The 129769-nt window shown below is 46.2% G+C and overlaps 2 protein-coding genes across 3 annotated transcripts; one reads left to right on the plus strand and one right to left on the minus strand.

The window, feature by feature from the left end:
• Positions 1-5414: 5414 nt before the first annotated feature.
• HHLA2 (HHLA2 member of B7 family) lies at positions 5415-15337 on the plus strand (the record flags this gene model as incomplete). The annotated part of the gene is made up of 5 exons (XM_082487741.1): positions 5415-5453; positions 8384-8480; positions 9009-9329; positions 9806-10066; positions 15039-15337. 5 exons carry the CDS (start codon positions 5415-5417, stop codon positions 15335-15337), a joined length of 1017 nt encoding a protein of 338 aa, XP_082343867.1.
• A 44961-nt stretch (positions 15338-60298) lies between these two features.
• MYH15 (myosin heavy chain 15) lies at positions 60299-105509 on the minus strand (the record flags this gene model as incomplete). Of its 2 annotated transcripts, none has more annotated exons than XM_082498458.1 (42): positions 60299-60379; positions 61833-61970; positions 62481-62576; positions 63710-63814; positions 64330-64500; positions 65898-66023; positions 67062-67265; positions 67992-68184; positions 70120-70235; positions 72513-72637; positions 73208-73557; positions 74557-74753; positions 75236-75354; positions 76446-76572; positions 77553-77942; positions 78875-78965; positions 79544-79689; positions 80213-80389; positions 81008-81250; positions 81687-81942; positions 82317-82453; positions 83152-83275; positions 83568-83685; positions 83917-84004; positions 85447-85514; positions 87336-87468; positions 88727-88906; positions 89982-90152; positions 91131-91280; positions 92371-92489; positions 93079-93217; positions 93650-93753; positions 95653-95751; positions 95846-95909; positions 97222-97314; positions 97916-97933; positions 99236-99329; positions 100214-100241; positions 101688-101844; positions 103538-103681; positions 104206-104309; positions 105419-105509. In XM_082498458.1, the coding sequence occupies 42 exons, from the start codon at positions 105507-105509 to the stop codon at positions 60362-60364; spliced, it is 5811 nt and encodes a 1936-aa protein (XP_082354584.1). In that variant the 3' UTR covers positions 60299-60361. The 2 variants fall into 2 exon arrangements, with proteins under 2 accessions (XP_082354584.1, XP_082354583.1); XM_082498457.1 differs by having other exon boundaries at positions 97916-97936.
• Positions 105510-129769: the final 24260 nt, after the last annotated feature.

Raw genomic sequence — 129769 nt, forward strand, 5'->3', positions numbered from 1 at the left:
CTACTCGGTTCACTGCAAGGTTGTCAGGAATGGCACTAATAAGATCATGCTCTAATTCCCAGGACTACATTCATAAAACAGAACATTTGTGATGCTAATAACTTTCTTCAGGAAAAAGCACTGTTTACCAGTTGAAGGTGGGCTGGCTGGTTGTTTTTTCATTTGAAAAGCAAGATCAAAATATGACAGTTATAAAAGACCCTGTTTTACTGTGAGTTCCTATTTAAGAACCATCTCAGGACACAACTGCATCCTGAAAACACAGCAATCCTAGATTTACCTTTCTAGATCAAGCTATTCAAAGGAATATTCTTCAAAGACTGAACAAGAATTACTGTTCAGCTTTTCCGGACCATGCATCCAGCACACAGGAATAAGAACACTTTTGGAGGTACTTGTTTACTTAGAAGGCAAAAAGGTTATTTATTTATCAAGGATTCCTCGATTCATGAAGTATCTTGCAATGCATCAAGCTGGATGAATGCAGTGATTCCTTTTTCTTAAGACATGAATTGGAAAAATACTTGAAAATGTTTTTCTTCTTCATGTTGACAATCTTCAGGAATGCCAAACATGATTCACACATTTGTAGAGTCTTGACACAAGAAAACAAACCTCTCTCCCTCCCTGCCCCCAAAAAACACCAAAGAAAGGGAGACAGGGTAAAAAGAATAGCCAAACTAGAATAACTATTACTTCTCATAGTAGACAGCATGAGTGATGCTATATACAAATCCCTTGATATTCTTTAAGGCTATTAAACCCAATTTTGTCCAAAAATGGGAAAATAAGAAAATCTTAGTTGTTGCAAAACTGCAAAAATTGATATCACATTTGACAATTCAGTAGCAAAGTCATCTGTCAATCCATAGCCTATGGCTATTCATTTAGCTTCTGAGTGACACTTTACAGCTAAATCAAAAGTAAGTTTGTATTTCTTTATTCTTTTTATTTTATAATCTTGAAAACAGCTCAGCTATCAGGCTTAAAGGAAAATACCTTATGAGGAGAGAAGCCACAGACAGAATAAAGTAGATGTTTAGGATTTGTAAAGCAGATCGCAAAACCATGCAGTCCCCGACAAAAATCCATTTCCAGAGGTTTTTATACTAGCACCCATCAGGCTTATGTTCAAATGCCATGACTGCATATACACATCACATGGAAACAAACACTGACCAGCCAGAAAACCAACTGGAAAGTTACGTGGTCAGGGCGACAAGCAGATCACAGTATCACAGTATCACAGTATGCTAGGGATTGGAAGGGACCTCAAAAGATCATCTAGTCCAATCCCCCTGTCGGAGCAGGAACACCTAGACGAGGTTGCACAGGAAGGCGTCCAGGCGAGTTTTGAATGTCTCCAGAGAAGGAGACTCCACAACCTCCCTGGGCAGCCTGTTCCAGTGCTGTCACCCTCACTGAGAAGAAGTTTCTTCTCAAATTTAAGTGGAACCTCTTGTGTTCCAGCTTGAATCCATTACCCCTTGTCCTATCATTGGTCGCTACTGAGAAGAGCCTGGCTCCATCCTCATGACATCCCCCCTTTATATATATATTCCCCCTTTATATATATATTTTTGTCCTATGCCTCTGAAGTATTTACCTCGCTCCCTGCATAAGGTTCCTATGCTCTTGCCTTAGTAAGAGAATTGCCAATCTCTATAGTGGGTGTGGTGCTCCTGTTCTTGTAGTGCCCAAGCACAATCCCAAAGCAGGAGTTATCATTGAAAAGGTTGTTCAACAAAGCCAGGCAAAATAAATGGTTAAGAGAAAAAGCTTTTTAAGCCCAAAGAGAGAGAAGCGAATGCCAAAGCGACATGCGGAAATGAGACTCCAGAGTCTCCACAACCAAGAAGGCTGTAAAGTAGGTATGTTTATTCAGCGCTGGGCAGCACGGGGGGGTTGCCCCACCACAATCATGCGTGCCCAATGCTGTGGCCTTCTCAAATATATATAATACTTAATTACATAATCATAAGATTTCCCAATACACCTATACATATGCATAACCTGTCCCCGCTTCGTATTAAAATTAGCTCTAAGAAGTCATTTTCATAAACTCCTCCCAACTGCGCTTGCACAATGCCTCCTGGTGGTGGTCGCTGAGGGTCGTGACGATGAAGGCTGATGATTCCTCTTCATCACTGCAAGTAACTTTTTGTCCCTGCACAGACTCAGTTCTTCTTTGGCCTTTGTCCAGACCGCAGGGTTGGTTTCAGCCACTTTTCAAGGCATACTCTTATTCGTTATCAGGAGCTGTCCTTGGCAATGTCTCAAGACTTCTTGCTTCATCCATTTTTTATCAGGCCTGTCCTTTAGCTTATGAATCACTACTAGTCAATCAGTACACAATGTGTTATTGCCTTTATCATATACCCTTGACTCAAAAGGTGTGGAAGTTTCACGTGTATAGAAACAACGGCTTTCATTTGTGGGACAGGAATGAACTTGCAGGTTAAATACTTGAGTTCTGATATGTGTAGGTGTGGCGGTAAAAGGGGCAGAGAAGAGGCAGAATTCCACGGCTTCGGGAGTGCTGTATATTCTTTTATTTTTATATATATATATATAAAACCTGACTGCAAGAAACACCCGACACAAGAAAACTCTGAATTTTTTGGCTACTTGTGAAATCAGAAGAGGTAAAAAACCCCCAATATTCTAATAGCTCTATGGTGTTATAAGTGTACAGGGCAGGTGTTGGGGGGGGTGTATGATATGTATATATTGAGGTAAAACACAGTGGTTTTGGTCTACTTCCTGAGACAATTCTGGATGTTTAGGATGTGGTATCCTTCTTCTGGGGATATTTCTCAACAGCTGAAGTATAGAGTTAGCATTTAAGTCATAGGGGTTTCACTGGTGGGAGGCAAAGAATTAATTCTATTTTCTGCTACAGAAAATGCCTGCTGAACATTCAGTGAGGAAATTCTGGAAAGCTAGTATGAGATTTTAGCACTATGTGATTAACATGGGTTTTTTAGAACTTTACACATTCGGTTTTCTTGTTTGCTTGTTGGTAAAACTTGAAATCCTCATGCATTTCCAGTCCTCATAAGTGTGTGTGCACACTTGAAATATGTTGTTGTTAAGTTTCCTTGAAAAGGAATTAATCAGAATAATTTTTACTAAGGAATAAATAAACAAATTTTGTTTGACAGGGTTAGAAGAATATTACAATATGCATGGTTGCTCTCAGAGTGGGTCACAGAGGAAAGTTCACTGGGCAGAGATCAATGCCAATGCGTGTATGCTAGAGGCATGCTCTGATCAGGGTTCAGATCAAATGTAAAGTTCAAAGATGATGCAGGATGTAGTAATACACATCGTTTGGTCACTGAATAATAGAAAAAAGAGAAAGCATGTGCCTTTTGGTGTTTGTTTCATATTGTGGCCAAAGCAAGTGCAGTGTTGCCCCTACCACTGTCTGAGCTATTCAGTGCTTGACTTCGCTGTATGTCTTGGAAGAGGCATTTTAGTGCCTTGCCTTGCTCTCAGAAACCCTGGCTGAGCTTCTGCTGCTCAACTGAGGCTGTGGTGGTTCTGTATGAAATAAGTCTTCTGCAAACTAGAGTGTTGGTAACTGACACGACTACAGTGATCTTAATTATAGTTGTACACTGTCTGTGTAAATAATTTCATATTGATATTTCACTACAAAGCCTTAGGCTGTGATTTTTTGGTCGTGCCACTTAGGAAAAGCATGTTTCTTCAATACTTTGCAGTGTCACTCTAACTATCAGCATACATATACTTTACGCCTTTAAGACCCCAGACCTGCTGAAAAGACGACTGGCCAGAGCCTGCACTCATCAGGTTTTTCTAGAGAACAACAGACATTTTTCTCAACACACTGCAATGGGATGTGATCCAAAGCTAAGATTTGTGCTGAAAAGGATTTCAGCTAACTAGTCATAGTTCTGTATTTCGGTGTGGCGTCGTGGATGGAAGTATTTGACATGGTTATGATTTAGTAGTGATTCAAACTTTATTAGTGATATGACGTAAATCAAGAGGTTGAATTTTAGCTGCACTTAATCATTAACCGATGTAAAGGCTTACAAAGTAATGTAAGAAAATAACTAAACAGCGACTTAATTACAGATTCAAAGATGGCAAGATTCACACTAACCTACTGTAAGGTATCCCCAGTCAACACATATACATATAAGTAAAGGCACAAATCCCAAATTAATACATATATATAAAAGCAAAGCATACAAGCGTCACACACATACAGGTCTCCGATTGCTAGGATCAGGAATTTCTTAATAGTGGGAGACTCTAAAGAGACAGGTACCATTTTAAAGTCCTACATGTGCACAGATGGACAGAAGAACACCCACATCCATAAAGCTAGTATGTATATCACAAACATAAAGGTGCAGAGGTGGATGGAAGAGAGGCTAGCCTATAGTCAAGATTTCCCTCTCTCAAATTTAGGGTAAATACTCACAATGCATCAGTGTTCCTCAACGGGTGGTAGTTGAGGCTTGAGAAATATTCTCTTTGCCCTGGCCTCGAGGTGTCAGCCTGAGCGGCGTCTCAACTCAGGGGAGATACCGGCCACAGCCCACTGTGATCCAGAAGAGCTCAAAGGGTCTTTGCTAGAAGCGCTACTTACAGGATGTGAGATAATTGACTTTTGTCAGGTACTTTTGTACTCCAGCCCAGCTCAGAAAATGGACTATTCTGGTGCTTTCCACTGGTTGCGCAAGCCCAGAACTTGCCAGGACTTGGGGTTCTGGTACCTCCCCCTCTGTGGCTGTGATGCATATGTTGTCAGGAGTGATTGATTATAGTTATTATTTTTCAAATGGTAGGAGCTGTGAAAACCAGGTACACTAAGGGGTTGCCATAGTGTTCTAGTCCGTTGCTCTCCACCTTTTCTTTCTTTCATGTTAGACCATTATGTATTGTTCTGGTCCATTGTATTATTATACTCCTCAAGTGGGGAGTATATGTATTATTCCTCCCCAGATGGGGAGGAAATCGTGCCGAGTACTGAGTGGCCTAAAAGGTGGTGGTGGTGGTGGGGTGTTGCACCATGTTATGGATTACAGCTAGAAGAGGTGAGGCAGTCTGCACTATCTAGGCTTCACTCCTTGATACAGCCCCAAAAGGCATCACAGAGGTACTGTTGGAACCATGTTACTCTCGGAGCATCGATTGCTGGATGGACTGAGGCCAATAGTATGAGCTTCAACAAGGCCAAGTGCCGGGTCCTGCACCTGGGCCACAACAACCCCATGCAGCGCTACAGGCTTGGGGAGGAGTAGCTGAAAAGCTGCCCTGCAGCAAAGGACCTGGGGGTGTTGGTTGACAGCTGGCTGAACATGAGCCAGCAGTGTGCCCAAGTGGCGAAGAAGGCCAACGGCATCCTGGCCTGTGTCAGGAATAGTGTAGCCAATATGGCTAGAGAAGTGACTGTCCCACTGTACTCTGCACTGGTGAGGCCGCACCTTGAGTACTGTGTTCAGTTTTGGGCACCGCAGTATAAGAAGGACATTGAGATGCTGGAGGGGGTCCGGAGAAGGGCAACAAAGCTGGTGAAGGGTCTTAAGAACAAGTCTTATGAGGAGTGGCTGAGGGACTTGGGGTTGTTTAGCCTGGAGAAAAGGAGGCTGAGGGGAGACCTTATAGCTCTCTACAACTACCTGAAAGGAGGCTGTACAGAGGTGGGTGTTGGTCTCTTCTCACAAGTTACAACCGATAGGACAAGAGGGAGTGCCATCAAGTTGCACCAGGGGAGGTTTAGGTTAGACATTAGGAAAAACTTCTACACGGAAAGGGTTATCAAAGACTGGAACAGGCTGCCCAGGGAAGTGGTTGAATTGCCATCCTTGGATGTATTTAAAAGCCGTCTAGATATGATGCTCAGGGTCATGGTTTAGAAGTGGGCCCGGTAGTTAGATGACGGTTGGACTTGATGATCTCAAAGGTCTTTTCCAGCCGTAACTCTTCTGTGATTCTATGATCACTACCAGACTGCACAGGCTGTCTGTTAAACATGGCAAATCACTCACTAAGGGAGATTCAGCATTGATTGCAGTTTCTGAAACCCAAACATCAAGCACAATATGTTGTATTAATCAAGTTTGAAGTGATGGGCAAATGAGCAAAAAATCCAGTAAAACATGATGTACACCACTTGTCCAGGCAAGGAGGAAAAGAAGGCAGATACTGGCAATTGCTGCTAACATGGAACAAAAATATGTGTTTGTTTTACTCTTGCATCATCTCTGTCTCAGATTTAATAGCTTGATGCCCCTCTTCTGTTTTGGTTTGGTTTGTTTTTTTCCCGAATAGAAAAGTGAGAATATGTAAAATAATCACACCAGCTTTACAAAATAAGTAACATGCAAAAATCCTTGGGAAGTAAGATTTGCATCCACCGCAAATAAGTCACACACGCTCTCCTGGATCCGCTCTAGAAGGACCCTCTCCTTTACCTGTTTTTAAGATGTCTCTTTCCTTTGTCTGATTTAGAAGGACTCACTCCTGGATCTACTCCAGAAGGGTCTTCTCCCGGACCTCCATCAGGACTCCCTCCCACGCTGTCTGCCCTGGGCAGGTCCCTGTAAGGGACCGGGGAAGGAGCTGGCTGCTTTTTGTGTTTGCCGTTGACTGAGGCAACTCGTACTGGTTCTGACGAGTTTGGGCGGCAGCGGTACTTGTTGCCGGAGCAGCTGGCACAGCAGCGGTGCTCGCTGTCGGGGTTGGAGTAACTTTTGCTGGGAGGGGCGACGGCGGCAGGGCCCGTGCCGGTACCGTGTGACTCAGCCGCGGCGTGACTCACTGTGGCTGCGGGTGGGATGGTGCAGGCGAGGACACGGGTTTGGGCGGGCCGGGTGGCGGCACGGCCTTCACGGCGAGCTGCAGAGTGACTTTTGCCGGTACGGGCAGCGGAGGGGCTTGTGCTGCTACGGGCGGCGGGCAGCCGGTGCTGGTACGGATGGTGGCGGCGTGGCTTTCGCGGCGGGGGTGATGCAGGCGGAGGCCGGGGCCTGTGCGGGACGGTGTGCGGAGGCAGCCGGTGCCGGTGCCGGCGGCGGGGCCGTTACCGCGGGCTGTGGAGTGGCTTTTGCTGGGGGGCGGGGGGGGGCAGCTGGTGCGGGTCTCTTTTTCCCTCCTCTGCCTCTCTCTTTGAAGAGGGGTAGGGCGAGCATCTGTCGGTCCCATCTGGAGTGTCCCACGTCCCCAGCAGCCGATTTGGCCTAAACCACGGCAGAGAGACTGATGAGTTTAGAAGGAACTAAACTACTTTAATGAAATATTAATAATAAAATAAAAAGAAAATAATGAAATACATACAAAACCATATCAAGCTCCCAGGATGACAGATGGGAACTGGATTCCAGATCTGAATTCAGGATCAGGATCAAAGGCAGACGAACAGAGTCCTCCTCGGATATCAGCCATTGAGGAAAGAGAGCTGACCCTTTGACCCCTCAGCTTTTATACTGAGCATGAGGCAGATGGGATGGAATACCCTGTTGGTCAGTTTTGGGTCACCTGTCCTGTCTGCTGCTCCCTGCAGGTGGGACGCCTCTACACTTTTCCGCTTCTGACCCTCCAACAGGGCGTAACAAAGTGATCTGCCCTTGCGTGTTATAGCAATAAGCATAAGCAGGAGCCTCTCTGCGTACCGTGCCTGGGCATCAGCTATAAATGTAGGTCTTACCACTCTGAGAGCAAACAGTGTCTGCATAATGTGCTGTTAATTTCAGTAGTTAGAAGATGCCCAGCTAAGAAGTAAAGTTACTGAACAAAATTGGTTCTGTTTTACCTCAAACCAGGATGCGCACCTGTCAAAATTATTCACTAGTGTTAAAAGAACTGGCTAGCAAGCCTGGCTAAACCTGTGCCCTGTGTAAGTTAGGGATGGTACCTATAGCTGTCCTTTGGGGAGGGGAAAAGGACTAGGGAAAGCTCTTTAGACTCTTTTCAAGTTATTTGATTCATGTGGTAATTTCTCCACCATGGTACACTCTATTTTAGAATAGCCTGGGTGGAGGAAGAGTGGGGTCTATCAGTTACAATAAGATTGTTCTTTTTTCATTGTGTACAAGAGCGTCCAGTTCACTGTCCTTTAACTGACAAAGCACAAGATATGATGGGAGAACCTCCTGCTCCTTTTCATTCCTACTCCAGACTTCCGTATGCACATTTTTGGAAGTTAAGCTGATGAGCAGGCCTCGACTATTATGAGACGTGTAATATTACATAATGACCTTAAGGCAAAAAACCTGGGCCAAGACTGTTGCAAAAATAAAACATGATACAAAGGCCTACAGTCCTTAATAAGCTCTACCAAGGACTATAGTAAGTCTTTTACCTGCATTTAAACAGGTTTTCTCTCCTCCTTTTATGTTGTCAGTTTGACATGAATCTACTAAGCACCAAAGAAGATGTGAAGGGACAGAAAATCCCATCTCGTCTCATCTGTTTATTTCACATAGTTGCTGTACTTTGGGGTAGGTTTTAGCTCTATTGTTTGTTAAAAATAATAAAGGTGACAATTTTTACTCATTTTTTATTGGGGGGATTAATTAATTAAAACACTGCTTATTAATGGTAAAGAATTACATTTGGGGCAATGTAAGACACTCCTGAAGCAAAAGAAGACTGGCAGAGGGCTGCATGGATGTCCTTGGCCATAGAGCACGTTGAGCTCCCAAGCTGCCACCTGCCAGCGTTTCTGCCCCATGGCTTGGCTGGTGGAGTGCGTCGTGTGACTGCTCAGCAGGCAGTAGTTGGGTTTGAAGTACATTGCTTGAATTTGCACTGGGATGGCTGAGGAAAAGTCACCTTCATTGCCCTGCCGGCTGAGCTGGAGAGGGCATCAAAATTCCCGAGAAGACGGCTGCAGCTGGACACTGGCCACCAGCCTGACCGGTTGTGCTGCCTACCAGAGCATTTTTTTGTCGGGGTAAGGAGGGGCAGGAATATACTTGTAGACTCGTTTTAATTTAACTTAAATAATTTGTACTTATGGGCTTTAGGTTTTACAAAACAGGAAACAGTAACAGGGCTGTTTTCCAAGGACTGCATTCTCCCTTGTCCTTTCCCACCTGGGGACAAGGAAGTAATTTACTGGAAGAAAGGGGACAAAAACGTGCACAGCTACTACAAGCGGAGTGATCAGCTTGAAAGACAAGACCCAGATTACAGGCACAGAACACACCTTTTCCACCAGAACATTCCTGGTGGAAACGCCTCCTTGAAACTTTGTAACTTGACCTTGACTGATGAGGGCACTTACAGTTGCTACGTGGGAACACACCAGAATAAAACAGAAGTGGAAGTCACGCTGAGCGTAAAAGGTCAGTAAGACACCAAAAGTGCTTGGATCACGCCTGTGGAAATGGCATTACCCCAACAGATTTTCTCTTGTTATTTCTCACATGAAATCAAAATCCTCCAGCCCAATAGAACAGCACCTTTTGGGCCTGATTGTGTTATCAAGCAATTAATTTTCTCTGGTGAAAAGTTGTAATGTGAGTTGAAAAATTGCAGTGCAGCACGTGTTCTCATAATCTACTGCACTGTGATTTCTAAGGGGTAATTAGGTAGTATACTTGAGGTTTAAAATATTATGTGGCTTCTCAGAACAGTACAGACCCTGGCATTGACAGTAAGTAAAGCTATGCTTTCTTCTGAAATCAATCACAGATTAAATTTTGTTCTCAGTTATGTTTATTCTCCTCAATGTTATTTCAAAAGACCAACCACTGAGTTAAAAAGGATTTTGAAAGTCTTAGCATTGATGGGTTTTTTTTGTTTGTTTTTAAATCTACAGTTTCCTCTTATTATGCACTGGAGTACCAAAAGAGAGAGACAAGAAGGGTGCTGAAGTGCTATGCCTTTCTCACTCATCCAGCACCAAATATATCTTGGGTACAAGGCAATACATCCATCCGAGAAACAGATCGGGAGGAAGCCTGGGATGGAGTTCTCTGTTCTCTTAGAAGTGACCAGAACATTCTAAGCACAGCTGATCCTTACTACTGTCATATTCGTCTCCCTCATGAAGAGTGGGCTGCTGAATGGAAGATGCAAGGTAGGAATGAATGGAAGTCTCTTCCTGCATTGTTACTGAATGTCACAGCTGGTATAGGAGCCAAATTAAATACAGTACTTTTGCAGTGGGGCAACACAGATAAGGGATGGTGCAAAAGGATGTGCCTTCCTCTTTGAAACTCAGTTGTTACAATTACAAGGCAGCATATGTCCAAGAAGTAGGGATAGGAGAGGGTAGCTCACACTTCTGTAAGTTAGCTTTACTCTGAATGTTTTTCACGGAATCACGGAATCACGGAATTTTCAGAGTTGGAAGGGACCTCTAGAGATCATCTAGTCCAAGTTCCCTGCTAAAGCAGGATTGCCTAGAGCACATTACTCAGGACTGCATCCAGGCGGGTCTTGAAAATCTCCAGAGAAGGGGACTCCACAACCTCCCTGGGCAGCCTGTTCCAGTGCTCCATCACCCTCACCGTAAAGAAGTGTTTCCGTGTATGTTTTTCTGTATCAGCTTCAAGTTTCAAGAGCTGCATAATAATCAAACTTTATCAAGCAAAGAATGAACTCAGACAAAATACGTGGAAACCTGTGGTGAACCTGTGTGTTATATGAGGGAGGGGAAAGTTTGCGTGCTGCTTCAGATGCATATGCTCCTTACTCAGTCCTTTCTCCATCTTTTGTGAGAGTTTTTTCAGTGCTGTTTGATGCTTTCATTGTACTTCTCTTCAAGTGCATTCTTAAGTGCCAGGGTTGAGTGCTGGGGGTGGATGGAAGTGGAGAGCAGCAAGCTTGCATTAGAGCAAACAGCAGCTCATTTTGTTAGTTAAGGAAAAACGGGGCTATGAAATTTCAACTCTCCATTTCGTCCTCCTCCAAAATTTCACTGGAAATTCAGTTCAAGTAAATAACTGGTACTTTTCAACTCTCCTGTTCCTTAGGAAATATTTTTTAATTGGATCAAGAGCAATTCCCTTGTGAGATGTGCATGGCTGCTTCTATTGCCCTGATTTCCCCCTAAAGCATACCCAGACACTCTCAGTTCCTAATCCCCTGCATATGCTTCAGAACAAGAGTGCAGTTTCCAATTTACATACAATACAGAAGGTTTCAAGTGTGGCATCATAGTAGGTAACAAGTGCACTGTGTATTTTGTTAACCTTCCGATCCACAAGAGAAAAAGGTACATTTCATAGAATCATAGAATCATAGGGTTGGAAGGGACCTCTGGAGATCATCTAGTCCAATCCCCCTGCCAGAGCAGGGACACCTTACAGCAGGTTGCACAGGAATGCGTCCAGGCGGGTTTTGAATGTCTCCAGAGATGGAGACTCCACCACCTCCCTGGGCAGCCTGTTCCAGTGCTCTACCACCCTCAAGGTAAAGAAGTTCCTCCTCATGTTTAGGTGGAACTTCCTATACTCAAGTTTGTGCCCGTTACCTCTTGTCCTGTCACTGGGCACCATCAAAAAGAGCCTGGCCCCATCTTCCTGGCACCCACCCTTTAAGTATCTATAAGCATTGATCAGGTCCCCCCTCAACCATCTTTATTCCAGACTAAAGAGACCCAATTCCCTCAGTCTTTCTTCATAAGAGAGGTGTTCCAGTCCCCTAATCATCTTGGTAGCCCTATGCTGCACCCTCTCCAGCAGTTCCCTGTCCTTCTTGAGCTGGGGAGCCCAGAACTGGACACAGTACTCCAGGTGCGGCCTCACCAAGGCAGAGTAGAGGGGGAAGATGACCTCCCTCGACCTGCTGGCCACACTCTTCCTGATGCACCCCAGGATGCCATTGGCCTTCTTGGCCACAAGGGCCCATTGCTGGCTCATGGTCATCCTGTTGTCCACCAGGACTCCCAGGTCTCTTTCTACAGAGCTGCTGTCCAGCAGGTCAGCCCCCAACCTGTACTGCTGCATGGGGTTATTCCTCCCCAGGTGCAGCACCCTACACTTGCCCTTATTGAATTTCATAAGATTCCTCTCCACCCAACTCTCCAGCCTGTCCAGGTCTCTCTTTATGGTGGCACAGCCTTCTGGTGTGTCACCCACCCCTCCCAGCTTTGTATCATCGGCAACCTTGCTGAGGGTGCACTCTATCCCCTCATCCAAGTTGTTGATAAATATATTGAACAGGACTGGACCCAGTACTGACCCCTGAGGAACACCACTCGTCACTGACATCCAACTAGACTCTGCGCCCCTAACCACAACCCTCTGAGCTCTGTCTTGCAACCAGTTTTCTATCCACCTTACTGTCCATTCATCTAACCCACTCTTCCTAACCTTCCCTATGAGGATGCTGTGGGAGACCGTGTCGAACGCCTTGCTGAAGTCAAGGTAGACCACATCTACCGCTCTTGCCTCATCTATCCATCCAGTCACACCATCATAGAAGGCTATCAGATTAGTCAGGCATGATTTCCCTTTGGTGAATCCATGCTGAGTACTTCTGATAGCCTTTTCTTCCTCCACGTGCCTTGAGATGACGCCCAGAACAAGCTGTTCCATCATCTTTCCAGGGATGGAGGTGAGGCTGACCGGCCTGTAGTTCCCCAGGTCCTCTTTCTTGCCCTTTTTGAAGACTGGAGTGACATTTGCTTTCCTCCAGTCCTCAGGCACCTCTCCTGTTCTCCAGGACCTTTCAAAGATGGTGGAGAGTGGCCCAGCAATGACCTCTGCCAGCTCCCTCAGCACTCTTGGGTGCATCCCATCAGGGCCCATGGACTTGTGAATATCTAATTGACCTAATTGGTCTCTCACTTGATCCTCCTCAACCCAGGGGAAGTCTTCCTCTTTCCCCGTTACTTTCTCCAAGGCCTGGGACTCCTGAGGGCTCAGCCGGGTAGTAAAGACCAACAAAAAGAAGGCATTCAATAACTCCTCCTTCTGCGCATCCTCCATCACCATGGCTCCCGTCTCATCTAACAGTGGGCCCACAGCTTCTCTGGTCTTCCTTTTGCCTCCAATATAGCTGAAGAAGCCCTTCCTGTTGAGCTTGACATCTCTTGCCAGGTTTAGTTCCAAGGTGGCCTTGGCTTTCCTTGTTTCATCCCTGCACACTCTGGCAGCATTCTTGTAATCTTCCCAAGGGGTTAGGCCATTCTTCCACTGAGTGTAAACTTCCTTCTTCCACTTGAGCTTGTTCAGAAGCTCAACCAGGCAGGCCTCCTGCGTCCCTTGGCCGATTTCTTGCTCTTCGGGATGCACCGATCCTGAGCTTGGAGGAAGTGGTCTTTGAATACCAACCAGCTTTCTTGAGCCCCTTTGCCTTCCAGAGCCCTAGTCCACGGGATCTCCCCAATCAGTTTCTTGAAGAGATCAAAGTTAGCCCTCCTGAAGTCTAAGGTTGTGATTTTGCTTCTTGTTGTTTTGTGTGTAGTACCCATGATCCTGAACTCTATCTTTTCATGATCGCTACAGCCTAGGGTGCCCCCAACCTTAATGTCCTCCACCAGTCCCTCTGTGTTGGTTAATACTAGGTCCAGGAGTGCTCCTCTCCTTGTTGGCTCCTGCACCACCCGTGTTAAAAAGTTATCCTCAATACACTGGAGGAGCCTCCTGGACTGTGAGTGACAGGCTGTGTGGTCTACCCAGCAGATATCTGGGTGATTGAAGTCCCCCATAAGAACAAAGGCCTGCGATTGGGAGGCTATCTTTAGCTGTCTGTAGAAAGCCTCGTCAGCTACCTCATCCTGATCAGGTGGTCTGTAATAAACTCCCACAACAGTGTCCCTCTTATTTGCCTGGCCCTTAATCCTTACCCATGAGCTTTCAACCCTCTCTACATCCACCCTCAGTGAGAGCTTGATGCATTCCAGTTGCTCTCTCACATAGAGTGCAACTCCACCACCACGTCTCATTGGCCTGTCTTTCCTGAAAAGGACATAGCCATCCATGACGGCATTCCAATCATGCGAGCTGTCCCACCACGTCTCAGTAATTGCAATGAGATCGTGGTCTTGCGATCGTGCACAGATCTCCAGCTCCTCCTGCTTATTCCCCATGCTGCATGCATTGGTGTATAAGCATTTCAGAGTGGAAGTTGTATTTGTGGTTTGGACAACCATTTCATTACACTTTTGTTGGCATCCGTCTATCCTCTCACTGGAACATTTTGAAAATGTACTCCTTTCCCTTTCCTTATATAATAGCAGTGTGGGGTACAGTGTTGTTTTCTTTTGTCCTCAGGGTTTTCAACACCACACCTCTGTTCATTCAGCTCCCCTCGCCCCGCCCTGCCCCAAAACCAAGCATAGTTATACCATGTCAAAATAACATATTAGTTTCCTTTCCAGCAGACTGACAGCCACCACAGCCTCCTCTGGTTTTCATTCCTTCGCAGCAGATGCCTGCTGTCAAATTAATAGTTGTGCTATGATATTAATCTGTTTTATATTAGTATTTTATACATTAGCTATTAGTTCCACTTACCTGCTCTTTCCTTCCCCTTCTTTTTTTTAAAGCCATTCATTGATTGTAAGTGTTCCACACAGACAGATGAAGTACTTAGGTCCACCATAGCTGAAAGTTATTTCTAACTAAATACAATCTTTTTTATTCTTTTAATGAAATTATGTTGTAAGTTTTACCCTTTTGCTTTAAATGTGCAGGTATCTGATTAGTTGCATTTTCTCTGTGCTCCCAACACGTGGAATTTCATGCTATTTTACCCAGTAACTTGGACTAGGCTGAACACTTTTATTAATGAGCCCCCTAATTAGAGGAGAAATAGGCAAATGAAAACAAAATAATTTTCATAGGTATAGCTAATACCAATTAGATTTTTTTAAAATGTAAGATAGGTTTGCTTTTAAAATCCTCAAATGCTTCTAGAAGCATACTGTGGTATTTGGATATAGTGTCAAAATAGTGAATATGATATCAAAATAGCAAAACATGTTTTTATGTTTGTGCACAGTAGTATCAGGCTTCCGAAAAAAATCAGAAAATGTCTAAATAACCTTCACAGTATTTTCCACCCAAAATTGCAGAGGGTTCTTCAATTATCTGTTTCAGAGCAACTGTCTAACGTGGAAGGAAGCAGCACTACAATTCCCTGTGAATACAGCAATAATACTGCAAACATGGAAGGTTTCAGTGTTGTCTGGACATTAAACAGAAACGGGTTGGTTTCAGTCCTGGCCTCCTTCAATGGTACATCTCACTCTTACCAGCCTCGAGTCCAGATAAACGAATATGACTTTTCGCTGGTAGTGCATGATCTTACTGCAAATGACAGTGGAGAATATCTGTGCAATGTTTCAGTGCCTCACTACACAAAACTTACTGTGAGAACTTTGCAAGTTGGTAAGTAGCTTCTCTTTCCATTTCGGAGGATGGGGACCAGTGAGGGGAATGCAGAGCCAAAGGGTCAATGTTTAGCAAAATCATCTTGTGTAATAAGTACAGGTGGGTAGAAGAGATACTTTATTATTGTTGTTCCAGGAGGAAAACGTTACCTAAGATGTGTTTATTTAAAGACTTGAAGTATCATTTTTTCAATCAGCAGCTCATGGCGAAGGTCTCAAAGTCAGTGGCTGCCTTCAGTTGCCACCGACTGCTCTCAGAGCTGAGGGCACAGGGAAACTCTCAGAATCATATCCTAAATGCTCTGCTAAGAGCAAACACGGTCTTTAAAGGTAGCAGGGAGATGAAGGGAAGCCCAAAGATGTGGTATAAAGTTGCCTGCAGAAGCAATCTTGTAGAGGAGAGTACACAGGTGTTATTTTCCAAGCTTTAATTCTACAACAGGCCCTTTTTAGACCTGGGGATATATGCGTGCCTGCATTTTTATGAACTGTAGTAAATTTCCAGCTGTGAAGTCTTAGTTACAGTTATTTCATTGTCTCCAGTTTCAAGCAGACTTACTGATTAACTTTTCTATCTATTGAAAACTCTTACCAAAGGTTAAAAATAATTCACTCCTGCTTTCTAAAATTATAGTGCAAGCAAATTACAGATTTGTTCAAAAATAGTATGCTGTTTGGGATGCAGCCTCCTTAAACCCAGTCCAAAGGGAGGAGGAAAAAGCCCTATTCAAACAGTAGCACATAGGCATTTTATGCAATTAGATACAATACAAAAGACTGAAAACTAATATAGAGCACCTCATGTGGGTTTGGTTTGTTGTTTTTTTTTTTTTTTTAAGAAAGAAGAGAACTTGAAACAAGCTAGTGGGATGTGAAAGATAGAGGCAACACAGCAGAAAGGGGGCTAGAATAAGTGATAACTGCATATTCTTGTCTTCCTTTGTCCCCTCTCCCCTGTGATAGCTTAGTTTCAGTCTGAAAACTTGATGTAGGGTGTATTTTAAGTGGCAGTGGCTATATGTGATCTGAAGGAGGGGAGTTAGAGGAAAAAACGGTTTAGTCAGACAAACACACTTCCTTGCAGCTCAAATTCCAGCATGATCTTCCTTATGCTGTAAACCTAATATTGTGCCTCTGAAGTGGGCAGCATGGAAAACTTCCAGAGTTACACACTTAACTGATGCTCGTAACTTTCACACACAAGTCCGTCGGTCTCCCTGTACATTTAGTGGAGACAGACACGTGCACCTGTCCAGTCCGAATATGGTCTGGATCATCCTCTACAAATGCCTTTCTCTGGTTGCTCTCTGCAGATGGATTTCACAATAGCCACAGGTAATGCGAATCCCCTTAGTGGCTAAATTACTGTGCTTCTCACAGAATTTTCCTACTTGGGAACCAGAAATACATTATACAGAACAGAGAAGACACCAGAGAGATTAGCATCTTTGTGGCAGCACAGGCTGAAAGCAGGTATGCAGATAGAGACAATAGGGCATAAAGGAACGCACTAGGTAAGCACGTTGGACAGCACAGCACCTGCTCAACCATCAGAAAGATTTCCAAGTGCCACTGAAAAGGAGACTTCTAAGGGCAAAAGTCAGATGAATTTACAATCATTTTGGAGGCCTTCTCCTGTGTAAAGTAAGGTTGCAGCTTAAAGCTGCTCTACCAAAGGAACTGACAAGATATGAACATAGGTCTGCATGTGGGGACAGAGCCAAGCTAAAGGCAATGACCAGATTAAATGCTCTGTTTTGGCAGTTCTCATTTTTGGACTGTTTGCTAGACATCCTTAGGGAGTTTCCAGAGGACCGCAGAATTTTTCAAATTCTTTGAAGGGGACGCAGCAGTGGAAAGGAAGCCTGAAGTAGAAGAACTGTACTTAAACGAATGAGTCCTCTGGGTCTGAGTGTTCTCACGTTGTTGAAATTGGCTGCAGTAATTAGATGCTTGGTGCCGTGCAGACGTTTCTGCTAGAAGGGCTCTTATCTCCTGTGGAATCTGTTGTTATCACCCACCTGAGGATCTGCTGCTTCTTGTGCCCACCTGGATTGCATGGTTGCATCATGAAGTTGGGAAATGTTTTAGATGAAAGTTGCAAAGATTTCGCAACAGAAATCAGGAAATCTGTGGTCCAGGCTGGGTAACGTTTACTGAGTTGTTCTACTGGAAATCAGCAGTACTGTTAATGGCACCAAGCACTGTACCTGGAGGCAGTGTTTACCATACAGGGCAGTTGATTGTTTTTAAATGGGACTTGTATTAAGAAATCATCAAATCATATTACACAAACACACAGTGAATTTTGTATCAGCACAATTAAGTAAAATAATCAGTTTTCAGCTATGCACACTTAAGTCATTGAAGTCTTTAAAGTCTTATAGTATGGGTCAAGTAACTTGAACATTGTAGTATTAGTAACATCAAAAAGAAACTGAGGCATTCTCCCTAAATCGTAGCTTTTAGATTATAAATAAGAGAAAAATCCTAGCTTTGATATACTTATTGAACAATAGTGAACATTAATTTGTGATATGAAGCACTTCAGTTAAACTTTTTGGAATTTTTATTTTTAAAGAAAATTCAGGTAGAACCAGGGAATTTGTGTCAGGAGTGATCGCTGCAGGGGTGGTGCTGGTAGCAGGACTGTTAATCTGCATTAAGGTATGTACAATCATTAGGGGATTTATTTTTAAAGATACTATTAAGCTTAAATCTAGACCTTGAATGTTGACCAAAACATAGGTTTTTTTATGGGTTAAAGCAAACAAAAAAGACCGAAAATGTCAGATGGTAAGTCTCAGCAGAAATAAATTGTCCTCATTCTTGCTCTTTTCTATGTCCAGAAGGCCCTCTTTGGTACATCTATGCAATAGTGTTTTGGTCGTAACAATGTTAACATGACATTCCCTTGACCAGATGCTATCCTGTGCTCTATAAAAAGATGAGAAAGTTGGTTGTCCTTCACAAATACTTTCTGATAACTTGCTTTAAAAGCAATCAAACTGGTTAATTTTCTCTCACTTGTGTTTAAGACCCCAAAAAACCCAAACCAAAACATGAAGCCCCTGAAACAATGCACATGCCTAGTCTTCATTAGGGCTCAAATTACTATTTCAATTATATCCAATGTCAAAGCTCACCAGAACTTCAGTGTGAAAAGTTATACTACTCACTTTGTTTAAGAGACTGTTATAACTATATGGTCCCTGATCTCATCTCTCTACATGTCACTCCTGTTTACTAGAGTACAGCATCTTCGTTTTATTCTTGTGCATTTGTAATAAGCTGGCTCTGTCTTATAGAATTCTGTCTCTTTCCTCTGCATTTGTGGTGAGTATCCTTAAAAATGAACTTTAGCTCTTAGTCCTTAGGGTACATCTTTCTGTGACTGACAATACAGCCCTATCCATGGACCATACCTTCAAACTCCACGGGCATTCAGATTTTGTCACAGCCTGAATTTGATAGGTTCAGGAGATGTTGTATGATGGTTACCATGAGGTTTGACAAGAACACATGAGAAAGACAACTCTAAAATTAAGTCTCAGTCTTTTTTCAGTTTTCTCTCACTTATCACTTGCATGCTTCTTATTAGTAAATTTTAGTTCTAACATGCTTGAGAGATGATAACATACTTTTGAGATGTAGCGGTTTAAATTAAAGAATTTAAACTAGATTAATTTATCTTGGGACCTGTTGAGACCTTTAATATATCATAATCAGAAGAAGGGGAAGTTTACAGGTTAACTCGATTCTGATTACACTGATAGAGAACTAGATGGAAGAAACAGGAATGTTTCTGCACTGTTATGTGGATGTTTATTTTACTCAGCTAATGTTAAAATGGAAAATACTGACTTACCTTATAGGCAGTGTGTTCTATTCTGTTCTCACTAGAGGATTAATTTTACACCTCAGTAGTCTTCACCATTTTTTTTTTTTTTACTAGAAATGCAAAGGAAATCATATGAGCACCTTGACATGCTGGAAGAAATCCCTCTGTGCACACATAGATGCTGCTGAGATTGCTGATGAAAAGAACAAGGAGTTACTTCACCCTATTAAGTTGCACTAAATCTGTCCAGATTCAGCAGGGATGGGGTTAGTTTCCCCTAGGATGCCATGGCAGACACAGTTATTGCATCCCATTGGAGCCATGCCCAGGCTCTAGGCCTGGCCAGGGCAGGAGGCTGCAAGTGGCGGCTCTGAGCCGGCTGGGGCTGCCCGGGTCCTGTGGGTGAGCGGTGGGACCATAATCATGTTTGTACGTTCCTCTGTGGGTGTTACTGTTGTTGCTTTTCTCTTTCCTTTTCTGTTGTGTTAAACTGCCTTTATCTGAACCCACAAGTTTTGCCTTTTTCTTCCAATTCTTCCCCCCGACTGTGGGGGTTGAGTGAGCGTCCGCATGGTTCTTTGTCGGAGGCTGAGGCCAAAACCATGACAAAGGCCAAATAAAGGACTCACGTTAGAAACAAAATCAATCTTGCTTACATTAGCCTAAGTGAAAATAAACCAGAAATAGTCGAAGTTGCAGCATTACAAACATTATTCTCAATATATTTTTTGAAGAAAAGATCCTACATATTTTAGACTAAACCTCGAGGAATAGAAAAATTCAGAGAAGAAAAATAAAGGGTTAAGGTGAAGAAGTTCCTGGCGCTGGGGTGCAGGCAGCGGAAGAGCTGACAGCATGGTGTGTACCATGGAGGTCTTCCTCCTCTTCCTTGTCCTCCTTCTCATGGCTTGAGTCGTCCTGCTCCTAGCAGCAGTCAGAGGTAATCTTCATCTGCCTGGCCAGCCAGCACCCAGCAAGTGAACATACCAGGGCTGTTGCAACAGTCCAAAACGGCCACTGCTGCCACACCAAGAGGTGCATGGCTTGGTCTGCGTTCTGTCTCCCGTCGATCTCCTTCAGGAGCTGAGTCATCTCTTGCTGAAGATATTCCTCCCGCTGCTGCATTCGCTCAGCTGTGGCCATATCTGTCTGGTGGTCACTATTTGGTGCGCACTGGAGTGCCAGCAGAGCCAGGAGGAGGACAAGTGCTGCAGCCATGGTCTGGAGGGAGTGGGAGAGAAGGGGTGTGAGCAGGGCTGGGTGGGAGGGAGCACGGGGCTGGGGGAGCAGGGCAGGAGGCGGCTGGAGCTGGGGGCCGGTAGGAGAGGGGCTGAGGGAGGTGGGAGGGAGCAGGGGCAGGGTTGGTGAGCACTGCACAGCTGGCAGCCACGGGCTGCCCCAGGAAAGCCTTTGGGCGCTGCTGTCGCCGGGCTTGAAGGGGGGGCAGGCCCTGGCTGGAGGCAGCGTGGGGCCTGTGCTGCCCAAGGCGCCCTGATGGGCAGCCCCCGGCTGGGCTGTGCCCTGTCCAAGGGCAAGGGACACCTGAGCAGATTCTCCCCATGCCCCATCCCTGCCACCCGACAGCGTGCCGTGGAGCCACGGGCTCCACATGCCCCAAGCCTCTCTGGGCACCTGCCACCCCTGGCAGCCCCCAGCACCTCTGCCCCCAGTCCCGAGGGCAGCACTCTGCCCTGCCCTGAGGGGCTCAGCTCTCACTCGGGCCTACAAACCCCGTGGCCATCTGCCCCGTGCCCCATCCAGCCCAGCCTTCCCCCTGCACGCTGCACTCACCGATCGCTCCAGGCAAAGTGCAGCCGGGCTGCCTGGGGCCTTCCCTGGGGACGGCTCCCATTGTGACCTGTCCTCTGCGCTGTCACAGCCACCAGAGGGGCACCAGACAGCCGGCAAGCGCCAGCCTTCGTCCTCACCGCCCGCCTCAGCGGCTCCTGGGCATCCCACCAGCTCCAATCCTGCCCAGCAGCAGCCAGCTCCCAGGGGCTCTCTTGACAAAGCAGGCAGGCACCCCCCAAAACCCTGACCGACATGAAAATGGGGACTGGAAGTGGATGTCCGTGACTGACAAGGTTCAGAATTTACTCTTCCCCGCTGACATCAGTGTTCAGTGTAGAGCCAGTTACGTCTAAAATATTTGTAGACTCTGTCTGCATCCCATTTTACTGAGACATCGAGTTATCCAGATAGGTGTGATGTTTTTGAACTGGTGCTCATTCATTTCATGGAATCATAGAATGGTTTAGGTTGGAAGGGACCTGAAAGATCATCAAGTTCCAACCCCACTAGACACCTCCCACTAGAGCAGGTTGCTGAAAGCTCCATCCAGCCTGGCCTTAAACACCTCCAGGGATGGAGCTTCCACAACTTCTCTGGGCAACCTCTTCCAGTGCCTTACCACCCTCAAAGTAAAAAATTTCTTACTAATATCTAAACTAAATCTACCTCCTTCCAGCCTGAAGCCATTCCCCCCTTGTCCTATCACTACATGCCCTAGTAAAAAGTCCTTCCCCAGCTCTCCTGTAGGCCAGAGTTGGCAGAGTTGGCAGAGTACTACAACAGGCTGCCCAGAGCGGTTGTGGAATCTCCTGCTCTGGCGACATTCAAAACCCGCCTGGATGCCGTCCTATGTAACCTGCTGCGGGTGAACCTGCTCGGCAGGGGGGCTGAACTAGATGATCTCCAGAGGTCCCTTCCAACCCTATCCATTCTGCGATTCTGTGATAGCAATTATAGTCATGATGACATAGGGTGGCAGGGCTATTTAGAACTTAACATCATCCAATTCATCATCTTCTGGGAAGACTGAGTGATACAATGGACTGTTAAAAACACCCTAAAAGCAATAGGGGGTGGAACCTTTAAAAACTGGGACAAGCATTTAGAGCAAGCCACCTGGTCAGAGAACACCAGGGGATCTATCAGTCGAGCTGGTCCTGCTCAATCAGACCTTTTACATACTGTAGAAGGGGATAAAATCCCTGTGGTGCATGAAAGGAATATGTTAGGGAAAATGTTTGGGGTTTTCCTGCTTCAAACAAAAGCAGACCCATTCGTGGGACTGTTTTTGCCCAAGGACCTGATGTACTCGGTGGGTGATGCTGAAGGATGGAGAAGTTCAATGTGTACCCCCAGGGAATTTAAGCCTTGGTGAGTATACTCAATCCTGAGCTGGATGATGCTGATCACTACATAACACTAAGAGTGTTCAATAACGCACCAGTCCAGCACCACACACCAATCTCACCTGCCCTGAGAGGCTGTTCTCACAGATGGAGCCCAGAGTCATGGACTAAATGAACTCAATGGACATTTTAGAGGGGTGGCCCATAGACTGCGGGAGGTAAATCTGTATGTGTAGATATGTACAGACAGATATACACGAGACAGGGAAAAGTGGTGATAATTAATTAGATAGTGTAAGACCTGGTCATGGTGTAGATGGTATAGAATAAGGGGTGGATAATGTCCTGGGATAAGTTTCCCCATGGATGTGGCAGGGGACACAGGTATTGCATCCCATGGGAGCCATGCCCAGGCTCTAGGGGGAGCTGGCCGGGGCAGGGGGCTGGAGGTGGCGGCTCTGAGCTGGCTGGGGCTGCCCGGGTCCTGTGGGTGAGCGGTGGGACCGTTAGCGGTGGGCCAAAACCACAACAAAGGCCAAAGGAAAGACTCGTGTCAAGAAACAAACCCAATCTTTCTTACGTTAGCCTTAGTGAAAAAAAATGGAAAGAGTTGGCGTTGGATTACAGACAAATTATGAACATTTTTGTCAGTATGTTTTTTGAACAAAAGCTCTTACATTTTTTTGTACTGAAATTCTGCGACTACAAAAACTCGGATAAGAACAGTAAAGGCCTACAAATTCTATGACTACAAAAACTCAAGTCAGAGCAGTAAAGGCCTAAAAATTCTACGACTACAAAAAATGAGATCAAAACAGTAAAGTCCTAAAGCGAAAAGATTCCTGGTGTTGGTGATGGGGTGCATGCAGGCAGAGACCAGAAACCGTGGTGTGCACCACTCAGGTCATCTTTCTCCTCCTCCTCCTCATCCTCCTTCTCACAGCTGGAGTTATTCTGCTCCCTGCAGCAGATGGAGGCGCGCTTCAACTGCTTGGCCAGCCAGCAGCCTGCAGCGAGCAGGAGCAGGACTGCTGTGAGGGTCCAAAAGGGCCACTGCTGCCACAGCGAGAGGTGCATGGCTTTGTCTGCGTTCTGTCTCCCGTCGATCTCCTTCAGGAGCTGAGTCATCTCTTGCTGAAGATATTCCTCCCGCTGCTGCATTCGCTCAGCTGTGGCCATATCTGTCTGGTGGTCACTATTTGGTGCGCACTGGAGTGCCAGCAGAGCCAGGAGGAGGACAAGTGCTGCAGCCATGGTCTGGAGGGAGTGGGAGAGAAGGGGTGTGAGCAGGGCTGGGTGGGAGGGAGCACGGGGCTGGGGGAGCAGGGCAGGAGGCGGCTGGAGCTGGGGGCCGGTAGGAGAGGGGCTGAGGGAGGTGGGAGGGAGCAGGGGCAGGGTTGGTGAGCACTGCACAGCTGGCAGCCACGGGCTGCCCCAGGAAAGCCTTTGGGCGCTGCTGTCGCCAGGCTTCAAGGGGGGGCAGGCCCTGGCTGGAGGCAGCGTGGGGCCTGTGCTGCCCAAGGCGCCCTGATGGGCAGCCCCCGGCTGGGCTGTGCCCTGTCCAAGGGCAAGGGACACCTGAGCAGATTCTCCCCATGCCCCATCCCTGCCACCCGACAGCGTGCCGTGGAGCCACGGGCTCCACATGCCCCAAGCCTCTCTGGGCACCTGCCACCCCTGGCAGCCCCCAGCACCTCTGCCCCCAGTCCCGAGGGCAGCACTCTGCCCTGCCCTGAGGGGCTCAGCTCTCACTCGGGCCTACAAACCCCGTGGCCATCTGCCCCGTGCCCCATCCAGCCCAGCCTTCCCCCTGCACGCTGCACTCACCGATCGCTCCAGGCAAAGTGCAGCCGGGCTGCCTGGGGCCTTCCCTGGGGACGGCTCCCATTGTGACCTGTCCTCTGCGCTGTCACAGCCACCAGAGGGGCACCAGACAGCCGGCAAGCGCCAGCCTTCGTCCTCACCGCCCGCCTCAGCGGCTCCTGGGCATCCCACCAGCTCCAATCCTGCCCAGCAGCAGCCAGCTCCCAGGGGCTCTCTTGACAAAGCAGGCAGGCACCCCCCAAAACCCTGACCGACATGAAAATGGGGACTGGAAGTGGATGTCCGTGACTGACAAGGTTCAGAATTTACTCTTCCCCGCTGACATCAGTGTTCAGTGTAGAGCCAGTTACGTCTAAAATATTTGTAGACTCTGTCTGCATCCCATTTTACTGAGACATCGAGTTATCCAGATAGGTGTGATGTTTTTGAACTGGTGCTCATTCATTTCATGGAATCATAGAATGGTTTAGGTTGGAAGGGACCTGAAAGATCATCAAGTTCCAACCCCACTAGACACCTCCCACTAGAGCAGGTTGCTGAAAGCTCCATCCAGCCTGGCCTTAAACACCTCCAGGGATGGAGCTTCCACAACTTCTCTGGGCAACCTCTTCCAGTGCCTTACCACCCTCAAAGTAAAAAATTTCTTACTAATATCTAAACTAAATCTACCTCCTTCCAGCCTGAAGCCATTCCCCCCTTGTCCTATCACTACATGCCCTAGTAAAAAGTCCTTCCCCAGCTCTCCTGTAGGCCAGAGTTGGCAGAGTTGGCAGAGTACTACAACATGCTGCCCAGAGCGGTTGTGGAATCTCCTGCTCTGGCGACATTCAAAACCCGCCTGGATGCCGTCCTATGTAACCTGCTGCGGGTGAACCTGCTCGGCAGGGGGGCTGAACTAGATGATCTCCAGAGGTCCCTTCCAACCCTATCCATTCTGCGATTCTGTGATAGCAATTATAGTCATGATGACATAGGGTGGCAGGGCTATTTAGAACTTAACATCATCCAATTCATCATCTTCTGGGAAGACTGAGTGATACAATGGACTGTTAAAAACACCCTAAAAGCAATAGGGGGTGGAACCTTTAAAAACTGGGACAAGCATTTAGAGCAAGCCACCTGGTCAGAGAACACCAGGGGATCTATCAGTCGAGCTGGTCCTGCTCAATCAGACCTTTTACATACTGTAGAAGGGGATAAAATCCCTGTGGTGCATGAAAGGAATATGTTAGGGAAAATGTTTGGGGTTTTCCTGCTTCAAACAAAAGCAGACCCATTCGTGGGACTGTTTTTGCCCAAGGACCTGATGTACTCGGTGGGTGATGCTGTAGGATGGAGAAGTTCAATGTGTACCCCCAGGGAATTTAAGCCTTGGTGAGTATACTCAATCCTGAGCTGGATGATGCTGATCACTACATAACACTAAGAGTGTTCAATAACGCACCAGTCCAGCACCACACACCAATCTCACCTGCCCTGAGAGGCTGTTCTCACAGATGGAGCCCAGAGTCATGGACTAAATGAACTCAATGGACATTTTAGAGGGGTGGCCCATAGACTGCGGGAGGTAAATCTGTATGTGTAGATATGTACAGACAGATATACACGAGACAGGGAAAAGTGGTGATAATTAATTAGATAGTGTAAGACCTGGTCATGGTGTAGATGGTATAGAATAAGGGGTGGATAATGTCCTGGGATAAGTTTCCCCATGGATGTGGCAGGGGACACAGGTATTGCATCCCATGGGAGCCATGCCCAGGCTCTAGGGGGAGCTGGCCGGGGCAGGGGGCTGGAGGTGGCGGCTCTGAGCTGGCTGGGGCTGCCCGGGTCCTGTGGGTGAGCGGTGGGACCGTTAGCGGTGGGCCAAAACCACAACAAAGGCCAAAGGAAAGACTCGTGTCAAGAAACAAACCCAATCTTTCTTACGTTAGCCTTAGTGAAAAAAAATGGAAAGAGTTGGCGTTGGATTACAGACAAATTATGAACATTTTTGTCAGTATGTTTTTTGAACAAAAGCTCTTACATTTTTTTGTACTGAAATTCTGCGACTACAAAAACTCGGATAAGAACAGTAAAGGCCTACAAATTCTATGACTACAAAAACTCAAGTCAGAGCAGTAAAGGCCTAAAAATTCTACGACTACAAAAAATGAGATCAAAACAGTAAAGTCCTAAAGCGAAAAGATTCCTGGTGTTGGTGATGGGGTGCATGCAGGCAGAGACCAGAAACCGTGGTGTGCACCACTCAGGTCATCTTTCTCCTCCTCCTCCTCATCCTCCTTCTCACAGCTGGAGTTATTCTGCTCCCTGCAGCAGATGGAGGCGCGCTTCAACAGCTTGGCCAGCCAGCAGCCTGCAGCGAGCAGGAGCAGGACTGCTGTGAGGGTCCAAAAGGGCCACTGCTGCCACAGCGAGAGGTGCATGGCTTTGTCTGCGTTCTGTCTCCCGTCGATCTCCTTCAGGAGCTGAGTCATCTCTTGCTGAAGATATTCCTCCCGCTGCTGCATTCGCTCAGCTGTGGCCATATCTGTCTGGTGGTCACTATTTGGTGCGCACTGGAGTGCCAGCAGAGCCAGGAGGAGGACAAGTGCTGCAGCCATGGTCTGGAGGGAGTGGGAGAGAAGGGGTGTGAGCAGGGCTGGGTGGGAGGGAGCACGGGGCTGGGGGAGCAGGGCAGGAGGCGGCTGGAGCTGGGGGCCGGTAGGAGAGGGGCTGAGGGAGGTGGGAGGGAGCAGGGGCAGGGTTGGTGAGCACTGCACAGCTGGCAGCCACGGGCTGCCCCAGGAAAGCCTTTGGGCGCTGCTGTCGCCGGGCTTGAAGGGGGGGCAGGCCCTGGCTGGAGGCAGCGTGGGGCCTGTGCTGCCCAAGGCGCCCTGATGGGCAGCCCCCGGCTGGGCTGTGCCCTGTCCAAGGGCAAGGGACACCTGAGCAGATTCTCCCCATGCCCCATCCCTGCCACCCGACAGCGTGCCGTGGAGCCACGGGCTCCACATGCCCCAAGCCTCTCTGGGCACCTGCCACCCCTGGCAGCCCCCAGCACCTCTGCCCCCAGTCCCGAGGGCAGCACTCTGCCCTGCCCTGAGGGGCTCAGCTCTCACTCGGGCCTACAAACCCCGTGGCCATCTGCCCCGTGCCCCATCCAGCCCAGCCTTCCCCCTGCACGCTGCACTCACCGATCGCTCCAGGCAAAGTGCAGCCGGGCTGCCTGGGGCCTTCCCTGGGGACGGCTCCCATTGTGACCTGTCCTCTGCGCTGTCACAGCCACCAGAGGGGCACCAGACAGCCGGCAAGCGCCAGCCTTCGTCCTCACCGCCCGCCTCAGCGGCTCCTGGGCATCCCACCAGCTCCAATCCTGCCCAGCAGCAGCCAGCTCCCAGGGGCTCTCTTGACAAAGCAGGCAGGCACCCCCCAAAACCCTGACCGACATGAAAATGGGGACTGGAAGTGGATGTCCGTGACTGACAAGGTTCAGAATTTACTCTTCCCCGCTGACATCAGTGTTCAGTGTAGAGCCAGTTACGTCTAAAATATTTGTAGACTCTGTCTGCATCCCATTTTACTGAGACATCGAGTTATCCAGATAGGTGTGATGTTTTTGAACTGGTGCTCATTCATTTCATGGAATCATAGAATGGTTTAGGTTGGAAGGGACCTGAAAGATCATCAAGTTCCAACCCCACTAGACACCTCCCACTAGAGCAGGTTGCTGAAAGCTCCATCCAGCCTGGCCTTAAACACCTCCAGGGATGGAGCTTCCACAACTTCTCTGGGCAACCTCTTCCAGTGCCTTACCACCCTCAAAGTAAAAAATTTCTTACTAATATCTAAACTAAATCTACCTCCTTCCAGCCTGAAGCCATTCCCCCCTTGTCCTATCACTACATGCCCTAGTAAAAAGTCCTTCCCCAGCTCTCCTGTAGGCCAGAGTTGGCAGAGTTGGCAGAGTACTACAACAGGCTGCCCAGAGCGGTTGTGGAATCTCCTGCTCTGGCGACATTCAAAACCCGCCTGGATGCCGTCCTATGTAACCTGCTGCGGGTGAACCTGCTCGGCAGGGGGGCTGAACTAGATGATCTCCAGAGGTCCCTTCCAACCCTATCCATTCTGCGATTCTGTGATAGCAATTATAGTCATGATGACATAGGGTGGCAGGGCTATTTAGAACTTAACATCATCCAATTCATCATCTTCTGGGAAGACTGAGTGATACAATGGACTGTTAAAAACACCCTAAAAGCAATAGGGGGTGGAACCTTTAAAAACTGGGACAAGCATTTAGAGCAAGCCACCTGGTCAGAGAACACCAGGGGATCTATCAGTCGAGCTGGTCCTGCTCAATCAGACCTTTTACATACTGTAGAAGGGGATAAAATCCCTGTGGTGCATGAAAGGAATATGTTAGGGAAAATGTTTGGGGTTTTCCTGCTTCAAACAAAAGCAGACCCATTCGTGGGACTGTTTTTGCCCAAGGACCTGATGTACTCGGTGGGTGATGCTGAAGGATGGAGAAGTTCAATGTGTACCCCCAGGGAATTTAAGCCTTGGTGAGTATACTCAATCCTGAGCTGGATGATGCTGATCACTACATAACACTAAGAGTGTTCAATAACGCACCAGTCCAGCACCACACACCAATCTCACCTGCCCTGAGAGGCTGTTCTCACAGATGGAGCCCAGAGTCATGGACTAAATGAACTCAATGGACATTTTAGAGGGGTGGCCCATAGACTGCGGGGGGTAAATCTGTATGTGTAGATATGTACAGACAGATATACACGAGACAGGGAAAAGTGGTGATAATTAATTAGATAGTGTAAGACCTGGTCATGGTGTAGATGGTATAGAATAAGGGGTGGATAATGTCCTGGGATAAGTTTCCCCATGGATGTGGCAGGGGACACAGGTATTGCATCCCATGGGAGCCATGCCCAGGCTCTAGGGGGAGCTGGCCGGGGCAGGGGGCTGGAGGTGGCGGCTCTGAGCTGGCTGGGGCTGCCCGGGTCCTGTGGGTGAGCGGTGGGACCGTTAGCGGTGGGCCAAAACCACAACAAAGGCCAAAGGAAAGACTCGTGTCAAGAAACAAACCCAATCTTTCTTACGTTAGCCTTAGTGAAAAAAAATGGAAAGAGTTGGCGTTGGATTACAGACAAATTATGAACATTTTTGTCAGTATGTTTTTTGAACAAAAGCTCTTACATTTTTTTGTACTGAAATTCTGCGACTACAAAAACTCGGATAAGAACAGTAAAGGCCTACAAATTCTATGACTACAAAAACTCAAGTCAGAGCAGTAAAGGCCTAAAAATTCTACGACTACAAAAAATGAGATCAAAACAGTAAAGTCCTAAAGCGAAAAGATTCCTGGTGTTGGTGATGGGGTGCATGCAGGCAGAGACCAGAAACCGTGGTGTGCACCACTCAGGTCATCTTTCTCCTCCTCCTCCTCATCCTCCTTCTCACAGCTGGAGTTATTCTGCTCCCTGCAGCAGATGGAGGCGCGCTTCAACTGCTTGGCCAGCCAGCAGCCTGCAGCGAGCAGGAGCAGGACTGCTGTGAGGGTCCAAAAGGGCCACTGCTGCCACAGCGAGAGGTGCATGGCTTTGTCTGCGTTCTGTCTCCCGTCGATCTCCTTCAGGAGCTGAGTCATCTCTTGCTGAAGATATTCCTCCCGCTGCTGCATTCGCTCAGCTGTGGCCATATCTGTCTGGTGGTCACTATTTGGTGCGCACTGGAGTGCCAGCAGAGCCAGGAGGAGGACAAGTGCTGCAGCCATGGTCTGGAGGGAGTGGGAGAGAAGGGGTGTGAGCAGGGCTGGGTGGGAGGGAGCACGGGGCTGGGGGAGCAGGGCAGGAGGCGGCTGGAGCTGGGGGCCGGTAGGAGAGGGGCTGAGGGAGGTGGGAGGGAGCAGGGGCAGGGTTGGTGAGCACTGCACAGCTGGCAGCCACGGGCTGCCCCAGGAAAGCCTTTGGGCGCTGCTGTCGCCGGGCTTGAAGGGGGGGCAGGCCCTGGCTGGAGGCAGCGTGGGGCCTGTGCTGCCCAAGGCGCCCTGATGGGCAGCCCCCGGCTGGGCTGTGCCCTGTCCAAGGGCAAGGGACACCTGAGCAGATTCTCCCCATGCCCCATCCCTGCCACCCGACAGCGTGCCGTGGAGCCACGGGCTCCACATGCCCCAAGCCTCTCTGGGCACCTGCCACCCCTGGCAGCCCCCAGCACCTCTGCCCCCAGTCCCGAGGGCAGCACTCTGCCCTGCCCTGAGGGGCTCAGCTCTCACTCGGGCCTACAAACCCCGTGGCCATCTGCCCCGTGCCCCATCCAGCCCAGCCTTCCCCCTGCACGCTGCACTCACCGATCGCTCCAGGCAAAGTGCAGCCGGGCTGCCTGGGGCCTTCCCTGGGGACGGCTCCCATTGTGACCTGTCCTCTGCGCTGTCACAGCCACCAGAGGGGCACCAGACAGCCGGCAAGCGCCAGCCTTCGTCCTCACCGCCCGCCTCAGCGGCTCCTGGGCATCCCACCAGCTCCAATCCTGCCCAGCAGCAGCCAGCTCCCAGGGGCTCTCTTGACAAAGCAGGCAGGCACCCCCCAAAACCCTGACCGACATGAAAATGGGGACTGGAAGTGGATGTCCGTGACTGACAAGGTTCAGAATTTACTCTTCCCCGCTGACATCAGTGTTCAGTGTAGAGCCAGTTACGTCTAAAATATTTGTAGACTCTGTCTGCATCCCATTTTACTGAGACATCGAGTTATCCAGATAGGTGTGATGTTTTTGAACTGGTGCTCATTCATTTCATGGAATCATAGAATGGTTTAGGTTGGAAGGGACCTGAAAGATCATCAAGTTCCAACCCCACTAGACACCTCCCACTAGAGCAGGTTGCTGAAAGCTCCATCCAGCCTGGCCTTAAACACCTCCAGGGATGGAGCTTCCACAACTTCTCTGGGCAACCTCTTCCAGTGCCTTACCACCCTCAAAGTAAAAAATTTCTTACTAATATCTAAACTAAATCTACCTCCTTCCAGCCTGAAGCCATTCCCCCCTTGTCCTATCACTACATGCCCTAGTAAAAAGTCCTTCCCCAGCTCTCCTGTAGGCCAGAGTTGGCAGAGTTGGCAGAGTACTACAACAGGCTGCCCAGAGCGGTTGTGGAATCTCCTGCTCTGGCGACATTCAAAACCCGCCTGGATGCCGTCCTATGTAACCTGCTGCGGGTGAACCTGCTCGGCAGGGGGGCTGAACTAGATGATCTCCAGAGGTCCCTTCCAACCCTATCCATTCTGCGATTCTGTGATAGCAATTATAGTCATGATGACATAGGGTGGCAGGGCTATTTAGAACTTAACATCATCCAATTCATCATCTTCTGGGAAGACTGAGTGATACAATGGACTGTTAAAAACACCCTAAAAGCAATAGGGGGTGGAACCTTTAAAAACTGGGACAAGCATTTAGAGCAAGCCACCTGGTCAGAGAACACCAGGGGATCTATCAGTCGAGCTGGTCCTGCTCAATCAGACCTTTTACATACTGTAGAAGGGGATAAAATCCCTGTGGTGCATGAAAGGAATATGTTAGGGAAAATGTTTGGGGTTTTCCTGCTTCAAACAAAAGCAGACCCATTCGTGGGACTGTTTTTGCCCAAGGACCTGATGTACTCGGTGGGTGATGCTGAAGGATGGAGAAGTTCAATGTGTACCCCCAGGGAATTTAAGCCTTGGTGAGTATACTCAATCCTGAGCTGGATGATGCTGATCACTACATAACACTAAGAGTGTTCAATAACGCACCAGTCCAGCACCACACACCAATCTCACCTGCCCTGAGAGGCTGTTCTCACAGATGGAGCCCAGAGTCATGGACTAAATGAACTCAATGGACATTTTAGAGGGGTGGCCCATAGACTGCGGGGGGTAAATCTGTATGTGTAGATATGTACAGACAGATATACACGAGACAGGGAAAAGTGGTGATAATTAATTAGATAGTGTAAGACCTGGTCATGGTGTAGATGGTATAGAATAAGGGGTGGATAATGTCCTGGGATAAGTTTCCCCATGGATGTGGCAGGGGACACAGGTATTGCATCCCATGGGAGCCATGCCCAGGCTCTAGGGGGAGCTGGCCGGGGCAGGGGGCTGGAGGTGGCGGCTCTGAGCTGGCTGGGGCTGCCCGGGTCCTGTGGGTGAGCGGTGGGACCGTTAGCGGTGGGCCAAAACCACAACAAAGGCCAAAGGAAAGACTCGTGTCAAGAAACAAACCCAATCTTTCTTACGTTAGCCTTAGTGAAAAAAAATGGAAAGAGTTGGCGTTGGATTACAGACAAATTATGAACATTTTTGTCAGTATGTTTTTTGAACAAAAGCTCTTACATTTTTTTGTACTGAAATTCTGCGACTACAAAAACTCGGATAAGAACAGTAAAGGCCTACAAATTCTATGACTACAAAAACTCAAGTCAGAGCAGTAAAGGCCTAAAAATTCTACGACTACAAAAAATGAGATCAAAACAGTAAAGTCCTAAAGCGAAAAGATTCCTGGTGTTGGTGATGGGGTGCATGCAGGCAGAGACCAGAAACCGTGGTGTGCACCACTCAGGTCATCTTTCTCCTCCTCCTCCTCATCCTCCTTCTCACAGCTGGAGTTATTCTGCTCCCTGCAGCAGATGGAGGCGCGCTTCAACTGCTTGGCCAGCCAGCAGCCTGCAGCGAGCAGGAGCAGGACTGCTGTGAGGGTCCAAAAGGGCCACTGCTGCCACAGCGAGAGGTGCATGGCTTTGTCTGCGTTCTGTCTCCCGTCGATCTCCTTCAGGAGCTGAGTCATCTCTTGCTGAAGATATTCCTCCCGCTGCTGCATTCGCTCAGCTGTGGCCATATCTGTCTGGTGGTCACTATTTGGTGCGCACTGGAGTGCCAGCAGAGCCAGGAGGAGGACAAGTGCTGCAGCCATGGTCTGGAGGGAGTGGGAGAGAAGGGGTGTGAGCAGGGCTGGGTGGGAGGGAGCACGGGGCTGGGGGAGCAGGGCAGGAGGCGGCTGGAGCTGGGGGCCGGTAGGAGAGGGGCTGAGGGAGGTGGGAGGGAGCAGGGGCAGGGTTGGTGAGCACTGCACAGCTGGCAGCCACGGGCTGCCCCAGGAAAGCCTTTGGGCGCTGCTGTCGCCGGGCTTGAAGGGGGGGCAGGCCCTGGCTGGAGGCAGCGTGGGGCCTGTGCTGCCCAAGGCGCCCTGATGGGCAGCCCCCGGCTGGGCTGTGCCCTGTCCAAGGGCAAGGGACACCTGAGCAGATTCTCCCCATGCCCCATCCCTGCCACCCGACAGCGTGCCGTGGAGCCACGGGCTCCACATGCCCCAAGCCTCTCTGGGCACCTGCCACCCCTGGCAGCCCCCAGCACCTCTGCCCCCAGTCCCGAGGGCAGCACTCTGCCCTGCCCTGAGGGGCTCAGCTCTCACTCGGGCCTACAAACCCCGTGGCCATCTGCCCCGTGCCCCATCCAGCCCAGCCTTCCCCCTGCACGCTGCACTCACCGATCGCTCCAGGCAAAGTGCAGCCGGGCTGCCTGGGGCCTTCCCTGGGGACGGCTCCCATTGTGACCTGTCCTCTGCGCTGTCACAGCCACCAGAGGGGCACCAGACAGCCGGCAAGCGCCAGCCTTCGTCCTCACCGCCCGCCTCAGCGGCTCCTGGGCATCCCACCAGCTCCAATCCTGCCCAGCAGCAGCCAGCTCCCAGGGGCTCTCTTGACAAAGCAGGCAGGCACCCCCCAAAACCCTGACCGACATGAAAATGGGGACTGGAAGTGGATGTCCGTGACTGACAAGGTTCAGAATTTACTCTTCCCCGCTGACATCAGTGTTCAGTGTAGAGCCAGTTACGTCTAAAATATTTGTAGACTCTGTCTGCATCCCATTTTACTGAGACATTGAGTTATCCAGATAGGTGTGATGTTTTTGAACTGGTGCTCATTCATTTCATAGAAACATACAATCATAGAAACCTAGAATGGTTTAGGTTGGAAAGGACCTTGAAGACCATCGAGTTCCAACCCCACTGCCAAATACTGACTTACCTTATAGGCAGTGTGTTCTATTCTGTTCTCACTAGAGGATTAATTTTACACCTCAGTAGTCTTCACAATTTTTTTTTTTTTTTTACTAGAAATGCAAAGGAAATCATATGAGCACCTTGACATGCTGGAAGAAATCCCTCTGTGCACACATAGATGCTGCTGAGATTGCTGATGAAAAGAACAAGGAGTTACTTCACCCTATTAAGTTGCACTAAATCTGTCCAGATTCAGCAGGGATGGGGTTAGTTTCCCCTAGGATGCCATGGCAGACACAGTTATTGCATCCCATTGGAGCCATGCCCAGGCTCTAGGCCTGGCCAGGGCAGGAGGCTGCAAGTGGCGGCTCTGAGCCGGCTGGGGCTGCCCGGGTCCTGTGGGTGAGCGGTGGGACCATAATCATGTTTGTACGTTCCTCTGTGGGTGTTACTGTTGTTGCTTTTCTCTTTCCTTTTCTGTTGTGTTAAACCGCCTTTATCTGAACCCACAAGTTTTGCCTTTTTCTTCCAATTCTTCCCCCCGACTGTGGGGGTTGAGTGAGCGTCCGCATGGTTCTTTGTCGGAGGCTGAGGCCAAAACCATGACAAAGGCCAAATAAAGGACTCACGTTAGAAACAAAATCAATCTTGCTTACATTAGCCTAAGTGAAAATAAACCAGAAATAGTCGAAGTTGCAGCATTACAAACATTATTCTCAATATATTTTTTGAAGAAAAGGTCCTACATATTTTAGACTAAAACTCAAGGAATAGAAAAACTCAGAGAAGAAAAATAAAGGGTTAAGGTGAAGAAGTTCCTGGCGCTGGGGTGCAGGCAGCGGAAGAGCTGACAGCATGGTGTGTACCATGGAGGTCTTCCTCCTCTTCCTTGTCCTCCTTCTCATGGCTTGAGTCGTCCTGCTCCTAGCAGCAGTCAGAGGTAATCTTCATCTGCCTGGCCAGCCAGCACCCAGCAAGTGAACATACCAGGGCTGTTGCAACAGTCCAAAACGGCCACTGCTGCCACACCAAGAGGTGCATGGCTTGGTCTGCGTTCTGTCTCCTGTCGATCTCCTTCAGGAGCTGAGTCATCTCTTGCTGAAGATATTCCTCCCGCTGCTGCATTCGCTCAGCTGTGGCCATATCTGTCTGGTGGTCACTATTTGGTGCGCACTGGAGTGCCAGCAGAGCCAGGAGGAGGACAAGTGCTGCAGCCATGGTCTGGAGGGAGTGGGAGAGAAGGGGTGTGAGCAGGGCTGGGTGGGAGGGAGCACGGGGCTGGGGGAGCAGGGCAGGAGGCGGCTGGAGCTGGGGGCCGGTAGGAGAGGGGCTGAGGGAGGTGGGAGGGAGCAGGGGCAGGGTTGGTGAGCACTGCACAGCTGGCAGCCACGGGCTGCCCCAGGAAAGCCTTTGGGCGCTGCTGTCGCCGGGCTTGAAGGGGGGGCAGGCCCTGGCTGGAGGCAGCGTGGGGCCTGTGCTGCCCAAGGCGCCCTGATGGGCAGCCCCCGGCTGGGCTGTGCCCTGTCCAAGGGCAAGGGACACCTGAGCAGATTCTCCCCATGCCCCATCCCTGCCACCCGACAGCGTGCCGTGGAGCCACGGGCTCCACATGCCCCAAGCCTCTCTGGGCACCTGCCACCCCTGGCAGCCCCCAGCACCTCTGCCCCCAGTCCCGAGGGCAGCACTCTGCCCTGCCCTGAGGGGCTCAGCTCTCACTCGGGCCTACAAACCCCGTGGCCATCTGCCCCGTGCCCCATCCAGCCCAGCCTTCCCCCTGCACGCTGCACTCACCGATCGCTCCAGGCAAAGTGCAGCCGGGCTGCCTGGGGCCTTCCCTGGGGACGGCTCCCATTGTGACCTGTCCTCTGCGCTGTCACAGCCACCAGAGGGGCACCAGACAGCCGGCAAGCGCCAGCCTTCGTCCTCACCGCCCGCCTCAGCGGCTCCTGGGCATCCCACCAGCTCCAATCCTGCCCAGCAGCAGCCAGCTCCCAGGGGCTCTCTTGACAAAGCAGGCAGGCACCCCCCAAAACCCTGACCGACATGAAAATGGGGACTGGAAGTGGATGTCCGTGACTGACAAGGTTCAGAATTTACTCTTCCCCGCTGACATCAGTGTTCAGTGTAGAGCCAGTTACGTCTAAAATATTTGTAGACTCTGTCTGCATCCCATTTTACTGAGACATCGAGTTATCCAGATAGGTGTGATGTTTTTGAACTGGTGCTCATTCATTTCATGGAATCATAGAATGGTTTAGGTTGGAAGGGACCTGAAAGATCATCAAGTTCCAACCCCACTAGACACCTCCCACTAGAGCAGGTTGCTGAAAGCTCCATCCAGCCTGGCCTTAAACACCTCCAGGGATGGAGCTTCCACAACTTCTCTGGGCAACCTCTTCCAGTGCCTTACCACCCTCAAAGTAAAAAATTTCTTACTAATATCTAAACTAAATCTACCTCCTTCCAGCCTGAAGCCATTCCCCCCTTGTCCTATCACTACATGCCCTAGTAAAAAGTCCTTCCCCAGCTCTCCTGTAGGCCAGAGTTGGCAGAGTTGGCAGAGTACTACAACAGGCTGCCCAGAGCGGTTGTGGAATCTCCTGCTCTGGCGACATTCAAAACCCGCCTGGATGCCGTCCTATGTAACCTGCTGCGGGTGAACCTGCTCGGCAGGGGGGCTGAACTAGATGATCTCCAGAGGTCCCTTCCAACCCTATCCATTCTGCGATTCTGTGATAGCAATTATAGTCATGATGACATAGGGTGGCAGGGCTATTTAGAACTTAACATCATCCAATTCATCATCTTCTGGGAAGACTGAGTGATACAATGGACTGTTAAAAACACCCTAAAAGCAATAGGGGGTGGAACCTTTAAAAACTGGGACAAGCATTTAGAGCAAGCCACCTGGTCAGAGAACACCAGGGGATCTATCAGTCGAGCTGGTCCTGCTCAATCAGACCTTTTACATACTGTAGAAGGGGATAAAATCCCTGTGGTGCATGAAAGGAATATGTTAGGGAAAATGTTTGGGGTTTTCCTGCTTCAAACAAAAGCAGACCCATTCGTGGGACTGTTTTTGCCCAAGGACCTGATGTACTCGGTGGGTGATGCTGAAGGATGGAGAAGTTCAATGTGTACCCCCAGGGAATTTAAGCCTTGGTGAGTATACTCAATCCTGAGCTGGATGATGCTGATCACTACATAACACTAAGAGTGTTCAATAACGCACCAGTCCAGCACCACACACCAATCTCACCTGCCCTGAGAGGCTGTTCTCACAGATGGAGCCCAGAGTCATGGACTAAATGAACTCAATGGACATTTTAGAGGGGTGGCCCATAGACTGCGGGAGGTAAATCTGTATGTGTAGATATGTACAGACAGATATACACGAGACAGGGAAAAGTGGTGATAATTAATTAGATAGTGTAAGACCTGGTCATGGTGTAGATGGTATAGAATAAGGGGTGGATAATGTCCTGGGATAAGTTTCCCCATGGATGTGGCAGGGGACACAGGTATTGCATCCCATGGGAGCCATGCCCAGGCTCTAGGGGGAGCTGGCCGGGGCAGGGGGCTGGAGGTGGCGGCTCTGAGCTGGCTGGGGCTGCCCGGGTACTGTGGGTGAGCGGTGGGACCGTTAGCGGTGGGCCAAAACCACAACAAAGGCCAAAGGAAAGACTCGTGTCAAGAAACAAACCCAATCTTTCTTACGTTAGCCTTAGTGAAAAAAAATGGAAAGAGTTGGCGTTGGATTACAGACAAATTATGAACATTTTTGTCAGTATGTTTTTTGAACAAAAGCTCTTACATTTTTTTGTACTGAAATTCTGCGACTACAAAAACTCGGATAAGAACAGTAAAGGCCTACAAATTCTATGACTACAAAAACTCAAGTCAGAGCAGTAAAGGCCTAAAAATTCTACGACTACAAAAAATGAGATCAAAACAGTAAAGTCCTAAAGCGAAAAGATTCCTGGTGTTGGTGATGGGGTGCATGCAGGCAGAGACCAGAAACCGTGGTGTGCACCACTCAGGTCATCTTTCTCCTCCTCCTCCTCATCCTCCTTCTCACAGCTGGAGTTATTCTGCTCCCTGCAGCAGATGGAGGCGCGCTTCAACTGCTTGGCCAGCCAGCAGCCTGCAGCGAGCAGGAGCAGGACTGCTGTGAGGGTCCAAAAGGGCCACTGCTGCCACAGCGAGAGGTGCATGGCTTGGTCTGCGTTCTGTCTCCCGTCGATCTCCTTCAGGAGCTGAGTCATCTCTTGCTGAAGATATTCCTCCCGCTGCTGCATTCGCTCAGCTGTGGCCATATCTGTCTGGTGGTCACTATTTGGTGCGCACTGGAATGCCAGCAGAGCCAGGAGGAGGACAAGTGCTGCAGCCATGGTCTGGAGGGAGTGGGAGAGAAGGGGTGTGAGCAGGGCTGGGTGGGAGGGAGCACGGGGCTGGGGGAGCAGGGCAGGAGGCGGCTGGAGCTGGGGGCCGGTAGGAGAGGGGCTGAGGGAGGTGGGAGGGAGCAGGGGCAGGGTTGGTGAGCACTGCACAGCTGGCAGCCACGGGCTGCCCCAGGAAAGCCTTTGGGCGCTGCTGTCGCCGGGCTTGAAGGGGGGGCAGGCCCTGGCTGGAGGCAGCGTGGGGCCTGTGCTGCCCAAGGCGCCCTGATGGGCAGCCCCCGGCTGGGCTGTGCCCTGTCCAAGGGCAAGGGACACCTGAGCAGATTCTCCCCATGCCCCATCCCTGCCACCCGACAGCGTGCCGTGGAGCCACGGGCTCCACATGCCCCAAGCCTCTCTGGGCACCTGCCACCCCTGGCAGCCCCCAGCACCTCTGCCCCCAGTCCCGAGGGCAGCACTCTGCCCTGCCCTGAGGGGCTCAGCTCTCACTCGGGCCTACAAACCCCGTGGCCATCTGCCCCGTGCCCCATCCAGCCCAGCCTTCCCCCTGCACGCTGCACTCACCGATCGCTCCAGGCAAAGTGCAGCCGGGCTGCCTGGGGCCTTCCCTGGGGACGGCTCCCATTGTGACCTGTCCTCTGCGCTGTCACAGCCACCAGAGGGGCACCAGACAGCCGGCAAGCGCCAGCCTTCGTCCTCACCGCCCGCCTCAGCGGCTCCTGGGCATCCCACCAGCTCCAATCCTGCCCAGCAGCAGCCAGCTCCCAGGGGCTCTCTTGACAAAGCAGGCAGGCACCCCCCAAAACCCTGACCGACATGAAAATGGGGACTGGAAGTGGATGTCCGTGACTGACAAGGTTCAGAATTTACTCTTCCCCGCTGACATCAGTGTTCAGTGTAGAGCCAGTTACGTCTAAAATATTTGTAGACTCTGTCTGCATCCCATTTTACTGAGACATTGAGTTATCCAGATAGGTGTGATGTTTTTGAACTGGTGCTCATTCATTTCATAGAAACATACAATCATAGAAACCTAGAATGGTTTAGGTTGGAAAGGACCTTGAAGACCATCGAGTTCCAACCCCACTGCCAAATACTGACTTACCTTATAGGCAGTGTGTTCTATTCTGTTCTCACTAGAGGATTAATTTTACACCTCAGTAGTCTTCACAATTTTTTTTTTTTTTTTACTAGAAATGCAAAGGAAATCATATGAGCACCTTGACATGCTGGAAGAAATCCCTCTGTGCACACATAGATGCTGCTGAGATTGCTGATGAAAAGAACAAGGAGTTACTTCACCCTATTAAGTTGCACTAAATCTGTCCAGATTCAGCAGGGATGGGGTTAGTTTCCCCTAGGATGCCATGGCAGACACAGTTATTGCATCCCATTGGAGCCATGCCCAGGCTCTAGGCCTGGCCAGGGCAGGAGGCTGCAAGTGGCGGCTCTGAGCCGGCTGGGGCTGCCCGGGTCCTGTGGGTGAGCGGTGGGACCATAATCATGTTTGTACGTTCCTCTGTGGGTGTTACTGTTGTTGCTTTTCTCTTTCCTTTTCTGTTGTGTTAAACCGCCTTTATCTGAACCCACAAGTTTTGCCTTTTTCTTCCAATTCTTCCCCCCGACTGTGGGGGTTGAGTGAGCGTCCGCATGGTTCTTTGTCGGAGGCTGAGGCCAAAACCATGACAAAGGCCAAATAAAGGACTCACGTTAGAAACAAAATCAATCTTGCTTACATTAGCCTAAGTGAAAATAAACCAGAAATAGTCGAAGTTGCAGCATTACAAACATTATTCTCAATATATTTTTTGAAGAAAAGGTCCTACATATTTTAGACTAAAACTCAAGGAATAGAAAAACTCAGAGAAGAAAAATAAAGGGTTAAGGTGAAGAAGTTCCTGGCGCTGGGGTGCAGGCAGCGGAAGAGCTGACAGCATGGTGTGTACCATGGAGGTCTTCCTCCTCTTCCTTGTCCTCCTTCTCATGGCTTGAGTCGTCCTGCTCCTAGCAGCAGTCAGAGGTAATCTTCATCTGCCTGGCCAGCCAGCACCCAGCAAGTGAACATACCAGGGCTGTTGCAACAGTCCAAAACGGCCACTGCTGCCACACCAAGAGGTGCATGGCTTGGTCTGCGTTCTGTCTCCTGTCGATCTCCTTCAGGAGCTGAGTCATCTCTTGCTGAAGATATTCCTCCCGCTGCTGCATTCGCTCAGCTGTGGCCATATCTGTCTGGTGGTCACTATTTGGTGCGCACTGGAGTGCCAGCAGAGCCAGGAGGAGGACAAGTGCTGCAGCCATGGTCTGGAGGGAGTGGGAGAGAAGGGGTGTGAGCAGGGCTGGGTGGGAGGGAGCACGGGGCTGGGGGAGCAGGGCAGGAGGCGGCTGGAGCTGGGGGCCGGTAGGAGAGGGGCTGAGGGAGGTGGGAGGGAGCAGGGGCAGGGTTGGTGAGCACTGCACAGCTGGCAGCCACGGGCTGCCCCAGGAAAGCCTTTGGGCGCTGCTGTCGCCGGGCTTGAAGGGGGGGCAGGCCCTGGCTGGAGGCAGCGTGGGGCCTGTGCTGCCCAAGGCGCCCTGATGGGCAGCCCCCGGCTGGGCTGTGCCCTGTCCAAGGGCAAGGGACACCTGAGCAGATTCTCCCCATGCCCCATCCCTGCCACCCGACAGCGTGCCGTGGAGCCACGGGCTCCACATGCCCCAAGCCTCTCTGGGCACCTGCCACCCCTGGCAGCCCCCAGCACCTCTGCCCCCAGTCCCGAGGGCAGCACTCTGCCCTGCCCTGAGGGGCTCAGCTCTCACTCGGGCCTACAAACCCCGTGGCCATCTGCCCCGTGCCCCATCCAGCCCAGCCTTCCCCCTGCACGCTGCACTCACCGATCGCTCCAGGCAAAGTGCAGCCGGGCTGCCTGGGGCCTTCCCTGGGGACGGCTCCCATTGTGACCTGTCCTCTGCGCTGTCACAGCCACCAGAGGGGCACCAGACAGCCGGCAAGCGCCAGCCTTCGTCCTCACCGCCCGCCTCAGCGGCTCCTGGGCATCCCACCAGCTCCAATCCTGCCCAGCAGCAGCCAGCTCCCAGGGGCTCTCTTGACAAAGCAGGCAGGCACCCCCCAAAACCCTGACCGACATGAAAATGGGGACTGGAAGTGGATGTCCGTGACTGACAAGGTTCAGAATTTACTCTTCCCCGCTGACATCAGTGTTCAGTGTAGAGCCAGTTACGTCTAAAATATTTGTAGACTCTGTCTGCATCCCATTTTACTGAGACATCGAGTTATCCAGATAGGTGTGATGTGTTTGAACTGGTGCTCATTCATTTCATGGAATCATAGAATGGTTATGTTGGAAGGGACCTGAAAGATCATCAAGTTCCAACCCCACTAGACACCTCCCACTAGAGCAGGTTGCTGAAAGCTCCATCCAGCCTGGCCTTAAACACCTCCAGGGATGGAGCTTCCACAACTTCTCTGGGCAACCTCTTCCAGTGCCTTACCACCCTCAAAGTAAAAAATTTCTTACTAATATCTAAACTAAATCTACCTCCTTCCAGCCTGAAGCCATTCCCCCCTTGTCCTATCACTACATGCCCTAGTAAAAAGTCCTTCCCCAGCTCTCCTGTAGGCCAGAGTTGGCAGAGTTGGCAGAGTACTACAACAGGCTGCCCAGAGCGGTTGTGGAATCTCCTGCTCTGGCGACATTCAAAACCCGCCTGGATGCCGTCCTATGTAACCTGCTGCGGGTGAACCTGCTCGGCAGGGGGGCTGAACTAGATGATCTCCAGAGGTCCCTTCCAACCCTATCCATTCTGCGATTCTGTGATAGCAATTATAGTCATGATGACATCGGGTGGCAGGGCTAGTTAGAACTTAACATCATCCAATTTCATTCATTGGCGATTCTCACCCAAAATCAGATCCCCATGAGGTACACATCGGACCTCCCCATCCGCCCGCATCACCCACCAAGCGCACCCAGGTCCCTGTGCAAAAGCAATCCCATGGAGGCGTTTGCACAGTTGCAAACAGTCCCCCCTACAGGGACTGTATCCCCTCTACCGCACGTGGACATTTCATTGGGCAGGGCCAGCTCGACTGGCATATCCCCTGGTGTTGACTAACCAGGTGGCTTTTGCTAAAGGTCTATTCTAATGTTTTAAGGTCCCACCGCTCTCAGTGTAGCCTTTAATGGTCTGACCTATTGTTCTCTCTTCCCCGAGGCTGGTGGTCGCCGAGGAGACCAGCTCCAGTGAAGGTAAGGCCTCACTGGGGAAGGGGATCGCGGCGGATCGGGCTGGCAAAGGGCTCTTTTGAGGGAGGGCTCTTGGAGCCGGGGAAAGCGGCTGGCGCGTGCTTGTGCCGGAGCCGGCAGCTCGGGGGCGGGCTGTGACGCGGCAGGGGCGGAGCCAGCGTCACACGCGGCAGTTCTAAACGGGCTGCTCAGGAGCGCAGCGGCTAGTCGCTGCACACCCAGCACGCGGGCAGCTGGTGGGCGTCACAGCGGTGAGAGTGGGCAAACAGGCCGCAGCTCTTCTAACAGTAAGTTCCTAAAAAGCTCTTGACCCGGCCAGGACGTCATGGTAAGAACTCGGCAGAAGACCATGGCTTTCCTGAGCTCTGCACCGAGCAGCTCTGAGGTGGCCACCCAGACAGAGCTAGCGTGGCAACATGCTGCCACCCAGGTGTCGGGCTGTAGGGAGTGCCCTTCTCTTGCGCCGGTGCTGAATAGTAACGGTGAGCAGGCCTGTGGGCGGTGTGCCCAAGTAGAGGAACTCCTTCAGCTAGTGATGGAGCTCCGTGAGGAGGTAAGCCGCTTAAGAAGTATAAGGGAAAGCGAACAGGAGATAGATAACTGGAGTCACACTCTGTCTTCCCTGAGAGAAGCACCCCAGGGAGACCCAGCTCCGCATACAACGAACCCCACGCCCTCTAGCATTGTGTCTGAATGTGGAGATTCAGAAGACAGGGGCCAGTGGCAACAAGTCCCCACCCGTCGTGGCAGGCGTGCCTCCCAGGTAACCCCCACGCCATCCCAGGTGCTGTTACAGAACAGATATGATGTTCTTGAAAGGGAAGAGGAGGATGACAATAACTGTGGCTTGCCAAACATTGAGTTGCCACTGAAGCCAAGACAGACGACACCTCATATAACGACATCATCATTTAGGAAAGAAAGACGGGCCCTTGTAGTAGGGGACTCGATTCTGAAGGGAGTGGACGGTCCCATATGTAGACCGGACCGAATCTGTAGGGAGGTCTGCTGTCTTCCTGGGGCCAGAGTTAAGGATATCCGGAGGAAACTCCCTAGCCTAGTCAGGCCTACTGACTACTACCCTTTATTGATCTTTCAGTTAGGTAATGATGAAATTCCAGGAAGGAGCCTGAGGGCGATGAAGAGAGACTTCAGGGCCCTGGGACGGCTAGTTAGGGGATCAGGAGCACAAGTAGTGTTTGCTTCTATCCCAACAATTGCAAAGATGGATGGGAAGATTAACAGGAAATACCAGCTGATCGATGCCTGGCTCAGAGACTGGTGTCGTCGGCAGGATTTTGGGTTCTTTGATCATGGGCTGCTTTTCAGGACACCAGGCCTTCTGGCAACAGACGGCCAAAGCCTGTCTCAGAGGGGGAAAAGGGGTTTAGGGCAGGAGTTGGCAGGGCTCATTGACAGGGCTTTAAACTAGGTTCGAAGGGGGATGGGGATAGATCCAAGGTTGCTAGCAAAAAGCCTGAAAGTGAGGTGCTGGCACTAGACTTGGAAAAGACAGGGGGCGTAACCGGGCTCCTTAGGAAGATGTCTGGGGATGGCAGAACTTCAGCTCCCTCCAGTAAAAAGGAGAAAGGACCAATAGCCCAGCTGAAGTGCTTATACACTCATGCACGTAGCATGGGCAACAAACAGGAGGAGCTGGAAGCCATTGTACACCAGGGTAATTACGATGTAGTTGCCATCACAGAAACATGGTGGGATGACTCGCATAGCTATAGCGCTGCCATGGATGGCTATAGGACTCTTCAGGAAGGCTAGGCAAGCGAGGAGAGGCGGGGGGGTGGCGGCCCTGTATGTCAGGGAGTGTTATGAATGTCTTGAACTAAATGATGGTGATAATGGGATTGAGTGTTTATGGGTAAGGATCAGGGGGAGGGCTAACAAGGCAGATATTGTAGTAGGAGTCTGTTATAGACCGCCCAACCAGGATGAGGAGGCAGATGAAATATTCTATAAATGGCTGGGAGAAGTCTCAAGATGGCGAGCTCTAGTCCTCGCGGGAGACTTCAATTTGCCGGACATCTGCTGGGAATACAATACAGCAGGGAGGGAACAGTCTAGAAAGTTCCTGGAAGGTACTGGGGATAACTTCTTAACACAACTAGTGAAAGAGCCAACTAGGGAATGTGCCCTGCTGGATCTGTTGTTTGTAAACAGGGAAGGTCTTGTGGGGGATGTGATGGTCGGAGGCCGTCTTGGCAACAGTGACCACGAAATGATAGAACTCTCAGTTCTGGGAGAAGCAAGGAAGGGGGTCAGCAGAACTGCCACCTTGGACTTCCGGAAAGCGGACTTTGGGCTCTTTGGGAGCCTGGTTGACAAAGTGCCCTGGGAGGCAGTCCTCCAGGGCAAAGGAGCCCAGGAAGCCTGGATGTCTTTCAAGACGGAAGTCCTAAAGGCGCAGGAGCAGGCTGTCCCCGTGTGCCGGAAGACAAGCCGTCGGGGAAAAAGACCGGCCTGGCTAAGCAGGGAGCTAGTGTTGCAGCTTAAGGAAAAAAAGAGGATATACGGCCTTTGGAAGGAAGGGCAGGCCGCTCAGGAGGACTACAAAGAGGTAGTGAAGCAATGTAGGGAAAAAATCAGAAGGGCCAAAGCTCAGCTAGAACTAAACCTGGCTTCTGTTGTCAAGGACAACAAAAAAAGTTTCTATAAATATATTAGCAATAAAAAGAGGACGAAGGATAATATCTGTCCTCTAGTAGATGGGGCCGGTAACGTAGTAACCAAGGACGAGGAAAAGGCTGAGGTACTTAATGCCGTCTTTGCCTCAGTCTTCAGCAGTAGGACCAGTTGTTCCTTGAGTTCCCTGACCCCTGAGCTAGAATACAGGGATGGGGAGCAGAATGAAGCCCCTGTAATCCAAAGGGAAATGGTGAGGGACCTGCTTCAGCACCTGGAGGTGCACAAATCTATGGGGCCGGATGGGATCCATCCAAGGGTACTGAAGGAGCTGGCGGAAGTGCTCACCAGGCCACTCTGCATCACTTATGAACAGTCCTGGATAACCGGGGAGGTCCCAGCTGACTGGAGGTTGGCAAATGTGACACCCATCCATAAGAAGGGCTGGAAGGAGGATCCAGGGAGCTACAGGCCAGTCAGTCTGACATCGGTGCCTGGGAAGGTCATGGAGCAGATCATCCTCAGTGCCATCACATGGCACATGCAAGAGAAGAGCGTGAGCCGGCCCAATCAGCATGGGTTTGTGAAAGGCAGGTCATGCCTGTCAAACCTGATCTCCTTCTATGACAAGGTGACCCACTTAGTGGACGAGGGAAAAGCTGTGGATGGTATCTACCTGGATTTTTGCAAGGCTTTTGACACCGTTTCCCATAGCATTCTCCTGGAGAAACTGGCTGCTCATGGCCTGGACAGGTGTACTCTTCGCTGGGTAAAAAACTGGCTGGATGGCCGTACCCAGAGAGTGGTGGTAAATGGAGTTAAATCCAGTTGGTGTCCAGTCACAAGTGGTGTCCCCCAGGGATCGGTGCTGGGGCCAGTTCTCTTTAATATCTTTATCAATGATCTGGATGAAGGGATCGAACGCACCCTCAGTAAGTTCGCAGACGACACTAAACTAGGGGGGCGTGTTGATCTGCTTGAGGGTAGATTGGCTCTGCAGAGGGATCTGGACAGGCTGGACAGATGGGCTGAGGCCAATGGTATGAGGTTCAACAAGGCCAAGTGTCGGGTCCTGCACTTGGGTCACAACAACCCCATGCAGCGCTACAGACTGGGGGCGGAGTGGCTCGAAAGCTGCCTGGCAGAAAAGGACCTGGGGGTGTTGGTGGACAGCCGGCTGAGTATGAGCCAGCAGCGTGCCCAGGTGGCCAAGAAGGCCAACACCATCCTGGCCTGCATCAGGAATAGTGTGGTGAGCCGGACTAGGGAAGCAATCATCCCCCTGTACTCGGCACTGGTGAGGCCTCACCTCGAGTACTGTGTTCAGTTTTGGGCCCCTCACTACAAGAAGGACATTGAGGTGTTGGAGCGTGTCCAGAGAAGGGCTACAAAGCTGGTGAAGGGTCTGGAGGACAAACCTTATGAGGAACGACTGAGGGATCTGGGGTTGTTTAGCCTGGAGAAGAGGAGGCTGAGGGGAGACCTTATCACCCTCTACAACTACCTGAAAGGAGGTTTTAGAGAGATGGGAGCTGACCTCTTCTCCCTGGTGACAAGTGATAGGACAAGAGGAAACAGGTTCAAGTTATGTCAGGGCAGGTTTAGATTGGATATTAGAAAGCATTTTTTCACGGAAAGGGTTATTACACATTGGAATAGGCTGCCCAGAGAGGTGGTGGATTCACCATCCCTGGAGGTGTTTAAGAAAAGGGTAGATGAGGTGCTTAGGGACATGGTTTAGAAGTGGTGGTGTTTTTATCAGGGTAGGTTAACGGTTGGATTTGATGATCTTAAAGGTCCCTTCCAACCTCACTAATTCTATGATTCTATGATTCTATGGTGCGTGATAGGGGATGTGATATACCCACTCAGTGCCATGCATATGGCCCAGGTGTCTATGAGGCTGTTGCGGAAATGAGTCCCGTTGTCTGACTCAATTCTATCTGGGGTGCCATGTTGCCATAGGACTGCCTCTTCAAGGCCCAGGATAGTGTTGTGGGCAGTGGCATGGGGCACAGGGTATGTTTCCAGCCTCCCAGTGGTTGCTTCCACCATCGTGAGCACTTGGCGCTTGCCTTGGCGGGTTTGTGGCAGTGTAATATAGACATCACCTTTTCTTTGTAGTGGGAACAAAAGAGTTTATGTTGGCAATTTATGTAAGAGTAGAGCAGATTTTAATGCCTGTACTAGGAAGAGAGATGGGTTGAAAGGGAGGGTAATGCCAGACAAGGAGAAGAGGGTCAGAAGAATACCCGTAGATTTTGTGCCCGACTGGAAGGAGGGGAATCCTGACTACCGGGCAGTGTCCCCCACCCAACACACAGCAGGCAGCCTCGAAGTTTGCAGTTAGATTAGACAGCTGCAACAAAAAGTCCTCCAAGCAAAGCTGAAGCTGCCGTTTCCACACAGGCTGTGGGACGCTGCACAAAACCCACTAACCAATAGCAGAATATGAGAATATAATGTCATTTTACAAATAGAAGTACAAAGAGACAGTTGATTTAGCAGAGAAGGTGAACTACTTACAGACACAGAAAAACTTGTATTGTTCGTATGGTCTCTAAGGAACAAGAGATAACAGCAGTGATTAAGCACTTGTTTCCGAGAGGAAATCTCTGCTACTCCTTGCCTCCTGCAAGCCAGTACGGGGGATAGCAGGAATAGCCCTGGCAACAGTGTCAAAGAACATACAAACTCAGCAGTTTTGCCAGGTGAGGAGGGCAGAAATTCCTACAACGCAGCCTAAGATCCCAGGAGACAACTGAAGCATAGATGAGATGGGAAATGAATGAGCACCACTTCAAAAACATGACACGTATCGGACCATCTCCATGTCTCCGTAAAATAGCATGCAGACTGAGACTACCAATATTTCAGACGTAACTGGCTCTACACTGAACAGTGATGTCAGTGGGGAAGAGTAAATTCTGAACCTTGTCAGTCACGGACATCCACCTCCAGTCCCCATTTTCATGTCAGTCATGGCCACAGGGTTTGTAAGCCCGAGCGAGAGCTGAGCCCCTCAGGGCAGGGCACTGGGACTGGGAGCAGAGGTGCTGGGGGCTGCCAGGGGTGGCAGGTGCCCAGAGAGGCTTGGGGCATGTGGAGCCCGTGGCTCCACGGCACGCTGTCGGGTGGCAGGGATGGGGCATGGGGAGAATCTGCTCAGGTGTCCCTTGCCCTTGGACAGGGCACAGCCCAGCCAGGGGCTGCCCATCAGGGCGCCTTGGGCAGCACAGGCCCCACGCTGCCTCCAGCCAGGGCCTGCCCCCCCTTCAAGCCCGGCGACAGCAGCGCCCAAAGGCTTTCCTGGGGCAGCCCGTGGCTGCCAGCTGTGCAGTGCTCACCAACCCTGCCCCTGCTCCCTCCCACCTCCCTCAGCCCCTCTCCTACCGGCCCCCAGCTCCAGCCGCCTCCTGCCCTGCTCCCCCAGCCCCGTGCTCCCTCCCACCCAGCCCTGCTCACACCCCTTCTCTCCCACTCCCTCCAGACCATGGCTGCAGCACTTGTCCTCCTCCTGGCTCTGCTGGCACTCCAGTGCGCACCAAATAGTGACCACCAGACAGATATGGCCACAGCTGAGCGAATGCAGCAGCGGGAGGAATATCTTCAGCAAGAGATGACTCAGCTCCTGAAGGAGATCGACGGGAGACAGAACGCAGACAAAGCCATGCACCTCTCGCTGTGGCAGCAGTGGCCCTTTTGGACCCTCACAGCAGTCCTGCTCCTGCTCGCTGCAGGCTGCTGGCTGGCCAAGCAGTTGAAGCGCGCCTCCATCTGCTGCAGGGAGCAGAATAACTCCAGCTGTGAGAAGGAGGATGAGGAGGAGGAGGAGAAAGATGACCTGAGTGGTGCACACCACGGTTTCTGGTCTCTGCCTGCATGCACCCCATCACCAACACCAGGAATCTTTTCGCTTTAGGACTTTACTGTTTTGATCTCATTTTTTGTAGTCGTAGAATTTTTAGGCCTTTACTGCTCTGACTTGAGTTTTTGTAGTCATAGAATTTGTAGGCCTTTACTGTTCTTATCCGAGTTTTTGTAGTCGCAGAATTTCAGTACAAAAAAATGTAAGAGCTTTTGTTCAAAAAACATACTGACAAAAATGTTCATAATTTGTCTGTAATCCAACGCCAACTCTTTCCATTTTTTTTCACTAAGGCTAACGTAAGAAAGATTGGGTTTGTTTCTTGACACGAGTCTTTCCTTTGGCCTTTGTTGTGGTTTTGGCCCACCGCTAACGGTCCCACCGCTCACCCACAGGACCCGGGCAGCCCCAGCCAGCTCAGAGCCGCCACCTCCAGCCCCCTGCCCCGGCCAGCTCCCCCTAGAGCCTGGGCATGGCTCCCATGGGATGCAATACCTGTGTCCCCTGCCACATCCATGGGGAAACTTATCCCAGGACATTATCCACCCCTTATTCTATACCATCTACACCATGACCAGGTCTTACACTATCTAATTAATTATCACCACTTTTCCCTGTCTCGTGTATATCTGTCTGTACATATCTACACATACAGATTTACCTCCCGCAGTCTATGGGCCACCCCTCTAAAATGTCCATTGAGTTCATTTAGTCCATGACTCTGGGCTCCATCTGTGAGAACAGCCTCTCAGGGCAGGTGAGATTGGTGTGTGGTGCTGGACTGGTGCGTTATTGAACACTCTTAGTGTTATGTAGTGATCAGCATCATCCAGCTCAGGATTGAGTATACTCACCAAGGCTTAAATTCCCTGGGGGTACACATTGAACTTCTCCATCCTTCAGCATCACCCACCGAGTACATCAGGTCCTTGGGCAAAAACAGTCCCACGAATGGGTCTGCTTTTGTTTGAAGCAGGAAAACCCCAAACATTTTCCCTAACATATTCCTTTCATGCACCACAGGGATTTTATCCCCTTCTACAGTATGTAAAAGGTCTGATTGAGCAGGACCAGCTCGACTGATAGATCCCCTGGTGTTCTCTGACCAGGTGGCTTGCTCTAAATGCTTGTCCCAGTTTTTAAAGGTTCCACCCCCTATTGCTTTTAGGGTGTTTTTAACAGTCCATTGTATCACTCAGTCTTCCCAGAAGATGATGAATTGGATGATGTTAAGTTCTAAATAGCCCTGCCACCCTATGTCATCATGACTATAATTGCTATCACAGAATCGCAGAATGGATAGGGTTGGAAGGGACCTCTGGAGATCATCTAGTTCAGCCCCCCTGCCGAGCAGGTTCACCCGCAGCAGGTTACATAGGACGGCATCCAGGCGGGTTTTGAATGTCGCCAGAGCAGGAGATTCCACAACCGCTCTGGGCAGCCTGTTGTAGTACTCTGCCAACTCTGCCAACTCTGGCCTACAGGAGAGCTGGGGAAGGACTTTTTACTAGGGCATGTAGTGATAGGACAAGGGGGGAATGGCTTCAGGCTGGAAGGAGGTAGATTTAGTTTAGATATTAGTAAGAAATTTTTTACTTTGAGGGTGGTAAGGCACTGGAAGAGGTTGCCCAGAGAAGTTGTGGAAGCTCCATCCCTGGAGGTGTTTAAGGCCAGGCTGGATGGAGCTTTCAGCAACCTGCTCTAGTGGGAGGTGTCTAGTGGGGTTGGAACTTGATGATCTTTCAGGTCCCTTCCAACATAACCATTCTATGATTCCATGAAATGAATGAGCACCAGTTCAAACACATCACACCTATCTGGATAACTCGATGTCTCAGTAAAATGGGATGCAGACAGAGTCTACAAATATTTTAGACGTAACTGGCTCTACACTGAACACTGATGTCAGCGGGGAAGAGTAAATTCTGAACCTTGTCAGTCACGGACATCCACTTCCAGTCCCCATTTTCATGTCGGTCAGGGTTTTGGGGGGTGCCTGCCTGCTTTGTCAAGAGAGCCCCTGGGAGCTGGCTGCTGCTGGGCAGGATTGGAGCTGGTGGGATGCCCAGGAGCCGCTGAGGCGGGCGGTGAGGACGAAGGCTGGCGCTTGCCGGCTGTCTGGTGCCCCTCTGGTGGCTGTGACAGCGCAGAGGACAGGTCACAATGGGAGCCGTCCCCAGGGAAGGCCCCAGGCAGCCCGGCTGCACTTTGCCTGGAGCGATCGGTGAGTGCAGCGTGCAGGGGGAAGGCTGGGCTGGATGGGGCACGGGGCAGATGGCCACGGGGTTTGTAGGCCCGAGTGAGAGCTGAGCCCCTCAGGGCAGGGCAGAGTGCTGCCCTCGGGACTGGGGGCAGAGGTGCTGGGGGCTGCCAGGGGTGGCAGGTGCCCAGAGAGGCTTGGGGCATGTGGAGCCCGTGGCTCCACGGCACGCTGTCGGGTGGCAGGGATGGGGCATGGGGAGAATCTGCTCAGGTGTCCCTTGCCCTTGGACAGGGCACAGCCCAGCCGGGGGCTGCCCATCAGGGCGCCTTGGGCAGCACAGGCCCCACGCTGCCTCCAGCCAGGGCCTGCCCCCCCTTCAAGCCCGGCGACAGCAGCGCCCAAAGGCTTTCCTGGGGCAGCCCGTGGCTGCCAGCTGTGCAGTGCTCACCAACCCTGCCCCTGCTCCCTCCCACCTCCCTCAGCCCCTCTCCTACCGGCCCCCAGCTCCAGCCGCCTCCTGCCCTGCTCCCCCAGCCCCGTGCTCCCTCCCACCCAGCCCTGCTCACACCCCTTCTCTCCCACTCCCTCCAGACCATGGCTGCAGCACTTGTCCTCCTCCTGGCTCTGCTGGCACTCCAGTGCGCACCAAATAGTGACCACCAGACAGATATGGCCACAGCTGAGCGAATGCAGCAGCGGGAGGAATATCTTCAGCAAGAGATGACTCAGCTCCTGAAGGAGATCGACAGGAGACAGAACGCAGACCAAGCCATGCACCTCTTGGTGTGGCAGCAGTGGCCGTTTTGGACTGTTGCAACAGCCCTGGTATGTTCACTTGCTGGGTGCTGGCTGGCCAGGCAGATGAAGATTACCTCTGACTGCTGCTAGGAGCAGGACGACTCAAGCCATGAGAAGGAGGACAAGGAAGAGGAGGAAGACCTCCATGGTACACACCATGCTGTCAGCTCTTCCGCTGCCTGCACCCCAGCGCCAGGAACTTCTTCACCTTAACCCTTTATTTTTCTTCTCTGAATTTTTCTATTCCTCGAGGTTTAGTCTAAAATATGTAGGACCTTTTCTTCAAAAAATATATTGAGAATAATGTTTGTAATGCTGCAACTTCGACTATTTCTGGTTTATTTTCACTTAGGCTAATGTAAGCAAGATTGATTTTGTTTCTAACGTGAGTCCTTTATTTGGCCTTTGTCATGGTTTTGGCCTCAGCCTCCGACAAAGAACCATGCGGACGCTCACTCAACCCCCACAGTCGGGGGGAAGAATTGGAAGAAAAAGGCAAAACTTGGGGGTTCAGATAAAGGCAGTTTAACACAACAGAAAAGGAAAGAGAAAAAGCAACAACAGTAACACCCACAGAGGAACGTACAAACATGATTATGGTCCCACCGCTCACCCACAGGACCCGGGCAGCCCCAGCCGGCTCAGAGCCGCCACTTGCAGCCTCCTGCCCTGGCCAGGGCCTAGAGCCTGGGCATGGCTCCAATGGGATGCAATAACTGTGTCTGCCGTGGCATCCTAGGGGAAACTAACCCCATCCCTGCTGAATCTGGACAGATTTAGTGCAACTTAATAGGGTGAAGTAACTCCTTGTTCTTTTCATCAGCAATCTCAGCAGCATCTATGTGTGCACAGAGGGATTTCTTCCAGCATGTCAAGGTGCTCATATGATTTCCTTTGCATTTCTAGTAAAAAAAAAAAAAAAATTGTGAAGACTACTGAGGTGTAAAATTAATCCTCTAGTGAGAACAGAATAGAACACACTGCCTATAAGGTAAGTCAGTATTTGGCAGTGGGGTTGGAACTTGATGGTCTTCAAGGTCCTTTCCAACCTAAACCATTCTAGGTTTCTATGATTGTATGTTTCTATGAAATGAATGAGCACCAGTTCAAAAACATCACACCTATCTGGATAACTCAATGTCTCAGTAAAATGGGATGCAGACAGAGTCTACAAATATTTTAGACGTAACTGGCTCTACACTGAACACTGATGTCAGCGGGGAAGAGTAAATTCTGAACCTTGTCAGTCACGGACATCCACTTCCAGTCCCCATTTTCATGTCGGTCAGGGTTTTGGGGGGTGCCTGCCTGCTTTGTCAAGAGAGCCCCTGGGAGCTGGCTGCTGCTGGGCAGGATTGGAGCTGGTGGGATGCCCAGGAGCCGCTGAGGCGGGCGGTGAGGACGAAGGCTGGCGCTTGCCGGCTGTCTGGTGCCCCTCTGGTGGCTGTGACAGCGCAGAGGACAGGTCACAATGGGAGCCGTCCCCAGGGAAGGCCCCAGGCAGCCCGGCTGCACTTTGCCTGGAGCGATCGGTGAGTGCAGCGTGCAGGGGGAAGGCTGGGCTGGATGGGGCACGGGGCAGATGGCCACGGGGTTTGTAGGCCCGAGTGAGAGCTGAGCCCCTCAGGGCAGGGCAGAGTGCTGCCCTCGGGACTGGGGGCAGAGGTGCTGGGGGCTGCCAGGGGTGGCAGGTGCCCAGAGAGGCTTGGGGCATGTGGAGCCCGTGGCTCCACGGCACGCTGTCGGGTGGCAGGGATGGGGCATGGGGAGAATCTGCTCAGGTGTCCCTTGCCCTTGGACAGGGCACAGCCCAGCCGGGGGCTGCCCATCAGGGCGCCTTGGGCAGCACAGGCCCCACGCTGCCTCCAGCCAGGGCCTGCCCCCCCTTCAAGCCCGGCGACAGCAGCGCCCAAAGGCTTTCCTGGGGCAGCCCGTGGCTGCCAGCTGTGCAGTGCTCACCAACCCTGCCCCTGCTCCCTCCCACCTCCCTCAGCCCCTCTCCTACCGGCCCCCAGCTCCAGCCGCCTCCTGCCCTGCTCCCCCAGCCCCGTGCTCCCTCCCACCCAGCCCTGCTCACACCCCTTCTCTCCCACTCCCTCCAGACCATGGCTGCAGCACTTGTCCTCCTCCTGGCTCTGCTGGCACTCCAGTGCGCACCAAATAGTGACCACCAGACAGATATGGCCACAGCTGAGCGAATGCAGCAGCGGGAGGAATATCTTCAGCAAGAGATGACTCAGCTCCTGAAGGAGATCGACGGGAGACAGAACGCAGACAAAGCCATGCACCTCTCGCTGTGGCAGCAGTGGCCCTTTTGGACCCTCACAGCAGTCCTGCTCCTGCTCGCTGCAGGCTGCTGGCTGGCCAAGCAGTTGAAGCGCGCCTCCATCTGCTGCAGGGAGCAGAATAACTCCAGCTGTGAGAAGGAGGATGATGAGGAGGAGGAGAAAGATGACCTGAGTGGTGCACACCACGGTTTCTGGTCTCTGCCTGCATGCACCCCATCACCAACACCAGGAATCTTTTCGCTTTAGGACTTTACTGTTTTGATCTCATTTTTTGTAGTCGTAGAATTTTTAGGCCTTTACTGCTCTGACTTGAGTTTTTGTAGTCATAGAATTTGTAGGCCTTTACTGTTCTTATCTGAGTTTTTGTAGTCGCAGAATTTCAGTACAAAAAAATGTAAGAGCTTTTGTTCAAAAAACATACTGACAAAAATGTTCATAATTTTTCTGTAATCCAACGCCAACTCTTTCCATTTTTTTTCACTAAGGGTAACGTAAGAAAGATTGGGTTTGTTTCTTGACACGAGTCTTTCCTTTGGCCTTTGTTGTGGTTTTGGCCCACCGCTAACGGTCCCACCGCTCACCCACGGGACCCGGGCAGCCCCAGCCAGCTCAGAGCCGCCACCTCCAGCCCCCTGCCCCGGCCAGCTCCCCCTAGAGCCTGGGCATGGCTCCCATGGGATGCAATACCTGTGTCCCCTGCCACATCCATGGCGAAACTTCTCCCAGGACATTATCCACCCCTTATTCTATACCATCTACACCATGACCAGGTCTTACACTATCTAATTAATTATCACCACTTTTCCCTGTCTCGTGTATATCTGTCTGTACATATCTACACATACAGATTTACCTCCCGCAGTCTATGGGCCACCCCTCTAAAATGTCCATTGAGTTCATTTAGTCCATGACTCTGGGCTCCATCTGTGATAACAGCCTCTCAGGGCAGGTGAGATGGTGTGTGGTGCTGGACTGGTGCATTATGGAACACTCTTAGTGTTATGTAGTGATCAGCATCATCCAGCTCAGGATTGAGTATACTCACCAAGGCTTAAATTCCCTGGGGGTACACATTGAACTTCTCCATCCTTCAGCATCACCCACCGAGTACATCAGGTCCTTGGGCAAAAACAGTCCCACGAATGGGTCTGCTTTTGTTTGAAGCAGGAAAACCCCAAACATTTTCCCTAACATATTCCTTTCATGCACCACAGGGATTTTATCCCCTTCTACAGTATGTAAAAGGTCTGATTGAGCAGGACCAGCTTGACTGATAGATCCCCTGGTGTTCTCTGACCAGGTGGCTTGCTCTAAATGCTTGTCCCAGTTTTTAAAGGTTCCACCCCCTATTGCTTTTAGGGTGTTTTTAACAGTCCATTGTATCACTCAGTCTTCCCAGAAGCTGGTGCATGATAGGGGTGTCCTGATTTGAGGTAAAACAGAACCAATTTTCTTCAGTAACTTTGCTTCTTAGGTGGGCGTCTTCTAACTACTGAAATTAACTGGGTATTGCACAGACAGTGTTCACTCTCTCAGAGTGATAAGACCGATTGTTTATAGCTGATGCCCAGGCATGGTATGCAGAGAGGCTCCTGCTTATGCTTATTGCTATAACCCCCAAGGCCAACCAACTTTGTTATTTTCCCCGTTGGAGGGTCGGAAGCAGAAAAGCATAGTGGGGTCCCACCTGCAGGGAGGAGCAGACAGCACAGGTGACCCAAAACTGACCAACAGGGTATTCCATCCCATCTGCCTCATGCTCAGAACAAAAGCTGAGGGATCAAAGGGTCAGCTTTCTCTTCCTTCAGTGGCTGACGCCTGAGGAGGACTCTGTTCGTCTGCCTGTGATCCCGATCCGGAATCCAGATCCGGAATCCAATTCTCGAATGTCACTGAGTCCAGCCTGGGACTGCCCCAGTGCCAGCCGGTGTCGTGACTGTCATCTCGGGAGCTTGATACAGTTTTGTATATATTTTTCATTATTTCTTTTTGTTTTATTATTAATATTTCATTAAAGTAGTTTAGTTCCTTCTAAACTCATAAGTCTCTTTTTCTTCCTCTGCGTCTCTCTTTGAAGAGGGGTAGAGGGGAGCATCTGTCAGTCCCATCTGGGGTCCCCCAGGTCCCCAGTAGTGGATTTTGGCCTAAACCATGACAAGGGGATATGATATATCACTCAATGCCATGTTCTTTTGCCCAGTTACTTACAAGTATTGTTATTTTGTTAATCATATCCATTGGGATCTGGCAATGGCCATCTTGCCACTTAATTCCCAAAAACTGGATCTCTTGTGCAGGCCCCTTGACCTCACCTCTTTTAATGGCAAAACCTGCTTTCAGAAGAGTCTTAATTCTTTTCCTACCTCACTGGAAAACTTCTTCCCCTGTATTACCCCACACAATGATGTCATCGATGTATTCTAGGTGTTCTGGAGCTCCACCCTTCTCCAGTGCAGTCTGGATCGGTCCATGGCAAACAGTAGGGCTGTGTTTCCACCCCTGGACCAGTCGATTCCAGGTGTACCGGACACCCCTCCAGGTGAAAGCAAACTGTGGCCTGCGCTCTGCTGCTACAGGAACAGAGAAAAAGGCATGAGCAATGTCAATTGTGGCATACCGTTTGGCTGCCTTTGACTCCAGTTCATAGTGAAGTTCTCGCATGTCTGGCACAGCAGCACTCAGTGGTGGTATGACTTCATTCAGGCCACGATAGGCTAACGTTAGTCTCCAGTCCCCATCAGACTTTTGCACTGGCCACAGAGGGCTGTTAAAGGCTGAGCGAGTTTTGCTGATCACTCCTTGGCTCTCTAGCCGGCGAATCAGGTTATGGATGGGAACCAGGGAGTCTCGGTTGGTGCGGTACTGTTGTCAATGCACCGTGGCAGTAGCAATTGGCACCTGCTGATCTTTAACCCTCAGCAGTCCCACAACAGAAGGGTCATCTGAAAGACCGGCTAAGGTAGACAGCTGTGTAACATCCTCGGTCTCTACAGCTGCTATACCAAAAGCCCACCAATACCCTTTTGGGTCTTTAAAATACCCTCTCTTGAGGTAGTCTATGCCAAGGATGCACGCAGCATCTGGAGCAGTAACAATGGGGTGTTTCTCCCATTTATTCCCACTTAGGCTCACTTCAGCCTCTAATACAGTCAGTTCTTGAGATCCACCTGTCACTCCAGAAATAGTGACGGTTTCTGCCCCTTTATGGTTCGATGGCAATAGGGTACGCTGTGCACCAGTGTCCACCAGGGCTTTATACTCTTGTGGCTCTAGTGTGCCGGGCCATGGAATCCACACCGTCCAATAAATTCAGTTGTCCCTCTCCTCCTCCTGACTGGAGGCAGGGCACCTCTAATGTTGACCACAGCACCTACGATTAGCAGATCGGCTCCTACCTGGTCTGTAGGATCACCCACTGCAGGTTGCAGTAGCCTTCCTCCTGTGAGAATTCTTTTGCCTATCTGCTTTACTGAGCAGCTCAAGCACCCGTGCAGGTAGGGCTGAGGTAGGTTCTCCATCCCACTTCCTCCTGTCCTCTCCAAAGTTGCAGAGGCAAAGACACAGGAAATCTCGGAATGGGTTTGATCGGTCTTGAGTCGGAGGATGGTTTTTCTCTTGAGCAGGAGTGTGTTTTTTCTTGGCAGCTGCAACATGGGTCTGTGCAGGGGAAGAATGGAATTTTTTCTCCACCTTGGAGAGTTTATCAAACAGTTTATCGGTTTGCTCAACTATTTTCTTGGTCGTTTGCTCTATTTTCTCAGTCATTTTCTCAGTCTTCACAGCCAGCTTTTCAACGGCTGCCACAGAGAAGGGACGTGAGAGACGGTCTTCATACTGTCGTACCTTGTAGACCACTGCATTTACAGTTGGTGTGTCAGTATCTGATCCTCCCCAGATCCTTGTTGACAATGTGTGGGAATATGTTGATGGGGCACTTTGTACAAACTTTTTTAGCATAGATCGTTTGCATGGCATTTCATCAGGGTCTACAATCACTTGGCCATCACTATAAATCACCCCTCGCACAGCCAGTTCTCTCAGGTACTTCATACTTTTCTCCATGTCGGTCCATTTGCTTGGATGGCAGTCCATATCGTCCTTAAAGGGATACCTGCGCTTTATGGCTGACACCAGTCGCCTCCAGGGACTGAGACTGCTTGTCTTTCTCCCAATCCCTTTACCGATACCTCCATCCCTGGCCAGGTTTCCCAGTTGCCTAGCTTCTCTGCCATCCAAGTCTATTGTATCTGCCCCACTATCCCAGCATCGGAGCAACTAGGAGATCAGTGTTTCACCTTCATGACGACTAAAGTCCATCCTAGTATTTCTCAGGTCCTTCATAGAGAAGGACGTAACAACTACCTCTACATCTGACTCCTCCTGCGTTGACGCTGCCCAGGAAGGACCCTCTCCAGGATCTGCTCTAGAAGGTCTCTCCCCTGGATCTCCCTCAGAACTCTCTCCCAAGCTGTCTGGCTTGAGGTGCTCTTTGTCATAAGGGACAGGGGAAGGAGCCGACCTCTTTTTCTGCTTCCTGCTTACTGGGGCAACTGGTACCGGTTTCAACGGAGTTTGAGTAGCAGCGGTACTGCTTGTAGTCGCCACGGCCGGAGTAGCTCGTGCCAGGCTGGACGGCAGAGGGGCCGGTGTTGTTGCAGCTGGGGGGCGGCTGATGGCGGTGCCGGTGCCGCTGCAGGGGGCGGTGGAGGCGCTTCTGCCGGGCCGGGCGGCGGCGTGGCTTGTGCCGGGCCGGGGGGAACATGGCTTGTGCCGGGCCGGGCGGGGCCGCGGTTTGCGGAGCGGCTGCTCGGATCTGAGCGGCGGCAGCGCGCGGTACTTACAGCCCCCCTGCACCGGTGGTTCAGGAGAAGCCACCCCTGCAACACGCGCAGGAGCAGAACAACAAAATCACGATCTTAAGAAGGTAACGCTCCCTATCGTCGCAGCCCGGAAGGTTTCCATGCCCAGGCGCTGTTGGTGTCACGGTAGTACAATCATCCCAGGGCAAAGGAAACTTTCCCAAGGTAGAAAAGAAAGTGTAATTAGTAACAGAATCCATCATGCGACGCCCGAGATGTACAGGTAGAGCCGTTGCCCAACTGATGGTGTTGTACACCTCAATTGCGAACCACACCAAAACAGCACATTTAAGCCACATTAAATGTGGAAAGTATCTAAGAAAACATCCTTTTTCTGTGCCACAGACAGTCCTGATGGGACATGTCCCTCCACAGCATCTCCTATGCCTCTCCTGCAGCTGGCGAACTAAAGTCTGTTGGTTGGTAGTAGTGGAAGCTTCTAAACTGACTGTTCATATGAAAACGTTTACTTTCTGCTCTTCAACAAAACTCATACAGGCTGACTGGCAGGACAGATGGAAGCTGGGTTACCCCAGCTTTAAGGGCTGTCCCCCTGCACAGGTTTAATCTGTGCTGCTTTGACAATCTGCACAGGAAATACATAAGGCTGTGAAACATGACTGGATTTGCCCTTGGTTTTTATTTTGTCAGAGATCTGCCAATTAGGATTTGTTGCAACATAATGAAGTGGGCTGTTGGCAAATATAATCTTTTATTGATCCCTGGGGCTTAGCAAAATAGAAACACAAAGAAATGAATGGAGTACACTATACAGTCTCTTTGGATTTTCACTTGATGTTTATTTCTGTAAGTGCTTATTTTGTTCTACATCTGCTTTCAGTTATGCCTGATTATATCAAGCATCTTCTCATATCTGTCAGCTTGGACTGTACTTATTCCTCTTCATGAACCTGAAATGCAATTGAGATAGTATACAACTGTTAAAATGGGAGTGTTGGGGGGGGGGGGAGGGGGGGGTTATGGTAAGTTCACAAATAATGACAAAAGCTTCTCTTCACTAATGCTTCTGCTCCTTGATATTACCAGTTTGTATCTGAAATAGACTAGCACCAATTTAACCAACCTTTGCCGTCTTACTTCAGCTAACAATACAGGTTTCTTGTCCTCATGCTAGAGTATATATCACTTTTACAGCAGATGACTTCTACACAACCCTGTTTCAGTAGGTAGTGGTCTTTCTGAATCACACACGCTTCCCATAGTTTACGGGAACACAGGTACTGGTAGCAGTAGACAAGGTATTTCTAATGCTACACGATTAAAGTAGTGTCTTCAGTGCCTTTCTCTCCCCAAAGGAGATGTGTCATGATTTTTGAGACAGTACTCGCTGCCTGGGCATTGCTGCCACAAGTTCCTTTTTGTGGAGGTGACACCTCTGCATGTACTGTTGAGCTCATCTTTTGACAGCACAATACTCTGCCATAGGCCAGAGCTGGAATTGGTGTTGGCAAAGCAGAAATTGGAGAGTTTTCTCCCACAGAATGGTTGATACAGAAGAGAGAAGGAAGGTGTTGGGATCAAGTGTGATAAAGATACCAAAACTATACAGAGAGCATTTTTCCCCCTCTTTCTTGACTTAAGAGTTTCACTCCCATAGAACTTATATGACGTTAAGCATGGCAGTTTATGTTTCACTTGCAAATGAAATAATAAAGCAATGAGCCAGCTCCTCTTTCTATTATTCCTACAAGTAACAACCCCACTCTTACTTGCCCTGGTTGCCACAAGGCAACAAGCATAGATAAGCAAAGGTTTGCTTGCAGTTCCAGACCAAGTTCTTGGACACCTTTTAGTTTCAGCAATATTATTCTACTACCATTCTGCTCAAGTGCAAAACACCACCAAAGTATTTCTAATTACTAATGACTTCCCAGCACTTAAGTGACTGATCACTAATATTTTCTTTCCATCCAGTTCTTCAAATCAAGTTCTCTGAAAGAGCAATGTTAAAATATCTGGCAATCTGCTAGTGCAGTAATCCCTGGGCTATATTACATACACAGAAATCTACATCATCGGGGGAGAAAAAGATGGAGCTTTTTAATATCCCTTGAAAAAAAAAACTAAAATCACCAGTTCTGGAAACTTCTGGCTGCTCAGCACAGAGGTTAAATGACAACATTGAGAGGATGGAGAATTCATTCTGCCTAGGCATCAGATTGCTGTCCTGAAGCCTTACCTTAATGTTAAAATACAGAGTAGACTAAAACTAAAAAATGTAGTAAACAAGTATTTATTCTAGTCTGTGCTACTTTAAGGGATGTAACATATGTCTTCCCATATACATGGCATCCACTACTATGTATTAAACAGTCACATTTACCCCATATGCTATAACCATACCTTTTTCATGCCAATATCTCTTGACTTGCTCCTCAGCTTATTAACTTGAGATTCAGCTATTTCAGCCCGTTCTTCAGCATCGTCCAGATCATGTTGCTGTTTTCTGTACTTCGAAAGGTACAGATTGGCTTGAGCTTCCTGGTGAGAGAAAACAGTGAAGCTGATTTCCTCCTGTGCACATGAAACAAAGCTTTCCATTTCAAGCGGGATGGAAAGTGCTTAGCATGACTAGGTAACAACTGTATGAGAGAACTCCTGGAGAACTGAGATTGTTATTTTACAGAGTTGATGTTTCCAGTGGCACTCTCCGCATTAAGCGAATTGGGAGGTTCTCAATATGCCTCCTGAGGGACTGGGAGGTAAAAAGTCTTTCCTGTTTCTTCCCTTCCCCCCTTCCCTTGCAAATTGTACTGCAATCTTAACATAAAATTGAATACCTTTTCTTAAATATAACCAACACATATGCTACTTATTTTATTTTATATATAGTATAAATATATTTATACATACAGGGTTTATATGACTATCAATACAAATATTAACACACACACAAAATGTGTATTTGTACTAAAATATTCCACGGATTAAAGATTGTGGGTTTAAGACAATAAATTTCTCAAAGGTAAAAAGGCCCAAATAGTTACTTACAGCTTCCTCTGCTTGGTGCTTGTAGCTCTTCACTTTTAATTGTAGCTTGTCAATCAGATCCTGCATCCTGGCCAGATTCTTCTTATCTTCTTCTGACTGCATCAAAACACCATTAATTGCGTTTACAGTGTAAAAAGGCCTAAAGCACTTCCCACAATGAAACAGGTATGGCTGCCATATATATAATTTAAAAAACATATAGTTCAAAATACAAACAAGCCATAGTGTGATCACCCTAAGTACAGAGGACAAAAATTTCTATAGATTGATTGAAGATGTATGTAAGCCTGGACGCTGGGGACTAAAAGAGAGTACCCTCTCCATTTATATGTATGTAAATATAGATAGATACAAAAACAGGTTTTCATGTGCACACACTTTCAGAGGTATACACATACCTACACACAGAGTTCCTCGCTTAGGGGTGAGGAGCACTCGTCACTATTTAGTGAAACACTGTTATGGGCAGGCCTAAAAATATGTAATTTGCATATTTTAAAGTCTGGTTTGGAGGTATTTTTGGTAAAGGGAGCCAAGTTCAAGCTGTCACAGTCCGTAAGCCAAAGGACCATCAATTCTGCCTGCGCACTGTATTCTAAGAAAACAACCTTCAGCCTCGGCATGCAAAAATGAGAGTAAAACAACAGGTAGGAGGCTAAATAATCTCCTAAAGGAGATGGATGGGATTATCTTCTTAAGAATGCTGTTGAAAGCAAGAAGATCAGTGCTCTGTGCTGAAGATCTCTTTTGAAAGGCAAGCAGCAACAGCAGCCCTTAGCAAACCTGCAGGAGGCTCACGACTAGTCCTTGCTGCTTGGCAATAGGTGACAGAGCCCTGGGACTGGGCATCCCTACACTGAGTGATGCATTAGAGTCAACTGAATCCTTCTGGCTGTTTTTAGCAGCATCAGCACAGCTGAGGGACAGCTGGTCTCTCTCTTCTCTTGCAGTGTGAGTAGTCATCTAAGCCTGCTCCATATTAATACTGTGCTAAAACTGTCCAAATCCCAGCAACAGAGGCTTTCAAACATCATTCACAATGAGTCAGGAAGATGACGGTAGCCCCAGGGAGATGTTCCTCCTATTCCAAAAGCTTCCCACAATCAGAAAGCTCTGGGTAATGCCATCCTTCATCCTTCACGAAAACAATGAGGCAACTTTTTGGGCGCATGGTTTGGGAGAACACGTTCTTTCCAGTGACCTAGTGGTTACTTGAGTCCTCAGCATACCTGGTAAGTCAGCTCTTTTATGCGTCTCTCAAACTTGCGGGCTCCTTTTTGGGCATCCGAATTGCGACGGAGTTCAGTCTCAAGTTCATTCTCCAGCTCACGAACCTGCAAAAAAGGAAAAACCATTGCCATTGTGCTACATGTATATAAAGCAGCAGATAATTTAGTTGACAGTTCAAGAAATGCTCATTTTCTCAGCATCTCCAGAATGGCAAATTTCAGAAACAGATTAAAATGTAACCTGTCCATTCTGCTTTTTCATAAATGTATTTAAGCTGCATCAGCAGTCAAAGGTGCAGACATATGCAAAGGCCAAAAAAGGTTAATTGAAGCAAGCATTGCAGAGGCTTTTCTTGATTTTAGATGTTGTGTTGTATTTTGGTTTTGATGTTTTTTTTTTAATCAAGGGCTTGGTCATCTGCTGTGCTACAACAGCTCATTGTAACTGGATGAAGGGGAAGCATGCCTCTAAGAACTACTCTGCATTTTGTGAAACAGAAAAAATGTTCATGGTGTCCCTTTTTGGTCTCTATAAACTTACCAGGCAGCCCTGGGGCACCTACCTGGTCTCAGTTCTATAAAGCAGGAGATACCGGTCCATAGTTTGATCACAAACCTACCCTGGATTCCAGTTTCTGGATCTGCTTCTTGCCACCTTTCAGGGCTATCTGTTCTGCTTCATCCAGTCGCTTCTGGAGATCTTTAATGGTTTGCTCCATGTTCTTCTTCATTCTCTCCAAGTGAGCACTAGTATCTTGCTCCTTTTTAAGCTCCTCAGCCATCATTGCTGCCTGAAAAACAATCACATTTTACAGCAGCTCTCTTATGCTATCAAATTATGTCTCAGAAGAAATGATGGGAGATTGATCTTAGATTATCCACTACTTGGATCATTCACTGTACCCAAAACTCCAGAGAATATTTTGTATGTGCATGCCTTGCCTGGACAGAGAAAATACAAAGACAGAATAGCCTTGGAGTCCTTTTTTCCCTCCATATTCTAATGCCGCGATTTAAGATTTCCCCCTCACCTATATCTTTTTCTTTTCTTTTAGTGTCTGCGCTGTATAAAGTCCTCATTATAAAGCCTACAAGTAAGCCTGTGCCTTTCACTAGAGACATTTTACCTAGAACTTGTTCAAAATCTGCTCTTGGTGTTTGGAGCTCTTGGAATTAGTAGATGAAAACAACTGGCAGGCAAATTTCCCTGCACAGCCATAGGTGAGAGCTGCCTGAGAAGCTGTAACAGCAGAGCGGTTTCTGCAGTCTGTGCTGGGATAGGAAGCTCAGTTTCAACAGCTTACATAGTCCCTGGCCGTTCTGTAAGACGGGTAACAAGGGTGCTAATTAGCTCATTCCTGCTTCGACGTTTGTCCCTGCCACCAAGAGCCGTTTACAGACTTTGAGCAGTCGTTGGAAGACAGCAGTCATCGCAATCCAGGCTGGAGCTGGATCAAGCACATTCAGCATCTTCTCGCTGGCAGGCAGTAATAGTGCTGTCAGCTGAGAAGCTGTAAAGACCATGGTACAGGAATAGCTTTGTCCAGGCACTCCAGACACGTAACTAACAGAAACCTTCAGTTTTAGCTTTCATTTTATCTATTGGTAAGATGTGATACATCAGCTGAACTCTGAAGACATGAATTTCTCCAGGTCTGTGGGAAATGAAACGATACCTGCCCAAATAATGTCTTCCCTAGAGGAAGAATGCACTCCATCTCTCCCCCTGGGATCTTAGGCCTCATGTTTTTCCAATAGACACCTGGTTTTAGGGTACCTCTTGTGGGATTCAGTAATTTTGTTTCTCACACCAGATTCTATGTACATCAGGAGACCAGTTAGCGCTAGTTCAGTCTGAACTGGTTTAGCCTATCCAGGTGTATGATTTACCTGATTCAAAGATGACATGACCTGAGACTTTGAGGATCAGTTGAATCTGTGTTCTTGGAGAAAAAAAAACCAAACAAAACAACCAAAACCCAAACATCAGAAAGAACTCCTTCCTCTCCTTTTACCTCTAGCCTGTTTTATTTTGTAGTTTCATCAGTTACCTTTAGATAACTGTGGAGTGCTTTGGGTGTATGAGCTTTGTAACAAGCACAGAAATGGCGACCTGGGAATCACTTACTTGGTTGTCCTAAGACATTGCAGTTCTGAAAAGAAGTGCGCAAGGAACCAGCCTACTTACATCTGTGATTGCCTTCTTGGCTTTTTCCTCTGCATTCCGGCACTCCTGGATCGATTCCTCCACTTCATTCTGCATCTGGGAAATGTCACCCTCCAACTTCTTCTTTTGATTGATCAGGCTTGTGTTCTTTTATTAAGTTTTCCCCAAAGAAACATTGGAAAAGGAGGAAAATTGATGATTAGAGACATAACTTTTCTAAATACCATAGCACACCAAGGCTGACTGATTTTTCCATCCTCTGGATTACAGCAGTATTTGGGAAGGGAGACCCAGGTATGTGGTAAAGGCTGGCCTTTACTATGTAGCTTAGCTTCAGACTGAGGAAATATTAAAAATACTGTCAAAGCTGTAAACATTCAGCTTTTGATTCACATAAAGTAATAAGCCAGAGGCTGAAATAGGAGAATGAATAAGATAGTTCATCTTGGAATTCTAACTATCCATAATAGGTTAGTCAATGAGCTGATTAAAACAGAAGCCCCCTGTCATCAATGGGCTGGAGGAAACATTGCAAAACATTGCCAGCCCAGAGCACATTTTCATTTCCTTCTGACCATTATCTGGTGAAGAGAAGCTTTGGCTTTGCAGCAAAAATGCTGGTGTGTCAGGATATGCCCCTCCATGACCCTGCAAAAGTGTCCATCGTCACAAAGTCCAAAGGCCTATCTTAATGAAGACCTGTGATATGGTAGAGAGCACTTTGCTGGAGGGTAGTTTCCTGCCCTGCACAATACACCTGTTATTCGAACCCAGCCTCTGCAGTTGTTATCGTTGAGTAAAATCAGCGCCCTGCACAAAAACATGACCTGTGTCGCTTATCTGAAGAAATGCCTCACCATTCCAAGCCATGACTTAACGAAAGCAGGGAACTGGTTTTACAGCATGGAAGAAGGAAAAAAAAAAAATCAAATTTACTCTTGCTATCTTACATCCTTGCTTTTGCTGGAAACTGTTTAAAGCAGTTGACTGAATCATCAATTCCAGCTAACTTGAAGGGAGTGAGGTGGCATATCTACAAAGTGACTTACTTCCTCTCCCTTGTTTTCTCCCCTGAAGGAGAGCAAGGTGTATCTGCCTTATGATAGCCATGGAGAAACAGTGTCACTGCTTAATAGACAAGGATCAGTTTAACTCAGTGAGGGAGACAGGACAGAAAAAGCCAACCTGAGTGTGAAGCAGGTTCACACGTTCAGTGGCTTCCAGCAGTTCATGCTCTGCCAGTTTCCTTGCCCGTTCAGTCTGGTCCAGCAAAGCCCTCAGCTCATCCAGCTCTGATTGGAGAAGATTGTTCCTCCTGTCAGAGACCGCCAGCTGCTCCTTCAAATCTTCATTGACGTGTCCCGAGTCATCCAGCTGCACCTGAAGCTCCTATAACAAAACAGATGTTTTGTTTTTTTTTTTTTTTTTTTTTAACAGTGCAACTCCATTTCAAGCCACTGTGCTTACATAAGAGGACCCCAGATTGCAGAGGTTGCATGTGACCCACCTCAAGAATTTCAGTGCTTCTTTATCAGAGAAAGGCTTCCTCCACACTGTAAGCTCAATAGCTTTGTGGTATGTGGTGCAACAGGGGAAAACCTGTGTGTTCAAATCTGTCAGAGCTCATGATTCTGCCCAAGGAAGAACTAGCTGCTTAGGCGTGGGAGAGGCGATGACTTAAGACATGTCTTAGCAAAGCACTTCTTTTTTAAGCTATTACAAATGTTGAAGCAAACAATAAAGCTGAATATACACACACACACACACTCCCTGTACTCCAGCCAACTGAATTCCTCTCCACTTTTAAAGGACTTGCGAGCTCACAAGAAAGTCACAGATCTTCAGTTGCTCATGCTGCAGCTTTCTGCCCCTACAGGAGGCTGTAGCCAGCAAGGTTTTTATGACTGGATCTCATCCAGCTTGTATGCAAGTCTTGGAAGAAATCCGTATTTCAGTATTCTCTTATGCCAGACGTGATCACTATGGGCTTTTCCTGCACAATCTTGGGAGTGGCTTCTCTCTTAATTAACATCACCATTGCTGTTTTGCTCTGTGCTAATGAAACCCAGCCCGCATCTACCATTGGGTTCTTGGGGCTGACAGCTCTCGGAGTACCTTTATTTGTGTCTGCAAGACACGTGTTGACTTTGTTGCTTCTGCAGCATGCCTGTTAGCATGGCTGAGCTGGATTTCCATCTCATTGAGGTCCCCTTCCATCTTCTTCTTCAGCCGGATGGCTTCATTTCTGCTCCGTGCTTCAGAATCAAGGGTGGACTGCAGTGAATCTATGGCGCGTTGCTGATTTCTCCTGAAAAGGACATAAAGCGTGAATAAAGTAATTTTCCTCTCTGCACAGGAACATAGAACTACACGCAACAGTACTTCATTTTCTGAAAGTGTCTCATTTCCAGAAATAGTATATTTCTGAATGACATACACAGCACAGGTTTCTAGTGCCTCACTGCCAACTAACTGGCTGGTGTGCTTCACACCTTCAGCTAACTCCTGATCTGTAAGCACCTATAGCATCCTTGTCACGCGTTTCCTTTGGCAATGTTGGAGCAAGGAGTTCTCTCAGATCTCTTGTAAACACAAGCAAGTACAAGTTGGAACCTAACAAGAAGCGCTTCAAGCTTAGCAGTCACTCACTAGGATATTTACTGAATCATTTACTGGGATATTTTACATTTCAGCCTATTTATGAAGGCATTAGTGGAGGGGATTAAGCAAACTGAAGGTAGGCAACTGCATTCTAAGCGAACTACTCTAGGTGCTCTTTATAGTAAATAGCATGTATAAGCTACAATTTGTCGTGTCTTAAAGTAGATGTTGAAAAACATTTCTTATACTAATTATGAGGGGAATAACTCAGGAATAGAAATCTGTGTTATGGACATCTAAAGTTAGAGGAGATTAAGTCCACCCAATTAACAGCATGGTCCCCCTGTGAAAGGCATCTTAGTGTCAATTTAAAGATGGCAAAACAGATACAGACAGGTGCTTACTTCTCTTGACTATAACAGTCAAGTTCTAAGATGAAAGATGTGCCCTCTTACAACCAGAAGGTAACTCAAAGCACAGAATATGACTCACACAAGGAAACATTTATCTTGCTGCTGGCCAAGTTTTGCTGAAATTGTAGGAGTTCTATGAAATCACCGAATCAACAAGGAAAACCTTGAGGGCCTTATTGCTTCAGGAAGATACTGAACTGTGCCCTAGACTCCCAGGGAACAACACAGCATGTTTGCTGAACAACCTATCAGCAAAACACTCATAACAAAGCTGAGGCAGAAAGCATTGATTAGGACACTTTGTCCTGAGATCTCTGTAATCCAGACATCTACAGGACATCGGAAGACAGTATCTGAAAGGGCTGAAAAATCATTTGGTTTTGAAACAATTAGCATATCAATCCTTGTATCTGCACTGGCCAAGGTAAGCCTTAGACTTCCTCTTCCCTACACTTTACCCTACCAACAAACAATGACACAGTTCTTGGATTAATAGTGCTGCAGCACTGACTAATTCAAGACTGGAGTTTTCTGAAGAAAAGACAAAAGACATCATCCTCCTGTCATCTAATTGCTTTCCATTTTTCCTGTTTATCCCTTTCACCTGCAAGCTCCTATCCTTTTATAGTCATACTTTCTGTACCTCTGCAATTCTCGCTGCTTACCCAAATGGTGTACACATAACAGCAAGCTCCTCACATCCTCCCACAATCAGTGTAGCTACAGCTGCATAAATTAACTAAATGCAGAGATAAAGACTGTCTTCAGACAACACAGGTTCGAGCACCACTGAGGTAGTACTGCTGATTATGCCTGTGGTTCCCCTTGGGAGGCCGCCATCCTAGAGGATTAGGAGATAGCAGGACACTAGACCTTCTTGTCTCCATACTGTAAACGTATAGACTCTAAATCTATATGTTTACAGCCCCTTGGTCTGCTGTGAATTTGGTTATGCCAGTCAGTTCTGTTATGGCTGCTATATGATACATATGATGGGCTTATGCATACGCTGGCAGAAGCTGAACTGACAGCAATATTTGAATTAAGAAATGGTAAGGTGGTATGACTACCCTTTGGAAAATAATCAGAGCTGTCTTGGTTTCTATGGACAGTATCTGCTTGTGCTGGCCAAACTACCTGTGGTACTTTTGACTGGCTCGGGTCTTGAGAATATTTCTGGTCTTTTGAGATTTTCCCCTTAAAACACCACGCTGCTTCCTGCACCATACCTTATATTTTCCATTTCTTCCTCCTTTTCGGTCAGTTTCCTTTCAAACTCTGCTTTAAGCTGAGAAAGTTCAAGCTGAAAACGAAGGGTCTTACTTTCTTCATGCTCCAAAGCTCCCTGAAATAGAAAGCACAGAGAGCTTGCAAGCCAGGAGTCCCTATTTTTTTTTTTTTAAAATCACAAACTGCTGCACAAAGATGATCCCTTCATGCTTTTCTTCCCATTCCCAATAGCACTGTTTCCTCCCTGCCTCTCTCTCTAGTCAAGGGCATGAGCGGCTTACAATGCATTTATTTGCCTTCAGATGCAACTTGGCAGCTGGAAGACTGAGCAGCAAGCTCCTCAGAGGACAAATTGTCAAACAGAGCACAGCTCACAAAAAAAATACCTTAGGCCCTGCCTGCGTGGTTTTGATATCAACAGACGTTCCTCGCTCCACACCCCTGGAAAATCACCCGCTTCCAGGCACCCTCTGGAAATTCACTGGTTTGTAAGGGATAGGTAAAAGCTGAAGCAAGATTGTTGCTGGGAGGGTGAAGGGGTCCATGCTTTCCCCAGCTCACAAAGATCTCTCGAAATCATAAAGCGATGAAAGCCTCCCAATTTTACAATCTTATTAGGCAATATGACTTCAAGGAAAGAAGTAACAGACATCAGCTCTATATGAAAAAATGCAAAAATACTCTGTCCGCTCCTCCCAATTAACATGAAAACAAGTCTATGAAACAAGGGACATTTGTTCCTGGGTCTTTGTTCTTACATTTCTCTCATATATGGAAGTCAAGAACTAAGCTGACAACAGCCCGTAGTGAAATAACAGGGCCTCTGACTTCCAGGTCTTGCATAAACCAGGCTCAGTGGCATTCTGTCCCTTGCTGCTCACATCAAACAGGGAAGGAAAGCACAGAATTGAACACCATATATTTTGGAACTGCTCTCTGAAGGAAGAAATGGAATGGAGGTTCTGAAGACGAAGCTGTACAAAATCCTTGCTAATCTCTGGCCGTCATGCAGCAGCTATAGGTCAGTCGAACGCACACTTCATGCCAAGGAATCACAACGTATTAATGGGAACAGCACACAGAAGTACTGTGTCGCCAGTGGTGACTGCCAGAGACCCAAATTCACACGGAAGGGAGAAAATCTGCATTAAACCATTTCTTTCACAGTTAAAATAAGATACATCACCACTTTACTTTCATTAGTTTCTAATATCACTGATCTTTAGAAAGCCATTCCACACAGTCCAGGAAAGTAAAGTGTGCCCCTTAGATCCCTTAAGAACTGATGTATTCCTTCTAGCAAGAGAAGTTTACTGACAGAGCATACAATCACTCTCCACATCTCAGAGCTGTGGAAGGCAGGCATGCTCTTTCCTCTGCTCTGATCATGACACCTGTTTGTCTGGCTGTGAAATCCCTGCAAAGTATAAAGCATCCTGTAACAGACAAAAGAAGTTGCACAGAATTTAAGGTATTAATGGATCCCCGTCACTGGGTAACGTTCGTTTTAGCAGATATTATTTAGAGTACAATTCAAAAGAAATGCAGCCCTCACTAAAAATCCTTTCTATGCACTGTGTTGCTTCTAGCCAGCAACGCCTACACCCCTTCTTAGCTCTGCAATGCACCAAACTTTCAAAAAAACTGACAACTGAGCCCTTTAAGAGAACAACCAGGATTTCCAGTTGGCTTGTTCTGTATTGTGGGTTTGTTTCTGGAAACTGGGATGAGGCATCCCTCTTGGGTACATGCATACTTGTCACTGTAGAAATTAATGCTGTGGTGCTAAATGTCTTTACCAAACTCCTACTGGGAGTCAAAGGTTTTCTAAATGGCCTGTTTTCATTTGGTTTCTGAGACTGGTACCATTCTTTTAAGCAGGCTGCAGTATCTGACACAATATTTGAGACCTTATAAAATTTAAAGTCACCAGGAGGTTTGTTTTCTCTTATTCTCAAAAAGAGGAAATGGTAAATTTGCTGTTGGAAACTAGGCACCAGAAATATCTGACAAAATACTATAACACCGTAAGGCTCAGCAGTTCCTGTTTCCTGAAAGACTGAAATATTGTGTGCCGAAGTGAGCAAGGACTGGATTTTCAGGAGGTGGGCAGAAGATTTCTGAGCTTCCTGAAAGGGAAAAAAAAACCCCAGCAACAAAAAAAACGAAACCTACAAGGCACCTCCTTTACAAGGGCCTCCACTGATGATCTTAGAGCTGACATCTCCAAAAGTCACCAGTCACTCTTGAAAACACTGGCTATCAAGGCCGGAGAACCTGGGTGCAGAGAGCTAACAATCAACACATTGGCTGTGTGGCTGAGAGGATGAAAAAGGAAGGGAAACTGTGATAAAGACACCCTTTCCTCTTCCCTTGAGCTTTGCTTCCTTACCTCTGCTTCCTCCAGAGCCAGCTGAACTTCTGACTTCTCTTGTTCAACCTGTTTCTTGATTTTTTCTATTTCATGGAGGCTCTTGTTTCCTTCACTAATCTGATTGGTCAGATCAGAAATCTCCTCTGAAATAAAAAGGATGGATGGATTTAGCAATCAATGTCCCAAACATACTGCAATTCACAGACCGTGAATACAGCTCTGAGTCTCAAACTACTACCTCAAAGGCTCGTCTGTACCCAAGCGCTGCCTTACTTTCAATTACAGCAACTTTTTTTACCTGACCAACTTGAAGGCACAGACTTTCTTGTAAATGGTTTTTGAAGTGGTCACAGCGGTTTCGTTTTTATCTGTGATCTGCAGGCTGGCAACACTGTGCTCTGCTTTGGGAGCTATCTAGGCTTCATCCGCTGCACCTTTGTCATCTTTCTTGATCCTTCCCCGAGACTGGCACCTCTGTCAGTGAGTTTCATTGACAGGTGAGCAAAAGGAAGCCTGCTCTCCTCTGGCCATACCCATTTCTATGTCTAAAACTTTCATTGCCAGCATCAGTCGGTGTCTCCAAACACATCAGAAAGCTAGTCTCAAGGATGAGATAAACGCCTTTCCCCACAGCTGTTACAGGGCACCTGCATCCCTCCAGCTGTCCACTGGTGTGGCTCTTGCACTGGATGTGGGGCCTGAATGAAGCCTACCTTGGAGGTTCTTGTTTTCCCGTTTCAGCGTCTCCAGATGGTCCAGCGTCTCCTCGTAGGCATTCTTCAGCTTGAAGAGCTCGGTGCTGAGGCCACGGGCCTCCTTCTGGGAAGCTTCCAGCTCAGCCTGTGACTCTTCGTACTTCTGCTTCCAGTCATTGATGATCTTGTCAAACCCACGCTGCTTCTTGTCCAGGGAGGCAGCTGCTGAGTTGGCCTTCTCCAGGTCAATCATCATGTCTTCCAGCTCGTTCTGCAGCCTGTGCTTTGTCTTTTCCAGAGAAGAGCACTTGGCATTGGCCGCCTCGATTGCTTCCTCAGCTTCTTGCAGGCGAGCAGCAAGTTTCTTCCTACCAGGTGGGAAGAGACAGTGAAATGACTGAGTGCCACCGCTGCCATGTTATCCAGAAAAACTGACACTAACGGAGTACCCTCAACAAAAAATTTCTGAAAGGGAAAATTGGGGGGGAAAGGGAAGTGGGGGGGAAATCAAGCCTCTAGAGAGAAAGACCAGCTTAAATTATGAATGTTGACATGTGGCAGATAATTTTGTGCATGTGTGAATGTATGCGAATATTTGAAATTGAACTTTTGAACTCTCAAGCAGCAGCTTGCTACTTGCTAGCTGTAACCAGTATGGGCTGGTTGTAAATTTTGATATAAGATCTGGTCTAAATGAAAGTTTTGTGTTCCTCCAATTAAGAGACATGAGACAGAACAACCAATTAGGAGGCTGGTCATGCCTTGGGGTTTTGTTCATAGGCTATCTAGATTGGGAAAACAGGGGGCTGGGAGTCCCAGCAAGAAGAATTCCTGGAAAGAAAGGAGGGCTCAGAAAGAAGAATGTTATGGTGCTAGATGGAGAAAATATACTGCAAATGGGGGAAGATCCTGCAGATCAGAGATGCAAGGAGGCAGATGCTGGAGGTGCTCAGAGACCTTGCCCAGTAATGCCTGACACCAGTAACAGGGAACAGCTGCACAGCACGAGCCAACATGACTTTCTGCCCTACCTTCCCAGGGCAGCCATCATCTCCCTGCTGGGAAGGGAAGTCAAGACCTAGAGAAGGTAGCACTGGGCCAGGGCAAAGCACGTGAGTGTGTGAGATAACCAAGTAGGGTAATCTAATCTTGTAAGTTCTTAAATAAACCCCAGTATCCACATCCACTGTCCCTTGGACAAGGACTCAACAGAAACATTGACCTGCTTAAGCAATGAAAAGAACAGAAGGACAGCCACAAATGACAGCAATGAGCCAGAGGGATTTTTCCAACCAGATTGCCCTATTTCCTTAGCACTATAACAAATCCTGCCAGCCGAGGGCATGAAGCCCACATAACCCACTTACTTGGCATCTTCCAGCTCCTCAGTTCTCTGAATGGCATCAGTCTCATACTTTGTTCTCCACTGTGCCACTTCTGCATTTCCCTTGGACAGAGCTCGCTGCAGCTCTGCTTTGGCTTCTTGCTCCTCCTCATACTGCTCCCGCAGGAGATCACAGTCATGCCTGGCCGCTTGCAGGGCATGAGCCAGGGCATTTTTGGACTGCAGGGATAGAAAGGTCACAGCATTGCAGGGTTACCTACAGTAAAAGCCAAACAAACAGCCCCTAGAAATTCAAATGGAGGCTTAAGCCTTTTTTCCTTTTTGCCTCTGGGCTTGACAGTCCAGGTCAATTGAGATAAGAAGTGTTTGAAATGATACCTAACTGGTGACATGCTGAGGAAGCCATCAAGACTGAAGATAATCTAACACCTTTGGAGAAGCATCCAAACTTTTAAGATGCAAGATCTGAGATTTTGGCTATCCTACTGGGTAAGTTTTATTTAACAGATATGGACGCTGATTATTTTCCCAAACTCTTTGCCTGTGACTTGCCTCAGTCAGGGCCAGGAGCTTATATCTGTACAATTACTGGGAAGCATTCTCACTCTTATGTCTCATTTCAGCTTTTATCCAGGCTACAAATGAATATGAACAGTTTTCTCCATTCCATCTTAATGGATGGGATACAGTCAAAGCATTACCTTGGTTTCCTCTTCTAGCTGTCTTCTAAGCTCTTCAATCTGTTGTGTAAATGAAGTTTTCCCCCGGGACAGCTGACTTATCAGTGACTCCTTCTCTTCAAGTTGTCTTATAAATTCACCTGCCACAGGATTTAATCAAAAAAAAAAGTAAGATGATGAAATTACAAAGTCCCAGCCAAAATCAAAGTCCCACTTGTCCAATTCTGCTGAGGAAAAGAACAAACACTGATTGTGGGTGACCTTTTGTGAAGCTTCTTCCAAAGTTGTAACCATCAGACACTTCACCAGGATAGTTTTCCTTAGGGTTTTGTTTGTTTGTTTGGGTTGGGGTTTTTTTGTGGGTTTTGTGGTTTGGGTTTTTTTTATTTTTATTTTTTGCACTGCCAATACCTTGATTCATTAATTTTATTTCAGCTCATGGATCAGACTAGACTGATGCTTACTTTCACATGCAGTTGTAGCTGGTTTTATTTATACTTTTCTTCACTAATTTACATTGCTTTTCTGCAGACTTTTCAGAAGGCTGCAAAGCACCCTGCGAACCTCAGAACAGCCAGCATACAGAACAGAGGGATACATAAGGAGAACACTTATCACAAGAAGGGCGTCACTGTGGGGTGGAAACTGCAGTGTTATAGGAGTACATAGAACTAACAAGAAGGCACACAAGAAATGAAAAATCTGTCTTTGAAAATACACAAAACAGTGGTATCTGATGAGGATGCAGACATGAAATAGTACTACTCTGGCTAAAAAGGTAGCAAGCACTTAGGGGATATGTGGCATTTTTGGTCAGATGTGAGCATCTTCTAGAGTGCAATACCCAAAGTCATGCTGAGGAAGATGGTATTCACACAAACAGCAGCAGTGTGCCAACTCCTTCATCTTCCCTCTAGCATTGCAAGATAGATGTACATGTCCTTCTTCCTGAAATTGGGTACCTAGCCAGCACATCCATTTCAGCTCATGAGATGGTATCACAGTATGCTAGTAAATATGCTAATAGGTTTGTTTTAAAAGCCAGTCGAAGGCAAGGTTATAAAAATATTGAAGATAGGAAGTTCAAAAGACACAAAGCCACTGCTTCATTCAGCAGTCCTAATCCAGCCACCTTCGAGCAGACGTCATTGCACAACACATCTCACTGACATAGTGCTGAAACACACTTGATAGGCTGTTTTCCAGCAATTTAGGCTGAACACGCACATACCATTCTCACTCTGGAGTTTTGTCTTCTGAGTAGTGAGGTCATTCATGAGGCGAGTCATTTCCTCCAGTTTAGTTTTTGTCTCGTTCAGATGGTCTTCATAAGTGCGACAAAGTTTCTCTGCGTTTGCCTAACAGGAATCAGGAGACAAGACAAAGCTGTAGTCTCCAGGCAGCCATTTGGAAGCAGTAGCCTTCCAAATGTAGCCTTTTTTGTTTGCCTTTCAGAGAAATGGCAGATAACAAAGACACAAATAGCACAGGAGTAGAGCAGGGAATAGTAGCCTTTGTCTACAGCCCCAGGCCAGGGGTCTCCCCATCAGACCGCCTTCCCTATTTCTTTTCCCTGAACTGCATTCTGAACTGAAGCACCAGCGTAAAAAGACTGCAAGAACTTCAAAAGCAATCACATGCCTATGAAGCTTAGGCATAAGCCTCCTCATAATTGCTAGACAGGAAAATCACCTCCAATGAAAATTGCTTTACTGATTCTGTTTTAATTGCCATTTATCATAAATTGAGTTTGATGACAGCTTTCTAACTCTCAGAATACGGAAATTTCTTTTCTTCCCTTGCACCAAAAGAAGCCTTTAGAGTGCTCTGATTGCTACCAAGATTATCTACTCAGGAAACAAAATCCACAATTCAGCATGACCATCATGTGTGTGAAAACACACATGATGGTCAAGCAAGCCTTTGCTTTGCACTCCCTGCTAACATGGGTGAAAGCTGTGAACTAAGGGCCGGATCTGAGTGGACTCTGCTTAGGATAGGAGATATCCAGCTTCGGATGGCATCACCCCAGTCATCAACAGCCTAGGCAAGCACAATTTAAGTGACACAGTATTGTGCTCGGAGATCTACAGATAAATAATATGGCAGTGACTGGGGATGCACTGTGTGTTTTAGACAGGCCATCTTTATTGCTGTCCCATCTCCAGGTAAGAGGGTTATACCACCAGCTAGGGAAAAGGGGACACCATGCACATGAGCAGTTTGCAAGACACCATCTTCTAAAACACTTCAGCTCTACCAGGTGTCCTGGGAAACCTTCAGACCAGCCTTAGCTACACATGACCTTTTGGTGTTGGGGAAGCCTCTGGATCCTTACTTTTCCCTTGACCATCTGCTCCATGTTGGATGACAGATCATCCACTTCCATCTTCAGCTCGCTTTTCTCCTTTTCCAGTTTCTGCTTGACCCGCTGCAGGTTGTCCAGTTGCTCCCCCATCTCAGCCACACTGTCTGCGTGCTTCTTCCTCAGGGTGGCAGCTGTGGCTTCATAGTGCAGTGTGGCCTCCTCAAGGTCCCGCCGTAGCTTCAGGAACTCTGCCTCACGTTTTTTGTTCATCTCCAGCTGGGCAGCTGTGGCTCCCCCAGCCTCCTCAAGTCGCTCACTTAATTCCTCCAGCTCTCGGGACAAATCTGATCTCTGCTTTTCCACCTTGGCTCGAGCAGCTCTTTCTGCTTCCAACTCCTCTTCTAGTTCTTCTATACGAGCCTACCAAAGAGACATGAGGGCCTTTGGGTCACCTTCATAATGATTCCCATTGGAATACTTTGAAACACCTTACATTGTTAAACCCTCTGCCAGCCCCAGACTTTACAATACAGGTGGAAGCACAGCCACTTGCCCATTTGCACTAATAAATCAGATCTTGGGCTAGAGTAAGAATGATGAGTCACATCTTTCCCACAGTAGATTGCTCTCCAAGCTCTAGTTCAAGACATTTAGGTCAAGCGCATTGACCTTGTGCTCATGTACTTGACATTCAGTTGAAGTACATGAAAGAAGTTACTTGATAGTAGGATTAGCAGCAAAAAATTGTCATTGAAGGGGATGACTCTTTGTTCCTATTTTAAGAACTCTGTGACTGAAGTAACCTCCTTCTAGGAGTTTTATGACAGGATTTCAGATACAACAGTGTGTAGAATTGAATAACGAATATTCATTGGGAGCAGTCTTTTTTATTAAACAGTTATTTTGACTGATCTACACTTCACGTCCAAGTTATGCAAATGTTCTTTATTTACAAAAAAGCAGAGCTGATATTTTGGGTTAAGACATTTTTGGTTTGACTGTGCTGAATTTCTTTGTCCTTTTCATTTCTGTTTAAAATTTCCTGTGCACTTGAGCCCTTCCCCTAAATTTCAGATCCATGCTTATCACTGCTGAACTCCTCCCAGCATCCACCCTCAGCTCCATGGTTTGGAACAATATTATTTGCTTAAAACAAAACACCAAAGCCTTTCTGCCTTGCCTGAAACAACTAGCATTCTGTGGTCATATGTCCTGATACTGGGAACGAACCACTATAACACAAACATCCTGAGGGAAAAAGGGATCAGTCTGGGAAGGTATGGAGTTGCACCATTTTGGGTCTCAAAGCTGAGCTGCTCATCCTAAGACACACCAGAAAAAAGCAAGCTGACCTGAAGCTCCTTGATCTTCTTCTGCAGCTGCATCACTATAGCTTGTTCATCTTCTATCTTGGAATTCAGCTGGCTCATTTCAAATTCTTTCCTGCCACGGAAAGGAAAATCCGACTGTCACAATTTTGCCTGTAGCTTCAAGTTAGGCTTTTGCAATATTTAAAGAGTTGTTCAATAAAACTTCTAACATATCTAAAAATGAAAGCAATCCTCATGTACTGCTATTTGCATGAAAACACATCCTCCTCTGAGCAGCGGTTTCCAAGTCAAGGCTCTGCATGCGTTTGTGCAATTATATTACTGGTTCTTTATGTCATAAAGTTATTTTCAGACTCAAAAATATATTTAACAGAGTCAGGTCTTTCAACAATACTGTCATAGCTAGTTAGGATGAAAAACTTTTTAGAGACTTCCTTCAGCTTTCTCCCCTAAGCAATGAAAACATAAATAACTTTTTTTTTTTTAAATACTGGAAAGTGTAGTGAATTCTAATGTTTCAGGTATACCATGCAAAAGTAAGAGTGATTTTCCCTCCCTTCTTGGCTACACACTCTCTCCTCATGGAATTTCCTTTTAGCCACCATCAGAGCAGGATAACACACCTGAAGGCTCTGAAATGACAGTGGTAACTGTGCTGCTTTATTTTGTACAACAGAATCAGTCTCTTACTTTTTTAGCTTTTCTTCCATCTGCAGCTTATCGTTCTCTAAGTCCATGACACTCTCTTGGGTCAGCTTCAAATCCCCTTCCAGTTTGCGTTTTGCCCTTTCCAGATCCATCCTCACTTTCTTCTCTTGTTCAAGTGAGCCCTCAAGCTTTAGGGAAAAAGTCATTTATTAAATATATTGAACACAAATGGTTTACAACAGTCAGATGTTCGCTGAGCCCAGTTTTTTGCTGAGCTCTAGCAGGTTGAGAAGCAGAAGTACTTAAGTACGAGCATCCTATTTTACGTTTTTTGATTTCTAGCAGCCAGTGGCCATATGGGCTAAAGAAATGTAACATAAGGGTTAGTCCACGCTGTACATTTGTGCAAGCATTACAGTTCTCAGAAGCAAAGTTCTTTTTGACTTCATGCCAGGTACCCTGCAGATGCAAACTGAGTGTATTTTCCCTTGTTAGTGCACTCCTGTCAAAGGCTGAACTACACAGATAAGTTTTTATAGCGTTCCTGTAATTATACCTTTTACAGACGGCACAAGGTCTGTATTTCTAAATCCTCAATCATTTCTAAAAAGACAGTAATACATTTCAAAGCTTTGCAACACTTCAGACCCGTGAAAGCTGTAAGTGGTGGACAAACAAGCCTGGGGAAACATGAAGGCAGAGCCCGCTTACATCATCCACTTGCTGTTCCAGTTTCACTTTAGCTTTGCTCAGTGTGTTGACCTTGTCCTCCTCTGCTTGAAGGTCATCCAGAACTTGCTGATGAGCTTCCTGCAAGGACTTTTTCTCCTTAGTAAGTTTGCTGATATTCTCATCAAGAGTCGCCATTTCTTCTGTCAGATTTTTGACCTGTGTGAGAAAGGAAGATGTATCTGTAAGACTTTGAAGCAAGGGTTTATCATAATCTGGCTCAAATGACTGTCTGTACTGAACTTGTATGCAGGAAGACAATGGAAAGAAAAGGATATCTACCCACAACTACCCCAACCCCATGTGGCTTTTTGAGTGACATTGTTATCAAGGGACCCAATGTGTGGCAGTTCTTGTTGTGGGTTTAGTATATTCTTTCAAATGTACTAAATACTTTCCAAGTGTCACTCCCATTGTGGTGGACTCCAGCTTCTGATTCTCTCTGGGAGAAGTAGGAGATGAGTTTTACATTTACAGGCTCTAAGAAGAAGAACTGGAAGGACTCGTGGTTACAGCAGAAAATTGTTTACTAAAAAATGCCCAAATTAGACATAATTCTTTAGCTGAATTGCAGCAAAACTCACTTCAGAAAAAGGGAAATTTAGGCTCGGAGTTAAGACTTTTTCCCTCATAAGGTCAAACAACTCTGTATATACTGATCCTTCAGTGTGGCCTGCGCTACAGACAGTGTAAAATCATCAGAAGACCAGTAGTTCTTGTCATAAAGGTAACCCATACGCAACCTCTTTTGAATACATGGTGAAGTTCTAAAGGTACCTTGTTTTCAGTAGCATGCTTCTCTTTCTCTACTTTTGCAAGTGTTATTTCAAGATCATCAATGTCCTTCTTGAGTTCAGAGCACTCATCTTCCAATTTTCTCTTCTTAGAAGTTAGCTCAGAATTCATCTCTTCCTCGTCCTCAACCCGCTCCGTCAGTTCTTTGACTTTGGCCTCCAGCTGGATCTTGGATTTAATCAACAAGTCGCATCGTTCCTCAGCATCTGCTAGAGTGTCTTGCTCCTGGTGTGGCACAAGGAAGAGGACAGCAATGACTGCCTGGCCTTTTTTCTTCCTCACTTGTCCCCTATCCTCTAAGTGGTCAGAGAGCCTGATCCAACGCTACAGAGCAGAATAAGGAAAATTTCTCCTGATTTCAGAACACAATAGCGACAAGTAATTAATGGAGCAGGATGAGACAGTGGTGAGCATGACTAATCACATATAAGACTACTTCCATATCTAACTGCCAGGGACATTGCCTTGGACAGAACCTGTTAAGATTTGCATTGCTAAGCCCACCTGGTTATATGCTAGAACATGAGAATTTCTATCCACTCTCATTTTTGGGAAGACTCTGACAAGACCAACAGGTTATTTTAGTTGAATTGCACTAACACGCTGGTCTGTGAGACTTTGAGTTTCAAAGAACATCTAATAAATATATGTGTCTACTCACAGCTTGGAGCTGGAGAAGCAAATCATTTTTTTCCTGAACTAAAGACACTTGCTTTTCTTCAAGTTCCTTTCTCCTGGCTTCAGATTTTTCCAGGGCCTCCTTCAGTTTCAAGAACTCTTCCTTCATATTGGCCATCTCCTTTTCAGTTTCTGCAGACTTCAGAAGAGGTTTGATCTTAAAGAAAAGCTTCATCCAGGGCCAGTTCTTCACAGCCATAAAAGCACGGATGTTCCACTGAATTACAAGAAGGGCATCCCTGGTTTAAGAAGAAAACAAACAAAATTCTCTAAAGCTTAGCCTGAATTGAGAAAGTGAGAATTTTTTTCATTGTCAGTCAGTTTTATGGCTTTGTTCTCAGTAATATTAGGAACTTGTACTAGGTTCCAAGATATACAAGAAACTTCCTCTGTATCTCTTGATTTTCAGGGACACGAAACATTTTGAAATCTGATTTTTACTAGAGCTGCAGGCAGCTAATATGCAGTTGCTATTGCTTTTATCATACACCCACTTTAAACCTTTAATTTAGGGTTACCTATAGCCTTAGGGCCTGTAATAATGGCTCTATTTAACATATAATTAAATGGTAATGACTATTACCCACTAAGATTTAAGGGGATGCCTTCATACCTGCGTTCCACTATCTTCTGAAACTCAATCCTCATCAGTCTGCCACGTGCTCTTGCCTGGATCATTGTTAAGATTTTTGCAAGTCTCTCATCTCTCATTTCTTCTAGATGGCCCAAGAGACCAGCCTTGAAGAACACCTGGTATGCACAGATGTGATTTCACCAAAACGAATGATTTTATTCCAGAGTTACACAGACCTTATTGAAATAGCTCAGAAGAATGGTATTTTATTGACACATTATAAAGTAAAAGAGTGTAGAGAGCCAAATACTACTTGCATCAGGGACTGCACAGTACAGTTCCAAAGTTGTTTTTAAACCATATCTCATCTCCCCATTTTGAATAGGCCAAACTAGTTTACAGCCACATTTTTATTGCCACAGTACTTTTCAGCTGTGGCAGAGTTCAAAGCAGGTCAGCTGAACCACAGCTCCCAAATCCCAGAGACCCCTGCTAATGGCATCATGTCATAATTGCACATGGCCTCATTTCAAAAGCTGCAGCTGATGTTGTGGTCCATATATGTTTGAGTGTACCTATATTATATTAAATAAGCTATTGTTTTACTGGGGGGCATGGAGCATCAGCTGCTGCTATGTCTGATTGTAGTGTTACTGTAATAAAAGCTTTGTGAGAGCTCGACCCAGAGAAATAAAATTCCTCTAGCACAACTTAAAAATTAATATCATTTTGCTGCTATATTTCTGGTTCCTTGTATTATTAACTTTTCATTAATTGCCACCAACAGAAATTACATAATGTCTTATTCTGCAAATTGGATATTAGATCCAACACTTTTCTCTTTTCATAAGCAGTCATGGTCTTTTCTTGTTACCTTGGTGTGTCCAAAACGATATTGGTTATGATCAACATCTAAAGATGCCAGCAGTTTTTCAGCAGCTTTTCTGCTATCCACAAATGTATCCTCTGGGATCGCACCTGGGTTCAGAATGCGGTACCTGTTAATAACAGATGAGCAATGACTAAAATTGAACTATATTCTGCCTTTTTTTTTTTTCCCCCTCTTCCCCCAAAACTTCAAGAAAATAAAATAAAAAATCACCTAGGGTAATTTCCTACTTTGCATCTACACAGACACAAGCGAGAACAGAATTCTGCCTTCCATGTTCAGTCAAACTGAATGGAAAATAGACTTGAACGGAATAAAATACCTCAGATAAAGATGAGAATGCATGCTTTGCTTATTTTGACTGATGGGTTAGGACAGGAGACAACACAGCTCTGCATTACCTTTGTTTAAAGTCAGCATAAAGCACCCTGTTTGGGAAACCCTTACGGCAAATGCGGATGCCTTCCAGGACACCATTACAGCGGAGTTGATGCAAGACAAGGAAAGCATCCATTTCACCTGCAGGGGAGAAACAAGGCTAAATTAAATGGAGCTTCTCCATAGGGCTTAATCTTCACTTCACCGAGGGCATTGCAAAATGTGAGGTGTCATCTGCTGAAAGAGCAACACCATTGGATAAGGTGAACAACACAGAACAGTATTTAAGTACAATCTGGTGAATTGGAAGTAAGTATTGGAATGACATAGTTCAAACGTACTAAAATTTTAAGACGGCTGTGTTTTCCGTACCTGGAGTTTTTGATTCATTGGGGATAATGCATCGCACAAAGTGAGGGGCTGTAGATTTTAGGTTAGTCATCAGCTTATTTAAATTTTCCTGAAACAGACATATTAAAAACACAATTAGCTTTAGCAGTTTAGTGGAATTCCAATCACTCATTTCTTTGGTTTGTTGCTTGTTAGATTTATTAAGGTCATCTCTAAATAGTCTGCAACAAAATTAGAAGCTTACCAAAATTATTACAGAGAAATGTGTTCAAATAAAACGAAGTACAAATTAATTTTATTATAGGAATCCACATCAGTTTTAGCAAAGTCTTAAGAAGACACGTTTTACTTATAACCCCAGAAGTGTTAGAAACAAGATGAACCGCAAGCAAGATGCAGTATCATCCTGTGGAGCATTTCTGTACAGCCAACTGCATTTTTGCCTAGCCGCTTCCCCACTCAGTGAGAATAGTTCACCTTTCCCATCTGTTCCTCATAAAAGATAGGTTTTTATCCTCCTGGCCAAATGTTTTCCCTTTATTGATCTTAATCAGACATCTCCTAGGCAGGCAGCAAGGCAGCTTGGAAGAAGCCAACCATTCAGCGCCTACCAGTGATCACCAAGCGAACAAGAAAGTGTTTTGTCTAGTAAGCAGAAAATGAATACCGTTAGAGGTAGAATATAATGTCATCAGCACAACTGTTCAAACTGAAAATTTCTCATGTGCCAGTCAGGACGATAAATGAGACAACCTGAGCTGGGTAACCAGCAGCTCCCTGTGTGCTGGAAAGTGGGCTTCTAATTGTGGATTATTAAATTACTTTCTGAGTGATCCTTCAGCTAGCTTTACACTCCTTCAGCTGGTAAGATACAGCTCTCAGTTTCCCGTGATTTCCTTTCATAAGGAGTACCTCCAAACAAGATAAAATGACATGACTGGTGGCAGATGACTACTTCCTTCCCTACCGGAGGTTTACCTACATGACAGCTTCCTCAACGTTACTCTGAAGAAATTGCACTGATGGTATATTACAGGTCGCGTTTTTCCCTGGGGATGATCCTAGTGACAGCTTCCACCAGGAGCACATGCCAGTCCCAACAGAAGGGAATTACTTGGAAAAAAAGAGGCTATACGACACTCCATTCGACAACTTTTGTTTTCCATGACTGCACTAACCCCAGGATCCAATTACAAACAGTAATCAGATAGGGACTAGCAAATTACTTGTAATCAGTTCCTGTTCCACAGACACGCATGAAACGATAAGACACCACATTAGTGGTAAAGGTTGTTCACAAGATTTTGTGATACTTTGTCGAATAAAACAGAAAATACTTAATCTCCCGAATGTTCACAAAAGATAAAATGGAGCATCCCCTCACACATGCTGTTTTAATAACAACATATTCACTTATCCAAGGGCAGTAACCCAAGCCTAGAATCAAATTCTGATGTTGAATTTCAATTTTTTTTGTCCAGTCAATCCTTAACATTCCTCTTCAATGGATTGTCTTAACTCAAACCATCAGGTGGGGGGAAGTAAACAAACCTTGTGCAATGAGGACACCGTTTGAAAAGAAGCACCTTTCTTGCGTTTCTTTTCTCCGCCCTGGTCAGCTAAGAAAAAAAAAATGAAATAAGTAAAAACCACAATCTGTATCTCAGTAAGGGGTGCAGGCGGGGCATGGGAGACAGACAGACTGTTTTAATGGTACAACTTCCTTTGAATGAAAGGCATAGCTAATGATTTGATGGTTCTGATTGCTCAAATATTATACAAAACATTGTGAACATCAAGTGTGATATTTTGCAGCTCTCTGTCCATACTTAGGGTTTCTGTCAAAGACCACTGTAAGCTTTCTGGATTGCATTTGCATTTCAGATCTACATAGCATCACTTGGTATGCAGAAAGTCCATAAATATGAATAAGGCAGAAAAATAACTTTTAACGAAAGAGTCACTTGAAGTTCATTAAAAAGCCCACAGGGTGAGACGATGAAGAAAAATAATGCCTAGGGAAAATTTATGCTTTACATTGTACTGTATAGGCACTGATTCTTGTGTCTGCTATGCAGTCACTGAACTTGTGCAAGTAATATTTGTCCAGAATAGAGGGAAATGAATATTTATTTTGTAATTTTAGATATAGGAGCTTTGCATCCCCTAAATTTTGCTTAAAGCTTCAGAGTCAAAATCACTCGGATCCTCCAAAGGAATGCTAGTTTCTGACATGACCTTCATGAAGTTTCACAAGAGCCAAACATGACCCAAAAATGTGCAGCAATTGCTGCAGCTTTCTAAACACTGGACCATTAGATCATTCCCAGGAGGTCTGGCATTCTGTCACCTGTCAACAACAGTCAATGTAAAAGGAGAAGTGAAGAGTGCAATGTGCTTGATGCAATTATCCACAGCCTTTCCCCCTTTTGAAAGTGACACTGCCACGACTGGAAGAAGCTAATCTGGACAAGCTGCTTTTTTCTCCTGACACTGAGGAAAGGCAAGGTAGTATTCCAACAGACAGGAATATCCACAGGCAAATAGGCAGTTAGTAACTTCCAAGAATTTGCAAGTGGCAGGATTTTTGTTATTCACATTCAGCTCCGTCTCTTATTCACATTATGAAGTCTGCAGCCTGCTTGCTTCCTCAGAAAGTCTCTTATGGGTCATGACAACCACATCTGTAGAAATGAGGTTACTAATAAATAGGCTGTAAGTGATTGCAACTTCAGGACGCAAGAGCTACATCTTTTTAGTGAATGCCAGTCTTATTTACTTAAGAGCAATTTTCTGGGTGCTTGCTACTAGTCTTCTCACAAATAAAACAGTTCTGCGTAACACACAGGTTAAATACTTTCTCAGACGTACTTAAGTCTTGTTAAATAAAAAAAAAACAACAACCAACAGGAAGCAAAAAGGAAGACATATTGGCAAAACCATCTACTTCGGCCAATGTGGAATCGTGTTCGTGTACCTTCAGTATCTACTTGCCACCAATCCAACAAAGTATTCCCAAACTCTCTCTTAAACTCTGTGTTTCTCCTTTAATTCAGGGTGGCTAGCAAGGAGGACTACAGCATGGGAAACAAGAGCTGATCTTCTTCATAGGTATTTATGTACAAAATTTTTTGTGCAACACTTGCCTGCATGTCTGAACACTTGCATGCTCAAACTCCCACTGGAGTGTTCACAACACACAGATTTCCTTGCCAAAATTGCTCAGATGTATTAGGTATTCAAACTAGCTGAGTTAATGGCCTCCTTGTATAACTGGCAAAGTCCTACAGATGCTGCGCATATCTAAGTAATTAGTCACTGCCTCATTTAGCATTGAGTCGATTGCAGTGGAGAGATATTTTTTTGTTTGTTTCTGAAATTCGTTGCCAAGCACACATCCCAGAAATGAAAGAAAACCCATGTGAGCTGATTCTGCTTACCGCTGTCAGCACCAACGTAGCTTTCAAACAAGCTTGCCAGGAGTTTGTTGGATGATTTTTGGAAAATACCTACTACAGTTTCATTAAGCGGGTCTTTGTTCTTCTCAAGCCACCCAATGATGTTATAGGGAACCTACAGCAAGACATTGAAGACAAACCAGAGGTTGGAAATGTTCCCCTTCAGAGCAGCCAGTAGGTCTTTATGGTTTGGCTTGAAGCCAATGACCTTTTGTGAAGTGCTGCTCTCAGAGCAGTACCAGCCACCCAGCTTTTCATCGCTTCCTCTCTGATTCTCTGCTTCCTAATTCCCAGATGTCTCTTTCTAATAATTACCATCTGAATCCTGCACACCCCTTCCAAACTATCCGGTCCCTGCATCTTCTCATGGACTCCATGCGGTTGGCTGTAGAGATACCATGTCATCAGTGTCCCAGGAACCCTACTAATAAGTGCTGAACTATAAAATGCACAAGTAATAATTTCACTTCACAACAGCGTGACACACTGAAATAATCAAGATTTTCTGACAGTAATTTAACAATTAAAAATCTAACTTCTGGACTTGGCTACAGCTCTGTTTAGCGGGAGAATATGTTCCATCCCACAAGGGGATAGAAATTCTAATTTTCTTTGCTGAATACATTAACAACTACAGATAAAGAGCAAGATGGGCATCATTTCTCTTAATAAATACAAAATTAGCTTAATGTTCAACTATAATTTGCAATCAACAGCACCAGGTAGGTTCCAGCTCTGCTGTGCGGAGGATTCGTATCAACTCTAGCTGGATAAAAAAATTCCTGTCCCCCTCTCAAATAGTTTCTGCCCATCTGGTCTGAAAACAGAGCTTTGAAACTGAGCAAGTTTTGGCTCAGGTATCAAAGTACTGGATTGTGTTCCCGTTCACCCCATCATCAGTGAGCCTGTTAACTAAACCTTCACAGCAGAATTGGCCACATTTCCCTTGGCTACTTTGACACGCTGGTTCTAACATGAGCAAAAAGTGACATCAAATCTTTTTTAAACATCCCTGAAGTTAGGCAGAAATTACTTAGTTCATTTGTACAGGGAACCAAGGTGGAAAGTTAGATGCTGCTGCCGTTTAATCACTAATCTGAATCTCATTATAGGAAAAGTGATAAAGGCAAAGCAAGGCATATTTTCAGCAAAAGTGCTGCTAGTCCTCCCCAGTTTGCTTTGGTTTATTTGCTCCTGGTGGCATCTTACTGTGTTGCAATACTTGTGCAGAGAGAGTAGATGTCTGCTTTTACTCCTCACTTCCTTTTTTCCCCCCTCTTCATCCTTCTCACCCTCCCTTGTTGCGCAATATAGGCCAAAACCCACCTGGAAGACCTCTAATACAAAGTCTACTTGACAGCAGGGGAACTTACTGCACCAGCATAATGAAGAAGTTCAAAGTGAGCTTCATATTTCCTTTTCTTATCAGGTCTGGGCTTCTGCAAGTTAGGTGACTTGCCAAGATGATTGTCGTAGAGTTTGGCTTTGAATGTCATATCTGTTGCTTTCGGGAACATACATTCCTCTTCAAGGATAGACAGGATTCCCAGTGGCTGTGGATTTAAGAACATCTTAGTTGGGAAATGCTTAGGCTGCCTGATTTCAGTAGCTGTGCAGTCTTTAGGTTTGATCTGATTGAATTTAAAGCCTGCAGAACTTCTTCTCATCCTGAGGAGGAAGCCTTGGACTATTCTGTTAAAATAGTAACCAAACCTTTGACCATTCAGTATGTCACTTCTGCCTTAGAAGGCTTTATGATAACTTCCAGAAAGGGTTTGATTTACCTTTCAAGGCAGTTGGACCAACTAGCATTTTACTATTTGTATCTCAGGACAAGATGAACTAACTTCCCAGCACTGGACAAATTGTTTAAGGGACTAGGATCATGTGCAGCTATCCCACCCCTGGAGAAGAAAGCGATCAAGTAGAAGAGCACTTAATAACCAGCCTTTCTGCTCCAGCTGTTCCGAATGTCCTGCTAATACAAGACACAAAATTTCACTTTTCCTTACGTATCAGCAGGGTTAGATGCCATGACATAAGAGATGGCAGAAAGAGAGATACAGGAAGAGACAGCTGTCCCACCAAGACCGCATTATACTCACAAAGAAGAGAAAAGGAAAGGCATATCCCATACTGAGGAAGCGGTGAGAGGGAAGCAATAGTTCCAGGCTAGGAAGAGCACTAAGGCCTTTGCACATCAACATGTAATATAAGAAATAGGAGCCTCACACGGAGAGGTACAGGGCATGTGACTGAAACTTATTACTTGCCCCGAAAAGCTGACAACTAAGTTTGACGTTAAGCATACATGGAACAAAGTAAATGGAAGAACAGTAGGGACAGAGAAAAACAAAAGTAAAAACCAAGGAAGATTATGCAGCCATACAAATTAACAGTTACAGCTTGTGGTTACCGTTGGCTTTGTAAGGCAAACTTGTGGAGGTCAAGCCAAGTAGCCACAAATGCCACAAATACTGATTTTCCTTTGGTTCTGTATTGCGTGTAGAAAGGCAAGAAACTTGTCATAATTATCCTAGTCTGTTCACTGGGACTTGAGGATATCTCCAAGGGACCATCATGAATAAAACCAATTCAGTAAGTACACCTCAGCACTGCTGTACGTACCTTCTCAATTAGGTCAATACAGGCCTGCAGGTCCATGCCAAAATCAATGAATACCCAATCAATGCCTTCCTTCTTATACTCTTCTTGTTCCAGGACAAACATGTGATGATTGAAAAACTGTTGCAGTTTCTCATTAGTGTAATTGATGCAGAGTTGTTCAAAGCTGTTAAACTGCAGGAGATAAAAAAGAAGCATTTGCACCACAGTTAACTGGGGTTAAGGGCTTGGTGGAACCGCGAGAAGGAAACTGTTTACTTCTAAAACCTTCTAAACAGTAACTGGTTGAGAAACTACTGAGCATAACACCAAAGGCAAAAGAGGGGGGAGTTCAGTAGCAGGCTGCTGGCTGCCTTGTGTGCTGTCCTCCAGAGTGTGAGGATGCCCAGATTTGTTCAGGTCTCTCAAGATGTAAGTGTCTTTCTTTCAGCAGCGTGCCACACCACTCCTGTAAAGCAGAGACAATGCGCCCTTTGCTCTGCTGCATACATAGAACAACACATAGCAGCAACTGCATTAAGCACTTAACTTCAGGAATGGATTCTCAGAAACAGAAGTTGTGATGTGCTTTCCTCACATATGAACAGCCCAGGTTGGAAGTGACCTTGAAAGATCAACTGGTCCAACCTTTTGTGGGAGAGGGAGCCTAGCTGAAATTGTCTAGCACGCTGTCCAATCACATCTTGAAAACCTACAGTGATAGGGACTCTACCAAGTCCCTGGGGAGGTTGTTACAGTGAATGATTGTTCTCACTGTAAAAAAAAATCCTTCTATATTGAGATGAAGATATATCTCTTATACTGAGATACAAAGAGGAATAAATATACCCTATAAAAGATGCTTTCTCTCAAAGAGAAAGAGTGGGAACAACACATTCTCTTAAAACACAGCCCAAAGCATGTGAGATGTTTTTGATAAAGGTTGCCACCCTCTTCCTCCCCAGGAACTATGAGCATGTCCAGCTGTGCTAAATGGCGAGTATTTTCTACATCTGTGAACAGGAAAACCTCGTAAAACCATATGCACTGTTTGCTTTACGTCTTTCTCAGCACTTTGCCTTCTTTTCCTTTAGAAAAAGAAATATCCACCCAAGAGCTATAGCTTTGTATCTTTTATGTCCTTCCACCACGTCCTCACATGTTAATACTCACATCAAAGATTTCAAACCCAGCAATATCCAGGACTCCAATGAAGAACTGTCTTGGCAGCTTAGTGTCCAAGGTCTTGTTGATACGGACCACCAGCCATTTGAACATTCGATCATACACTGCCTTAGATAAGGCTCCAACAGCATACAAAACCTAGAATACATGTTTCAAAATGCCATTATGTGGAACAGAAATCACTGTGGAACACAAGGATTTCAGTGCAGTAGCCTCTTTCAATCCCTGCTTATGGTTGAAATGAAATTTCACAATGGTTCTTATAATCAGCAAGGCATACTTAGTACAACACACAGCTTCTCCCATGATCTATGCTGAATTTTCTTCAAATTATTGTTATTTATATGCATGTATACTAACACATACATAAAGTGCTAGTAAAGTGCCTCTCGGGAAACAGCTAGACAGCAAGTTGCAACCGTTTTAATCCCTTACATTGCCGTGGAAGTTAGGTACCAGAGAGCTCACAGGCTGTATGCCAGCCATGATGTCCAGAGCTACTGCCAGAACAAGGCAGGTCTGTGCTCAAGTTGTTCATTGCCATTTGCTTCTAATTTTTGAGGGATGCTGTGGCATAAGCAGGTGATATGAAAAGTTGGTCAAAAGCCTTTTCTTTAGCTTATGCATGACTACACCGATAGGATAGACCTCTGTCCATCAGTTTTCTAGTTTTTGAGCCTATACCGTAGCCTGTCTTCAAACAACGATTTTCATCATAACCAAAATGCCGCAGCATCTTCTACAATACTGCTACAGCTGCAGCAGTTCTAACCCAAGGACTTTTGTTTCCTAAATTAAGACATACCTTTGAGTGGATATTGCCTTTAGCTGATTGAGGTCACAGAGAGCTTAAAATTACATGAATAATGAATGAGTGATGAGTGAATAAATAATCCATGACTCAACTCTTCTAGGTAACTATTCTCATCCAGAATTAGATATCAATCCCCATGTGGTTTTACTGCACCTGGTTTCCTTGAGTGGCTGCTACTAACACCTCAGAAAAACAATCCTATGAAAGGCAGTGCCAGTCACTATTCCTTTGTCAGTCTCTACCAATTTCCTGCACTTCACTGTCTATTCCCCCAAGTTTGGGGATATAAAATGAGAACAGATACTAGAGGTACATGTCAACATTTCTAGCAGCTTTCTGTCCCTCTGAGATGTTACAGATGAATCCTCAAGGCTTGTGGACAGGTATTCAAGTACCCTGAAAGCTTCTCCTTACCTGTTCAACACTTTGACCTTTGGTCACATACTCGTTGCCAACTTTCACTCTAGGGTGCAATAAACCCTTAATCAAATCGGAGGAGTTGATTCCCATGAGGTAGGCAGCTTTGTCAGCACCTGATCAGGAGAAACAAGGTTTTAACTGGCTTTGAAATTCTACACAGAAACATGCCTTGCCAAGACAAATATATTAAGTACATCTGCTTCCAAAGAGAAACCAGATAAAGATCTTTCTCTTTTAATGATTTGTGCTACATGTGCCTGTACTTCCCCTTGTGGTAGAGAAGGTCATCTAGCTACCTTAGACCCAATTGAGGCAAGAATCACACTTGAGAAATTCTTCAGGTGTAGCGAAAAACATCTCTCCACACTGGTTATAGGCAGTTTCAGGTGCAAGAGAAATAAAGAAGCAAGACCTGAAGACATGGAAGAGAAAGCTAAGGCAACAACTTTTTACAACCATTTTGTTCAATGGTTACAAAAATGGAATTTCATTGGGTTTCTCCGACTGTGTCTGTTCACCTTCTACTAAGTAAGGTTACCCACCACTGAACAAGCCATTGCTACAGGCAAAGCACAGCACTCTTGGCTGAGCAGGAGCTGTGTTGGGCAAGATGAAAGTAAAGAAGCTGCTTCTTCCTCAACACAGTGCATGATACATGCCAGACTTGTGAAGGTAAGGAGTAATTTTAGGTGTTATTCTTACTTTCAGTGCCATCAGCTTCTGCCTGCTCTTCTCTGGGTCTTTGTTTGAATTTCATGTTCCCGAAGTGCATGATGGCACCTGTGAGCTTGTAGGAACCAGACTTCTCATCAGGCACAAATCCCAAGATGTCCATGGCTTGCTGTGACAAGGAAACAGATATTTTGTCACTTCCCTATTCAAAGGCAATGGCATTTTGCAGCCCTGAAATCTACCTTTGCATGGCAGATATTACTAACCTGCCAAGGGGTGTTACCTCACAAAGCAGCCACTGGAACACCCTGAAGACCCAGCAGTGGCTGGGGAGCGGGAGGAGAGCTCCCTTTATCTAGCATTTTATGTATCAAAATTATAAGAACATTGTGCCCATGGGCATTACATGGATCAAGGCCAGATTCAAAAGTGTAATAGTTTATCAGGCCTTGTGCTTCATAGTGAGAATGCAATTAAGACCCATTTCTACTTTCACTTCAGTCCAATAGTTTCAGTGACAGAAGTTAGGCTCTTGCCAGCACTTTCCCTCCCCACATACACCTAATCTATGAAGCACAAAGTGAAATCAATACAGGCTTACATCCGTTGCCAACAATTCTTCTCCATCATCCAAGTTGTCCACTGTAACTACTCCTTGTGAGCAAAAGTGGTAGTCATATGGGTTGGTGGACACCAGTAGCATATCTGTAAAAGAACTGCCAAGGTCAAAACTGCCATCTATTCAGGATACCCCAAAAAAATGGAGATCAAAAGATCAACTCTGACATACATTTGACTCTGCACAACTGTGTATAAAGTTGTTTTCTGGCTTTTTTTTTACAACTGCAGGGCAGCAACCAACTCTCCTATTCTACTATTCCAGTCTGAAGACCAAGATTTAGAGAGACCGTGAATAAAAAGAATATGAGAATACTGCGTAAACATCTATTAATCATGTTTTGCAGTATACTGAGCTCATAATTTCCTGTAAAGCCCTACTTTCTGCCTTGCATGCCTGTAGGGGTAAAAATCCCATCTAAGTACAGAGGACAAAAAGATTTTAGTATGATCCAAGACGGGGACAATGGGCATGGTTCCCCTTTTTTGAGAGACTCACTAAACAGTGACTTCTAGGACTCTTTGCAGGTGATACTTGGCTCTCGATGAACAGAAGTCTGAATACGGGTCTGGCTTTCTCTCCTTTTTCCTTTTCCTTCACATCAAAACCAAAAAATGTAGAGGTGTTTTCTACAAAGCGAGCTGGCTGCAAAACTACAGGGAGGGTCCTCCTTCCCTAAATCAACAGAAAGTTTCGCCCACATCCAGCAGACCAAGGTTTCGCCTAGATTTCAATCTTTTATATACATACACACATACCTACATGTCTAAATATGTGTGTAAATATATACATGTCTATCAATATGTTTATACAAAAACATACCCTCTGTAAGTCTGTGTTACTTTGCTATGTAGTCACTGTTATGTATTCATTTATCTACATTTATATTTTTCTATATTTATACATATCTGTATTTAGATATGTATGTGTTTATATACAAACGCATACATTTCTTGTCTACAAAACACAAGTCCCCATTGGTTTCAGCCTCTTCAAGAGCCTGCAGACATGCTCCTGCTGGCCAGAAAGGTGTGTGCTGTTGCAGAGTACACCGATAGACGGTTTATGAGAAAGAGCATATTTTTCCAGCACAGGGATTCACACAGGAATCTCAGTGCAATGCTGCCTTGAAATCTTTCCCGTAATCGTCATTAATTAGGCCACATAAAAGCTAAGAGGGTTAGGGACTTGACCACACAATGTCAGGATAATAAGACTTCAAACCAGATTATGATTGCTATGGCTTAGTAGCAGTTTAGTGCGGCAATAAAGTGACTCTTCAATGTATTTCATGTAATGTGTTTCTTCAGAGCACAAATTAAAGTCAGCAAACCACATCGCTTACATAACTAGTGAAGGTTTTATTCAAAGCATTAGGAGATGGGAGCAGAAAGACCTCACCTGCTCTCTGCTCTTCTCCAGCAGGTCTATGGGACCGCATTCAGCCAGAGAAAACTTGAAAAGGGTAAATCATCAGCAGGCAGCTTTGCATATTCTCCCTTGCTACAGAACATGCTAGGATGCCACTTTTGGCATCTGGGGCAGAAAGAGGGAACTAGCTTTTCTCCGTGGATCTATAAGCAAAGCTCCTCATACATGAAAATCTGGATAATTAGTTTTATTACCACAAATGCTTTTGGAGGCGTAGCACTTGCCAGATGTTTTGAGACCTCGGATTATGCAAATTCATAGTGATGTTTTTTGTCCTTATAAGGCTACTTTTTAAAAGTCCTGTCTTAGACTAATCTGTAATATCACTTCGCTTTATAGAGTACCTGCATCAGTATACGACAGAAAAATGGTCTCTGTTGCCACCATTGGAACAGCATCTTTACAAGAGAGCATTTGACGGTGAAAGTCCAGTTTTCTCAAGCGGAAGCATAAGGGCCTTTCTGAACACAGGTTTGCCCCCTGTCCCCTCCTCAGCCACTGTCGGTGCAGCTAAAGGTTGATTCTTAAAAGCTGTAGACCCACGTAATGCTTACCCAGTAACTCTGGTTTCTTTCCCGACAGGATTTGGTAGAAGATGTGATAGTCTCTTTCACCCGGTTGCTGGAAAATCACTCGGGATTTCTCCAATAAATCTAGTTGCACAAAGTAAAATTCAGTAAGACAGGCTCTCCAAGCTTTCAGATGAGCAATTGTACTTTTTTAAAAATGAGAGAGTTTGCTGCTTACAAATCTCAATATCAGCAGATGACAGCTTGCCTGTGGTTCCAAAATGGATTCGGATAAATTTACCCTAATTCACACAGAAGAATATTCTAATTAGTGCATATAGTATACACAGAGGGAAACAAAGGGTACTGCTTGAAGGCAATCATTTGGCCCAAAAGAATCAGTAAACTGATCAGTAAAGTAACTCCTTTACTTTGCATAGGCAAATTTTCAATGAGAAATATCAAACAGTGATACCACACTTTCCCAAACCTAAATCTATGCATACAGCTATGTAATCAGCTTGTGGGAAAAGGATAACTGTGTTCTTATCTGCCAGGCTAAGACACAGGACTGCACGTAGCTTCCAGTTTTATGATGCAGGTTTACCCTGATGCAGGACTCAGAGCAATAACACGGGCATGAGACACACAGGCTCCTTTTTTGACTCCTCATTTGCAGTCCTAACTTACACGCAACTGCTTGCGTCAGAAGGGTGTTGTGATTTTACACTGCTTTGCCCATAAAACTTGCATATTTGTTCCCCCAAATTTCATAAAAACCAGGTAGTTTTCATTTAATTTATTATATTCAAACACATCAGCCTTTTTAAGTAATTAATTTCCATTCCAGCTGACAAACTCCTTATACAATTGTGTGGCTTTCCATAGATGCTTGCAACCTCTGACCCTCTCCACCCCTTCCAATTTAATTTTTAACTGGATTCAAGAGGGAAGCGTGGGCTAGAAACTCAGGCCGTCATCCTATGCCGTTCCTTTTGGACCTCAGAGCCAACGTCAACCAGATGTGGCAGAGGCAGAGCTCCTGAGGGGATTGGTCTCCCGCAAGCCTAATGGAAATGAGGAGGGGCCCAAGGTCACGTCAACACTGAGGGACAAGCAGGGGCAGCTTGCTCGGCCAAAAAGGTAGATGGTACGGGTCAAAGGTAGGAGTGTGCATGTGTGTGTCTGCAGAGGGGGAAGATGTGAGAGGGAGCAGGGACTGTGGTGTATTCCTGAAACTTGGTGACAAAGTAGAGCTACTATAGGGAATGACTTAGGCTAGTGGAAAATATGGTAGGAAAATAGGGCAGAGGCAGTTTGGGGGAAGATCTGCTGTTGCTGTTCAAAGGGCTTCATAAAGCTAGGCTTTGCTTGTCTCCTCATCACGTACAGTTTAAACAATTAGTCAGGGTGGATCTTTCTTTGTTTCTTTTTATCTTTAATCCTTCCACTAGTTTTTCCTGGTTACAGCCTGCTTTGTTATTCTTCCACTGTGTGGAGATCCAGCCATTTTAATGGACAAAACGAGAAGCAACTTATGAAGGGATTATTACAGAGATGTTATTATCTGGCCATTGTTGTAGAGGACATCATTACGTTATGTTACAGACTTACAAAACGTGAGGAGTTGTCATTTCTCAGGGTTTTGGCATTTCCAAAAGCTTCTAGAGCTGGGTTTGCTTGAATGATTTGATCCTCCAAGGTTCCCTAGAAATCAAGGTTGAAATACTATTGAGAAACCTACAGTCCGCAAACTCAGCTGGCAACTATAACTCAGCCATGCATTCACTTATAGAGAGAAGCCTCCCAAGCAAAGTGATTTACCTCCACCCTTGGGGTGGCACAGTGTGAATGGCGTAGCAGCAAGATCATCAGTCAATTATGAGTGCTTAAAAGGCCTAAAACATTCTGCCAGTCTCTACTGTTTTGCTTTGTAGATTTGATATCTTACGCCATCTGCATACGAAAAAAATCACCATATATCTTCCCATGTACCGTGAAGCATGTAGGGACATCCAAGTGGATGTGTGAAGGAGAGGGCCTATTGAAGACAGTGACAAGCACTAAAATGTAGTAGATTTGAAAGCACTTAGAGCTTGTAATATTTGGGATCTTTGGAGATGAGAAAAGCATTAACTCTCACTCGCACAAACTTCAGTTTGCTGAAGCAAACGACTTTGCTTGGGCTCCAGGGATCCTTCACTGGGGGAACCACACAAAGTGAAATGTTGAGGTTCATGACACGGACTGACAGACCCCAGGACCATTTTCACGTGGAAAAGATAAAATAGCAAAGCTGATGACTTACCCCAGTTTTGGTAGCTGGTTGCTGTCAAAAGAGGGACACAACAGAGAAAAAAAAAGAGAGAGAGTGTGAGTACTAACATGAAGGACATCACAAAAGATAAAGATTAGCAAGGTCAAATGTCCAGTGGGTACCAACATATTCACTGGTTTAACCCCTGCTCCAGACACCTGCCTGGTTTTGCTCTGGAGATGTTCCACAAAGAACCAAAAGGCTAACTAACTGGACAGGAAAAATGCACTGGTGCCAGGTGGCAAGAATAAAAGGGTGTAAATGCAAACAGACAAGTTTTAGACAATTAGTCGTGCTGCACTTGAACTCTTGGATTATTTAAAAAAAAAAAAAAAAAAAAAAGGGTGATGATAATGAAAATAAAATGTGACCTGAGCTGATAAATTACTGGGAATATCTTCCAACTGCAATATCTGTTATTTGCAGAATCGTTCCATGAGCACACCAGGTTTCACACACCATTATGAGCACCAACCTCATTGCACGCAAAAAGCTGGCTCTGGACCACGCAGTCATTTGTTAAGAGAGCCTTGCAGGCCTCAGATGAATGTACATTAGATTTTGGTGATGTGAGTTATGCATACAGAATCCAAGCCTGGCTGCAATTTTGGCCTTATAAATACAGTTCACAGGAATCAGTTAATTCATCACGAAAGAGCGCTGAGCCTTCAAGTGCAATGAAGCTTGTAGTGAATAAGCTCATAGCAACACAAGATAAAAACCAACATGAATACAGTATTCACTGTAACCTTAGAGAGCACTTATAAGTAGAACAGCACTTATCCAAACAGAAATACAGAAAAGCTGATTTAAAAAAATCTTTTGGCAAAACATTCCCTTTTTGTGGACAAAAAAGCTTTCAACAAACCAGACATTTTGATGAGAAATGATAATCCTAGTCCTTTTGAAGACTGTTTTCTATGTGAAAAAAAAAAATTCTTAATCTTCACAGTCTCTCCATCTTTCGACCAGCTTTAACACAATCAGAAACACATTTAACACACTCAAAACCTAAAATTCCTAGAAAAAAGCAGCAGCAACAACCAGCTGTTTAGAACCAGGCGTGGTTTTGCTGCTCCATCTGGAGCGTGGCAAGTTCAGATGAGCATTGCCTTTCTACCTTCAGAGCAGCACGCTCTCAGTAATGCCATGTAAAAACGTCAGAATCTTTTCCCAACAGTTTCTTTCCTTAAGCATGCCTGTTGAGGTCTAGCACATGGTTGAGTGTTCGGGATGTAGACTTGTGGGGTTAGTTGTACACAACAGAAAAACCTTGGGAGCCTGAAATGAAACAGCCACCACCAGACTTACGTTCTTTTTACCAGGTTCACCCAGGGCTGCCACTGTGGCAAAGTACTGGATGACGCGCTTTGTGTTGACAGTCTTGCCAGCACCGGATTCTCCGCTAAAGGAAGGAGGAAGATAACAGGCAGTGCTTAAATAGTTGTAAATCATCCTCTCACCTTCCTGTCCTGCCAGCTCCTCCCTGCACATAGGCTGTTCTCAGAATCACTGACTCTGATTTCTGCAGCCTGTTGTTTGGCCACTTCAGTTGAACTCACATTAAATTGACTCAACGAAGAGGTGAATGTCTGTGATAGCAGCAACTAAGTCTTCACGTGAGTGGGGTCAGAAATCTCGTACAAATCCACACTACACCGAGCTTCCTTTAAGGGCGTGAAGTTTTATTACAAACATCCAGACCAAGGGTCTGAGGTATAACTATATACAGCTAATGAGTTGGGAAACGTACAGAAAAGCTGCAGTAATTTGCCAGCTTTATCCAGAAGCACACATGAACCATGTAGAGAGACACCCAACTCTCCATCTTTCATGCTTGTCAGTAAATGATGTGCCACTTCTTTTCTGCTTTGGTCATCTGCCTCCCTTTAGATACGTCTACACAACATTCATAAATACAATTTGCAGCAAGAGCAACCACATTGACAAGAAGGAGTCTTCCCAGTCCAAAGAGGGCAGCCACAGCAAGGCTCACCCTGGAAGAAGCTTCTTTAACTGCCTGCTGATTTGTTTTCATGCCTACTTGGAAGGAATACCAGATGGGGATCAGAAATGGACCAGTCTCCATCAAACCCTTAGCCACTCCTTTCCCGTGGGGCTCAAGGCAGCCATCGGATGGACAAATTGCCAGTTACTTGGCTTGGATCTACTTCCAGGCAATTTAGCTGAGATTTCAAGGGTCAACTTGTATTTCAGTAGGATTTTTTTTTTTCTTCTAAGTTTTTTGCAGGAACAGAGTCTTAAATCAATCAAAAAAGAAGCACTTACGTGATCAGCATAGACTGATTCTCCCGATCTGTGGAGGGGGGGGAAAGAGACAGATTTAGTAGGCTGTACAAATTGCTTATTATAATTGCAAATGTGTACCAACTATTCCAGAATGAGTCCTGCAAGGACAGGAGAGAATCACATGAAGCAGAGATGGAAAGATAAAATCCAGTATCATCTAGTCCAACCTCCAGCAGTGCAAGTTCTAGCCCTGCCCTCAACCCTCCTCTTGTGTTTTGTTCAAATCGGTATTAAAGACCTGTCAGTCATGCCTGTTCTCACTCTGTCTGGGAGACAATAATAAAGAAAGTAATTTCCTGTCATCAAAATGTTTCTTTTCTTACTCCTGTGTACGTTTTTGCTCACATCTGACCCTTCTGCTCCTGCAATACTAGACCAACCCAAGTAATTGTGCTGTTTGTTCACATGCTGTTCCTCACTATGCATACGTGCTCTTCTTCAGTTGGCCTTGCTGCTGGAATGAAGTTTTATAGTGTCCCTGCTATTAATGGCCTGACCAGATATAAGCGTCTATTAGAACACTTTGCAACCTTAATGTATTATTAACCAAGTTCAGCAAATGCTAAATCATAGCAGAGTCCCAAGCCTCTGAGCCTAAATTCCTCTTTTGTTTTTCAATTCCCATCATCATAACCGGCTGCCTATTGGGCAGCCTTTCCATATTTCGTTCTTATCTGATAAAAGAGCATCTCTCTTCAGCCACACACACATCCCCTCTGCCCAGAGCCTTCTGTCCCCTCACAGCTGTGGCACTTTCCATTTTATTAAAACCAAGTGACAGCAGGATGTGTTCCCACCAAGCCTCTTTGGGATTTACCCTGCCCCCTCACAGGACCTGGTGTGAGCACACCACTGCTGCCCTCTGCTGATAAACTCTTTTTTTCCAGTAACTTGAGGGTCGGGGCGAGAAAATTTCACACGAAAATCTGGAGTTCGTTGCCGCAGGGTTGGCGCCCAGACCCATGGCAGTCAGTGCAACGCTGACCCACGGCAGGCTTCTGCAAGTGATGTGCGCACAGAATCCTAGATAGCTGTCCTTCACTAACCTTTGAATGCATGCATCTTATAAGCGTTAGAATGCTGAGCATAAACTGACAGTAAATTTATTTTTGAGACTGGGAAAATACTTACAGACCTTTGGGGCATGGCCCCATTTCTGTTACAAACTGATGGATTCACCCAGTTCAGACAGCTAAATCTGTGCACCTCACAGATAAGTCATATACAGAGCTTACTGTTACCAAAAGTACCACAGGGACAGTCAGGGGAGTTAAAAAAAAAAAAAAAATTATATATATATATAAAATTGACACAGACTGCCAAGCTCCTGCTGCTTGTAGAGTATTTGCACGTTTGCTGCACACTGCAAAAGCTCTCACAAACTTCCATCCAGTACAAATCACTTTGGCTAAATAAAGCGAAACAAAATTTGAAAGCAAACAGTGCCACTTACTACGCAGCATGTCGTGGTATGCGTTATCAGCAATGGAGAAGATGTGGGGAGGAGCCTCTGAGCGCCTCTTGCCTTTGTACGCGGCAACAACTTCCGACTTGTATACAGGCAACCACTTGTAGGGATTTATAGTCACGCAGAATAAACCGGAATAGGTCTAGAGAGGAATACAAAACAAGAGTGAAAAAAAAAAAATGCACAAGGAATAAGGAAAAAGGTCTTAGTTAACCAAGCAGGATCTGTTGTTGCCAGCTTCTGATTCGAGTTTGAATTCTGACTTGAATTTCAGCCTTTGATCTCAATTTCTAAAGCTACTGGTCTGCTAAGTGTCTTCCTGTTGGCAATTGGTATCAAAACTACAGATATTAAACAGTTTTCCAAAGGGGAAAAAGTATTTTCAAGATGACAACCAGAAACAGAAAGAGCCCCTTCAGCAAAACAAAGGAGCAGCAAATAGACCTACATCTCTTTTTCTGCCTTGCTACCCCATGAGAGTTGTTTCCTCTTGGAAACAGTCATTTCGAAGGTAAGAAAGGTTACAGCTTTCCTGTTTGAACTCCATTATCAGGAGGAGAAACAACCTCCCTTTATCAATTTGATGTGAGCACCTTGGGGCAAAGAGAAAACAGCATCATACTGTTATTCCCCAAAGCTGTGGAGCTTTTTTCAGCTTCTGGAGAAACACAGTTGGTAAAAATCTATCTATATAGTTGCTCTTTGGGCTATCTACATCAGTTAGCTGGAGCCTGGTCATTCTGAGGATGAATGAGTTTTCAGTTGTAACCCCAGGGAATCGGTGTTAGTTGGTAACTTTTCAGGTACTTAGTCCAGGTGAAGCAAAAATCTTCAAAGAAACCCGGTTATTGTAGGGGCACAAGCACGATGTTAATGAGCTCAATTGCATTCTAAAAGTTTTGGGTGAAATCCACGTGTCTTCCCCTAAAAATAGCATCAGAACCTGCTCCAGAATGGACTTGGCATAAGTCCTCAGTCCTGTTTTCTACAGGGAAAAGAAAAGCCCCAACCAGTAAACTGATCAAGGCAAGATGACTAATTTCTACCTATACTGACCTGCAAGCAAAGCTGTGCTTTAGGCCATACATGTCCATACAGGGGTTATTGGAGAAATGCGGAAAATGTTTAACAATCAGAATTTAAATGAGAAAAAGTTGGATTTGCTCCTCTGATGAACCAAAATCCAGAACAGGGATTGGCTAGAAAATCTATCGAGTCCCCTAACTGATTTCAGACACAACTGAATGCAGCAAACCGAGAGCAAAAGTTTGGTCTCATAAAATTAGATACTACCGAAGCTTGGTCTGGTGCTGGCAGAAATTATGCTCATGATGTCATGGCGAAGACACAGAGCAAGGGAAAAGGCCAGAGTCAAGTGGGACAGATGTCAGCACTGAAAATGAAGGGAATAAAATTACTGAACTAAAGATAGAAAGGCTCGTACTTGAAAGAAGTTACATGTGTGCTCTAAGCTTGAGGCATTGTTTCTTAACAAGGAAATCTCCATGGCTGGTATTGGCATGGATTAATATTAGGAAAGCAAAAATAAACTAGGTCTCCCCAAAGCCTTGATGGCTGAAAATATGCCCCACGACACCCCGTTCCTAGGCTAGCAAGCAAAACCAAAGAACTAGACAACATCTTATTCAGTTTTGTCTGTCTGTATTCAGACACAAGCCAGCTCCAAGCAACTTCTTTCCTGAAAAGATGAGCAAGACCCTCAGTTTTGTGACTCACCAAAGTTGTAAACTGAATATGAAGAACACAACATGTTCAAACACGAAATCTGCACTTGAAATGCAGATATCTATATACACCGTGGTAACGACCCTTACATAGATCATCCAGTTGCTGTAGCGCTTCCTCAAATTGTACAACACAGACGCCTCGTTCAGATGGGTCAGCATAGCCATGTCCTCAATCATGTCAAATTTGGGAGGGTTCATTGACTGCACGTCATCTTCTTTTATAGTCATGGTCTGCAAAGACAGGTAAGTACGGCACCACTGGAAAACACTGGGATTTTCTCGTTTCACACACCTTATAGGAGAACATATTCCCCCGCCCCATAGATGGAAGTCCTTCAGCTCAAACCCAGCCTGTGTATGTAATACCATTTGTTTCCACAGCTATCAGAAGGGAAGGCCAAGATGATAAAATTAAGGAGCGCGGTGGTGTGGCTGCGAAAAGGAGCCGTGGGATTTAGCTGCAGCCTGGGCTTTTACTTCTGGGGGCCAAACCAGAACTGTCTGGTTGCACACCTCTGCTCACAGACAGCCCGTGGCTGTGCGGTGGCTGATGCTCGCCTACCCACCACCGTGTTGCTGTTTCTTCCCCTTGGTGGTTTTTCATGTGTCATTCTGATACAGCACCAGTTACTGGGCTTCTCTTTCACAGTCCATTTCATGAAACAGGCAACTGAGCTTAAACCGGGATAGGTTAATGTCTGGAGCTTGCTGCTCCGGCCTTGTTAGTCACGGGTCAGGCAAAACCAGTTCTGTACCCTTCCGTCTGTTGTCTCCACGGTCACTTTGCCACCGCTGGTTTCTGTAATTTCAGCTTCAACGTAGGCTTTCTTGTCATCAGGAACCCAACATTTCTTCTTCCCTGTGAAATTAAGGAGACGGAGGGTTCACAGCCTTGTGTCAAACAGTAGCACCGTGCCCAGCTCATTGAGATGGCCGGGGTTGCTTTTTCCACACCAGCGACACAAAACCTCTGGGACCGCAGCAGATCGGCAGTGCTGGGGAGCTGCCGGCCAAACCAGGAGGCATAGGGCTCCCAAATGTTGTCTCCCCCTTGAAACCACCACTTGGCTTCCTCTAGATCCTTCCAGCACAAGGTGTCAAAATATTTCACAAATGCTGGCTAAGCCTCAGCCTCCCCGGGAAATCCATAATCATTATCACCACTGTGCAGATGGAGGAACTGAGATCCAAGCCCAAATGAAGGCATTTGCTAAAACGTCACACAGAAAATTGCGATCTGAGCGAGGAACTCAGCCCACAGTATTTGCCTTCCAGCTATCAGATTTAACCTTATCCCTGCACATTCTTCTGAAATTTGTCTTGAAAAACAGCAATATTAATAACTCTCATTGAGTTAAGTATGTGGCTTTTCAGAATTTTGGAGTAGCTGCACTAGACTTTAGGTTTTCAGTTACAACGACTATTCTGAATAGTGTATTGCTGTGGTTATTGGTGTATTTATACTTACTACTATACTTCAGGGCTCCTGTAAATCCATTTCATGAAAAATAAACTATGGGAAACTAAAAGCTAACATCAGACTGTCATCAGCCTGCAAATCAAAGAGATGCACAGGTACAACATAAAAAGACATCTCGTCATGCGGCAGAATCTCTCTCATTTCAGGAACATCAATGTGTGGCATTTTTCTTTCAAATGGACAAGAAGTGATCCCCCCCTCCCTTAGCAGAGCGGTACAAATACGCCTTACTTCTAAATTTTGTTAATTCCTTACTTAATATAAATTGATAGATTATTTCTATTTAGTACTACCTGGAGGCTTCTTATAGCTTTGCAGAATAAAGAAACCAAAGCGTGGTTGAACCAGCTACCTCAAAGAGCGGCAGCACGGCAGTGACAAGGGAGGCTTTGCATCCTGCTTTGCTCTGCATTCCCACAGCAACACCTGGATGCAACCCTTATCCCGCTTACCGGGCCACTGGCAGCATAAAGGGTACCGCAACTCACCATCGAAGGCGACGGTCTGTGCCATCATCAGCTCCTTCTCGCTCTTTCGGAGGAAGGGAGCAGCCTCCCCGAATTCCGACATGTCCATCATCTTGGCAAGGGTTTAAGGTGGCGCAGCTCAAAGAGGAAAAAAGAAAGGCACCTGGCGTACCAAAGAAAGGGGGGGAAATTCTGTTTCTTGGACAATCTGAGACAATACAAAACACACAGCACAATGTGGCAGGTGGCTGATCAAAGCGATGATTAATTTGAAACGCAAATACCTAACACAGATTTGAGGCTATACTGCACCCTTAGTTAAACTCTTCCCTGGCTCAGCTTATTTGAAGCCAGCCAGATCCTCTGTAGTTCAAAACCTCAACTTGGGTCACAGTTATCTCCACGGGAGAATTTAATCTCTTCTTTGTGGCACGAATGGTGGAATGGTGCTTAAGAGCAGGAGATAAAATGGACCACTTGAAGCTGTGATTTTAAAAACCAATTAGTGGGGGCCTCTTCTGGCCCCTTTCAAATTTGCCTGTAGGAAGCTTATGCTTTCCAGCACATCTCCTCAGGGTCGTGCCGCTCAGCCACTTCCAGCATGGTCCCAGGCAGGCTTTTTCTGGGAATCATGGAGCAAGATTTCATTGCTGCAAACTGAGAACTGCTGCAAGGATGTGCGTTACCAACACCCTCGGTGCAGATCCAGGGACCTATGCCCACGCTCCTGCTGGAGACAGCCAGCACTGGAGATGGAAACAGCCCTGCTACCTGCAGCACGCTCCTCTGAGCGCACAAATTAACACGTCAGAAAAAACAGGACTAACACGGCTGGGGGAGGTCCTGTGCTGGTGCCCCTTCCCAAGTTGCTGGTACCCCTTCCCAGGTTGCTGGTACCTCCAAATTCTCCAGCTTGCGTATCCCTCTGCAGCAAGGCACAGCAGAGGTCAAGTGTATCTGCAGCATTAGTGCCCAAACCTCATAGTTTTTTAGACCTATTTGGGTTTATTAGTCCAGCTTAATACCTGCACTTGTTTTCTTAAATGACAAGGCTACGGAGTTTAGGAGCCTTCTATCATGAAAGAGAGGGCAGGGGACATGGGCGTGAGACCGATTTGCTGGGTTTGTACAGCCAAGCAATTAATTTTACTGTTACGTGCTCCCTGAAGTGATCATACAGATATGTTTTTGTTTTGTTTTGTTTTGTTTTTTATACACACACATATTAACACTTACACACACATATGTAAAATACTCAGGGTGCTGTCAAGAGAATGTCTAAAAGAAGTTCCACCGCTAAAAGGTGTACACACACACTTTAGAAATTTCAGATTTTTTTTCTTTGAAGTCAAGACACCATTTGATTACTATTTGAAGCCGTGTAAGTGACCCTCGGATATTACCTCTTTCCTTATTTTATTTACTGTGCAATATCCAGAGCAGTCGGACAAATTTTCAAGAGCCCTATCAAGACAGACACTGTAGTGTTTCAAAATTTAATTTAATTTCTTTTTAACAAAAATCCTGGTAGGGATAAAAACGCTTCATCTGCCAAGGCAATTTTTTTTTCAACGCATTCCTCCTGGGGAATGTAAAGCCCTAAGAGAGCAGAGCTGCCAAACGTTTTACATTCAGCCCTCTCCCGCTGTTGCAGTAAAAGCTTGAGACCTTCTGTCTTGTCGCTGTAGAGCAAAAACTTTCTTCCTGAGACCTAGACTTAACTTTTTTTTCTTTTTTAAAGATTAAGCGCCTACATAGGCACAATTATTTTAACATCATCTGAGCTGACCAAAATTCCCAATTGGAGACTCAACTCCAAACTAGCATGGTAAAGTCTTTCTCCCATGGGGAGCGTGCCTGAGCTCTGGTGGAACAATGAAATTACATCAGTTCATACATTTAAACAGAACAGCATTAGAGCATGTTAAGTGTCATATCACATTAAATGTGCAAGTGCCAGTGTTAATCTTTAGGACTCAGGACAGATTCCCACAAGTCCTAAGACACACTAAAGTACACTAAACCACTTCTGTGCAACCTGGCTCCATTTGCACACCTCTTAAAGACAGTTACTCAGCTGCCACCTTCTTACCTCTTTTTTTTTTTTTTTTTTTTTTTTTTCATATATATTCAGGGCCAGCCACTATGGCAAACATGCTATGGTGTAAAGAGGCACTATGGCAGCTGGGAGAGAGTCTCTTTTTCTTCAGCAGTCTCATGTGCTTGGACTTACGACAGAGATCATAGCACAGGCAGCACACACCTTGCAGGGAAGCAAATCCATTGCCAGATACGAGAAACTGCAAATGTTGTTTGGTTTACGGTCACAGGATTATACTTAAAAGGCAGTATAGTCAGGAAAAACAAGGCAGAGCTAAAGACGTTCGCTTTTCGTTCAGTCTGTTCTAGCTAACGACAAAAAAAGCCGGCCTTTGTATATGAACTTTGGAAGATCCTTGAAAACACCGACTCCCTGTAAAAAGCCAACATTGATACATAGAGTTAAGCAGCATGCCCAGGACCACCAACAATTTGGTGGTGCGTTCAGACTCGGAAAGGGGGGACGTCATCTTTCTTTGCTGGGGCTGTTGGAAGAGCTACTGTAGTGCTAAGGGCTCATCCGCCTGCCGCTGGAAGGGAACCCAGTAATTCTCCAAGGGTTGCAACTCAGGTTGGATTAAAAGAACTCCTTGGACCAACGAGCTGCTTAAAACTGCAAACTGTGTAAGGCATCACCTCTTGCAGATGACAGAGAAGACAGAAAATATGACTTGCAGGTACTGGCTAATCAGTCCACCCAGACGCATAATTACAAGGTACCTGACACTTTCCTCAGCGGTTATTGTAGCCGGCTAAATGAACGCGCTGATGTTAGAGCAGAAACACGTATTTGCCACCCTAGCATTCAAGCAGCATCCTAGACGACTAATGTAGTGCTGCTATACATTTAGTGACATTACTACAAAAATCTTAAGCCTCATGACAACCTTAGTCACATCAAAACCACGGTACGGTGTTAGAGCACAGCTGGCTACCCGCATTTAGAAGTGAGAGAGGTTGGTACTCACCCTGGAGAGCACACAGAAAGTGTCACGACTCCGTCTGGTCCAGACTTTATATGCCCCTATCTCAAGGTCACCGGTGATAACTGTTTAAAGGCATCAGCAGTTTTCCTCCATGCCTATATTTGTCCACCAGATCCCGGGTGAGGAGACAATGCCCGAGGAGGGGACATGTGTGGCTGCACCCTGTTGAAGGTGGGGGGGGCAGGAATGTCAGTGGGGACCGGCGCGCTCCTCGCCGACCGCCCCTCGCCACACCATTCTTGCTCCATGACTTCATGGAAGAAGCTTTTCCTGCCTCTATGTTTTCACAGGGGCAAGTATTGCTTTTCCAAGTGCCTCAGAACTTAATTACCAGGGGCTTGGGAGGGGCTGGGGGGGGGGGGGGGGGGGGGCAGAAATTAAGACTCTCCTCAGATGTAACTTCCCCAGAATACGAAAATCAAAGCTTCTTGCACAGGGGACAAATTATTTTACCGGGAATTTGATTACGTGAGCCAAACTGCCTTCAAGGAACAAAGCTGGGATGCGAGTTCTCACATCCCAGTCAGGCACTTTATATCCCCTTCTTCAGAGAATAAAGCCAATCCTGTAAGCTCAGGTTTGGGGTACACAGATATTCCTCAGTTTATGAACAAGGCAAGACAGTGAAGAAATTTAAGAATATATTGATTCTGCCTGGAAAGTGAATCACAGATAACGAACAAACTAAGCATCAATTTTAGTGAGTACTTTGCTTCAGGAAACTCATTTATGAGACTGAGTTTAGGCAATGTCTGGCCTTCTTACTGTAAACTCATTTTTCCTGTAAAACAGGCGCCATAAGTAACTCAGGTCTCATTTCGCTTCAACCATAAATAGCAAAACAACTGACACATCCAGACTGATTTGCTTTTACTAGCATGGGTAGGTATGTAGGTTTCCTTTGGTTCCAGCTTAAGCTGAATGTAAAAGCACAAAGGAAAATAAATAGCGCAGATAATGCTTGCTGGCCCGAAGAAAAGACAATATATTAGGGCTTTAGAAAACTCAGTTCCAAGGAAGCAAGGGGGAGCTGGGAGGGAGCTTATCCACAGCTTCATCGCATTCTTAGATACCCGCAGCAGCAAGTGGTCGGGTTTGTGACCAGGCAAGATGAAAAACCTCTGCATACTGAGTCGGCTATTTTTAAAGCTGTTGTCCTGATGACTGGCCAGTGACAGGTTGCACGGACAAAGTAGGTTTGTAAGAAACAGAGGGATTTATGGAAGCGATAGACTCAAAGACAGGAGACCGATGTGGCAGGTCTGAGGATCTGAGTGCTTTAGAGGCCTGGTATTTTTAGCGATTGGGGAATGCAACCAAGAGACGGAGAATCACTACTGCTTTGCTAGAGGCGTGCCCACCTCCAGACAGGCTGAAGTTGAGGAGAGGGGCCTCGGCTAAAGCTAGAGGAGAGCCTTTCTGTCCTGGTCTCGATACACCTGTGAAAGAAACGAGCTGAAAACCAGCGGCCTGCGTCACGCTCCAGTGCTCCACTGGCTGTCGTGCTCTTCTCACTCGGGTCCTTAAACCGGAATCACTTCCCACCCGTCCCAGCTTTAGAGGTGCTTGGTGCCCTGCAGCACGGATGTTATGTTGATATCGGATCTAACTCGTCACCTTTTTGTTTTGTCTGTGGCAAAAAAGAAAATAGAGCTGGCGATCTCAGCTGCTTCCGTGAGCAGTGAGTGACTCTGTAAAGCTCAAGCAGACACTCCTGATCACATATTTTGAAACATGGTAAATTGCATGCATCACCAAGATTTACGGATGCTGTTAATCTGCTGTGAAGACTGAGAATATGATTATTTCATGCCATGAGGGTATAACGCGCTGATACTCTCTGCCTCTTGCTTCTCTCTCATGTTGCTGGTAGCTTTACTTCTAAACACAGTATTCCCATTACCACCTACTTTGCTTAGAAGAAGGCATCTTTTTACAAATGCACTGTTATCACATTTTTTTCTGTTCTGCAAATATTCAGCTTTCATCAGTCCTGCACGAACCCTACAATCTCGCTCCCACGCCTCCTTTTTCTTTTTTGGGGCGGCAAACAACTGTTTCTGTAGCTGATGCCAATGCAATTTCAACGCTTGTGTCGCTTAGAAAGGGACACAGTCAGCACTGGTTCAAACGTGATCAATTTATCTTCCTCGCTAGCCCTATGTGAATTGATACTGCACATGTTATTCCTGCCTTTCTGGAATTTATTTGCTTTCTTTTAATATGAACCAGAATTTGCAGCACGTTTCCCCCAGATTAAAATTCTAACGGCGACAACCAAAGACATTTGTCTCTGGCAGGGGCTACTTTTAGAAAGGTTAATGCTGGTCACTGTTTCTAGGGAAACAAGGGACTTTGATAAGGAGCCCTTGTGACTAACCTATTTTTAATAACATTACATATTGGAAAGGAATGCAATAACGTTTATCAGCTCTAGACACAGATAGTGTCAATATTGTGGTCTTATATAGAAAAGTTGGCCTCTGGGATCTGTAAAAGCCCAATTATGAACCCTCTCTATTTTCTTACGAAAAAATATCAACCAGCCAGCTGTGTTTTGACAAAAGCTGGCCTTTAGACTACTCTTAATAAAATGTGCACTGTAATAGCCTGGCACTCCTGAAAAGCAAGATCAATGAGCTAGAAGGACACTAGTTTGAGATACAGATGCTTGGAGAAAGCGTCTTCTGAGTCAGGATCCTCTGGACTGCTCCATTAGCAAGCAGAAAGGCTATCCCTCCATGAGATGCATCTAAGTGACTATCAAAAGAGATTGAGAACCCCTTATTTACCTCAGGGTTTTTTTTTGGCTAGGTCCCTGCTCCTCTCGCAGTCTCTATTTAAAGGACAAATGGGAAAGAGCCAAAATGACCTAGTCAGGTGCTCCTTGAAGGAAAAAGGTCATCTAGGTGGGAATAGCTTCAGTAAAAGAAAAACGTGAATGTCGTACCCAGCAGCAAATCCTGGCCCATTCTGTATGAGTGGATGTATTTCCTCTTGTGAGGAATTATGGTTTAATTCTTTGAGCCGTTGATGCCCCGAAGAGAAATTAGAGGGGGAGAAAAGCTTAGCTTTAAAAATAGTTGCACTCTGCTACCTCTCTAAAGGATGAGAAAATTGGCACTAACCAGTACATTTAAAGTGTGTCTATGACAGCCAGATTCGCTTATTAGAACTGGAGATTTTCAGGTTTCTGCAAGCCTTTGTGCTCCCCCTGCTGCAGCGCACACGCTAGGCAGCGGACACGAGCATCTGCATCCTGCGGAGGTAGCGGGAGCTTCTCTTCGTCCTCCTTTCAGAATCATCTTTTTAAATAGTTTCCTCCACTTAATTCTTTGCTGATAGCTACTTCGTGGTGCGATAGTATAAAAGAAATTTGAATTTCTTTATGGAAAGCATCTGCTTTCATGCAAACGTGCCTGGGGAAATAATTTCTAAGCCACCAAAAATGTTTTAAGTGCCTTTTAAGCCACTGAAATCCATGATCTATTGCAGTCAGTATGCAGGCCCCTGAAACAGAATCCCTCTTCCTGCTTTGAATAGCTTGAAATCACCAGTGACTGCGGAGAATTAACGCAGGAAAGCACAAGAGGAGAAGAGGAGAGAGCAGCCCATCTTGTTCACTCGGTAGCACGCCGCAGCCTGCCTCCGTCCATCCCTCGGCCACGCTGCCAGCGGGCCCCCACCTCTCATCCCGTGCCAAGCTCCGGGCTGCATCGGCAGGCTCCCCTCCTCACCCGGGCTAGGATAATAAACATTTCAGAGCTGTCATTGCTGCCTCTCCCCCGCTGACATTCGATCATTACGGTATCTTAAGAACGTTTAAATAGGTCAGGGTTTTAATGGGAGAGCTCGGCTTCTAGGAGCGAGACTGACAGCGCTTTGAGAGCAGATTAGCGACGCTGATAAATCAATCTCAAACTGACTCACAGCCCTAGGAAAGAGACGAAGGTGAAAACAGCAAGAAACACGCCGAATTAAAAAAATGGTCTCAGCTCCTCGGCTCTGGAGACGTACCAGGGAAGGGAAAGAAGCTTTTTGTCACGTGCCTCTCACTCTCCTCTCTTTAAAAGCTGACGTGCTCCATCCCCTCTGAGGAAAGTTTACAGTCTTCAATAATCTTGAGCATCCCGCCGTGCCAGTCAGGTCAGACAATACGTAATGGCACGTTTTCGGAATTACTGTGCATTCTTTTCCCAACTTTCACATATCCTAATTGCCACTAGCGAGTTTTGGGCTTTCCCCGCCCCCCACCTTAAACTGCTCTGCATTTTCCACAACCACAGGGGGAAGGCAGGGAGCTAAAAGCCCTAATAATGCATGTAAGTAGTTCAGGTTAATCTTTTCAGTATTCATTAACTAAGCATTTATTTGCACAGCACGGCATTGGAATTACCGTAGCCCGTTCACCAACTTTATTATGCCCTTCTGAAGTTAATAGCCAGAAGTACTTTAGCCTCAATCGAAGCAGAAAAGAAAAAAAAAAAATAAATCCATAAACGTCTCTCTAGGGTCTGTATTACGCAATCTGTCTTCAAAGACAGGGTACTTCATTACCCCTACTTCGGCCTCTGACTGTGATGCACTCACTCTGCTCCGGCAGCCTGAAAACCACATTTCCATTTCAATAGGCAGCCCTGCCCTAAAATGCTCCCAGGCCTTTGGACAGACACAACATAGGTATTCCAGCTCCCGGTGCCAAGCTCCCGCAAGATAACTCGCCTCTCTCTGCCTTTCTGGCGTTTCAGCTTCAAGGAGTCAGAGCCTGCCTTTCAGGTACGGGCAGAGGTGGGTACAGTCCCTCACTGCTCGCCTCGGTTTTGCTGCTGCGGAGGTTTATTTTTCAGAGGAGGTGAGGGGGAAACAAAGCAAAATATTCCTGCCTTGGTAGACACAAGCGATTTGTTAGTTTTTTGCTTCTGTAACTCTCTTGAGTCATAACTCAGCTTGCTGTCAAGGACTGTTTGCTATCTTGTGTTTACCTTATGCCAACTGCAAACTATGCTAAAAAAAAAAAAAAAATAAAATGCAGTGACAGTCTAATTGGTGAAATAATTGCCATGGCAGGATACTTCATTAACATTGCAAGTGCCGACAGAATAAGCCCGATGTGATTGACGCGACACTAAATAGCAAGAAGGCACTGCGGGAAGCAGACTCGATGAGGTTTTTCAGCATTTACATTCTGTAAGCAAAGACAAGACGCTGCTTCTTTCCAAGCGCAGCTACGCCGAGCTGGTCACCTCCGCCAGGAAACTCAGTCAGCAAAGCTCCTTGAAGAAAAAAAGGCTGGTTTTTAAAGAAAATCTATTTCCAGAGGTATGCCTTTATGCCACGAGCCCAAAAAGCACAAGCCTGTGCTTCTCACGTGGTCTAACAACTTGATACGTCTTGTCAGTCAAATTTAAACCCTTTCAAAAATGGACATGACACCTTTCTCTCAAGCAGCAATGCTCTGGAGCGACCGGCTGGTCGTGTATAAGCGTATATATAAACACACACATATATTTATATGTCTGTGTGTGTCTCTAAACACATATTTACATACATACATACATATATATTTATATATGTGAAAACAAGTTTCTTTAGTAACCACTCCCCTCCCGGTGATGATGATCCATGCTTACAGCTTTAGTACCAGGTACAATGAACTTTTTTCCCATGGAGACCTGCTGAACGGAGCCTACGAACTGGCGCTGTGCCGCAGCCGAGCTGCGGCGGAACCCACCGCTGCTGCACTCCCCCCTTTCGCTACGCCAGGCTCCTGCTGCCCGGGCTGAGCCACCAGCGAGGCACACAGAAGCTGATGCTAGAGCTGAAATCCTGCCACCAGCAAAAACCCTGCAGCACTTTGGGCCCAGTCTCTTTTCTGCTCAGGGCATTTCTATTTTGCTGAATGAGCACATCACGTCTAACCCCGGATTAGTTTCTGAAAGGGCACGGCAGGGCGACATCAGAAAGGGGTGGGCTGCTGCAGGCTCCCACTGCTCCAGCGCTGTTTGGGGAAGGCAGAGATGGGAGTGCTGAGACACCAAGAATTACAGGAGAGAGGGTCGGGGAGGCCACAGTGAGAAACGGCCATGCTGGACCACCCAGAGAAACCCACGGAGCCCTTTGGAGAAAGGCTGCGCTGTGTGCCTAGACCAAAACCCACTGAGAGACCACTGCCGAGGTCGGCCAGGCACTGCTTTTGCGGCAGGAGGACCGCCCTTGCCACAACAGTGAGCAGCAGCTGAGATTTCCAGTGAGATTACAGCCATAACTCCCCAGCAGCAGCTAATACTTTTGTAACAGATTTGATTTTAAATATATATATATTTTTTTTTTTTGTAATTCAAATACATATTTTGTCTTTACAGGGGAAAAAAAAAAGGGAAGGTGATGGGGACAAAACCTCCCCAGATTATACACTTGAGGCTTAAGGCACAAAGCCAAAGTACCTGCCACATACACAGTTTTAGGCACTTTGGTCTCACTCAATGGTCTAGAAAAGAAAAAGGAAAGAAGAAAAGAAGTAACGCATCTGATGTGATGACGCTGTAAAACACTGAGCAAGAATGGGAAATATGCCGTGCCTGAGTGGGGCCCTCTGAAGCTTCACTTTAAATACCGGTAGCTCAGCAGCATGAAAGCACCAAATAACTCCTTTGACAGGACCACCAGCCGAGTTGAGTAACTTGTTATATTTTCAGCAAAACTCACACAACAGAAAACCTCAAGTTTTGATCTATCCAACCCGTCCCACAGGAGCTTCTCACCAGCAGCTCCATCTATTCAAACCTATTCACCAAAAGAGCATTTTGGAAGAGTCTGATTGAAGAGCTGTTGCTGTGCTGCCCCATAGATACAGACGGTGATTCATCGCACCTCTCCAGATAAAGTTCCACAGGTCTGGTGCCTGTGCCTTCTCTCTGCTAGAGGAGAGACTGGGATCCTAACAATAACTCCAGCAGGGCAAAAAAAATACCTTTTTTATTTATATAGCTGTAGAAAGATGTATATATATATTTTTAAGTCATCATTGATGTTTTTCAGAGAATCCAAATTTACAGCAGAAGGCTTAGCTGCAAAATTTAACACAGAACTTTGACAAAAATATGGGCTATTTTGGGGTATGAAAATATACTATGGAAAAAAAAAAAAAAGAAAGGAGGCTTTATTTTTTAAAGTTGGATTATTCTGCCTCTTGCCTGTCAGGATATACTGGCCCTGGTGGAAACTTTGGTCATCCTTGTTTTACTACAGTTGATGAACAGGGATTTTCCAGAGCAGAAAAACCTCTCCACCCATCCTCACCCATACGTGCACCAAAACCACAGAGAAGGAACTGCAGAGCTTAAGTGCAGATGATTTCCACTGCATTGCCAGCATGGTCTGGATACCTACATTCATCCATTTCTGACACACCTTCATACTTCAAGATCTGCAATGTGTCCATCATCAGGAAAAAAAAAAAATAGAAAAAAATCACTGTGATGCAGAAATTACCAACACCTTTTCCGGAAAGGGAAGCGGACTGAGGCAAAGGTGGGGGCTACATCCATATAAACAATGAGTCATTTAATTCCCACTGCTTTCTCTGTGTGGAGTCACAAAGCTGATTACTGTCAAAGAAGCAGCCTGGTCACGATCACGCTGTTGGACCAGGAAAAAACACAGGGCAAGAAGGCTGTTAAGAATTTGGCAGCACCTTGGGGGTCGGAGTCCCACTCTTCTCCATGGGGAGACAGGCTTCTCACCAGATGAGTCATCTCTTTCATGCTTACTTGGTTTAAAAAGTAGGAAGTTTACCCATGCAAAAACTAATGGCAAGTTGTTCTTGCCTAACCAGTTTATACTGAATCAAGAACAAGAGGGGCAGATTTCAGATACTGAAAGTATGAGGAGCAATAGCACTAAGCGGCACTATTGTTCAAAGCAGAATAGGTAGATACTTTCAAAGACAACAGCAACGTTTCAAGTTACATCTCAGGGAAATCGGGCTCACTCTTCATTGGACACACAGACTTGAACTTTAGCTACTTGCAGCAATCTGAAAACTATTCTGAATACACCTGAACCACTTACAGTTTTCTATTGCCACACAGGGTGTCTGTGCCTCGGCCTTAAAAAAGCATGCAAACTGGTGTATGAGACCAATCAGTAGAATTTATTTCCATGAGAGAAAGAATCAGAAAGCAGATGTATAGATCCATTCCCCAGAAATAATAAACCAAACGCCATTTAAGACTGATTTGAACAGTGGGCACCAGTTCTATCCCATACCCATGCCATGCAGACAGGTCTTACCGATTTGATCACAGCGTACGCATAAAAGTTCAAAGAAAAAGCCCCACCTAAATACTCCCTTAACCAGAAAGGACACGGTCTTTCAGAGCACAGCTTCCAGATGTGCTTTAGTGAGCATGAAAAAAAACAAGTATGGATGAGCACTTCTGCACAGCTTATGGAAAGGAGGTTGCAAAAGGACTAATGAAACGAAGTCTTCCACTCTTCCTATTCCCCATACCACAGCCTGTTTGTCAGCAGCAACAACGTGCGACGTGTCACACGAGGCTCTGCTGAGCTGAGCTCCAGACCTCTGACACCAAATCACTGATAAAGTCATTACATGGAAAAAAGGGCCGTCCAAGTCCCTTCACAACAGCCAAGCCCTGGGAGTCAGCGATGCCCCCCTTAACCCAGTTATCTCCATTAAGTGTCTCCCACCACTGTTATCAGAACCAGAAGTGAAAAGGTATTAGAAAAGGAAAGATATTTTTGCACAGTGCTCTTTCATTGCACAGGGCTCGTGTCTAACTTCCAGCGTCCAGCTCGGCAGCAACGGGCTGAGCGAGGAGAGCACGTGTGTGCCCGGGCACCTCAGCCAGCCACCAAGGCTGCTCGTAACGCGTGCGTTCAAAGAGCAAGGCAAATGGCAATCCTTCAGCCCTGCCTTAACGTATTCATACCATTTAGTTTTCCTTAGCGTCCCCCCCTTTCTCTCTCTGCCCTCAACTACGGACAAGATGATCCAGGAGGCGGCCCGTAATTGCCCTCCACACCGTTCTCTTTCTGGACTTGGGGGAAGTGCATGGTGGAAGGAGAGCACCACAAGAGCTCATTGCTTGTGGCTCTGCATTTACAAACAAAAGACAATAGTACATGGGCAAGAAAAAATAATTAGCAGATATTGTTTCAGTCTCACTCCTTCTTTATTCGTTACTGTGTTCAAAGACATCCCCTTCCTCCCCCCCAAATAAATCCTTCATTGAAACAACAGGATGGACACATTCACCTTGGATGTTTTTACAACCTGACAAAACATATTAAGCAGTGACAACTAATACATCATTCTCAAGATTCAACACTTGTCATGTCTATCAGAATTTCTTTAGAGATCTGAAATACCAAAAAAGGAATCCAGCACTTGCTAAAACAGTATCTCCCTAGCCATGAAGGATTAGGGCCCTTAAATAAAAGAAAAGCTGAAAAGCTGAAAATTCTGTGTGAGCTGATGATAGGAACAGATCATTAGTATTAAAAATGCAAATACACAGAGGATATACCATCCTCCTGCACCAACAGTATTTCTGATCAGCCAGTTTAAGTAAATCCAGTCCCGTATTTACGTATTCAGCTTGAACAAAAATACACGTTAAGGGCAGAATTACAGTTAGGAATATGACAGTGATGCTGCCATTAGCCTCCAACCAAGCATCGCTGATCCGGGAGACTGAGAGATCAGATAGAAAGAAACCCAACTACATTGAAATAAGAAACATATAGTTATGGAGTTCAAAAAGTCTTAATGTTGTGCTTGTATAGTAAGGACAGACTGTGACTAAGGCATCTAAGTGCTTGTATTCCTACAAGCTTTTTTAAAGCTGATTCCACCTTTCTGAAGTCATTGAATGAGTAATCACCAGCATTCATTCATTTTATCGGGCTTTTTTTTTTTTTTTTTTTATTTCTCCCCTTCAGAAAGTTCTCATTTCAAAATGACTACGTGGAGACTGAACGAGGAGCACCAGCTGGGGCTCCCGCAGAAGATTTCTGGCCTTCTGGAGGAGCAGAGAGCTGAATAGCAGAGTGCTATTTTAAGGGCAGAGCTACTGGAGAAGCACAAGGCAACCAGTGGTCGCCAGCCCTCTAAAGAGGCTTGCAGCTATTTTGCATGATTGGAGCCTCGCAAAGCAGTCCCTTCCACTCACAGGTTTGGCTTTTAGTTTGCAGCAGAACTGGCTTAGTTCTTCTTAGTTTTTTTGGTTGGTTGGTTGGTTGTTTTTTTTTTTTTTTTAAGGGAGAACACATACAAAGAAATGGTGTGAAGATCCTACTTTCTGAGTCCCTCCAACACCAAACTTCTGGTGTTCTCTGTGGTTCTGCCTCATTCCCACCAGCAGGCAACGTTTCTGTGGTATGGGGGACATTTCAAGCAGAACCAGGCAAGCCACTCAACCGCTGAGCCATTTAAACTTTAAAGACTAAAGCTAAGTGACATGGTTAATCCACCGGTGAAAGTCTGTGTGCCCCGTCCCCCCCATGAGAGCGGCATTTCAGCCGCTGCAGAAGACTGATAGTAAATTGTATTATCTCTGATATCACGATGGACTTATCTAAGAATTTTTAGCCTGGCTGTCCTCTATATGCAACGTTAACTACAGCCATTGCTAATAGCTTGGCTTAATTATTAGCTAATTTCTTCATACACATGCAGGCAGAAGATTTCAATTATTTTTAATTATATGGAAAGTTCCAAGTGTCTGTTATATTCCACTAAGATAATTCCAAACTCAGTAAAACCCGCAAATGCTTAATTCTTTAAATGACAGTTTTTAATTAATTTGAACTCAGGCTAATTAAAAGATTCGCAGATTGCAGCAATCCAGTCCATTTTCAAAAGGCAAGCCTTTACATCTGCAGCAAATGTGCTCTATTTTCCATCCAGATTAAAGATTCGGCCCCTATTTTAAGTGCAAAAAGAACCTCTTCAGCCTTAACAGTGGCATTACAACTGGCAGCAGGTAGTAGAAGCGCCTCACTGGTTTGGGCTCGAAGCTACGGACAGTCTCTTGAGAATACCCAAGTCCAGTGCTCCAACTTGCATGAAAATCTGGGCACCGGAGACAGGCACAGGAGCCTTTGGTGGTAACGGCCTTGGCTTAATTCCTCTCACCTACCAAACACTTACCTGTTTGTGCAGCGCTGCGTAAAGGGGGAAACCACAGTACGCAGGGGGAAACCACCGCCCTGCACTGACAGCCGCCCTGCAAAAAAAAAAAGAAGGGAAACTGTATGTGCTGGGCGCCCCGCAGAAACACCAGCTTCAGCAGGTAACTTCAAAAAGGGAAGATAAAATATTTTACTTTACATTTGTAGCCAATGTAAATAAGGCTTGCGGTTTTGCTACACATCTCTCTGCACCCACCGTTACTTTTATCCGCACGCGATCAATTCCAGTGACATTCGGCAAAGGGAAAGTGACTCTGGTGACAGTCCTACAAGTCAGTAGCTGGCCAGAGGCTGGACTCTGAAGCCAACATGGACCGAATTTTTTTCCTCATATTCTGTACAGCAAAGCCTGGGTCAGCTAGCACCTCCATAATTTCCAAGGCGGCATCGTGATACGCTGTTCCCACCTCGGTGGAACAACCTCCCCAGGAACCCGATAGAACCCCCATCAGTGGAAATTTTAAAAATGCGATTGGACAGGGTGCTAGATAATCTCATCCAGGCTCCCTCTCCCGTGAAAGGTCGGGCCAGATGGTCTTTTGAGGTCCCTTCCAACCTGGGCTCTTCTGTGATGACGAGGGGCACAGAGGCGAGGAAACTGAGGTCACTTTTGCATGGAGGGAAACAAGGGCTTAAGGAGGACAGAGGAGCCGATCCCACAGCGCCCAAGTTTTGCTGCTTTCAGTATGCACTGCTTTAAATGTATGAAAGTCATCGAGTCCTTGACCGGCATGAACAAAGTTGGATTTTCAGCACACCACCTTCACACAGCTGCTGGCAATAAGCTTCCTTCATATACAAATATAGTTAATGTATACAGCGATCGTTGGCTTGATTTCTGCGTTGAGAGTGACTAATGCATATAGCCATAGTAACCAGCTCCTGCCACCCAGTCTTCCTTCTCTTCTGAAGTGAATCTATTTATGCGCAGATCTGTGAAGAGGAGTTTACATTTCTCCTGGTTGGAAGAGTAAGTGGGGGAGACCTGGCCCCGCAGTTCTGCATCACGCTGCCAAAATGACACGGAGTGACCTTGGCTATTGTTCTGTAAGTGGTTTTCCAGCATGTCACATGCGTCTGCTACCCACTTATCGACCCACTTGAGTCCATATAAACTAGCCAATATTCTCTTTGCTAAACAGAGTTATTAAAAAAATGCAACACTGCATGCCGTAATATCTCCAAACAAATTGCCCAGTCAAGGTAGTAATAATTTCAAGGTGTTTGAAAAGCATTTTCAATGAGTTCATGGAGTTTCACAGCAAAACAGGTTTGTAGCTAGCATTCACATTAGCATTTTGTCTGCCTAAAGGATCTTGAATCTGAGGACGCTTAGCTTTTAATGTTTTAAAGATACAAGCACGTCAGAGCCTTTAACACAAGATAACAAAATCCAATTTCACTCGCCTAGATCAGCCTCTGTAAGTGTTGCTACCCGAGCGCTGCACTCAAGTCCCAGATCTGATCTAAGCTTTATCCCTTTCTAACTGGGTAAAAATAAACACATCCTTTCTTACCCTTTATGGAGACAAAAGCATTGCAAAGAAGGAGTACATGTGCACTGGCAAGAATCGAGCCATGCAGCAAAGATTACCCCAAAAGGACACACAGCAAGTACTACTTTAGTAGTTGAGCTCTTTATGGTAAATAGCGGTGCTTATATATAAAATTTATGATTCAGATGGTAGCTTAGACTAAAGACCTGTGCCTGGATGAAGGGAAAATCCTGCCTCCTTCCCCAGAAAGCACTAGAGAGATTAGAGACCTCTGCATAATATGTAAAGACTAAGAAAAAGCTCAAAGCTGTTGTGATTTTTTTTTTTTTTTTTAAACTGTTGCACAGTACCTTACTGAATGAAAGGGAAGCTGGCCATGTGCATGAACTGTGGAAAGCAACTTAGTTTAGACAGCAGTAAAACAGGTTTGACCTAAATTGCTGAGCTTAACTTTACCTGGGGCTATGCACAAGTGCAGAAGTTCCCAGAGCCCAGCTGGCATCAGGGAGCCCACTGAATCCCTTAACTTGTCCCTAAGTTGTAAAGCATCATTGTAACTATCTAACAAAAAAATTTCCAGTTCGTATCAGTGGCTTGAATGGCCACTGTTTAATATTTCAGTCTAGCAGAGTTCTCATCCAGGCACACGTCTTTGTTAGATTTGCCTGGGACTGACAATATTTAACGAGTCTGGGAGAAATCCAGGAAAATGTTATCACTGAACAACAGACAGAGACTAATGCCAGACTTCAGCTACCTGATTTAAAATTTTTATCACACTTCAACACTACAACGAATGGAAAATACTTCCCAAAGACTAGCACCACTCCTCCTATCTCTCCGCTAATCACTTTATGCCTTAAGTTCTGAGAAATGGAAGAATTTTGGGGAGGTGATGGTGGAGTGGACACTTCAGTTTCTGTAACGCAAGCCACCCCATGCTTCTTAGCTTGGGGGCAAAAGACACTCGTATGTCCTGCATATCCACGGCTGTGTGTAATAGTTTTTTTAATTGCACACATAGCACATGCTGGTAAAATTCCTACAGAATTTAAACGCTGACATTTTAAACACTTTCCCTCTAACTTATTGACTTAATAATAGAACTTATTGACATAAGATGTCAGTTATCTCAACAGGATATTAAGAAAAGATAGAGGAGACTTAACAAGCATCACCCTCCTACCAAACAGTGAAGTCATCTGCAGAACCTGTGTACCGGCGCGGGACCAGCCAAAAGGCTTTTCGCCCTCTAGCAATGGTCGTTTGCAGCCCTCCTTGTGCGCAGACCTGGTAAGCTAGTAAAACTGTATCCGCAGTTTAGCTCTGGCTTCTATCCTTTCTTCTCACCAACTCATGAATAAACATGAGAGTTTATCATCCGGCCTTGAGTAGTTAGATTTATAATAAACAAGAGCAGGAGGGAAAGGGGGAAGGAAGAATGTCATTTGAGTACTCCAGGCTTCAGAAATAGCATGAAAATTGGAGGCTGTGAGGCCTCGCTTCAGCACCTGCGTGCGTAAGCGCTCTGCTTCCAGCGACGTGATTAGATGCTATTTTTCCCCTGGGGGCTCTGCCTCATTCTCCACATGAGATAGGGCCTGCGTGGGGAGGAAGGCAAAGTCAGGTGGTGAAGGAGACACTGCTGTCTGCATGTCCCTCTTCACTCTGTTGCAGAAGCTGCCTTCTGTGTGAGTCAGAAGTGGGAAGAGAAAGATCATCTTAAGATTCAGGTAATTGCTTGCTGCTTGAAGGCTTCACCACAAAGAACCTGTGCGTTGGCAAGGAAGCCATTTACATCAACCTTTAGACTGGCAACCACCACAGCTGGTTTCATTCTCTATGCAACTGGGTTAAAATCCCCCGATTTGTATGGAAATGCTGAGCGGAAGCGCATGGAAGTACTGTGTGCCAGGGCTGCAGCCAAAGCAACCAAGAATCATCCTCTGGAGCTATGGAAAACATAGCTGTACACAGGTGTATAAAGTGTTATGGACTAACAAATGGAGGCTTTCAAGTAAGGACCCCCAAATTAGCAGCTGACCCCAATTTGCATCTTGATGGTCTGTTGGTAACACGAAGGTTGTTGTATGTAGGTACCATAATAAGTACCATGCAGCAATGAATGAGTGAGGAAGGGGCTACACGTTAGATATTTTATCTTCATCTGTTTAACAGCTACATATCAGCAAAGGTTCTTCTCACACACACACACACGTGTTTGAGCACAGCCTAAGCAGCAGCACGTGTTTGAGCAGATAGAAGCTGCTGCGGTGTCCTGCTGAAGCAGGGGGAGGCAGGAGCGACTTCTACTCTGGCACACCACAGAGCTGAGTGGCCCCGTCACCTCTCTGGGGGACAACAGTCACCTTGGAGGGCAGTGTGCACCAGGCAGCCCAAAGATCACCCTCTCTTAGCACACCATGCCCCAAAACCACACAGCACTTCAGCCACAGACATTGACCAGGTGAAGGAGTGACAACAGCCTCGTGCAGACAGGACGCTGTTCCCCAGCACGTTCGCACCCCCGTGGCCCCCACCGAAAACGGCTTCTGCTCTTGCCAACGAAAGGCATAAAAGGCATTAACCGGGTCTTTTGCAGAACATGAGCAAGGCAACAGCGCAGTACCTCGAAGCATATTCTGAGGAGCTTTTCGATGTCGAAGCAAACCGTTAAACCGATACTGAAATGAACACAATAGCTCTCCGAGGTTTCCCGCCGCCTTAGAAAGCCACAACAAAGAAGTTGCATTGATTCACCTCATCCTGAATATAAGAAAGAAAATTAAAGGCTTCTTTTAAAACCTAGATTCACTTCCAATCGCTAGATACATGATAAAAATAAACCAAAGATATCTTTCTAAGCTTTATCCTCAAGAGATAAAAAGAGAAATAATTAAGGTACTTGATATGACACATAAGCAAGCAGAAGTGGCTCCCGATCGTGGCCCCCACCTTCCAACCAAGATTAAACAAAATATACTGTAACTGAGCAGCACTGGATTTTATTTTTCCCCTGGGGCTTATCATAAGCCTCTGGATTTTTAAATTACAATAGCCTTATATTCCTTCAAAGGTTATAGGACATGCTGGCTGTACTGTAAAACACAACTGAAATGCAACACTTGAGTATCAATATAAGTAAATAATACACCCCGATAGATTATTCTGAAGTAAAACTGAGCCAAAACAACAGCTGCTGAGTTATAAAATTAGTTTTTAATAGCTTAATACAGTGCAAAACCCTAAAACACGTTGATAGCTCAATTACTCTGAAGAAAAATTTAACTAATACAGTGTTTGGTCTCTCATGTAAGGGCTTAGTTATGTACGGAGAAATCAAGGGCTAGCCATCCCTGCTGTTGGGGAGATCCCAGCAGCATGAGGGGCTTGTTCTCCATGCTGAGATAACCTTTTCAAAGACGTACTTTGGCCCAAAGGAATAGGATCCTACAGAATTTAATCAGTGTATATTAAGTGACAACCCACAGGCTGGAGTTAGAACACATTCTATATCGCGAGCCAACCACATTAAAAGAAAACTGCAGTCAACTATTACACAACAGTAGCTAAGCCAACGACATCTGGGATTTTTCCACTCCTATCAGTTTCTTTAGGATCTGGTGACACAATCCTCCCCTTTCCCCTGCACTCTCCTTTCCTTATCCCAGAGCATAAGCAGTGCTGGGAACTTCCCACAGAAAAAAACCCCAAACCCAACCAACCAATTTCCCTGGCTGTCTCCCTGGGCTCCCCACATTGCAATGAGGAATGTGCAGCCACCTTCATCACATTTCTCAAACACTAAAGGGCTCGTTTCTGATGTAGAGCTTTAGAAGAAGAGCCCTGCATGCCAGCAGTGCTTTCAGAGTCCATCTAAGCAACAAGAGCTAATATGCCCACTCCTGAGGAACATATGTTGTCCTTGGTTTTGTCTCTCCTTTAATAAGAGCCCCAGAGGTTTGCATCACACATGCGTAGTATGCAGTGGTCAGGACTAAGACTGTGTACTGACTGAAAAAGTACTTCAGATCATCCCCAAATATGCTTCAAGGTCCTTTGTACCTTCTTTCTTCCTTCCTGCCCCCATACACTAAAAAGTTTTTCATTACCCACTTTCCTCAAGGTTGTGCAAAGGCTCAGCTATCAGCCTAACAGCTTTGGATTCAGTTTCACAGGTGTAACTCCACACGTGTTTGATACAACTAGGTTGAACGCTTCCTATTGCCATGAAGACTTCTTGCCTAGACTGTGGCCAGGTTTGTCCATGCAGCCCATTTTTCAAGCTAGGCCAGCACCTGCGTTGCAAGACTGAATTTCTGTGCCAGGTGAACCCAGACTTCATTCCTCCCAGCCAGGTGCGTTACACCCAGCACCAACTTTTTTTATTTTGGTTTGTTTGCTTCCCCAGTCAACGTTGAGAATTCATATAGCTAAAGAAGAAAGTTGCTGCCCCACTAGCTTTGTCACATGTTTTTCCCTTTTTAGTACTTTCTCCACAAGACTTGTGTTTAGAATGGAAGATAGTGGCAGAAGGAAGAGAGTGCAGCATGCAGTGATGCTCTTACACATTCCTTCTGGAAAAATGGGGTAGTGGTGCAAACACCACATAAGTTTTAACAGAGATACACCAGTAGACTTGTATGTTTCCATTTCCAAAGTCATCCTCTATTAAAAAAAAAAAAAAAAAATCTATTGTTATGAGCAAAGTGACTGCAATGTTTGCTCAAAACCCAACACAGCCCAACAACAACGGGTTAGGAAGACAGACTGCAAGCACATCAGTGGTAGCATCACAGAAGGACTCCCGTAATTCCTGAGCTTCCACTTTCAAAGTGAATGGTCATAAAAAAAAACAACCAAACAACCCAACCAACAACAACAAAAAAAACCAACAACCCACCCCTAAGCAAACCCCACCTTCTAGATTCAAACTTGCATTTATAGTTAGAAAGTCACAGAGGCGTAACAGGACACATGGAGAGTTTCTCATCACATACACATGACACTAACGTTGAGCATGAAACACACACGTGGATCCAGCTGGCTCTTCTTGCTAATTCCCCTTTGCAAGAATCATTCATAGTAAGACAAGATATTCCAACGGACCACCAGCTCTTCAGCCAAGACCACCAGTTAATCCCAGGTCAGAAAGGACACGAAGTCGTCCCTTAAGAAGACTTTAACATATTGCACCTGTGAGAACCTCAAGCATAGCAGATTCAAATAGAAGCTGGACATAGAAATGAGGATTTTACTACCTTGTTATTTCTGTTCTGAAACAGATACCCTCTTTGATAAAGGTATCTAGTTTCTCCAGCAGTGACCAAACCAATCCAGACTGCCATTCAGGAGATGGGGAAGCACCTTGCCCCAGTTGCCAGGCATGGTCTGGACTACCAGGACTTTTACATCAACAGCCATTCAGTTTTCAGTGTGGCATAATGCAGTTTAACTAGTTATCCCCCATTTCTACGTGCTCCCAGAAAAGTAGCCAATTTAGATTGGACTGGGGTAGAGAGATATGAATGCGTCACTGGGGATATAAAGCTAGCAGCCTGTTCCCAATTTCATCATGCCACAGAAGGGAAAGAGTTGGAAGGAAGCTTGTTTCAGACAGCGAACAAGTCTGAAGATTTCAAAAGCAACCAGATGGGAATGCACGGAGGAGTTTATTTATATATAAGCCAACTTTGCAAGGTTGAAAGCAGTTTTTTGTGAAATAAGTACTTGCCTAAAAACACTTGATCTTTGGCTGCTAGCAATAAACTCTTAAGAAAAAGGAGCAGAGAACCTCTCCGTACATCTTCACAACACTTAAGCCAAACCTGTAAAGATGGGTGTCACAGTTTCCGTGGAGTTTGTACCATTTTTGATGTGCACTTATTCCAGAAAAGTGCATTGCTAGAGAATTCCTGGAGAACTAGACACATACCTCTGAACCAAGAAAACTGTAAGCATAAACAAGACATAAATCCTGACCACCAGTTAACACTTTTGGCACTGCTGAATCTGTAGTGCAAGTGCTTTTTAGACTTACTTACTCAGAATTGTACATTTTGTTGACACCATCCCTAAATAAATCCTACCACTCACAATCAGTACTAAATACTTACTGAAAAAATCTATTAAAGATCATATCAGCTGTTCATTGTATTGTTTTAAACAGCGCTTACATTTAGGGTCACTTCCTATAGCAAGGCCATGCTTTCAGTTTGTAAAGCTCAAAAGTCCGACCGTTTGTGCAGGATGTTAACTTCATCTTGAAGTTAAGAAAATTCCAGCCAAAGTTTCACAAGCCTGGAAGGAAAGGTGTTTGTTTGGTTTTGTTGTGGTTTTTTTTTTTGTTTTTTTTTTTGTTTGTTTGTTTGTTTTTTTTTTGTTTAAGTTGCACATGCTAGCACAGATAACACACCATAGATATTTGACCACACCAATTAAGAAAAAAAAGCTCCGTCTTGTTTATAACAGGGATAAGCATAGGGGGATGACAATGACAATGTGGGAATAGGTTCAAGAAAAGCTTCATGTTTCATCTTCTGTGCAGGCAAGGATGATCAATTGTTCCTAATTCAAAAGCCAGAGTTCAGTTCCACATCCTGCTTTATCCCAGAGGTGGGAAAGACTCCACAACTGGGTCCAAACAGCACACAGGAAAAGCTTCCTAATTTGAAAGCAAGACAGAGACACCACCAGTGAAGAGCAAGCAGTAGGCACTGCCACTTGGAATCAGTGGTGAGAGGTGGAGAGATGCAAAAGTAGGGGAAAGTGAAAGCCTAAAATAAACCACTAGGCAAGGAAGCAGAAAGAGATCAAAGAATACAGAATCGACACCAAACAGAAGGGGAGTGGTAAGATGAAGACAACATACAACAGATGCTGAACTGAAGAGTATCAACACCGAAGCTGTTTACCAACTTATTATCCCCCCCCCCAAATGCACCAAATATTAACTAGAGAACACAGAAAACACACTACAGAAAAAGAAATACTGTTTTTTACAGCAGGATTGAAATGATGTACAAAGCTATGTAGAACCACATGCTGAATGGAAAACTTTCTCCAGATTATGTAGAATAAGAGGCAGCTACTTTCGTATAAGGAGTACTAGAGCGGCCGATACTGAGATGTGAGGCTGCTCTGAACTAAGACAGCTCAAGAGCCTCGGCACTTGTAAACCAGGCAATTGACAACCTGACATAACACACAGATAATTAAAATCGACTCTATTGAAGAGCTATTTGTTGTGCTGGTGCCAGCTACTCTGCACTAAACGAGGGAGTCTGTGGGGAAAGAAAAAACCCAGACATGTCCAATAGCATATTGGACACAGCATGTACCAAGAATATTAAACTGCACAGGGAACCTTATTACAGAACTGTTTTCAACACGGATAATATCAAGATACTTAAAAGCAAAACCACAGAAAACAGCTATTTCTCTGCATGAATTAAGTGCAAAGATCTACAGGTTTTTCTAGTGAAGAGTGCTATAAGTTTTGAACAAAATTTAAATAGACTTCAATTTATTTGCTAGTTCCATTAGCCACTATTTGTTACCAATTGGGAAAGCACTGCCAGGGAAAAATGCCGAAATGCTGTCAAACTAGCTTGATGTGTCCACGCATTTATTGCTATGCAACCCAACAGCATTCAACAACGCTTGGCTTACAACAGCATACTGAAGCAGCACATTTTTCCAGAGGAAAAAAAACCCAATTAATATTTTATACAGCATGCTTATTATTGTGGATTCTATCATGTAAACTCCAAAGATTCGTTTACAGTATTTACAATTTTCTGAGGACATGAACCTTATTACAACATAATCTTACTCTGGTGAGCAGCTTGACTTTTTCCCTCCCATTCCACAATTTGAAAACAAGAGTCAGACCAGCATTTATCGGTTTAATTAGTAACATGCTTGACATTTCCTACTTGAATTTCTTTACATGAGCAGTTTCTGGCAGAAAGGGAGCAAAACACATATACTTACCCTTTGCTCATGACCAACAAACTTAAATAGAAATGAATCCATGTCTGCAAATTTACTTTGACACTCAAATTTCTTAACCCATTAGACTGAAGTAAAAAAAAAAAAAAAAAAATCATCTATGGTTAATGAATTTGCAAAACTCGAAGAAAACCCTTCACCTCTGCAGTTCTGATAACATTTTCTTTTTTACCTTCCTACACAAACTATTTTTCTTTTTTAAACACAAAACAGCAACCAGCTACATGCATTTTGCTCAAAGCTGGCAGTCAGCCCCATAATTTTACCTCACTTAAGAGAACACAAAACACAGAAGAAGTAATTATTTTTTTTGTTTATTCCCCTGATCTTCATGAGACCAGAACAATGTCTATAATCTTACCTGTGGTTAAGTTATAAAAAAAAAAAACTATTTTAGAAATAGGTTAAAATAGATACAATTAATCTGATGATGTATAGTTGCAGCAGAACGTACAAGGCTGTACTTAAACACAAGTTGAACAGATTCAGTAAGACACATCTATTACACAACTGAAAAAAACAAAGAATCTCAGTATTGTAAAATCTAGCGATTACAAGTT

This window comes from Vanellus vanellus (genome assembly GCF_965231255.1).
Source record: "Vanellus vanellus genome assembly, chromosome: 1".
In the NCBI taxonomy this organism is placed as follows: Eukaryota; Metazoa; Chordata; class Aves; order Charadriiformes; family Charadriidae; genus Vanellus; species Vanellus vanellus.